Source organism: Haliotis rubra, unplaced genomic scaffold, assembly GCF_003918875.1.
Source record: "Haliotis rubra isolate DU_JTF1 unplaced genomic scaffold, ASM391887v1 Scf65, whole genome shotgun sequence".
NCBI classification, from domain to species: domain Eukaryota; kingdom Metazoa; phylum Mollusca; class Gastropoda; order Lepetellida; family Haliotidae; genus Haliotis; species Haliotis rubra.
The window spans coordinates 926098-1067100 of record NW_025767357.1 but is presented as its reverse complement, the minus strand read 5'-3'; the positions used below and the strand labels follow the sequence as shown (position 1 = coordinate 1067100).

Sequence of the window (141003 nt, the reverse complement as noted above, 5' to 3'; positions counted from 1 at the left end):
GCTGTGTTACGAGGCGTACCATGGCGATATGACGTATTGCGTCCTCTTGACGTCACCTTGATGTATATGTCCTCGTGACGTGTCATGACGTCATGATGACGCAACATGTTCTTGTGAAGTATTATGTCCTTGTTACATTGCATGTCATCTTGATGTATAATTTCCTCGTGACAAGTTAAGTCCTTTTGACGTACCATGCTGCTTGTTCTGGACCATCCTCGATAATCTCCGATACGATAATTCTCCACTATACCCTGGATGCATCTACGGCCCGATGATTTTATTACCTCCCTTTGCTGCTCCGCATTCTCACAGTAGCCAATCAGATAAGCCGCCGTTACAACCGAGCTTGCCAGTGTCAACAAAAATAGCGGTCGCAGCCGCCAAAGTTTGTTCGCAGTGCGACTCAGATTTCGGGGAAAACATACAGACAAATTGACAGGTCTGAAACCTTAAAAAATATATTCAAGAACTCCTTCTTTCAGAGTATCTGCAACAATATATTATTATGGTGACAAGTTTAATCGGTTAGATAATTTAAAAAGCGAAAGTGAGTTGTGATTGGTTCGCTCAACTTCCCAGCGCAGACACCTGATTGGATAAATAACCAACCAAGGGAAGTAATAAAATCATCGGGCCGAGCCGTAGATGCATTCAGGGTATAGTGGAGAGTTATCGTAACGTATACCCTGGAGATTATCGAGGATGGTTCTGGACGTACTCGACAAGATACCATGCACGAGGTTAACATGGAGAAACTGTTAAGGCACATGATATGGGCGGCGAATCCATTTTATCCCCACAATGTCGGACGGGGTTAAAAGTACCATATCTTGACGTATTTGAGTATGTCACGGCTATGGATCGAAGAGTCGGTCCCCCACTGCCCTGGCAGACACTCTACCGACTATACCAGGGCGGAGCAAGCGTAATGTTTGGTTCTTTATTCATGTGTTGTTTAACACCGCACTCAGCAATATTCCAGCTGTAAGAGGCGGTCTGTAAATACTCGAGTCTGGACCAGACAATCCAGTGATCAACAGCATGAGCATCGATCTATACAGTTGGGATACGATGACATGTGTCAACCAAGACAGCGAGTCTGATCACCCGATCCTGTTAGTCGCCTCTTACGACAAGCATGGGCTGCTGCAGACCAATACCTGGACCTTCACGGGCGGAGAAAGCGTGATACGTCCAAGGGGACCAGCCACACTAATGACACACATTCAAATTTGATTAATACTCATGTCGACATGATTACAGTGTGTAAAGCTCATTTCATGCGGCATCAAATGACTAGAATGCTGCTCCACGTTATCAAAATAAAAACAAAACAACTGCTAAATATTCTCATCGGTAATAATAATGTGCAAATCTGAATGCTCGAAATCACACCTAAAGCATGCTAAAAGCAATGGGCAATGGATTAGAGTTCACTCGATCTTCATTCTCAGCTTCCTGGGGAGTATACCACAAAAAAGAACAGTCATATAACCATCTCGCCCTACTATGAGGTGTGTATTCCCTTGCATAACAAACAATTGTGTCTCCTCGATTTTAACCCAGATTTCAGATGACTATCATGGTCACATGATGAGATATGGCGTTCTATTTCTAGAACTACTTTGAACTAGGCTTCCCTAGCATGTTGAGCCATGACATCAGATAAGATTTTATTTAAGGATTTTGACCTTTCCTGAGCAAGCCGCACCTGCAGACTAACTCGTCTCCATTCACGCATCAGGGTGCACAAGAAGCTATTTGGTTTAACGCAATAAGTCGAGAGGTCACGAGTGGATCCGAGTCGCCGTGCGGCTCGTTCCGGGATTTCACGAATGCTAATAAACATTACGGCAAACATATCGTCCTGATTTTCAAACATTCTCAAGTGTATTCAGTTCAGTATAAGATATCATCTATGTAGCTGCTTTTGCTCTTCCGCTGTGAAAGTAAAATATATGCATGAGTATTAAATAAGCATCATCTGACTGACTGACTGACTGAGTTTGGTTTTACGCCGCTTTTAGCAATATTCCAGCAACATCACGGCGAGGGACACCAGAAATGGGCTTCACACATTGTACCCATGTGGGGATTCGAACCCGGGTCTTCGGCGTGACGAACCAACGCTTCAACCACTAGGCTACCCCACCACCCCAAGCATCACCTGAATCCAAGAGCAGTATTTGATACTGTGGTCCAAACATACCATCAAACCCTAGCATATTGGAATGCACAGGTTAAGCACCTGCTTCACGCAATATCTCAATAGCTTTGGGTTGCATGTTCACATGCTGTGAAAGTGAGTGAGTATGGTTTTACGCCGCTTTTAGCAATATTCCAGCAATATCACGGTGAAGGACACCAGAAATGGGCTTCACACATTGTATCCGTGTGGAGAATCGAACCCGGGTCTTCGGCGGACTCTTTAACCACTAGGCTACCCTACCGCCCAACATGCCGTGAAAGCGGCAGACACATATGGGTATAAGTTTTATATACTAGCAGTATGTGCATTGTCGTTTTCTGAACTGATATAAATGACGACAGTACAAAAACAGTACTTTTCCTAAAGGTCGCATGCTACGTAAAACACAACTTTGCACCTTTCGGAATGGACTTACAGTAAGAAATGATCAAAAATACAAATTCATCTTATAAAGTTGAAAAATAACGCGATGAAAAAGCCCCCTCGAAATCGGAGTTCAAACGATTCACTAAATTCACCCCAGCTGGGGTGAAAAGTGGTTTTAACAGCTGTGCTGCGCTGCGCTGTACTGTGCTCATAGCGCATGCGCAGTGAATAAGTTCTCGCAGCTTGGAAGCCCGGCCTCTGTCACAGACAAAACTGAATGCCTGTTTTATTTTCATTTATGTGTCTGCCTGCCTGTCTGCTAATGACAATATGCAATACACAACTTCGATCACTGACAACATGCAATTTGCATACATCATTAACAAAACGCATTGATTTATGGCTCGTGCACCCGAGTTCTGTCTCTGTCACAATATGTAATTACACAGGCAGGCAGGTGTGATACTTGTACACATGACAAGTTATGGTGTCTGTTGATTGCGAACTGTTATACACAAAAACTGAGCATGTATTTACAAAACCCAACATCTCTATACGCACACAAAAAGTGTATCGGCAAATGAACCAGCCAATGAAAGCCTTCGCTGCACTTAAGGGCACGCCCACCCGCTCTGACTGGGTTCGGTATCCCGAGTGGTTCGTTTCGAGGGAAGTAAACCCAAGTACAAAATATTGCACTTTTGATTTGCGATTGTACGCTTAAAAGTTTGTTTATTTGTTTTTTTCATAATCAGAAATGTATATTATATGTCATGAATAAGTGATAATTGTGTTTTAATTATGTTTGTTTCTTTGGTTGCATGTGACCTTTAACAAGGCAAGACGTTGAGTGAGCGAGCAGTTCAATGCCAATATGTTATAAAGGTAGTGATGGTATTATTGACGTGTCTGCAGTTGCCAAGCTTACAAAAATAGGCCTTAGCTGAGATCCTAAGCTGACAGGTGATCTTCGATGGACTCGTCTAGGAATTACCAAGGATCCTCAACAACGGCATACTGAAGCAAATATATCGGCTCCTGCTGGTGTTGGCCGCTAGGTCTGGAGTGAGTGATTGAGAATGGCTTTACTCCTCTTATAGCAATATTCAAGCAATATCACGGCGGGGGACACCAGGAATGGGCTTCACACTTTGTACTCATGTGGAGAATCGAACCCGGGTCTACGGCGGTACGAGCGAACGCTTTAACCATTGGACTACACCACCGACCCCATTAACCACAAGTCTATCTGTGAGAAAACGCGTGACTCTCAACCAGTACATCAGAAGGTGGGTGAAGTGGTGGTCGTCCGATCAGACGCCCCTTCCTGTCTTACATACACAGGCAAAATATCGCAACTTGAGGACATGGCTTAGGGTTGATTGGTCTGATGGTGATTGGTCTGATGGAAGTAACTATTTTCTAAACGTTATTGACAGCCGTGCTCGAGTATCGAGGCACATTACTGTTGCTGAGTTTTTACTTATGTAAAGTGATTGGGTAGTGATAGATGAATGTTGATATATATATAAGACTTTGTCACTTTATGCCTAGTGCCCCGGCAGCTGGCTCATAACATCAATCACGGGGCTGTCTGGTCCTGAGAATAATCTATCATTGAGTTATAGAGTTTATATCTTTGACCTGGGTGAATATGATTGTACGCCGCTGGAAGCAATATTCCGACACCAAAAGTACGATTCACACATTGCTTCAACCCGTGAAGATCCGGGTTAGAATTGGTCTTCAGTAACCTATGCTTGTTGTAAGGGCGATTAACGGGACTCGCTGACTTGGTTGACACATGTCATCGTATCCCAATTGCGTAGATCGATGCTCATGCTATTGATCACTGGATTGTCTGGTCCAGACTCGATTATTTTACAAACCGCAGCCATATAGCTGGAATATTGCTGAGTGAGGCGTAAAACTAAACTCACTCACTAACTCCAACATGGCGAACAAAACCTCGAATTTTTTCCCTATATCCGTTTGTAAAGTACTGAGACAAATGTATGTCGCGTCTATCATAGTCGTGCTTACTCTGACAAAACAACGGAGATAATATCTATTCTTGTGTATTTATCAGATAAAAAGACAAATTTATTTGCACGTGGGTGTAAAGGTGTATATTTAGAATTACGAGATCTAAAAATAATGTTATTCTTTGACAAAATATTGATATCACTGTCCCCTGAAGCGTTCGAAGTATTTATTAAATTATGTTTTTATTTTATGAATGTCAACAAATGGAAATTTTTCCGAAAAGTTAGTTGGCTGGGTGTGGTCAAGCCCTTAATTATGGTGCACAAGCACTTTTCTGCTTTTCTATGTTCAAATACATTATTAAAGTGCATTGCCTAGGTGGCATTTTTAAAGCGTGAGACGTGCCCAAATGCTTCCTCAGGGTCAGTCACCGACCGTAATGGATGTCAGGAAAACCGAACTCCACTTCGGAATTCCACTGTTGAGTAGAATAATGGAAAGGTGGCAGCGAACTGCCAGCGTCATTGTATTGGGTCTGGTTCCAGTAAAGTCGGTGTCATGGTTACAAGAAAGGAAAAGGAATCGGATTTTGTACTGGGCATTACTGAGTTTACCTTAAACATCTGTCTGCGATGGTCTGCTATCGTTCAGTAATAGTAAACCAACCAATGTCGTACTTATGAGAAGTGTAAACGATTTCTAAAAACAAATTCAGAGTTAGAAACATATCCCCAAGACAAGACAAGAGGGGAATATTTCAACTTACACTTCGACTGTTTTGTTCTCGGGTGTAGTATAGCCAACCGAAATATTGGTTATACTATGGGGACTACTAATTGATTTAAACATATTTTATTCACAAATGTGAAAGGGATTGGGGACAAGTAATCCAACTTAAAATACCCGCTCCCTAATATTTACATGCATACATTTTTCAATTATATACATATTAGGAAAGATAGACGTCTGTTCGCCTCTGCTTCTTAAAGAGACACGGAAATGCAAAACATCAAATCAACTTTATTTCGGGAATTACATTTTTGCAACCTTCACACTGACCGTAAATTCCAGAGACCCAGCGTCACATGTGGTCGTCGTGGACGTCGCCCTGGATTCATAACCCCGTTTCTGCCGCGGTTCAGGATGTTGCTCACCATCACCTGTTGTTGCTCGTTAACACGTTTGTACTCCCTGATTGCATTGCTTCTGTGCCCAGTGGTTCGTGCGATCAACTGCTCATCCACCCCGTTGTTGAATAGTCGTAATGCACAAGTTGCCCTCAATGAATGGTTTGCGTAGAAACCTGAAAAATACAAGACATAAGTACATTAATCTTTTCATTCAGCAAGATTTAAATTGATAATTTCATTAAAACATCAAAAATGAAAACCGGACTTTAACCTGTCCATTGTCCATTTCACAACTGAGGTACAATCAAACATTCTGTCGATTTTAAAAGCGACTTTTTCGCAGATGTATTTGATCAGGGTTCAAACAAATATTCAAAATCTTAGTAAAGGTTCCCAAAAGTTTCCTTCTAGACATGGTTGGGACATTTGATAATAAAACCCATCAGTGGCAAAATGATACTGATGTAATTCCCTATTCGGACGTGCCTGTAGTCTGTCTCACAGTCCCTGAACCACATTTTTTTACCTACTGCCTAGCCCTACTGCCTAGCCCTAGCAATGATAAAGCCCTAAATGAAGCAAGTCTAGATTACCCCAGGTTCAGGATTTACCACCTCACTGGGACTCCTTCTCAATTTAAACGGATTTATTTGTTACTATCAAAATTATATACATTCAAAGACTAAACGTCAGTCTAACATGCATGATATGTGTTTATGTGAACCGTCTTGCCTCCCTTAGAGTGTAGTGATTCGGTTAAACTGGTGGAGCAGGATACCCAAAACCATGGTACCATCACTCTTTCACAGTGGTTTACGTTCTCATGTTGTATTAGGACTCGGACATTCATCTTATCATGAGTGAGTGAGTGAGTGAGTTTAGTTTTACGCCGCTTTTAGCAATATTCCAGCTATATCACGGCGGGGGACACCAGAAATGGGCTTCACACATTGTACCCATGTGAGTCATCTTATCATGGGAAGAGTTTATCGCTTATATTGACCTGCAATACTCCATGATGACACCAGGTGTTCACCCACGAGTAAACACGTTCTGCTCTACCGGGAGCTCTCACCACTGGGGGACCTTTGTCTTCATTCACGGTAAAAGACACTTTTTTAAAAAGTGAGAAGCTGAAGCAAGACATATTTCTTATATGACACACCTGTTGGTCTTCCCGATTTACAGTTTCAGTTCATATAACTTTCACCGGTGTTCAGTCGTTTATATCAAATCGATCTGTTTCTGAGATTTCTGAGAATTCCTGAGAATTCCTGAGAATTATCTGTCGAAACATGCAAAGTTTATATTTAAAATGCGCGAAGCAAATGCCTTCTACCCGATATTTCTGTCAAATAAATATTTTGTAGTTTTCGAATTGTAATAAAACATTAAAGATAACATATTCTCCAGAACAATTTGCAAAACCTTCACTGGGAACGTTCATAAATCTTCATTCTCACGTTCCTAGGCCAAAATGCCATTCATTTATATAAGGACATTTGATTTCTTATCAATCCTAATTTCCAGTCGATCCCAGCACTGTGTAGGTCACGCCAGCTGTTTTTCAGCACCACATTCTTCACTCTAGGGCAACCATTTCAGAGACTAGGTCCCTGTATCAGTCTGGAAATATGCTCCTGAAGGTGGTTGTTTGTAAGTACCTGTTTTCCAATTAATATTTTATCATTGCTGATCTTGATATATACTACCCATCAAAAGTTTAGACTCACTAGTGTAAATGTAGCCACTTACTTGTCCACTGTTCTAAACTAGCTTTTTGCAAAATATTCCATACTGTTTAAAGGTACTGTTTAGTTATGAACTGGTGTATTGTAAAACATATTCGTAACATTGAAAAGATTATTGTCATGAGTTCAGTAAATGATTAAAATCTGTGAAAATTGGCGAATTCTTAACAAAACTTTACACCAAAACGAATCTGTTCACATGCACGACATTTGCTCATGCCTTTCGCAATTTGAAGCATCATCCTTGTGCAATTCATCTGCATAAGGTTTTCAGTTGGTTCCCCCAAGTTGGTGGAGAAATTCATCTTCGATGTAACCACATACATATACATAACATATAGTGAGTGCTTTAAGTGAGTCTAAACTTTTGATGGGTAGTAACAGGTAAATAAGGTATCGTGTTTATTAAAGGTGCATTTTCCAAACGTATTGTACTACATATCATACTTCATAACATATGCGGGTAGCCTAATGGTTAAGCTGGACATGCCGAAGACCTGGGTTCGAATCCCCACATGGGTACAATGTGTGAAGCCCATTTCTGGTGTCCCCCGCCGTGATGTTGCTGGAATATTGCTAAAACGGCGTAAAATTATACTCACTCACTCATAACATATGTTGTGATATTCTCATGTTGGTACTGTGGCTGGACATGCTATATTTGCAGTGATGGATGCTTATATAACTGCTCTTGGTTTGGTCTCATTTTGGTGTTTTTCAGTTTCAGACACACGTCTTTTCTCGTTTTACAAAATGTGTTTTGTTGAAAGTAATTCAAATTGGACTACAATCGTGACATTTCAGAAGAAAGCCCTGACCACTGAATGGAAATACAGGAACATTATACATATTTGAAAATTTTAAATGACACATTGAATATATTTTCACAGAAATTTGAAACATATATTTTTGTAGCGCTGGTATGCCTCTTCAGCTGTGTCCGTCATGGTTTCGGTGACCTTACCAACAACACCGGTAAGGTTAAAGTGAGTGAGTGAGTGAGTAATGTTTTACGCCGCACTCAGCAATAGTCCAGCTATATGTCGGCGGTCTGTAAATAATCGAGTCTGTACAAGACAATCCAGTGATCAACAGCATGAACATCGATCGATGACATGTGTCAACCAAGTAAGTGATCCCGTTAGTTGCCTCTTACGACAAGCATGGATTACTGAAAACCAATTCTACCCCGAACTTCACGGGTGGTAAGGTTAGGTTAAAATTTTACTCTATCGTGGATCTTTATAGGCATCATGTATGAAGATACTGGTTAGGATGGTCATCAGGAGACTAACGGGATCGGGTGGTCAGGCTCGCTGACGTGGTGGCACATGTCATAGTATCCCAATTTCGTTGAACTATGCTCATGATGTCAATCACTCGACTGACTGGTTCTAGTTCCATTTTTCTGTACAGTTGGAATATTACAAAGAAAACACAACCAAAGAAATATATGGACAACTCAACAAAGTTGAGTGCCCGCTTTGTATCATACCTAACATAGAAAATGAATATCACTTTTGCCTGGAATGCCCTTTTTATGGGAAATTAAGAAATGATATCCTCCCTAAATATTATCACATATATGCATCTGAAGTGAAATTAGCTCAGTTGTTTACATCAAAGAATACTTATATTATAAATTGTTTTGCAAAATATCTATTTTTTGCCATGAAAAACGAAATAAATTTCTTTCAGTCTTCGTACCCACAAATGTATAATTGTGCAGCTCTCATGATGTTGTACGGTGCTCTAATGATTGTATATTCTGTACACCTGATGTATAATGGGCCTGTGGCCCCTTTACTGAATAAAACTCTCTCTTTCACTCAACAAAGAAGAGATATAAGTTTATCAGTATATTGGCTGTTGTACAATATGTTAACATGTCTATGCACGTGAATACACAATGCCATTTAGAAAGAGTTATATTTGGGATTACACTTTCTCAGTAAAGTAGAGATTCTAGTACTGAGTGGGTTAGATGGTTGACTTTGCGGGATGGCTATTACGTGCCTGGCTCTGAGAGTGTGGGTTCGAATCCTGGATGGGACTCAACCAACAAAAGAACTAGAATCTATACTTTACTGAGAAAGTGTAATCCCAAATATAACATATGTTACATGTCTATACATCTCATGATAACATTATTTGTTGTGGTATGGCAATCACAACGAGGTTTGTGTAACTGTACATCGACAACAAACCTAGGGGCGGTGGGTTAGCCTACTGGGTAAAGCGTTCGTTCGTCACGCTGAAGACCCGGGTTCGATTCCCCACATGGGTGCAATATGTGAAGCCCATTTGTGGTGTCCCCACCGTGATATTGCTGTATATTGCTACAGGCGGCGTAAAACTAAACTCACTCACTCACTTCAACAAGTCTAGCAGTTATCTATCATCAATACGACGCTATATAATAAACCGGCTCCTACCTTTTTAACACTAAGAACGATCGGATGTCGTGATAAACGTATGTGAATACATGTCGCACTAGTTATATATTATATACATGTCCGAAGAAAACATACATGGGCGACGTTATTGCTTATGTTTGATAATTAGAGAGACCCTTAGCGACATTGACTTAAATTTAAAACCAGTTCATTGTTGCTTTTAAGGTGATTCATCATTATGTTCATGATTACTAGGCTATGGTAATTGTATGACTGTGGTACTATTAACTTGGATGTCCATGTGATCAAGGGCTAAACCATTATTATTATAATCTCCGAAATATTTTACGAAAATAGTAAAGGACATGAATGAACGTATTTTAAAACACGGATTTCATTATGAAACTCACATGTACATTCTTACAAACAACCCAGAACGTAATTAATTGGAAATGTAAAAATTTTGTTGAAACTTGAAATTGTTTTTGCATGTTTTTACTCCATACAGCGCCAACGACTCAGGCTCACTGTTTAAAGTGTGAACGAGTTGCAAGTCCCGACGACTGTGTAACAAGTGTGTTGTGTTCACCGGGTGAGGTAAGAACAATGCAGGTTGATGCGTACAACCTGATGTCCAAATACACATCCTTAACAGATAACAGATCTCATATCAAGTATACACTAACGTATACACTCTTTATCATACATGCAGTCGTACTACCTGATTGTGTGCAAAACACATGCGCCATATTGTTTATTTTATACAATTTGTATGCTATATTAGGTACAATTATACATGTCACAAAACGCCTTGTCATTCTAAATTATACTGTATTCGTAACTTACATTGCAACTCCTCACCTCTTCCATACTTTTGCTACATTATATCTTCTCAAAGCTTTTGGTCCATACATTTGCTACATAACACCCACTTTTAGCACTTTTCCCAAAAATATTGCTACATTATATCTTCTCAAAGCTTTTGGTCCACAAATTTTCTACATATCACCCACTTTTAGAACTTTTCCAAATAATGTAGCTACATTATATCTTCTCAAAGCTTTTTGTCCACACATTTGCTACATATCACCCACTTTTAGCTCTTTTCCAAATAATTTTGCTACATTATATCTTCTCAAAACGTTTGGTCCACAAATTTGCTACATATCACCCACTTTTAGAACTTTTCCAAATAATGTAGCTACATTATATCTTTTCATAGCTTCTGCTCCAGACATTTGCTACATAACACCAACTTTTAGCACTTTTCCAAAAAATAGCTACATTATATCTTCTCATAGCTTCTGCTCCAGACATTTGCTACATAACACCCACTTTTAGCACTTTTCCAAATAATGTAGCTACATTATATCTTCTCAAAGCTTTTGGTCCATACATTTGCTACATATCACCCACTTTTAGGACTTTTCCAAATAATGTAGCTACATTATATCTTCTCAAAGCTTTTTGTCCACACATTTGCTACATATCACCCACTTTTAGCACTTCTTCCATACTTTAGCTTCATTATATCTTCTCATACCACTTCTTTCATACTTCAACAAATTATATCTCATAGTTTTTGGCCATACATTGGCTGCATGGTATCTCCTCATAGCTTTTCGTCCATACTTTAGCATCATTATGTCTCCTTTTAGCACTTCTTTCATACTTCAACTAGATTATATTTTATCATACGATACAACATTTATAGCCTTTTTATCCCAAATTATTAGCACTCTATATAATTATTATGAATACGCTGCATGCGTATTTCTCCGACCTAAAATGCGTATGGCTATTTACACCTGTACATTATTTAATCTGGAAAATTGAGGTTTTACTTTCTGATCCACTCATACTCTTCGTGCGGCTGTTTTGCCCTTTACGAAGAGTGGATTCTATTTCGGTGGATAGACGAGACTGTTTATTCTCTGGCTTTGGCGTATTATATGCATGTCTCTTTAAGCATCAAACAACATCAAACTGCTTTGACAAGTTGTCTATTTGTGGCACAGTGGTAACAGCTATGACACCGTAAAGTCATATACTTCAGGCTTATAAGTGTTTAGTCACAATGTATTCATATGATGATAGTAACGCTTGTCTTGCCTCCAGATATGCATGTCCGAGCAGTATGTCACGTCGGACGGTTTTGTGTTCTATGACCTCGGCTGTAAACTGGCGTCGGTAAGTATAAATTTAATTTCAAACCATATATGAAAGATAATTAAGGGTCATGCGGCAAGATCAAAGGTTCCTGGCACAACTAAGGGACGTAACTCTGCACAGTGAATTCTGGCACTAATAAAAGCGGGTCATACTATGACATAGTATAGTATATAACATATGTTATATTTGGGATTACACTTTCTTCGTGAAGTACAGATTCTGGTACTTTTGTTGGGTTGAGTGCCATCCGGGATTCGAACCCACACTCTAATGGCCATCACACAATGTCAGCCGCCTAACCCACTCAGCCATCGCGGCTTCCACAAAAATGGAAGCATAATATAACCAGAAAACCTGAAAGCATGAACAATGACGACACAAAATCGATCATGAATTCACAATGGAACACACATGAGAAAGATTCCTGAGATGTCTTCTCCCCCAAAATGCCAGATGGGTTCCTCCAGATTGGAACCATGACAATGAATATCATCCTCCCCGGTATGCAGAAGGAACGACTTTCTTAGCTTGCATCTTCAGATCTGTTCCACGGCCGGGTTCACGGTCAGTGCTGCGGAGATAGAACAACGACGTGCAGGTCAGTCACGGACAACTGGTCAACCCCTAATTGGGAGGAGGAGACGACAGAGCATGGCTGTCCACGCCTGTGAGGAGTGCTGTGAAGACGACTTCTGTAACAACTTCCTTTGTGGTGGCCATGGTAAGTTAACCGCAACCTTGCAAGGTTAACGCAAACCAAAATGTGAAATGTTGCTATGAGACTAAAGACAATTCCATAAGACCCTGTTCACACCTCCAGGCAATAAAACATTATTGATATTTCATACTTTCCTGTTCACAGAAACTCAACTACTGAAGTGTGCTGCCTGTGTTGACATGATGAACATGACAAACTGCGACAAAATAGCAGTGTGTCAGCCCCATGAGGTAACTTGCTTGTTAATTAGCCTAACGCAGCTAAAGAGAACAAAAGCCTAATGTTGTCACTTTTAGCCCATACTTTTTTCAGTGAAATTACTCGTTGCTTCAGTTATTTCTCGTTGCTTCGAGTATTCTCTCGTTACTTCAAGTTTCTTTAAAAAATTCAAATTTTAAGTATTTTATCGCTAATTCAAGTTTATTTAAAAAATTCAAATTTCAAGTTTTTGAAAGAAACTTGAAGTAACGAGAAAATACTTGAAATTGTAAGTTTTGAAAAGGAAACTGAGGTAACGAGAAATTAATCGAAGCAGCGAGAAAATACTCAAAGCAAAGGGGAAGTTAGCTGAAAAAAATATTTTATGCTATAACAGCATTCGGCTTTCGTAATATAGCAGTAAACCGCGACCTGTAATAACAGTTTAATTGAGTGGTTGGTATTATTTGCAAAGTTTCGCTCTGTATGGTTATGATCGTCTCACACTACCCAGTCCATTAAGTCACTTTGAAGACAAGCATGGTTGCTAGAGACAAATGTTACACTGAGTCCGATGTTATAAGCACTGCTAACACTATTGGCGATTGACTGAACCTCGCTTAAGGCAAGACAAATATTTCATCTACCGTTTTAGTCTCGGTATATTGTGGGCATGAAAATAAGTTATTCAGTTACACCATGGACTGGGGCATAGATGTACTAACAGAATATGCACACCATGATATAACTGGAGCAAAATTGTGTGTTGTCAACACAAAGTGACATGTTGTTTCTCATGATGACAGATATTTTTGGAAAGCACAGATTAATCTCAAGTAGCCTTTCCGGGACCTATTGTAATCTGCTCATTTGTGCAACACTAGTGGTGAAGGTACAACTTAAATTCTGTTCCATTCCCAGACTCAGGTGTGTTTTACTTAGGAGATAAACATCATGTGTTGGCGAATTTCCGGGTGTTATTGAGTATTTGATGCACGGGCGTCAGCCGGAGGTTTCAAATGAAATATTCCCGTGCTTCAAATACTCAATAACACCCGGAAATTCGCCAACACATGATGTTTATCGACATTGTAAACACAAAAGTAAACCAAAAGGTCCACACGCGTTTTTTGTGTCTGCTCTCATTGATATCGAGTACGGGTACAGCAGTGAAATGTCATCAGCCGGCCGTTTCGGCTGTTTCCCATGGTAGCATCTGGAACTGCTCATTTGTGACGTCATTCGGACTTTACGTCACAACAGCTGACGACGTAACAATACAATGGTGTGAGCGATGTTTGTATGTATTACTACGCAGAGAATTTCCGGGAATCAAATACCATTTGATCACGTTTTTCAACCAATCAGATTAAAGAACACAGTGACTTTTGGTTTACAATGTAGATGGAGGTTAATATTAGTGCTGGTATTGGCATACAACCTGCGATACGATACATCACGATACTAAAGTTTTAGTCACGACGATATATTGCCAAAGTATCGTGCACTGAAGGTGCGATACGATACGAATCCCGATATGAGGGTGGCGATACGATACGTATCACGATACTAAAATCTTTAATTCTAACACCAACTATAAACACCTTAGGATCAACACAAAACCATTTAAAGTATTTCGTCAAATTCCACCAGCGTTTTTCAATGTTCATTCGGAAACGAGGTAATTAAGTTTATACACGGACGTTGTGAATGTAAATAACATGCGAGCGCTATGTCTGACACAGTTCTTGACGCAAGAAGTTCCGAGAAAACGTTTACTTATGAAGGGAAATAAGTAAGAAAATATTTTAATCAGCAAACAAAAGTAAGTCTTTTATTCTTGACAGATATCGCGATTCGGCAATATTCAAAGTTAAACATCGATGTATCGTGGCTCATTTGAAGTATCGTATCGGGATATAGGACAATGTAAAACCTTGTATCGATTCACTGTATCGGCGGCCCATGGATCGATGTATCGATGCGTATCGATGAATCGTCACACCACTAGTTAATATATCACCTGTGATTACTCTACAGGTGTGCTACATCGAAGAAAGGATCACTGACACATTTGAGCTTCTCTACAATGGCGGATGTGAAAGACAGAAGGTCAGTTTAATTGTTACTCTGACGTCTATCTTGTGTTGGATGGACGGCGTGGAACAGAATGGAATCATTTGTACTGTTGAGTCAGAACTTCATTTGCATCTATTAAACATGTATCATGAGCTTCAAATGGTTTAAGAACTATCAGATTATCAGCTGCGCACAGCGGAGATAATTCTTGTAACTGAAAGCATGAGCCCTGTCAAAGTCATTAGGCACTAGGTGAGGTGAGGTGAAATTGGGTTTTAACGTCGTGCTTGAGAATATTTGGCTCATATGACGACGTGCATGCGTGTGTATGTGTATGTGCGGCTGCTTGTACTAGCCCAGACTTAAGCTGGTTTTATAGTGCTAGCCCACTGAGATACCATGCTGCAGTGAAGCATGAATACCCAACTCAGACACATTATACTGACTCCGAGCTGACCGTTCCTTGTTGTACCCATTAATGCCGAGCGCCAGGCAGGGACCAACAAGTACCATATTTTAACGTCTTTTGGTATGAAGCGGTCGGGGATCGAACCCGCGACCTTCCGCTCTCCGGGCGGACGCTCTAACCACTACACCACGGAGGCGGTCCATTAGGCACTAGGAGACCAATCAGTCCAGAATGCAGAGAATAGATCGCTGAGTACAAGTAAGTCAGAATGTGCTTCTCCTTCAGCAATGTGAGGCCTTCAAGAACAAACAACACACCGACACCTCCCTGTTTGACCCTTGCTTCAACTGCTGCAACTCCAGCTTCTGCAACGTCATTTGCCCTTCAGGTAAACATAAAGACATTTCCTTCCATAGGATACTGTCAATTTGAATCTATAGTAACTAGAAAGGGAGAATGGGAGAGTTTTTGATTTATGCCAATTTCAGAAATAGTCTAGGCATAAGCAGAGGGTACAAATATTGTGCTACCAATGTGAACGGAGACCATCGTGATGAAACAATGCTATGGTAACACCATCATCGTAGAACAGTTGTGAAAAATCCAGATATTCACAAATCAATGCGAAATAGACGTGTGTGTGTAGGCATCTATAACTATATACAAATCAAATATTTCATAATGATATTAATACTTTGCCACGTTGACCTGACTATTAGATCTTCTCGCAACCTTACCTCCAACGACTCTTCCAACCATTACTTCAACAACTACTATGGCTATCACATCTACTACTACGCCCACAACTGCACCTACGATGCCAACAAGTCCATCCACCACCCCTGTTTTCACAAGCACACAGACATCGACGATCCCGTCAACAGTGTGTCCTACATTCCCTCCTCTAACCAATGTGAAGCCGCCTCAAGTTCTGCACAACGCCCTCATCAATGTTGGTAAGTAATCACACCCTACTGGCAAATAAGGTCTGTCTGTGAATCAGCTGAAACTTATTCTCCGACTTAGATATCGTTTATACTGACACAGGCACAAAGATCATTAAACAAACAGTGTTAAACAAAACACTCCAAATATCATGATCTATGGAGAATGTGGCAGGTTTCCTTTACATATACACTCTTATTGTAAAGTAATTCGGTATTGGATAAAGTTAATACACATGCCAACCTATCGCTTACCAAAGAAATGTTATAATATGATGCTTTTATATGATCGAAATGGACATAAAAACTGGGTGACTGAGATAAAACAATTATTATTTTCTACTGGATTTGGAGATATTTGGCATAACCAAGAAAATGGAATATATCCGGAATTCATCAAATCATTTACTCAAAGACTAAAAGATATGTATTTTCAAAACTGGCAAGAAAAAGTATTTATTTCAAGCAAATGTGACACTTACCAAATGTTTAAAAACAATATCCATACCGAGTAAGTTTAACACGATTCCGATGCTCATCTCATGAACTTCTAATCGAGAAAGGTAGATATGTAAATGTGGATAGAGAACATAGAACTTGTAAATTATGTAATACAAATGCAATTGAAGACGAGTATCATTTTCTTCTTGTATGTCCTAACTACAGTAGTCTTCGAAGCAAATATTTAAGAGAAATGTATTATGTCCATCCAAACAGGCTTAAGTTTTCACTACTGCTAAACAGTTCAAATCCTAAAGAAATTGAAAACCTGTCCATGTATATTTTCTACCCATTTGTACATAGAAAACATATTGTTCCTTGAACGTGTATAAAGCAATGTATATGGTGTACTTAGGCCCGAGGCATTTTCAGTACCGGAATGAAGATTGAGGCACAAAGAAACACACTGCCATTTTCCCATTAGAGAACTTAATCTTTTCTGACAGCACAAACTCAAGAACCCTTTAACAGGTCTAATTAAACATGCTCTCATGCCATTTTAAAGATCTGTATGGTTGCAGTTTTAACGGAATGCTTGAAAATAAATAAATAAAATAATATGAATATGTGATCTTTGTAAACTTGTTGTTGAAGAAAGGTTAACCCATTCAGTTTCATTCCAGGATGTGGTGGAAAGGATGACATTGTGTTCCTAGTGGACAGTTCCACACATGTCCTCGGCGCTCAAGAACGTGTCTTTCAGCTCTTCACAAAAGCATTTGCTGACTCTCTCCAAATTGGTCCTCAGAAGGCCCGAGTTGGTTATGTCTCTTACAACAGTGTGGTTCAGGAACTGCTCCATCTAGACAAGGGGTCTGATCCAGAAATAGTTGACAGGACCCTTTTAAATCAAGCCCACACAGGAACAATAACGCAAGACAAAGCTTTTTTGGGTGCTGCAATGAATCATGTGCTTGGAGATATGTATTCTGGAAAGTATAGTCGTAGTGGTGCCAAGAAACACCTTGTCATCCTGACCGGAAATGCTATAGACGACCTTAATCAGGCAGTAGCTGCTGCTGACAAGGCCAAACGCCGAGGAATTGAAGTCATTGTTGTTGCTGTAGGAGACATCAAGATCATTCAACAGCAGTTGCACAAAATTCCTACAAGTGCCTTCAAACAACATTTCCTGAATGTAAACGATTTCAAAGGTCTTCGTCCAGAAATCGAAAGTTTGATCTTGAGCCATTGCAGAGGTGAGGCTGGTTTGTCAATGATGTGTTTTAACAGATGATGTAAAGTTGTAAATAGTAAACAGTAAATTGGTATCCCTTCTTTACAGTCTAATAAACTCTTATTCAAGAGTAAGAACCTAAAAAGATTTGAAAATTGAAACCTGTCCTTCATAACAGGAAGTTATGTCGGATGAACTTTCTACACCAATTGGTTCGTAGAAGCACATGTTGAAAACAAACATGTTTGTGCTGAACGAAAGGAAAACCATTGTGAAATCCCATCCTTTAAGTCTTCCGTCAATCTGTTACACTAGAATCTCTTCATCATGGATTTCTCCCTCCTATACATAAGTAAAACAAGTCACAAGAAAGCTGACAGACTGACAGTGAAGTCAAATCCTTTCGAAGATATAGCATTTAACTTTTCATTTTCATTGCGCAGTTAAACTTTAAGTGTTAGCCATATGTGACCTTCTCTTGTCAGATATTGGTGGAGACGGGTATTGAATATATGATAGTGAGAGATAAGTAAATATATGATAGTGACTACTTGACTAAAGGTTTTGTTACTGGACACCGTAATGGCCTCTGCCCTGTCACATGCAAAATAGATAAACATATGCCATCTGATGGTGTCGTTTCCTTCAGAAGTGTATGATATATCGTTACTCTGAACACAAAGTATACACATCAGATACCCTCATGGTATATTGTTATAGATATGGCAGAGGTTTAAACATCACCCCCGTGATATCGTCTTACATAGTGAATAAGAACATTGATGTTTTCTAGGGAATAAGCCAGTGCCAACTATAGCCTCAGACCCCTGTGCTGGACCGAAACTCCTGAACTTTTTAGGTAAGTTGGACAGGGCCCTGAAACATATTCCTAAAAAAATGTCCATGAACAAAACTCTGAGGCAGAGTTATCTCACGAGCTATTTCCAACCTGATCTTAGTCTGTGGAGTAGTTTGCGGTGTTGATAGAATCTGGAATGAGACTTCTTTTTCGTTTTATGCAAAGTGGTGTGTAAGCATATAATAAAATAGTAAATGGACGAAGTTCGTTTCCAGGTTGTGGGGCTCGTGAGGACATCACATTTATCTTGGACAGATCCGGTAGTATCCACGCTAACGATTGGATTAAGATGAATGAGTTCATTCAGAAGCTCGTTGGAAAGTTTGACGTGTCCCCTAATGCATCAAGAATTGGCATGATGACATTCAACAATCAGCTGAATGAACTGATTCATTTCAAGGATTTCTCTGACAAGAAGAGCCTGTTGAATGAAATCAACTTCAAACTTTCCAAGTTGTATACGACCGGTTCCACCATGACACACCTGGCTCTAGAAAAGGCTCTTCAGTGGTATAAACATAGCAGCAGGTCGGACGCCATCAAGGTTAGAACGTTTGAGATGCCTATCACTTTCGTCGGGTTCATTTGTTTGGCTTTAAAGCTTGCCTTAAGATTAAGCTTGTTTAAGTATAATATTCTTGGGGCGGTGGGGTAGCCCAGTGGTTAAAACGTTGGCTCGTCATGCTGAAGCCCCGGGTTCGATTTCCTACATGGGTACAATGTGTGAGGTCCATTTCTGGTGTTCTTAACCGTGATATTGCTGAAATATTGCTAAAAGCACCGTAAAACCATACTTACTCACTCTTAATATTCTTATATTGATATATATACTTTGGAACCGGGGGCTCAGTTGCTTATTGAATCGCAATTCTCTGTGCAGAGTTACGTCCCTTGCGGCCGCCAGGAACCTCTAATTTTAGGTTGAACTATTGATACTATCACTACAAGTGACAACGGATCTTTGCTTGTCGTTGTATACACATCATGTATGTCTGTTTATGCAGTGAAACAGAATCTGGACATTAAAACTGAACGTTTTATCACGTTCAAAACATGTATGACAGTTGTCAAAGCAGGTATGACAGTTGTTCCGAATCTTGGAATATTACCTTAGATCCGTAGATTTTGTCAACAAATTGATGCAACTCTGCACAGTGAGATACCAACTTAAAGACCAGTATCTATGAACTATATATGGGATATCGGCTTTGTCTAGATGTATCTAACCACCATATGTAATGGTTTGTAACTTTCGTTGTACTGCCCTCTGACTGATTCTGTTGTACATTTACCCGTGAAGGTCCGGGTTAGAACTCACTCACTCACTGTTGTACATTACCAAGGTCGTTGTCATCTTCACTGACGGTGGATCCGATTCCAAGTTCGAGACTTTGGCCTCAGCCTTGGAACTGCAGAGGAACAATGTGACTGTTTTCGTCGTTGGAATTGGACATGAAGTCGACCTGCAGGAACAAATGATCCTGGCGTCGGACCCGGATAGTCAACACATGTTGAACGTGCAGAACTTTGACGGTCTTCTGCTCTATATGGAATATTTGGCAGCTATACGATGTCGTGGTAAGAAATGAAGGTTCAATGGTTACATTGTTTTCTTAATATGATATCTCTGATGGTCTTTGTTTCTCGGGAATACTGGTTTCAGGGGCAATTGGATAACCAAGTGGTTGAAGAGTTACGCCAAACCAACAGGGGTACATGGTAAGGCAAAAAAGAAATACCGACCTACCCTATCCTCTTTTCTCTTCCCCACCCACCCACCCTAACTCTTCTTCAACCAAGTCAACGTCATGACTGAGTGCATTTCAACTCATCATTTTTATCCAAATAGAGTATGGTATTTTCATCACAAGGCATTGTAACAACGTGATATGGTATCCTTGAAGACATTCTCATGTGCCCACCTGGCGCTAATAAAAATAATAACAAACATTATTAAAAATCACCTACCCTATTTTTAAAAAGCATGTAAAAGGAAACGGACATATGTTTTTTTTCCTAAACCTATATTCAGTCACTACCACGCTCACATGTTATTTTATCTAGTTTCATTTATTTTTCTTGACGGCTACGATACTGTTGTGATATTGCGAACTTCAGCATAAACTTAATTATATTGCCTCATAGAAGTTTGTTCTAAAATATATCCTACTGTTCCAGATCTTGCCAACAGGTCTACGACAACGATAACACCATCTTCTTCAACTCACCGTCAAACCGCAGGGTGATTCTGTGCATAGTAGTTACTGTATATATAAGGATTCAAATAAACAGGGTAACGAAAGCTGGTTCCATTTCTTATTTGCATATACTGGCCGGCACTTCTTTTTAGTCTGAAAGTGAAAAAAATCAGAACGTGGAACAAACGTTTCAAATTTGTCACCAGTCAACTGAAAGTCACACGACATGCAAAAGGTCTTGAGTGAGTGAGTGAGTGAGTGAGTGAGTGAGTGCGTTTAGTTTTACACCACACTCAGCAATATTCCAGCTATATGGCGGCGGTCTGTAAATAATCGAGTCTGGACCAGACAATCATGTGATCAACAACATGAGCATCGATCTGCGCAATTGGGAACCGATGACATGTGTCAACCAAGTCAGCGAGCCTGACCACCCGATCCCGTCAGTCGCCTACGACAAGCATGGGTTACTAAAGGCCAATATTTTAACCCGGACCTTCACGGGTGCAAAGGTCATGACAAATCGTGCAAATTATTATAAGCTTCTCTCACACACAAAACATCTCTTGTGGATGCCGGTTTGGAAGCTGTTACCATAACAGAAAGAGGGTCATGATTTTCAATCAGTGATTCAGATTAAATTATTTACAGGCCGCTTTCTTATCATGACAAATTTAGGGATAATAGCATCTTTAATTTTGAAGGTTCGACGTTTCGTTACAGACTCCTGTACCGTTCGCTTGGCCTACAAATATAAGGAATTCTTAGCCATTAGTATTTTCATTATTGTACTTCCCAACTCCTAAAATGCCACTCCGAGAAGTTATCCGCCGTCATTTATATGGATTATTGCCTGGGTAGCGACAAAGCAGAAACAGTACCTATCTCACATAGTATACAACGTGTTTAAGCACAGTCATGTTATACTAAAATGTACCGTTATCTTGTAGGTTATTTAAGAAATGTATCCCAGATACTTTTCTGCACATATTGTGCCTGGTCACTGGGGAGCATTATGCAATCTGTGTTAGGCATGCACAGCTTGAATTCTAATCCACGATCATGGGCTCCGTGGCCGTCCGCACAGTAAAGCCCGGTGCTTCAGGACTTTTGAGAGAACACCAGAACACGGTCCGAATGCTAAAGTATAATGAACAATATTCAAAATATGGCAAAACAGAAGTACTGACGTGCCTGTCCATTTTGCAAACACCCGATGTCATCTCTTTTCAGTGTTCCATTCATATATTTTTCTCCATGATTTTGCCTTTTTCTGTTTTGGCCGATAATCGGGACTGATTATTACCGAGGTTTGATAGTTTATATTCTTTGATATAGTTTGTGAATAAATTCAACGATTTTATGTTTGGCTATAAAACATTATTGGTTCATGGCAATAGTTCTCGTCCCTTTTGAAAAACACTGTGAAACGTGTTGACCTGGCGTACTTGGGTCACTTTAAATACTTTATTTTTGTCCTAGGCAGCATTTAAATTTATATTCTTATCAACGCCCCATTTCCAGTCGATCCTAGTCCCAGTGTAGGTTATCATACCATTCGGCTGAAGGTGGACTCTTCACCACTGCAAGGTTACCAACCCCAGGACTGTGGACTGTTATACCAGCCTGGAAAATGTTGGTCAAATTAGTTTTGTGTAAGTATACTTTAACAGGCTATCATTTAAAAATAGTCCAGAAAGCTCTAATAATTTTACGGATGTTGTAATGTAACCATATGTTCCATTTAATAATAATCAAAGTCATAACAGCAACATGTTCTTTTGAAAAGTAGGGCATATGCAATTTTGGGTTGATATTGTTTGGGAACCAAGTTGACTGTATATGGATTTAGAAAATTATATTCCTTCACAACTTGTTATGAATTTCGAGCAACCCTGCCAATTTCGAGTAAGATTTTTTCATGATGTGCACATGACATGAAATATTTTAAAATTACAGTGTAACGTGCCGGTGTGTTGCTGTAGATTCCAGTGATTTAAACAGGCTGAAAGTTCGTATATAGTTTAAAATACGGGGTCTGTCATGCCAATAACAGTTACTTGCAAATGTTGGAAGTTGGAAGTTGGAGATGTGGCACAAGCTCTGAACATTTTACAGCCAGTGAATAACTAATTAGTATATTCCAATCACGATATCGACATACAAATAACGTTGATAACAAACCTGGGTCTGGTCTACCAAGGGGGACAACTGACGCGCAAGGCCGTTTCATCAGAAGGAATATGTTTCGAAACCGTGACCATACAGTGCGTGTCATGTTGGAGATGAGCTTCACAAAGCTACAGGTGTTAGACTGAGTAGACAGAAGATTCGTAATCGGCAACACAAATGGAAACTGCATGCCAGACGTCCACGTGTTATCCAACGACCAACCAATCGTCTTTAGGCAAACGATATGCTTTTAGATGAATCAGTTTACTTTGGACTTCATCGACAGGCACAACCGCGTGTCGTTTACGAATTTAGTTTTGCCCTGTGGGGAGAATAGGGTAGAATAAACCATGTTTAATTGGGCTGGTTGTTGTTTAACGCCGTATTCAGCAATATTCCAGCTATATGGCGGCGGTCTGTAAATAACCGTGTCTGGACCAGACAATCCAGTGACCATCAGCATGAGCATCGATCTACGAAATTAGTAACCGATGACGTCTGTCAACCAGGTCAGCGAGCCTGACCACCCGATCCCGTTAGTCGCCTCTTGCGACAATCATGGGATACTGAAGATCAATTCTAATCTGGATTTTCACGGGTCTGTTTAATTTGGAGTATGCTTCGTCGAATTCAGGATTGTCCTGAGAATAGATCCGGATTTGCGGGTTATTAAAGAGTTTGACATGGTGACGTGATGGACACAAGGGCGCTGTGGCCAATCACTGAACAAAGTCTATCTGACATTCAATCGTCCTCGCCGTGATATTGCTGGAATATTGCTAAAAGCGGCGTAAAACCATACTCACTCACTCACTCACTGACATTCAACGACTAATGCTGATCTTAGATGCCCGTCACACTATTAAACTATTTATCTCATTAAAGAGGTAAAATATCAATAGTTGTGACACCTATTTATTGTATATCCTCTACTTTGGTTTAGTAGTATACATTTAAACAAATCATTCATACGAAGAAAAGTAAAGGTACATAGATTAAAACTGTTTATGAAATAACTGTTTTCTTCTCTCAAGAGGTAAGATGCTTTCTTGCTTCCAAAACGTTCAAGTCAGTTTTTTAAAAGTGTAACATTTATGAATGTAATGTTGTTTGGCGCCGTTTATTAAGAGATTACCAATTATTTTAACTTGGTTTCATTGATCTGTTTTTTTCTCTCATCATTAGTTTATCTCTTCAACTGTGTCTGTCAGAGACTCGGCGAAGCCGCAAACACAACGGGTACGTCAAGATATGCTTTATAATATGTTGAACTTAGGTTAGCATCAGGTACATTTTAGGTCAATATATGTATCATATCAGTTGAACTAGGGTAGCATCAGGTAGGTCAATATATGCTTCATAATCAGCTGAACTAGAGTTAGCATCATTTGGGTCAATATATGCGTCACATCAGTTGAACTGGTGTTAGCATCAAGTGGGTCAATATTTGCTTCATAATCAGTTGAACTAGGGTAGCATCGGGTGGGTCAATATATGCTTCATAATCAGTTGAACTAGGGTTAGCATCAGGTGGGTCAATATATGCTTCATAATCAGTTGAACTAGGGTTAGCATCAGGTGGGTCGATACATGCTTCAAAAGCAGTTGAGTCAGGGTTAGCCTCAGGTTGGTCAATATGTGCTTTATAATCTGTTGAACTAGGGTTATCATCGGGTGGGTCAATATATGCTTTTTAATCAGTTGAACTAGGGTTAGAATCGGTTGGGTCAATATATGCTTTATAATCAGCTGAACTAGGGTTAGCATCGGTTGGGTCAATATATGCTTTATAATCAGCTGAACTAGGGTTAGAATCGGTTGGGTCAATATATGCTTTATGATCAGTTGAACTAGGGTTAGCATCGGTTGGGTCAATATATGCTTTATAATCAGCTGAACTAGGGTTAGCATCGGTTGGGTCAATATATGCTTTATAATCAGCTGAACTAGGGTTAGCATCGGTTGGGTCAATATATGCTTTATAATCAGTTGAACTAGGGTTAGCATCGGTTAGGTCAATATATGCTTTATAATCAGTTGAACAGGGTTAGAATCTAGGGTTAAATCGGTTGTTAGAATCGGGTCAATATATGCTTTATAATCAGTTGAACTAGGGTTAGCATCGGGTGGGTCAATATATGCTTTATAATCAGTTGAACTAGGGTTAGCATCGGGTGGGTCAATATATGCTTTATAATCAGTTGAACTAGGGTTAGCATCGGGTGGGTCAATATATGCTTTATAATCAGTTGAACTAGGGTTAGCATCGGTTGGGTCAATATATGCTTTATAATCAGTTGAACTAGGGTTAGCATCGGGTAGGTCAATATATGCTTTTAATCAGTTGAACTAGGGTTAGCATGTCGGGTAAGTCAATATATTCCTCATAATTGATTGTACTAGGGTTTAAATTGGACCATTCAGAATGTAGGTCAATAAATGCTTCATAATCAGGTAAAACAACTGATTGGTCAATAATGTTTCATTATCAACTGAACTGGGATTAACAGTTGGTATATATATGCTTCATAATCACAGGGCCGGTGGGGTAGTCTAGTGGTTAAAGCGTTCGCTCTTCACGCCGAAGCCCAGGTTAGATTCTCCACAAAGTATAAAGCCCATGTCTGGTGTCCCCCGTCGTTGTATTGCTGGACTATTGCTAAAAGCGCCGTAAAACTGAACTCACTCACTTATAATCACATGTACGAGGATTGATAACAAGCACAGTAGAACCGGCATTATACCTGACTGACACAATCAGTCACATATAGGGCGCCTACATGCGCCACCTACTATACTGGGATCCCTTCTATATACTCCCACAGCGTCCCCAGGACAGGTTCACTGCCTCGAGTGCGAGAGGGTGGCGAAACCAGATGATTGCGTCACAGCCGTGTCATGTCCCCCTGGCGAGGTAATAATGAACCCTCCCTAACAGAACTGAAACTGATGCTGAAGGGGTCGTTGTCGGCACAGGTACTACAGATATGTACCCCAGGTACGTTTCTGTATACAGATGTGTACCCTAAACAAAGTCAAAATACAGAAACGTACCCGGTACCCTAAAAGGCGGACGAGTCCATATTCCGCAATCCAAAACCGAAACCGCATGTACTTGTTCCCGTTCAACTGATTCCGAGTGGTGTACATGTGCATCGCGAAATATCCGTTACTGTGTATTCTCATTACTTACATAACGCAATCAAATGTATCTAATACAACAGTATGACAGTTCCGGTCAAGAATACGACACAATGGGAATGGAATCGTCCTATGGTACGTTTCTGTATTCTCATTGTGGCCAAGGTACGTACAGAAACGTACCTGGGGTACATATCTGTAGTACCCGTGCCGACAACGACCCCTTCAGCGAAACTGATACACGAGAACACTGTTAACAAATTCGCTGAATAATGCTTAATTAATAAAGCTGAAAATAACCACCTAAAGTTCCCAGTCAAAGCTTGGACTAATGGCGGTCATTATAACAAACCCTGGTGGTTGGTTCAAGCTAAATAATAGTTGTACAGAGTTACATCCCTTGGTTCCTCTATTTTTGGCTCGAATTTCAAGAGATGATTCTTTTGTCTCTCCTGAGACTCAACCAAGTTGGTTACCTTTCAGATGTATTATTGATGGCGTTCCTTCCATCGTGACACTGGCTGTCGTTGAACAACAGACCCAGAATATTACGCGCTTGAATCAGATTTACTGTCTCACGATAATATTGTTTCCAGTTCATGTCGCTGTGTCTCCTTCAGATATGCATGTCCGAGCAGTACATCACCACGAACGGCCTGGTCTTCTACGACATCGGCTGTAAACTGGCATCTGTGAGTACATCCGTAGTTCAATTGTACAGGAGCGGCCGTGAAAGACGTGAACTACATGTTTAAGAGCTTTTCTGTGAAAGAAGAAATAGTAGTTTGTACATATGCAAAGTACTTAATCCATCAGTGGGCATGACACGCCCACCGTTTCCCGAAGACCTAGTGTGGCAAAAAGGATCAACATCGAGAGAGAGAGAGAAAGAGAGAGAGAGAGAGACAGAGAGAGAGAGAGAGAGAGAGAGAGAGAGACAGACAGAGAGAGAGAGAGAGAGAGAGAGAGACAGAGAGAGAGAGAGAGAGAGAGAGAGAGAGAGAGAGAGAGAGAGAGAGAGAGAGAGAGAGAGAGAGAGAGAGAGAGAGAGAGAGAGAAAGCCAAAACATAGGAAATGTTTGTGTTTCGAGGGGGTTGGGGTGGATGTTTGCGACGTATCTGAAGAAGTAGCAATGGCGAAATACTACAAATATTTGGTCCAGTATTATAGACGCGACCCCAAGAGTTCAAATGACAAGCCGAGTAAGGACATACAAGTTCCATATCTATTCTTCACTATTGGAACAGTTCTGATTTATACCTCCCCTGTATGGTCGAGGAACTACTTTCTTGGCTGGCATCTTCAGATCTGTTCCACGGCCGGGTTCACGGTCAGTGCTGCGGAGATAGAACAACGGCGTGCAGGTCAGTCACAGACAACTGGTCAGCCCCCAACTGGGAGGAGGAAACGCCAGAGCATGGCTGTCCACGTCTGTGAGGAGTGCTGTGAAGACGACTTCTGTAACAACTTCCTCTGCGGTGGCCATGGTGAGTTCAACATACATTTACAGCTTCATTTTAAACCAAAACTAGTAAACCCAACAATATCAGTTATATATAATATCCTAATTTTGAAACTGAATCAACTTTTTAAATGGTAAACATTGTGCCATCTTCTTTAAACGATTGAGTAAGTCAAGCAACAACGTCGGGAAATATTACGACGCTATGTTCCCATCTACCACGACTATGCTCCACCACTTCACGTCGCGCGGCGGTGGGGTAGCCTAGTGGATAAAGCATTCGCTCGTCACGGTGACGACCCGGGTTCGATTCCACACATGGGTACAATGTGTGAAGCCCATTTCTGGTGTCCCCACCAGTGGTGCACTCAGTCACTCACTTCACGTCACAATGGCTGCAGTATGGGATTGTAGATGGCAGCTTCTACTCCACACGCCCTATTCGCTAGATTTGACTCCTAGTCATTGCTACAGGAACAAAACGCGGAAAAAGGAGAAGGACTGGTTGTCACATCATTGGACATTGAACTATTGCATTGAACTGTCATGGAGCTATATTGAAAACTAAGTAAAACTCACGACCAGAATTCAGTTCTATGTCTACTTTATTGTTTCCGATATTACTTCATTCGACCGTCCCCGTCTGGCAACAAAGGAGCCAGGGGTTCACCCAGCAGAAAATGGGTACCCGGTGGGATAAGTCATATGACTATTAACTTTCCATCATGCTGTATACGCTTAGAGCATGTCCCTGCAGTTTGGAGTTCAGCGCTATATAAGTAGCCATATTATTATTATTATTGCCTCGTGAAGATCCGGGTCAGAATATTGATCTTCAGTAACCCGTGCTTGTCGTAAGAGGCGACTAACGGGATCGGGTGGTCAGGCTGGCTGACTTGGTTGACACATGTCATCGGTTCCCAATTGCGCAGATCGATGCTCATGTTGTTGATCACTGGATTGTCTGGTCCAGACTCGATTATTTACAGACCGCCGCCATATAGCTGGAATATTGCTCAGTGTGGCGTAAAACTAAACTCACTCACTCACTCACTCACTCACTATTATTGCCTAAAACATTACATCTTTCACTGCATGTAACATCTTTAAAGTTATTCAATGACGGCTGACTTGCCGTTGCAGATGTGTCTGGGGGTGCCACCAATGGGACAGGCTATGCTCTTGCTTTCGCGAACACCTGGTGTCATCACTGCTTGACAGTGATTCATGAACACATGCTTATGTTTTAGTCGAAATCGTCCAATGGACTTTTAGAATATATTTATTATCATCATAGAAATGATTTTGCCGCTTTAGTTTACAAATCGCCAAAGAATATACGCACCATACATATTTTACAGAAACCCAACTTCTGAAGTGCGCTGGATGTGATGACTTGAGGGACATGTCGGAGTGTACCCAGATAGACGTATGTGAGCCCCATGAAGTAAGTACACAGTTTTAGAATATACTGTTTAGTTTGATTTGGTTAAAGCCCTTGCTTTTCACGTCGAAGACCTTGGTTCATTCAAATCATTGTACAAGGTGTGAAACATGTCACAAGTCGTGATATTTCTTGAATACTGTCCAGACTCACTCACTCTTTCTAGACTATACCTTTCAGGTATATGTGTGAACTACTTGTCAAACAAACCTTAACTGGGTCCGCTATGTTTACATGTGTACATGTATATTGTTACGGTTAATAATTTGCCGTGACAAAAGGTTTAAGAGTCCCCTTTGAACCAGCAAAATAGAACACATACAAATCTAAAATATTCAATAATATATTGAATAAACAATGAGCAAACTACAATGAATGACAATACAGATTTCTAGTACAATGCAGTTGAGTCACAAATCTAAAATATTGGGTCACAAATATAAGATATTAACTCACCAGAGTCTTGACATTTACAGTGAGAACAGATATACTGATTGTTTACAATGACAGCGGGCAAGCATAGGTCAGTCTTGAAATGTTGAGAAACACGACGATGGCAGACAGATGTGTATAAATCCAGTCATGTGAAATACCCGTCGCACAACTCAACAACCAGCCTTTATATAGCTCTTACACAGTTCTCGGGCATTCTAGCAAAGCTAAGCTCCATCATTATCCACTCAGAACGTTATCGAAAGCTCCACGGCGAGATCCGGAAGTCAACAAATACAAAAGATTGCCAAGGGAGGCAACTCCGATGCACTATCGAAAAGGCGTACCGCTAAAAATACTATTGCCATTGAACATATATGATGCGAGATGTGAGCCACAACCTACACTCAAAACTTTAAACATTGTGACCCATATAACTATCACTTAATCAATGTGATATTACAAAATACAAAAATACACTCTAATAACAATATATTACAGGTGTGTTTTATAGAAGAAAGGATCACGGACATGTTTGAGCTGCACTACACCGCTGGATGTGCGAGACAGAAGGTGAGTTGGAATCTGCTTTAATGATATAGCCAAGAGGTATCATGAGCCAACAAACACCGTGCAGAGTATCGTACCCGTAGTGGTACCCGTAGTCGTACCAGAAGCCACTGTTACCCCATTACTCTTCAGAACAGATGACGATTATGTCTGTTAAATCGATTTACTTGAAATCAACCAGATCCGGGTTAAAATTGCTCTTCAGTAACTCATGCTTGTAAAAAGGGACTAACGGGATCGGGTGGTCAGACTCGCTGACTTGGTTGACACGTTCCATCGTATCCCAGTTGCGTAGATTGATGCTCATGCTGTTGATGACTGGATTGTCTGGTCCAGACTCGATTATTTACAGACTGCAGCCATATAGCTGGAATATTGCTGAGTGTGGCGTTAAGCGACAAATATACACACATATGAAATCAACGAGGTAGATGTATGATCAACAATTTCTCTCATATATTTCCATCAGCAATGCGACTCCTTCAAGAACAACCAGCAGGGCATGTTTGACCCTTGCTTCAACTGCTGCAACTCAAGCTTCTGTAATGTCAACTGCACCACAGGTAAACATACCAACATGCTCCCACATGGCTAAACACCATACACTGAACGCTAGGTCACAGTCATGGTGTTATTCGTGGGTAAGTATGTGCGCGAGTTTGGTTCTAACAGTTTTACAGTCTCTAGTCAGCTTCCTGTGGGAAGAAGGGGTCGTCTCAGGCGTCAACCACTTTGGTGAGACCCACCAGCACGGGAATGGTGCTGACAATCCTAGAAATATAATCGGCGCGAACAGGGATTCGAACTCCCAGTCAAAGATTTCTGCTTAGCGAGTTAAGTGACTTCGACGATTTGGCCAACATTGCTGCTTTCAGTCACTCTTGCCGCAGGCCAGATAAATTAAAAAACAATTGTCTCTTTGAAACATTTCAGCGGACACCCCACAACACTACACAAATGATAAATTAAAAAACAATTGTCTCTTTGAAACATTTCAGCGGACACCCCACAACACTACACAATGGTGTTGAGAACTGCTGCCAGATAGTTATATACGAACTCTACCTCCATAAATCATGAACTTGTACTCATTTATGCCTATGGTCCACCGTGTTTTTGTATTGTCCACTGTATTTCAGTATGTAAAATATATGGTTTCTGAATATAAGTTATTCAGCCAACTTTACCACCAACCACACCAACATCCACGATAACTTCCACCACCACAATGACGAGCACAGTTACTACTACAACGTCCACAACCCCATCTACAACTCCAACAACTGCACCTACAACGACAACAACTGTACCTACAACGCCAACAACTCCATCTACAACGCCAACAACTGTATCTACAACGCCAACAACTGCACCTACAACGCCAACAACTGCACCTACAACGCCAACAACTGCACCTACAACGCCAACAACTGCACCTACAACGCCAACAACTGTATCTACAACTGTTTTCTTCATCGCCAACTACTGCATCCACAATGCCAACAAGTACTCCAACGACCACGTCAACACCGACTCCAAGCACAACCCCTGCTACCACAACCACACAGACAACGATGATCCCGTCAACAATCTGTCCTACATTCCCTCCTCTATCGAACGTTGGTGCACCTCAACTTCTCAACCATGCCCTCGTCAACCTGGGTGAGTATCTCAAGGTAACTCCGTCGTGATATTGCGGGGATGTTGCTAAAAGCGGCTAAAAACCATACCCTCTAACTCACTCACTACCTCTGTTTTCAAAACCGTTCTAAATGTAATTTCGAAAACTGGGCCGGACACTCAGGGTAAAAGATGAATTATTGACTGAGGAGAGGGAAGGGGGTGGTTCAAGATAATATATTATTATCATTAGCTGCTGAAATAGCTAGATGGGTTTTTTTTTGCAATCTTTCGTTTCACCATCCCGCAACGCTCTGATAACCTTTTTCTATCAGTCACTTAATACCACGAACAAACCAAATTGTTAACCCTTTGTTAAAGAACCTCTGCATCTTCCTTTATCTCCAGGATGTGGTGGAAAGGATGACATTGTGTTCCTAGTGGACAGTTCGACACATGTCCTCAGCTCTGAAGAACGTGTCTTTCAGCTCTTCACAAACGCATTCGTTGACTCTCTTCAAGTTGGTCCCCAGAAGGCCCGAGTTGGTTATGCCTACTACAATAGTCGGGTCAATGAAATCCTCCACCTGGACAGGGGATCTTATCTAGACAGCATTGACAGAATATTTTCGTCTCTTGAACATTATAGGACAGTGACCCAAGACAGAGCATATTTAGGGTCTGCTATAAACCATGTACTGGGAGATATGTATTCAGGGCGATATAGTCGTAGTGGCGCCAAGAGACACATTGTCATCCTGACCGGAAATGCAATAGATGACCTTAACCAGGCGGTGGCTGCTGCTGACAAAGCCAGGAGCCGAGGAATTGACGTGATTGTTGTTGCTGTAGGAAACATCAGGAACATTGAAACGCAGTTGCACAGGGTTTCCTCAAGCCCTTCCAGCCAGTATTTTCTGAATGTAAAGGATTTTAGTAGTCTTCAACCAGAGCTTGAAAGTTTGATCTTGAGCCATTGCAGAGGTGAGACCTGACAAAGAAGCTGAGTTCTCAGTTTTAATTCTTATTCTAGATATCAAAAGCATACAGGGGCGGTTTTGGTCTGGTGGTTATTTAAAGCGTTCGCTCGTTATGCGTGATGTAACGCCCTGGTTCGATTCAACATATAGGTACAATTTGTAAAGCCAATTTCTGGTGTCCCCGTCGTGATATTGCTGGCATATTGCTAAAAGCGGCGTAAAGCTAAACTCACACACCCAAAAGGATATATGCATAAGATTGTATTCTATGATGACCTCTGCTTTTCTTGACTACACTTCCCTAAATTTTTAGAAATGAAAATATATGTTTAGTGACTATCCTGGATTTCCTGAAAAACTAGTTTTTACAAAAGCGGGCTTGTCTGGTCCAGACTCAAATTGTTCACAGGCCGCTCTCATGTTGCAGTTACCAATTTACTGACATTATGCCAAAATATGAAAACCCAACAACCCCAAAACCTGGTTGGAAATAAACGTATGAGTCGCGGAAGTGCGCACTTTTAGTGTCCTCTCTAATCTTCTGCGATCCCTTCATATAGCTGTGTGAATCATTTTTAGCCCATTTCAGCAGATAGTCGACACTGATTACATGTATTTAACGCCAATATCAATAACAGTCACACCATAAACAAATCTTTTCTCTTAATACAACATATACATCTCCATCTTTTCATGACATGATTTCTTTTGTCCTGATAGTAAATGACAGCACTGATATTTTCTAGGAAATAATCCACTGCCAACTATAGCATCTGACCCCTGTGCTGGACCGAAACTCCTGAACTATTTAGGTAAGCATTATTTGGACCTGAATATTTACTTTCTTTGCCATTACACTTGAAATTAAATATGTTCTTCTTCTGCACGAATCACAAATAGACAACAGGAACATTTTTATGGATACACAACTTCTTTACTGCAATGGAGGCGACGTTTCGGTGTAGATGCTAACACCGTTATCAAGAAGTATTGCACAACATTATGGACCATATTAAAGGGATATATACATGAAGGATATGTAAGTTTATGCAATTAAAGAGGTTGATAGATGTATAGAGAATCTCACCCAAGTGTCTTCTGATATTAATTATATCAACACGAGTTGATAAAGTTACGAATATCCGAGGCTTGCCAAAATCACTCTTCATTAATTTTCAATGAAAAATGTACATCTTTGAACATGGTACTGTCATTAGACTTGCAGTGCAGCGATGTCATAGCATTGTGACGTCATCAAGTACATGACGTCATAGCATTGTCAGGGCATTGTACAAAATCTACTGTCAAAACGATATCTCCTAGCGATATCTCCTGTGGAACACAGTTTTGGATGATAAAGTAGTATCAACACTGAAACGTCGCATCCATGGCAATAAAGAAGATGTCTATCCATAACAAAATCGTTCCTGTTCATCATACCAGCTTCTGAATGCCACTCAAAGAAGTAGAGACACAATTAGACAGTCCCTTCACTTTGTCTTTCCCTTAACTTTGTCTTTCCCTTGACTTTGTCTTTCCCTTCACTTTATCTTTCCCTTAACGTTGTCTTTCACTTAAATTTGTCTTTCTCTTAACTTTGTCTTTCCCTTCACTTTGTCTTTCCCTTCACTTTGTCTTTCCCTTCACTTTGTCTTTTTCCCTTTAACTTTGTCTTTCCCTTAACTTTGTCTTTCCCTTCACTTTGTCTTTCCCTTCACTTTGTCTTTCCCTTAACTTTGTCTTTCCCTTAACTTTGTCTTTCCCTTAACTTTGTCTTTCCCTTCACTTTGTCTTTCCCTTCACTTTGTCTTTCCCTTCACTTTGTCTTTCCCTTCACTTTGTCTTTCCTTTAACTTTGTCTTTCCCTTCACTTTGTCTTTCCTTTAACTTTGTCTTTCCCTTCACTTTGTCTTTCCCTTCACTTTGTCTTTCACTTAACTTTGTATTTCCCTTAACTTTGTCTTTCCAGGTTGTGGGGCTCGGGAGGACATCACACTTATCTTGGACAGATCTGGAAGTATCCGTCGTACCGACTGGGCGAAGATGAATCAGTTCATTCAGCAGCTTGTGGGAAAGTTTGACGTTTCCCCACATGCATCAAGAATTGGCATGATGACATTCAACAGCATGTTGCTGGAGCTCATTCACTTTAAGGATTTCTCTGACAGGAATAGGCTGTTGAGTGATATCAACTACCAACTTTCCCGCTTGTATCCGACGGGTAACACCATGACACACCTGGCCCTGGAGAGGACTCTCCAGTGGTATAAACAAGACAGCAGTCCCGACGCCATCAAGGTGCGAATTACTAATTCTCAGAAGCTTACAGAAGTCAATGTAAAATACATTGAAATCTTTAAAATCTTTCAATCATTTGAAATCTTTAAAGGCTTGTCTCTATAGAGTAAAGGTAGTGGTTGTGTGCGTGTGTGCGTGCGTGTGCGTGCGCGCATGTGTGTGTGTGTGTCTGTGTCTGTGTCTATATTAAGGCTGGCCTAAGTCTTACTACAATTCAGGGTTCCATTCATCATGTGGATCAGGAACGTGTGATCTTAGGTTCGGATCCAAGTTTGCATTCATTACGTATTTCAGGTGGTCTAAGTCATCTCTTTATATTCATTGAATGTAACATAAAGGGAAATTGGTTGCTTGTCCCATCAAATGCAATGAATCATTGTAGTTTATTTACAAATGATTTATGTTTGACTTTGGTAAGGTCACTTCTCTTTTGTCACATGTTTTAACATAGGAGAATGTGAGCTAGAATTGTCATTATACCAGAGAGCAACGTGAATCAAAATCTCGGAATTTGACCTAAGGTCATGGCTGCTAAGGGATGCAACTCTGCCTCTGTACTTTTACTTTCTGAATCAATGACCAATCATATGTTTCGTATGACCAAGGTCGCTGTCATCTTCACTGACGGTAAATCGAGTTCAAAGTTCGACACGTTAGCCTCAGCCTTGGAACTTCAGAGGAATAATGTATCCATTTTCGTCGTTGGAATTGGAAGTAACATCGACCTGCAGGAACAAATGATCCTGGCGTCGGACCCGGATAGTGAACACATGTTGAACGTGCAGAGCTTTGATGGTCTTCTGCACTATATGCAATATTTGGCAGCTGTACGATGTCGTGGTAAGAACTGAAACATCTACGGGTGCATTTTCTTCTGATATCCTTTGATATACTGAGGGAAAAAAATAAGGGATCACATGAAAGAACAAGTGTTCCTTTATTTTTTCCCAGGTTTCTTCACAAACGTTGTATCGCATAGCTTGTGAAGAAACCTGAAAACAAATAAAGAAACACTTGTGCTTTCATGTGATCCCATATTTTTTTTCCTCAGTATATATGGAATATATGTCATTTCTACGATGTGATGTCGCTAAGAACTGAACGATCAATGGTGTCATTCCCTTCTTATGGACCTGTATGCTACGCTGACGTATTATCTGTGTACTGTACTAAAAAAATTGTTCTGTTCGTTTTCCATCTCCAAGTTGATTCTTCCGTATCACTGGTATGTTAGTCATTGCAATGGACGCCGTGCAGTCGTATGGTTATCCCTCTGAGAGACTGTTTTACGTAAATCAACAAAATGGATTTCTTTTATTTAACTTTAGAAGTAAATTTATATGATTCGTCAAAGGTTTAAACATGTTGTTGTGAAGAACCTGGATGATTTGATCACGTATCTTCAATTAGATAAGCTGTTGTCCATGGGTAGGGAGTGAGGTGGAATATGTCCATGTAGGAGTAGGTGAGTGGGTGCCTTGCTTGATGGCGTGTCACCGAACCCTGACGGTGTAGATCGTTGCTCATTATATCAATCATTGGATTGTCTGATCGAAACTCGCTTCTTTACTGGCCCCCGCTATATGGCTAGAATATCACTGAATGTGGCCTTCAGCAACAGGCACCTACATGAAAATCCATTCTTCTTGCTCTTCAGATCTCGCTAACCAATCCACAACGACTGTGAAACCGTCTTCTTCAACAAATCACAACAGGTTGACAAATAAATGAAAGAATTAATATAAAGTGTTTGTTATTATGTTATTTACAACCAGAATGCTGTCTCATGTTTGAGATTGTGGAAAAAACTTGCACTGAAACCTATGTCGACAACTAAGCATGTCACGTGTAACATAGGTTGCAGGTACGACAAGTAGTCAAATGTTTACATGTAAAAGACTTACATGTAGGAACGCGGACATCCGCCTCAATTAGTGTTATAACGGGTACCCGGGGCGGGGCGGGTAATAGGGGGTCGGGTACCCGGGTAGGAAATTTGGACCCGTCCCAGCCCTCTTCCACCACCACGGCGGGAGGTCATTACGTGGCATGACGTCTACTCCAGAGCAACCCTTTAACTGTCAGCATATAGTACTACAATATACAATACAATTCAATAACCAGTAGCATGAAGGGTCTTTGAATGTGTCCGCCAGGTTAACATTTGTGTTACAAAGAGAGCTTATTCATCTCTGGAAAAAACTTTTTTTCCGATTTCGAGCATGACGAGGGTCAATCGTGTAGCTATCAGTAATACTAAGTCTAAGGTTACTGACAAGAAGTAACAGAACACCGGATCCTATCATATGGCTGTAGTTACTCACACAGTGACGTAATATATAACACTGGAATGCCGAGGATGCCGTACGATGCATTTGGAACATTCGCTTTTCGGGTCTCGGAACGACACATCAGAGTCAGTATCCGGGTCTCCACAGTGTCCAATGGTCATCCTCAGCGTCACTGGATTTGAATACACAGTATCATTTCGGAAGAGGTCAAATACAACGTATTGTACATCTGGGATTACACTTCATCCGTAGTGTGTTCTTGTACATTTGGGGGTTGAGTGATAATGCAGGATTCGAACTCACACTCTCAGAGTAAGGGTGTGGGGTGTGGGTGTGGGTGTGGGTGTGGGTGTGGTCGAAGCAAGGCCTCTGGTTGGTTAGCGCTGCTAAATCTGCACATTCTTTATAAATTCTCGGGAATTTTTACTTTCATCGACTGCTTGACTTGGAAGAAATGTAAGAAAGCATCATTTGTAAATGTCTCCTTTACAAAGATCAACCAACCAGAGGGCTTGCTTCGACCACACTCCCGTTTTGTGCCGATATATCGTCATCCATTTGTGTCAAGATCGTTTAGTTGAGAGTCAAAATCGGGTTTCAATCGACTTGCAGAAATAACAATAATGAATTGGTAGGTGTCATGAGTGGTGCTCGATGGGCCAATCATCCATGATTATGTTTACATTAAGTTTTAATCGATTGTATGCGATGGTAGCGTAGCGATCGGCAAAGCAGTCGGGTAGGGTGCACCGAAGTGTCCGACCTTGTCATAATGTATTGTACTGTGAAGCATTTCGAGTCGGGAGTTATCTCAAATTTTTGAATATATTTTATAAAATCTTTAATCCTCGCAAAGACACGTGGTCATGTGTTGAAAACTGCTATGGAACTAGCCAGAGTTGAAGGTGGGGTCTTTCCTGAGGTCTTGCGTTAGACAAAATACAAGTGGTGTCATCTTATGTACCTCCAGGACAAGCCCGATAATAAGAATGATATAAAAGCAAGGAGTCCAGTTTGTGAGTAACTGCCTGGCAAGCATCGGGGCATGATTGTACCGTCTTTATATACTGGAAGGTAACGCCTGCTGTCTGTCCTTGCTAGCCACTGACCCCGCGCACATGTCTGAGGTAAAGTTGGCGTTGCCTGGCGACGCTGCCGGAGTAGGCCACTCTTCATAGAGACGTAGGGAGAACACCGTAGTGCTTCTTGGGTGAGGTCATCCATCTCTTGGTTGTAGATCGTTGTCATCTTCAATCCACTTGGAAGCCGTGGTGGCTCAGTGGGTTAGATCGATGACTTAGTGTGCTGGCGATTAGGTGCCTGAGTGTGGATTCCAGTCCTGGATGGGACTTAGGTTAAATAACCAAATGAAACTACAAGAATCTGTACTTTACAGAGAAACTGTAATTCCAAATATAATATATGTTAAATTTGACCACTTATGGCATTTGGTATTCATACCTTCATGAGGACGTCCATTATTCGAACCTCGGTATCCTTCGGTATAGTCACTGATGTCAGACACATGTTCTAGAAGGTCCTCTAGAGTGGGGCTCTTTCACTTACTATCCTTAATGGCATCTACCTGAGCTAAACAGCGTTCGAACCTCCACGGTATTTCTGTATCTGACACCATCATGCAGGACTTGATGACCACCTCGCTGTGAGTGGGCATGCTCAACTCGGCGAATATCTGTGAGGAATGTTGGTAGGGAATTCATTATCTATACAGTCAACTTCGATTGTAACGACTCTGAGGACCACTAGTTTTAGCTCGTTGTAACCGAAGTTTACTGAACATATTGGTTTATGCGATACAAGGTGCAAGGTGCAAAAGACATGTCACAGTAATTAACTACCGTTATAACGACTGACTGACTTTGGTTTTACACCGCTTTTAGCAATATTCCAGTAATATCACGGCGGGGGATACCAGATATGGGATTTACACATTCTACCCTTGTGGGGAATCAAACCCGGGTCTTCGGCGTGTCGAGCGAACGCTTTAACCACGAGGTTACCCCACCACCCCACGGTTAGTTCAGTATAACCATAGTTCGTTTTTCGCATTTCGACTAAAATAGACTGAAAGTGGCCCGGGGAAAACATTTCGTGATATCCGTCCGTTCGTTATAAGCGGGGGCGGTGGGGTAGTCTAGTGGTTAAAGCGTTGGCTCGTCGCGCCGAAGACCCAGGTTCGAATCCCCACATGGGTACAATGTGTGAAGCCCATTTCTGGTGTCCCCCGCCGTGATATTGCTGGAATATTGCTAAAAGTGGCGTAAAACCAAACTCAGTCAGTCAGTCAGTCGTTATAAGAGGGTTCGTTATAAACGTATTTTACTGTACTTAGACCTCATCTAATCTCGTTGTTGTGTTGGCAGTGAAGTATCGAAGCCAGTTCCACAGCTTTAGCCCAAGAAGATTTTCATCTTGATTGCAGGTTCTGAAAAATATGTTTATATATAGACACAAGGTAAATGCTCTGTTCCTCCTACCGTTGTGCCCCAATCCGTTAAAGATACCAACTTGTACCAAATATTACAACAATTTCAAGATAATTTTAACAAGCAAGGATTGGCTGACCTCTTGTTTGATAGTTTATCTTTGGGCTATGTAATTTAATGTAAAGAGCAGAACAAATTCTCTTCTTCCAAGCTTTGACCTACATGTAGGTTACGCTAAGGTGCTGGAAAATGGACAGCAGTTTGTTATTTTGTAAGTATTTTAACACACTTTCTAATCTGACAAAAATATGAAAGAATACTTTCTGACAATTAAAGACTGTTTAGCTCAAACTGAACTGTAATGGAGTCATATGGAAACATTTGCTTTGTCAGATATATAATTCTTTATCATCCACACTGATAAACACCTCACAGCTCAATGGTTTCCATGTTAACTTTATACAGGCTATGGAAGACATGATTGTCTCTAGGTAACATACAGGCTAGCACTGTTGTGTTCAACTACAGTTGTCTCGAAGTGGAATGGTATCCTGAATTTGGGCCTATATTTTCGCTTATGTAGAACTCGGGTAACTCGAAGTGTTAATTTTGGTTCCTTCACTTCGGCACGTGTACACTGTATATTATTTGTAACGTGCACGTCACAGTCGTGAGTGAGTTTAGTTTTGCGCCGCTTTTAGCAATATTCCAGCAATATCACGGCGGGGGACGCCAGAAATGGGCTTCACAAATTGTACCCATGCGGGAAATCGAACCCGGGTCTTCGGTGTGACGAGCGAACGCTTTAACCACTAGGCTACCCCACCGCCCCCATAGTCCTGAAATTAATTAGATTGTTTATGATATGGCAATACGAACACCAGGTAACATCAATGAGAAATTACAATATTTCATATGCATATTGCGTTTATGCAAACACAAGCCTGTATCATCTTACGCTAATATCTACATGCCCAAGGACACTTTCAGATATGACGTTAAGTGAAGTAATACACAATGACATGACGTAATACACAATGACATGACGTAATACACAGGCAATGTGAACCTGTGGAAGCTCATTTCTTACAAAAGAATTATCCACATGGTTATTTTAGCGTCTGGTTTTAGGACAATCGTAACACAATAGGCATTGTTGAGGTATAATGTAATCAGGTGAGTGAGTGAGTGAATTACTATTTAACGTCACGTCGGCAATATCTCAGCCATATCGTGACGAAATCAGGTGAGTGACGTTATGAACAACGGCTCGCGCCACCAGCATCAAATATACACCGGTCAACGAGACTGATTGCACAATGTATAAAGTCGCCTTTCACTTGCACATATTCCAGCCCCACATTACCACGGTGTACATTCGTATGTAGTGGAACCTGGACATCATGTGAAAACCCCTCTCCATCACCCAAGTCAACAATGCCTGTGTGTTTATATTGTCCTAAAACTAGACACTAACATAACAATCTTGATAATGCTTTTGTAAGAAATGAGCTTCCATAGGTACATGGATTTCTGTTTCAGTCGTTTTGGCTTTTGTCGGATTAGCTCAGCTTGCTGAAGGTAAGGTCACACATATATGTAAAACTGTAGTAAGGTAATATTCAGAGGAATGAATTAGTATAAAACTTCCAGTAAGCTAATAAGTGCTTGTCATTATAACTTTGTAAACAAACAAGAATCTGATAGGATTCAGCATGTCGGCCGTGATGCATGTTGACATGAATATGCTGTTCAGATGAAGGATGTCAACATCAACATGCTCTTAAGATGAAGCATGTCGACATGAATATGCTGTTTAGATGAAGCATGTCGACATAATTATGCTGTTAAGATGAAGCATGTCGACATGAATATGCTGTTCAGATGAAGTATGTCGACATGAATATGCTGTTCAGATGAAGCATGTCGACATGAATATGCTGTTTAGATGAAGCATGTCGACATGAATATGCTGTTCAGATGAAGGATGTCGACATGAATATGCTGTTCAGATGAAGCATGTCGACATGAATATGCTGTTTAGATGAAGCATGTCGACATGAATATGCTGTTCAGATGAAGCATGTCGACATGAATATGCTGTTCAGATGAAGCATGTCGACATAATTATGCTGTTTAGATGAAGCATGTCGACATGAATATGCTGTTCAGATGAAGCATGTCGACATGAATATGCTGTTCAGATGAAGCATGTCGACATGAATATGCTGTTCAGATGAAGCATGTCGACATGAATATGCTGTTCAGATGAAGCATGTCGACATGAATGTTATAATTATTCAGATTTGGCATGACAACATAAACACCTGTTCAGATTCATATGATATTCAGTTATAAAATGTCGGCATGAATAGCATTGAAATTTAGCCATCTTTCAGATAAAGCATGTAGCATGAACATGCAATTTAGAATATAACATGAATCTGGCAGTGAAAATGGTTCGGCTAGAAAGGAGCTGGTCGTTCAACTAAATGTATTACATCATTCGTTATAATAAGGTCAGAGCATTTCGGCATTTCTTTCTGTCTCACAGCTGTTAGGACACGTTGTGTTACATGTGCATTCCCAGCATGACACTAAAATTGTGACTCGGAATCACTCTGTGTGAAACAACCTACAAACAACAAATAGACGTGATATAATAAACGACTTAGACTGACATCTTGTCTCTGAAATGAACATAGTTTACAGAAAAAAAATACAGTTTCTAAATTATAATCATGAAACATAATGAAAAGGGGCCCAGAGACTCTCCCTGAAACTGTTGTAATCTAGACTTGCCACATATTCTAGAATTGCATTGGCTTTCTTGGATACATTTGTTTCTGGGTCTGTATGACAGACTATTAACAACTTTATTCTAATATTAACAAAGTTCACAAATCAATACAATTCCATACAAAGATATCACAATGGCAGTACAAAATAGAGCGGCAGTACATATCTAAAGGTAATATAATCCAAGAACAATGATTACAGCAATAAAGACATTGACAGCAATATTCACCTCTCAGCAACAGTTATCCAACAGGCCAAATTGGCCTAGACAGGGTATAATGATCACCATACACAATGCTGACCTTCTGGTGATGTCAGATGTCATGTGACGATGAAAGACAAGAGTTATCTGCCCTTATATATCTAGAGATGCTAGAATATTCTCCAAATCCCTGGGACAGAATCGCCCATGTCGGTGGTAGTACTCTGTAGTACCTTCCAGAACTCTGTCTAAATATAGCACAATTCTAAATATAGCACACCCTCGCCGAATAATGTGCAATGTACTACACTTGGGCCATTGTTACACAATGAATATCACTGCCACATAAAAGTAAAAACTACAGAAAAACTGTATTTACAATGTAGGATTACAATATGAATTTCCAGATCTGTGGGTGTTGGACACAAACCATTTGAAAAATGGTGAAAAAGACTCTGATTCCTGAACTCCCTCAAATGTTAAATCACATAAAGTGATTGGTCCACTTCTTTATGTGTTTTGACGAGGACTTGATGTTGCTAGGTGACCGAGTGCGATGCTTGGAGTGCAATAGAGTGACCAAACCACAAGACTGCACAAAAGATGTGATATGCGACGAGAGCGAGGTGAGATGGATACAAGAGTTATTCAAGCAAATTATATCATACAAACTTGGATTATGTTCACGGGGCCAAAACAACTTTCAATATCAAACTGTTCAGCCTTTCTATAAAATAAAGTTACCCGCGAAGACCCAGCAACTCCGCAGTCACCTTTTGAATGTCTGGGCTGGAATAATACAAACAAACAAACATTGAAAGTCATCTTCCAACTATTGTTTCAGATCTGTGTTTCTGAACAATACATCACAGATCTCGGGCACACTCTGTACGACATCGGCTGTAGGCTGACTTCTGTGAGTATTGTTGAAGCAGCGGGAAACACCACCATTGCCTCTCAAGGTGTCACAGGGTGTCATCCATCACTGTATAATGGCTCATTAGTAGGGGCCGGTCATCATTGTATTGTGACATGTCCTCGTATAAGATCTAAATCTGAAACCGTTGACAGGGCAGTTGAAATGTTGATGTAATCTTGTCCACCTTTGCGTGACTGAATAACATGTCTCATGTTATATAGATATTCAGGTACTGTGTGGTATTCCGACTGCTTATGAAAGGGCTGAGCTGTATATCAGTTTGAACTTGAAAGTCTTGAAAGTATGCCAGAGCTGGCAACTACGATCAGCTCATGTATGCCAGAGCTGACAACTACGATCAGCTCATGTATGCCAGAGCTGGCAACTACGATCAGCTCATGTATGCCAGAGCTGGCAACTACGATCAGCTCATGTATGCCAGAGCTGGCAACCACGATCAGCTCATGTATGCCAGAGCTGGCACAGTACGATCAGTTCATGTATGCCAGAGCTGGCAACTACGATCAGCTCATGTATGCCAGAGCTGGCAACCACGTTCAGCTCATGTATGCCAGAGCTGGCAACTACGATCAGCTCATGTATGCCAGAGCTGGCAACTACGATCAGCTCATGTATGTCTGAACAAGAAACTCCGATCAGCTCATATATGTCTGAACGGGAAACTCATGTATGTTCCATCCTTATGCTTTAGGTCAGTGCAGGTATTACGATAATTGTGCATTTATGGCTTTACTGTTGATATGTGTAACATGCTACAAAAGAATGGCGCCGATGTCGTCTTCAAACGACACTGTCACCAACCACACTGTCTCACCACAAGCCCAGTCTCACCACAATCCCACCGTTTCACCAAAACCCCACCGTCTCTCCACAAGCCCACTGTCTCACCACAACCCAACTCTTAACCACAACCCCACCGTCTCACCACAACCCCACCATCTCACCACAACCCCACCGTCTCACCACAACCCCACCATCTCACCACAACCCCACCGTCTCTCCACAAACCCACTGTCTCACCACAACCCAACTCTCACCACAACCCCACCGTCTCTCCACAACCCCACCACCTCACCACAACCCCACCGTCTCTCCACAAACACACTGTCTCACCACAACCCAACTCTCACCACAACCCCACCATCTCACCACAATCCCATCGTCTCACCACAAGCCCACCGTCTCTCCACAAGCCCACCGTCTCACCACAACCCCAGTCTCACCACAACCCCACCATCCTAACACACTGTCTCACCGCACACCCAATAATCTCCCCAGTCGTGTGCTGCAACTGGCTATAAGGGACGACAACACCAGTCTAACCAGATGCTGATTGGTCGGAAGCGGCAGAACATCGCTGCTCACCTGTGTATAGAGTGTTGTGATACAGACCTGTGCAACAAAAACCTGTGTGGGGGAACAGGTAACATACATTTAATCAGTGCTCTGAAACAACACATTTGATGTCATACCTGCCAACAGTATATAGGCTACTGAGCAGGGACTCATCTGTGGTGGTGAAGTTAATATAAAAGAAGATATGCAGTAAACAAAAACATGATTTTTTTATAAAGTAAGTTTTTAATTTAAAAAAAAACCCCACAAAAGTATGATGAAAGAAACAATTCTAAAGGCAATATGTGTAACAAAAACTTCTAGAAACTACCGAGAGTTAGTGTGCAGAGCAATCACGTGACCTGACGTCAGACGTCCTGCTTGTCATAAGAGAGGACTAAATGGATCTTGAAGTCAGACCCGGTGACTCAATAATATCAATCACTGGCTCGTATGGTTCAAACCTGATTGTTTACAGACTGTAATGACGCTGGCATATTGCTGCATGCGGCATAATACAACAAAACGAAAAAATATTTACTGCAAATTGTGAAAATTGTTTAAAATTTCGTATTGGATATGTTTGTATTAATAGTAATTACTCTGCTTAAAATATTAGAAATATAATACTTTTTCTACTTTCTGCCAGATAACGGGAGACTGGAATGCGTCCACTGCTCGGGTCTGCAGAACATGACCTACTGTACACAGCTGGAAATCTGTGAATCAAACGAGGTAAACGACCTTTGTAATTGCTTACTGATATAAAACACGTGACTATAAATCTATTCTTTCTATATTTCATATCCAAATATTGTACAGGAAATTCATAGAAACGCTTTCACCCCGTTAGAATCGATCTTCAACAACCCATGTTTGTCGTAAGAGGCGACTAACGGGATCGGGTGGTCAGTCTCGCTGACTTGGTTGACACATGTCATCGTATCTCAAATTGTGTAGATCGATGTTCAATCACTTGATTGTCTGGTCCAGAATCAATTTGTTTAACTACCGTCACAGCTGGAATATTGCTGAATGCGGCGTTCCACAACAACCAAACAAAGGAAGAAAATAAAGAAATGTTCTTTTTTAAAGTTTCTCAAACTGGTTGAAATGAAACTTAAATTCATAAGATGATTTCATATTCGTTAGAATTATTTATATATCATATTACAACCTTGTTTCAACCTTACATGACTCTACTTTCAATCGACCCGTGAAGATCCGGGTTAGAATTGATCTTCAGTAACCCGTGCTTGTCGTAAAAGGCGACTAACGGGATCGGGTGGTCAGGCTCGCTGACTTGGTTGACTTGGTTGACATGTCATCGGTTCCCAATTGCGCAGATCGATCTCAAGATCTCAAGAGCGACGTTAAACCCAATTTCACCTCACCTCACCTCACCTCACCTTGATGTTTCTGTCCCAGGTGTGTTACATCGAGAAGAAGATCACAGACACCTACGGGCAGCAGTATACGGCAGGCTGCGTTAAGAGGACGGTACGGCCATTCAGTCAGAAACTTATTTCTGATTGTTTTCAATTCTTTTTAGCTTTACCTGTTTATATGATCATTTTTTAACAATCAAACATGAAAGTGAAAGTTGAAATAGCTTCATTCTACTTGTTAGAAATATTCACTGTCTCAATAATTTCACATTTCCTAAAACAGGTCAAACTGGTATGCATTCAAGGCCTTTTTAAGGCTTATGAAGCCTTTTGTTTTTTCAAGACCTTTTTAGTTTCACTGTTAGCCTTAATCATCACTTTCATATGAAATCCAATAGGGCTGCGCAATATAGCCGGTTTACCGGTATTTACCGGTTCAGACATGAAAACGATGCGTATTGCGATACGCTGATTGAAATCCGGTAGTTTGACATGCATTCGAAAATTTTTGTAACTCTCGGAAATCTTCGGATATTTCCGTTTTTCACACCGGAGGTCATGCGTTTGTTGTAAAATGGCGACCCCCAACAAAGAACAATTTATTGTGGTGCCAAATACTAGGGCAAAGGCTTCAGTATGGCAGCATTTTGGGTTGAAAAAGTTCACGGTAGATGGAACTATTGACAAGAGGCAACTAACGGGATCGGGTGGTAAGGCTCGCTGACTTGGTTGACACATGTCATCGGTTCCCAATTGCGCAGATCGATGCCTATGCTGTTGAACACTGGATTGTCTGGTCCAGACTCGATTATTTACAGACCGCCGCAATATAGCTGGAATATTGCTGAGTGCGACGTAAAACTAAACTCACTCACTCACTAATACGTGAATAGCCATGGGATCAGTGGCTCTATACACTGACACAACATCAGGCAATGGTAGCATTTGCAAAAGTTATAAGGCGTTATATAAGTTATTGTACCGTGTTCTGTTTATTGCTATATTTGACTGATACATCTACACATCATCACCAGCGGTCATTGAATTTCACAGGTGCCCGTGTGATTATGATGATGCTTCGCCATAGCATAATTCAAGCAATATATTCTTCAGCAATGTGAAGCAAAACAAGTCTCTAAGCGACAGTATGACAACGTGGTGGACCTTTGCTTCAACTGCTGCAATACGTCGGTCTGCAACATCGAATGTCATAGAGGTAATGCTACCTATTTCTTGTAGAATATATTCTTGTGCTAGCCTTCAGAATACTTTGATTGTGATATGGCCAAATCCATCTTTTTTCTCCCATCCGGAAATGTCTGAATCAGAGCACGAGGAAAGTTGTGCGGGGTGGCCACGTGTCGACAGTGAGTGTCATGGCAACCTGGATTGGTATCATTGTGGCCGTGAAATCAGCATGACCACGTATCGTGAATCTCGTTGCTTCGGGACTTGCTATTTTCTCGACTGCGAGTTTGCGATAGGTGCATCGCTCTTGGTTAAAACATATTTTTATTATCAAAGAAATCTGGACCAGTAAGAAAGCAAAACTTGCTTATGCACATACTAGGGTGGTAACAATGCACCGTACTACCGATGGATTGCAATTGTTGAGTCTCCGATAGCAATTAATCGATGGTAGAAACGAAAAACTATCGATGCATCGATAGTATGTGTGACTATCGATAGTTTTAGTAATTGACTTCCGTTGATAATTGCGCCGCGCAAAATACAGGAAGTACCAGATTGGTTCACTTTATTTTAGAGTTATCCGCCCCTGTTACCTCTTAAACGAACTTATATGGGTTTCAAGTTTCTTGTCAGTTATTAAAAGAGGCTAAAACTAATTCAGCTTTTTTTGTTTCATATAAAGTATACATTCATTTGGGAAATGAGTTTAAATGAGACAATTCAAGGAGAAAAAAAATATTGGAATTGTTGGCCGCAATAGTATATTGCAACAGACTATCGCTATCGCAATAGTTGTTTACCCCTCAATATTCACCCCTTGTAAATACCTCTCCAGGTAATCAGTTGACACAGCTGGTTAGTACTCATTGTTTAAGATAGTGCTAAACATACGGTACAATTTCACAAATGGAACATATAAAGTATTTTGAAGTCAGTGGTATCTGTGGAAAAACATATTTATGCAGTTCTCCTTCAATGTGTTTACGGTTGATTGTTTTCCCCGAACATAAAGCCAATGGTCGAAAAAATAATCGCTCTTCATCATCAGGATTTTGTAACTATCTACAAATAAGGTGATTCTTATATCTGATGTTCAGCATATGTGCTGTGATATAGCACCCGATACCTGAAAGTTTAAAGTTTGTACATTAAGTGAGTGAGTGAGTGAGTTTGGTTTTACGCCGCTTTTAGCAATATTCCAGCAATATCACGGCGGGGGACACCAGAAATGAGCTTCACACAATGTACCCATGTGGGGATTCGAACCCGGGTCTTCGGCGTGACGAGCGAACGCTTTAACCACTAAGCCACCCCGACGCCCTTGTACATTAAAATACTTCATAGTTCATAAGATACTTTTACAACTCACATAACAAATATATGATCAAACATCGTTCGGATTTGTCCCACTGCCATTTTTTATGAGGGGCGGTGGGGTAGTCCAGTGGTTAATGTGTTCGCTCGTCACGCTGAAGACCCGGGTTCGATTCCCCACATGGGTACAATGTGTAAAGCCCATTTCTGGTGCCCCCCGCCGTGATATTGCTGGAATATAGCGGCGTAAAACTAAACTGACTACACTGATTATCCCCCTTGTGATAAAAATAAAAGAAACCAGCCAACCATGACAGTTACGGTGACTGAGGTGAAGACACCAGACATCTGTTTGTACAGCTGATATGGACAGTCATAATTTTGCTTTCAGATAAACGTGTTTTGAAGACTTTGCCACGGTAGAACATTGTTTTAGTAGCTCCTTATCAAATTCATTGTGTGTTTTTTAAAGGACATCATTAAACACCCGTTCAGAAATTATAGAAAGCGTTTTCTTTTAAACTTTCACATCTGTGAAACTGACAGATATTTGCGAACGGTTATCTCTTTGACTCTGGCTATTGTCTGGATGCCATTACTTGGACAAAGTGTCCTTTGAAATAGTTCAGACTGAAAAGCCAACTGTTTGTCTTTGCGAGGATTAAAGATTAAAAATCTTTCTTTGAGACGACCCCCGACTAGAAATGCTTCACAGTACAATAAATCATGATCAATTTTATTGTACCGTGAAGCATTTCGAGTCGGGGGTCGTCTCAGTTTTTTAACATCTTTATTTCCCGCGAAGACACGAGCGCCTGTGCATAGAATATGTTTATGTAGCTTTTCATACGGCACCCAGAATTATGACAAAGCTGTGAAGTCACCAATCAGCAAACATACCATTGCCTGGATATATGGAGGCATTGGGATTTGATAGTATGAACTATTTGTCAAAATAGCCTCAAGCTTGACATAGTGTCATGGTGGAAACGCACATTCCCAGCTAATCACGCCCATTCAACCTGGCGCAGTCGGTGGTTCGCGAGACAGAACCGTTGCCACCTCCTTGGAATCATTAAAAGGTTGTCATATTTCGTGACCTTTTACTCTAGGCTGTCGTACAGACCCTGAAGCATATATATCCAAGAAAGCCCACGCAAGTCTAGAAAATGTGGCAAGTCTAGATTTCCTCAGCTTCTGAAAATGAAGAAAGTCTCAGGGCTCCTTTTCATTATATATATATATATATATTTTTATATGAACCTCTTTCAGTAAAATATGTTCATTTCAGAGACTAGTTGTTAGTCTACTCTTAGGTTAGAATTAATGTTTGAAATAAGCAAGAGAAATGCGATATGTGTTAACCGAAAAGCAACAATAGGTTAGATTTTGAATGAAATACATTTTCAACGAATACTCATTTAGATAGACAGTATGGTTCAGACGGAATAAGAGCGGTAACAAAGCATAACTCAACATACATGTATTTTAGATGATACCCAGGACCTAACTGTTAAACTGACTGACTGAATTGGCATATTAACCTGTAATTCCACGTCAGATTGACAACATGGAGTGCCACAAATGTTACTCAGAGTGAGTGAGTGAGTATAGTTTTACGTCGCTTTTAGCAATATTCCAGCAATATCACGGCGGTGGAGACCAGAAAGGGGCTTCACACATTGTACCCATGTGGGGAATCGAACCCGGGTCTTCGGGATGACCACTTTAACCACTATGCTACCCCTGTTACTCAGAATGTTCTACGACGAAACAGTTCATGTATAACGTTGTTTTGAACACCATGAATAAATAATATCTTACGAAAAAATACAGACCTACCCTCAAACAGTGGCAAATATGCAGGCAGCATGTAAATCTCTTTACTGAAAAAAATCTCATTTCAAGTTTTCTTGTTAGAAACATGTTTAGTGTACCCTTTAAGTCGATTTCTATCGTGTTTTCTGTTCAAAATGTCTCATCTCACACACTGACCATTTTAAGCAGCGTAGCATATGGTACCGACATTTGCTATCATCATTACGTGAAAGAAAACACAAAGACGATAACCTTATATTTCAGTGAATATACGTTTTTGAATATACCAATCAGAACATAGTATTTATCTAAATTCAGACAACAGAGTTTTGGTGCAGGTTTGCTATCAATATTCACCATTGCAGCTGCAACACCAGCAGTAACAACAACGTTAACGACAACTGCTACTTCTACCCAAACTACAGCAACTACGCCAACTACAACAGCGCCTACTACAACCACTCCCACAACGTCTAAGTCAACCCATACGCCAAGGCCTACGTCCAAGGTTACCCATACGCCAAGGTCTACGTCCAAGGCTACCCATACGCCAAGGCCTACGTCCAAGGTTACCCATACGCCAAGGCCTACGTCAAAGGCTACCCATACGCCAAGGCCTACGTCCAAGGTTACCCATACTCCTAGGCCTACGTCAAAGGCTACTCATACGCCAAGGCCTACGTCTACGTCTACTGCTAAGACGTCGCCTATGCCGTCAACCATCTGCCCAACGTTCCCGCCACTAGCAACAATACAACCTCCCAAGATCCTGAACAACGTCCTTGCGTCACTTGGTAAGAAGACCCTTAGAGCATATCCTAAGAACATATGCTAAGAGCAGGTATTCAGATGATTTACTAAGACCAGGGCCCACTTACTCAAAGTGATCTAAGCCCTTCCTCCACATTCAAACATAGGCATAAGCTCGTCGTAGCGGTAGCGCTTTGTGCAGGTGGGCCAAGGTATTCAGATCATGTACAAATAGCAGACACCAAGAACACATAATAAGAGCATCAGCAAAGTCCAAATATTAACAACAGGCATTTATAGCATATACTAAGGGTTTACACTAAAGGTGTGCACTATGAGATCATACTAACAGCGCCATCTAACTAATACTTTGAGCAGTCCTTAAGTACACGTACTAGGGGTACGAGGGGCGTTCCAAAAGTAGTCAACCTCATCTAGAAAATGATACGGATGCAGCTGTATTTATGTTTTGTTTTTCTATATATTATCTGTCAACATCAGTCCAACCCCCCCCAAAAAAAACAAAGAAAAAAAAAAAAGGCAAAATAAAAACAACACCCCCCAAAAAAACAACAACAAACAAACAAACAACTACAACAACAAACAAACAAAAACAACAAAAACGCAAAATCTGAAATAAAGGCAACACAAACGTCATGAAACAAAATATGCAAGAAACATTTTGCGTGTTTGAGATAGGCAGAAGTCTGCTAGAATCAAACTAAGATGTTAAAGTAAATAAACAAACAATTTGAAACTACAATCGCTTGTTAAAAGTGACTACCCCTTTCATTTTTACTGAAAGAGCTTGCTTTGGAGACACTACCCCTACCCCTACCCCTTTCAGATGACGTAATCATCAGGACATAACATATTCTAATGTTTTCACTTGCTCATACATGATGCCAAGGGATCAAACTGAATACTGAATGGTCACACAAGTGTCAATATATTGTAAACAGTGCCGGCTTGAATATCTGGACACAATGTGTTTTAAAGATTAAAATGGGTGTGTCCCTAAAAAAACCCCGTCTAATTATAAATCAAGCAATTCAATTCTTTGATTGTTGATTATGACGGGAAGTCATCCAATACTATACTGAACCAGGGAGAATAATATCCCTGACTGAACATATTTTATATGATATTATCTGAGGGCATACCATTATCCAAGAGGTACAAACTGTCAGATCGCTTTTCATTTTCTGCAATTTTTAAAGAAATATTATACCCCAATGTGTTGTGATGACTAATATCTCGTTAACCACATTAACCACATATGTGACATTTTGGATATGGCTTTACTAATCATTCCTTCAAAATAAAAGGGAAACTTTACAAACATTGGACAACGAGAATATAGTTAGACTGACTTTTTTGAACGTCCCTCGTAGTAACTTCATCAACTAACAAATACTTCGAACATTCCCTAAGTACACGTACTAGGAGCATCAACCAGGGAGACTATATAAGTGTAGAGTATCCCTGCATCAACAAAGAGCAAATATTAACAACAAACATTTATAGCATATACTAAGAGCTTACACTAAAGGCATACACTAAGAGATCACACTAACCGCGCCATCTAACAAATACTTCGAGCATTCATTAAGTGCACACTCTGTGGGTAAATCCTGTACTGACTCTCTCTAATGTCTTCAAAGGATGCAGTGGAAAGAATGATGTCGTGCTGCTGGTGGACAACTCGCACTCCGTCCAGGACGAGGACGCGCACCACTTCGAAATGTTTGCCAGAGTGTTGTCAGCCACCTTAGATATTAGCCCGGATAAGACCCGGCTGGGCTACACGTATTTTGGTCAAAATATCTCGGACCTTATCCATTTGAAATTTGGTGGTAACCGGGACAATTTCTACAATCGTCTTGCTCACGCAGAAGCGAGATATGGTACTTCAGGTGGGAAAGCATCTCTTGGGGAAGGACTTCGACACATCGACAGAGTCGTGTTTTCGCCAAGAAACGAAAGGCAAGGCGCAAAGAAGTACCTTGTGATACTGACGAAAGATGACTTACATGACATGCAGACTGCATTGTCAGAAGCTACTGCACTGAAGAACAGAGGAGTGGAGATAGTCCTCATTGGAATTGGGGATTTTATAGGTTTGACTGGAGACCTGGAAAAGATAGTGACGAGTCCACACAAGACTCACATGATCATTGACGATTCCGTTGACGACCTTCAATATTCCCTGGAGGATATCTTCGTGAGTCGTTGCCGAGGTGAGTGAGAGAGTAAACGATAAGACGCCATAATCTAACCATTAATATCACCCATAGGTTCATCAATGTATATAGTTAGAAATTCTCTCTGAGCACTGTAATGTTTTGCGATATATGAAAGTCTTCTCGCAATATTTCGAACTGAATATTGATCTTGGTTTGTAAAATCTGAAGTAAACGTATTTTCTGCAGCCGTCTTTAGAAGAAAATACTTTTTTCTTATAAAACCTCCAATACAGAATATCGGTCAATATCGGTCAATAACATTAACATTGCAGTCTCTACATGACGTAGTGTATCCCAATTCCAGGTCATACACCAACCGTGGCTCCAGATCCATGTGGCGGGCCCAAGCTTCTCAACTACCTTGGTAAACAGTAGTGTTCGAGTAGAGGTTACCTGAAACGTAGAACAACCTTGAGATACCAACTGACACATGACATCATTTAACTTCTTTAAGTAGAGTCTACTACGCCTATTACGAACTTACGGATATATCGAACTGTTTTTTCGGGCCACGTGCTGTATATTTTAGTCGAAATGCTTATAACAATTATTACGAACTAAAAGTTGTAATTCCTTGCGCAGTATAGTAGCGTAATATACTAACCCACGGGCAAAAGAAACGATACCAAGTCGAAATGACTGTTATTACAAAACGACAAATCACCATTGTGAAAAAGGACAGTGTATTATATTAACAGGTGTATGGGCAACACTCACTCAGTCATTTCATTGGAGTAGCAACAGTAACACGTCCATTGAGTCACTGTATAAATGAAGGAATCAAGTGTCCAGTATTCGATCAAACATGTAAACAAAACAACACACGTGGTCAGTATTTGGTATGTCCACCGTGGCCATCAATGCAAGCCCTAACTCTACGATGTGCTGAGAACGTCAGACGCCGTATACCTTGGGCAGGGATTCTTCGCCATTCCTCTTGGACGTCGGTTTTCAGGAACATCAGCTCTAGCACGAATCTGACGATCCAAATGGTCCCACAAGTGTTCAATTGGTGACATGTCAGGTGACCTGGAGGGACAAGGAAGCACATTGACAGTCTCTCTGTAGAAACTCCATGACAATATGTGCTGTATGAGGACGGGCGTTGTCCTGTTGGAACATGGTCCAGTAGGAATGGTAGCAGAATCGGACACGGAATTTGATGAATGTATCGTTGACCAGTGAGATTACCATCCACCACAACAAGGTCTGTCTTCATACCGTCACATATGTCGCCCCAAACCTTGACACCGTTTCCACCAAACGGTTCCACCTCCTCTACACAGCAACGTTGCACACATTCTCCACGGCGTCTGTAGACACGAGTCCTGCCATCATTCCTGAACAGCTGGACCCTGCTTTCGTCTGAGAAGATCACTCTCTGCCAATGTCTGTTTTGCCACTGGAGAGCCATGCGTGCCCATCGAAAACGTTGACGTCGATGTTGAACGTCAGCCGTACACCACGGTAGGGTACGGATACCGTATTGTCTGAGTCGTCGTGCTGCTGTTCGTCGACTGATAGGATGTCCAAGCCCAGTCGCTGCTGATGACGTAACAGATAGGAAACGGTTTCTCTTCTTTGGGGGGTGGTGACGCGAGGTCTTCCACTTCTGGGCCTGTCTGCTGTCCGCCTTGTTTGCCTGTAGGGGGTCATCAGCCTCGTGGTGGTTAGACGTGTGCAGTCCAAGGTCGCTGCAACATGTACCATTCCAATGGCTCTCTCTCTGTGGATTCCTGCGACAATCGGGGCATGGTCGCTGAAGTTGACTTGAAGGTCTGATGTCATCGAAGGTTTGTGTGCACTCTTATATCCCAAAGATGCACGTGCTTCATGCAATCTGTTTACGCGAATTTCGTGCTTCACGACCTGTTGCAGTGATACTGTTCGCCCAAACACAACATATTTCATGACAAATGATATTGAAGCGTTGTGGCGATGGTTTTCCTACAAAATTGAGTTCGAGTCCAAATTATCAAATTAATTTTGGTATCGTTTCTTTTGCCAGTTAGTGTTATTTATTATTACAAGATATTTATATAGCGCACTCGATCATTGGATGTCAATCTCAAACGGCACATCGTATTATCAGTCTAACTCCCTGGGGAGTATACAACTCCTGCAGCCACAACACTGCAGTGTTATATTCAGTTAAAGTGGCCACCCTTCACATCTACATATTATGGTACTTCACTAGTGTGTCATACAGGCCCTGAAGCGAATATACCCAATGCAGCCCATGCAAGTCTAGAATGTGTGGCAAGTCTAGATTACCACAGTTTCGGGAAATGAAGAAAGTTTCTGGGCTCTCTTTTATTGTACTTTATTTCCAAAACCTTTCTTCTGTAAAATATGTTAATTTCAGGAACTAGCTGTAAGTCTTGGTACTTGTAGTGTGTGTAGATAAATTAGATATTGTATTCATAAATGGCAAGAAAATGTGACAATATTCTATGTCTATATATTCTATATAACTGGAACTTATCTCGCCTTTTCAAAGTAAAAAATACAGGTGAATACACAGTGCCATTTAAAAGGTGATCAAATGTAACAAATGTTATATTTGGGATTATAGTCTCTCAGTAAAGTACAGATTCTAGTACTTTTGTTGGGTTGAGTCCCATCCGGGATTCGAACCAACACCCTCAGAGTCAGACACCTGATCGCCAGCACACAAGGTCAGTCGCCTAACCAACTCAGCCACCGCTAGTAGGAGCCGTGGTGGCGGAGTTAGTTAGGCGGCGGACTTTGGACTAAACACAACAATAGTACTACAATCTGTACTTGACTAACAAAGAGTAATCCCAAATATAACATTTATTGAACAATCCCAAATATAACATTTATTGAACATACAGATATTGCAATCTTCAGATAACACGGTGTCAGTGTTTGTCCATGGCGGCGCTTCTTGTGAGTGTGTTTGTTCAAAGGTTGTGGAGCCAAAGAGGACATCGTACTGATCCTAGACCATTCTGGCAGCATCACTGAAACTGACTGGAAGAAGATGGTGGAGTTTACTCACAAGTTGGTGGACAACTTCAACGTAGCCCACGACGCATCAGACATCGGCGTGATGACCTTCAACGACAAACTAACGGAGATCGTCCCCCTTCACGCTTACAGCGACAAAGCCAGTCTGTTGCATGCTATGGATACAGGGTTAAATAGGGTCCTGGTACATGGAGACACTTTTACCAATCTGGCTTTAAACCAAACTCTCCATTGGTTTCATAGGGACAAGAGACATGACGCTATAAAGGTAATTTAAAGTCAAGGGTAATTTTACAAACCTTTTTAGCACCAGGATTACACCCATACTTTAAAGGCACTATTTCACACCACATTGGCCATATAATTACGTATTTCGATTACAACATTAAATTAAAAAGATCGAGTGAATTATTGCAACGTTGCATTAAATCGACTCTCGCCCCCTCTGCCGGCCGAACATTACTTCAAGCGAATCCCATAGAGTTATGTCCCTTGGAGCGCTCTTTACGGAAATCATATACCTCCTTTGGAGACAGAACTCAGTCCTAGACAAAATGACGCTATTGTCTTGCGTAAAAACATACGCGCAACTTGTGATTGAAACCAGCTCTGCAAACACCGCCATCACAGCGTACGAAAGGTTTCGAGCAATTGTTTTCACTCCATTCATGGCAAATGTTCTCTGTTTGGAAGCTATTCGCCTCGAAGTTTCAATTATCGATTTCAGGTAAGTCGTAAGGGATAATAAGTCATTTATTGCATCAATAGGAAGCTAAAGTGAGTCTATATGCCTCAATATACATAATATAGCCCAACATATTGTCAAAAATGTGTGAAATTGTGCATGTCACATAAACTTAGTTGTAGGGCTAAGATCGCATGAGTGAGTGAGTTTGGGTTTTACGCCATTTTAGCAATACTCCAGCAATATCACGGCGAGGGACACCAGAAATGGGCTTCATTGTACCCATGCGGGGAATCGAACCCGGGTCTTCTGTGTGACGAGCGAACGCTTTAACCAGTAGGCTATCCCACAGCCCCTTTATAGAACGGAACCCTGACCGAGGTCGAGGCTGTTTGGTAGCCGAAATGTTGTAGATAAAACGTTAACTCGTCATGAAGGACCAAAGGGATACTGGTAACCAACGATACGATTCACAACGGGGCAACAGTCCCACCACCACGACATTGTCCCTTCCACCCAGCTCTTTCTGCAATGCGAAAGCCCTAAATGAAGCAAGTCTAGAAGCCCCAATGCAGATGTTATAAGTGCCTGCATCTCCCATTTCACTCGGGCTCCTCTTCAGTTTATATGAACTTATACATAGGCGGATCCAGGAATTGGATGGGGTGGGGTGTGTGGTTATGTGATTATGGGGTGTTTTTTTTTTAGGTTTTGGGGTTTAAACCCCTGACCCCCGCCCCTCTAGCTCCGCCAATGCGGGTTGGGTTTCGACCCCCCCTGAACCCCTATTCTACAATTGTGAGACAAAGGTGTGATGTTCAAATTCATTCTCCCATATAAAACCAAGATGTTTAACTTTGGTGTATCACGTTTGTGTGTATAAATTTAAAGGAGGATACCGATTTCAAAACATTATTGCACCTTCCAAATCATTCGTGGCCCATTCGTGATATTCCGGGACAAGTTACGGCAAGGGGCGAGTGGTGACGAAAGCTTCCAAACGTGCATGTTTTTCAGGTTGCAATCATTTTCACTGATGGCGGTTCTCACAAGAAGTTTGAAACGTTCTCCACTGCCCTGGATCTCCATCATAACAACGTCACCGTGTTTGTTGTGGGTATCGGCGGGGAGGTTGACCTTTACGAGCAGATGATACTGGCCTCTGACCCGGATGCAGAACATATGCTGAACGTCGGGGATTACCATAACCTGATTAAGTACCTGGACTATCTGCTGGCTGTCAGATGTAGAGGTGAGTGAGTGAGTGAGTGAGTGAGTGAGTGAGTGAGTGAGTGAGTGAGTGAGTGAGTGAGTGAGTGAGTGAGTGAGTGAGTGAGTGAGTGAGTGAGTGAGTGAGTGAGTGAGTGAGTGAGTGAGTGAGTGAGTGAGTGAGTGAGTGAGTGAGTGAGTGAGTGAGTGAGTGATCAGCACATTTCCAAGTTAAACCAAAGCGTGTCATCTCGATGGGGGAACAACATCGATATTCACCATTGCAGCTACAACACCAGCTACAACTACGCCAACGACAACTGCGCCTACTACAACCACTCCCACAACGTCAAAAGCTACCCATACGCCAAGGCCTACGTCCAAGTCTACCCATACGCCAAGGCCTACGTCCAAGTCTACCCATACTCCTAGGCCTACGTCAAAGGCTACCCATACTCCAAGGCCTACGTCTACGTCTACTGCTAAGACGTCGCCTATGCCGTCAACCATCTGCCCAACGTTCCCGCCACTAACAACAAAACAACCTCCCAAGATCCTGAACAACGTCCTCGTTTCCCTTGGTAAGAAGACCCTTAGAACATATTCTAAGAACATATGCTGAGAGCAGGTACTCAGATTATTAAGTAAGACCAGGGCCCACTTACTCAAAGTAATCTTAGCCCTTCTTCCACATTCAAACATAGGCATAAGCTCGTCGTAGCGGTAAGAACGCTTTGTGCAGGAGGGCCAAGGTATTCAGATCATGTACAAACAGCAGACTCTAAGAACACATACTAAGAGCATCAGCAAAGTCCAAATATGAACAACAAACATTTAGAGCATATACTAAGGGTTTACAATACAGGCATACACTAACAGATCATACTAACCGCACCATCTAACAAATACTTTGTGCATTCATTAAGTGCACACTCTGTGGGTAAACCCTGTTCTGAATCTCTCTAATGTCTTCAAAGGATGCAGTGGAAAGAATGATGTCGTGCTGCTGGTGGACAACTCGCACTCCGTCCAGGACGAGGACGCGCACCACTTCGAAATGTTTGCCAGAGTGTTGTCAGCCACCTTAGATATTAGCCCGGATAAGACCCGGATGGGCTACACGTATTTTGGTCAAAATATCTCGGACCTTATCAATTTGAACCTTGGTGGTAACCAGAAATATCTCTACTATCGTCTTGCTTACGCAGAAGCGAGATATGGTACTTCAGGTGGGAAAGCATATCTGGGGGCAGGACTTCGACACATCGACAGAGTCGCGTTTTCGCCAAGAAACGAAAGGCAAGGCGCAAAGAAGTACCTTGTGATACTGACGAAAGATGACTTACATGACATGCAGACTGCATTGTCAGAAGCTACTGCATTGAAGAACAGAGGAGTGGAGATAATCTTCATTGGAATTGGGGATTTTAAAGGTTTGACTGGAGACCTGGAAAAGATAGTGACGAGTCCACACAAATCTCACATGATAATTGACGATTCCGTTGACGACCTTCAATATTCCCTGGAGGATATCTTCGTGAGTCGTTGCCGAGGTGAGTGAGAGAGTAAACGATAAGACGCCATAACCTAACCATGAATATCACCCACAGGTTCATCAATGTATATAGTTAGTAATTCTCTCTGAGCATTGTAATTTGTTGCGTTATATGAAAGATTTCTGGCAATATTTCGAACTGAATGATCTTGGTTTGTAAAATCTGAAGTAAACGTATTTTCTGCAGCCGTCTTTAGAAGAAAATACTTTTTTGTATAAAACCTCCAATACAGAATATCAGAAGTTCTGTCAATAACTTTAACATTGCAGTCTCTACATGACGTAGTGTATCCCAATTCCAGGTCTTACACCAACCGTGGCTCCAGATCCATGTGGCGGGCCCAAGCTTCTCAACTACCTTGGTAAACAGTAGTGTTCGAGTAGAGGTTACCTGAAACGCAGAGGAACGTTAACCTTGAGATACCAACTGACACACGACACCACTCACAAGGATTTGGGGGTGGCGGGACAACTTAGTGGATAAAGCGTTCGCTCGTTACGCCGAAGACCTGGGTTCGATTCCCCTAATGGGTACAATGTGTGAAGCCACTTTCTGGTGTTCCCCGCCGTGATATTGCTGGAATATTGCTAAAAGCGGCGTAAAACTATACTCACTCACTCACTCACAAGAAGCGAAAGAACACCCGATTTCCATATGCCATTTAGCTTCTTTAAGTAGCGTGAACTACGCATATTACGACCTGGCGGATATATCGAACTGTTTTTCCTGGCCATTTGCTGTATATACTCATGGAAACGAATAGGGGAAAACACATGACTGACTGACTGAGTTTGGTTTTACGCCGCTTTTAGCAATATTCCAGCAACATCACGGCGGGGGACACCAGAAATGGGCTTCACACATTGTGCCCACGTGGGGATTCGAACCCGGGTCTTCGGCGTGACGAGCCAACGCTTTAACCACTAGGCTACTTTCATGAAAGTACAAGTCTTCCTTTACTCTTTTCCAGGTTTCTTCACAAGGTATGCATTGCACTGTGAGTGAAATTCTGGAAATAAATATAGGAACACTTGTACTTCCATGTGGTCTCTTATTCGTTTCTATGAGTATATTTTAGTCGAATTGCGTACAACAAACTACGGTTAAGATGAACTAAACGTTGTACTTCCCTTGAGTTGTAGCGGCATAGTATACTTATTTACGCTTCGAAAAAGTAGGGGAACTTCGTTTTAAAGGTACGATATATCGGAGTCAATCCATGTTGATACGATAATAATTAATGTTTTGAAAGTGCATCACCACTTGCACTTCCTTACGTCCATATTTGTTTGTATAATAATCGCTTTGAAAGATGATTGGTGTATGAGGTGAGGTGAGGTGAAATTGAGTTTAACGTCGTGCTTGAGAATATTTCGCTCATACGACGACATGCATGCGTGTGTATGTGTATGTGCGGCTGCTTGTACTAGCCCAGACTGAAGCTGGTTTTATAGTGCTAGCCCACTGAGGTACCATGCCGCAGTGAAGCATGAATACCCCACTCAGACACTTTATACTGACTCCGAGCCGACCAGTCCTTGTTGTACCCATTAATGCCGAGCGCCAGACAGGGACCAACAAGTACCATATTTTAACGTCTTTTGGTATGACGCGGTCGGGGATCGAACCGCGACCTTCCGCTCTCCGGGCGGACGATCTAACCACTACACCAGGGAGGCGGTCGATTGGTGTATGACGTGACATTTGCATGTGTGAGATTTTCAGTTTCAAACAAAAAACAGGCTAGAACCAAACACCAACAACTGTGATGCAAGATGGTTGTCAACAGTAATGGTCCACAGTGATTTATCGACCTTCTTGAAAATCGTCAAAATCAAGAATGACACTCCATGCACGTGTATGGGGCTACTGCGTTGTGCACGTGCATCATATGCGTTGTGTTGCGTTCATAACATGTCGGGCCGGTGGGGTAGCCTAGTGGTTAAAGCGTTGGCTCGTCACGCCGAAGACCCGGGTTCGAATCCCCACATGGGTACAATGTGTGAAGCCCATTTCTGGTGTCCCCCGCCGTGATGTTGCTGGAATATTGCTAAAAGCGGCGTAAAACCAAACTCAGTCAGTCAGTCAGTCATAACATGTCTGTCGTTGAAAGGTTTGTTAACACTTATACTTCCTATCCACGTTCAGGTTCCCCTACTTCTTCTGAAGAGTATATATGGTGTTATATTCAGTTACAGCGGCCATCGTTCACATCTACAATATCATGGTACTTCACTGTATATAAAATAAAATAGATATTGTATTCATGCATGACAAGAGAATGTGTCAATATTATATGTCTGGAACTTAATACAAAAACTTATCTCGCCTTTTCAAAATAATAAAAACAGATGAATACACAATTTAGAAAGTGGTCAAATGTAACAAATAATTATTTCTCAGTAAAGTACAGATTCTAGTACACACCCTCAGTCAGGCACCTGATCGCCAGCACACAAAGTCAGCCGCCTAACCAACTCGGTCACCGCTAGTGGAAGATAATGGCTGAGTTGGTCAGGCAGCCGACTTTGGACCCAGCACAACCAAAGTACAAGAATCTGTACTTTCCCGAAAAAGAGTAATCTCAAAAATAACAATTTTAAAAGTACGGATATTGCAAACTTCAGACAGGACAGTGTCAGTGTTTGTCCATGACAGCGCTTCTTGTGAGTGTCTTTGTTCAAAGGTTGTGGAGCCAAAGAGGACATCGTACTGATCCTAGACCATTCCAGCAGTATCAGTGTTTCTGACTGGAAGAAGATGGTGGAGTTTACTCACAAGTTGGTGGACAACTTCAACGTGTCCCACGACGCATCAGACATCGGCGTGATGACCTTCAACGACCAGCTAACGGATATCGTCCACCTCCACGCCTTCAGGAACAAAGCCAGTCTATTGCATACTATAGATACAAGGTTAAATATGGTTCACGTAACTGGAAACACTTTCACCCATCTGGCTTTGAACCAAACTCTCCACTGGTTTCGTGGCGACCGGAGACATGACGCTGTAAAGGTAAATAATGGTCAAGGGTCATTTTACAAACCTATCTTAGCACAGGATTACTTATACGTAAGTTTAGCTGTAGGGATAAGACCGTCTCGTGGAAAGAGTGAGTGAGTATGGTTTTACGCCGCTTGTAGCAATAATCCAGCAATATCATGGCGAGGGATACCAGAAATTGTACACCTTGTACCCGTGTGGGGAATCGAACCCGGGTCTACGGTGTGACGAGCGAGCGCGAATGCTGTAGGTAAAACGTTAAGTCGCCACGAAGACCCAAAGGAATGCTGGTAACCAACGCCCAGTTTTACAATGGGGTACAGTCCCACAGTTCCACAGGTACATTACTGAGGTGCAAAATGTTCTCTCAGGTGAATCTCTCTCTCTCTCTCTCTCTCTCTCTCTCTCTCTCTCTCTCTCTCTCTCTATATATATATATATATATATATCTCTCTCTCTCTCTCTCTCTCTCTCTCTATATATATATATATATCTATATATACACACACACACACACACACACACACACACACACACACACACACACATATTGTCTTTGTGAATCGAGTGGTGACGAAAGCTTCCAAATATGTATGTTTTTTCAGGTTGCAATCATCTTCACTGATGGCGGTTCTAACAGGAAGTTTGAAACGTTCTCCACTGCCCTGGATCTCCATCATAACAACGTCACCGTGTTTGTTGTGGGCATCGGCGGGGAGATTGACCTTTACGAGCAGATGATACTGGCCTCTGACCCGGATGCAGAACATATGCTGAACGTGGGGGGTTACCATAACCTGATTACCTACCTCGACTATCTGCTGGCTGTCAGATGTAGAGGTGAGTGAGTGAGTGAGTGAGTGAGTGAGTGAGTGATTTTCCCAGTTAAACCAAAGCGTGTCATCTCGATGGGGGAAAAAATGGCTGACTCAGTAAGGTTTTACGCCGTTTGTAGCAATATTCTAGCAATACAACGGTGTAGAACGCCAGAAATGGGCTTCACTGGTGTTCGAGCAAACGCTTTAATCATTTGGCTGCCCCACCACCCAGAAATGGCCATAGTGATGCTGTCTTACCAAATAAAGTGTTTGAAGTGACAGCTGAAAAGCTTTCTGTAACCCTTAAAGAATATCTACAACCCCTTTCCCAAATGAATGAATGAATGAATGAATGAATGAATGACAATGAGGATGTCGATGAAGTGATCTTGTGATCTGTATCTGTTAAAGTTTAGAAATATTCGAACGATACGGGAACACGCTATTTGGCATGCAAAGTTGCGTCCCTCAGACGTACAGGAAACATGTGACCGTGGCGCCTGATTGTGATGTTAGGTTTGTCAGCACCCAAGCAGGTTCTGCATTTCGTACGAGGCGACTAAGTGGATGGTGTGTTAGGGCTCTCTAATCACTAATTTGTCTGGTCAGACCCATCGTAACCTTATACTTTATCGTAGAGTTACGAATGGCGTAGTGTTACGAACACTACATGCTCATGCACCTGGAATGGTAGTGCATTGAACAACAGGAAATAAACAACTTAATTTGCATGTCACGACTTTGAATTTATTGTCAGATATGGCCATGTCTTCAACAACTGTCAGTCCATCCACAACTATCAAACGACACTGACGAATTATCAAGATAGCTTTGAAGATCAGTGACCTACTGTGAAATGGCATGACTTGAATAAAAACATTCCTTGGAATCAATGCCTTCTGTGTCGGAATTCTGGCCAGATGAAACATGTTTTGTCTCCCGAGGTGACTCGATCGGAAGCCTCACACAAAGTAAATAATGGAAATATAATTACGAAAGAAACTAAACAAATATTGTATAAAAATAATTTATTGGGAATATCACATGAGTGAGAATGTGGAACCTAATGACAAATCATGTTCTGTGTTTCGAACCAAACTTTACTGCCTGGTTACACTCATTACATTCCTAAATGTCGGAGATATATCGGTATTCTTTCTAATTTTGCGTCAAACTACCATTCAATTTTGTGGGTTTCTGAACAAGATGATTGTATTGTATGTTTTCCAAAATAACAGATTTTCCAGTTTTGATGAGCTTCTAGAGAATATTCACATACATCCTATCAGACCGATATCATTTCCTCTTACCATTTACTTCGAATCCTATTTGTAACACAAGACATTTCGTAGAGGGTAATGTCCGAGTAACTCTCCATTTCTTAAAAATAATGGAGCCGAGGCCCCGGAGGGGCCGAGGCACATTATTTTTAAGGAATGGAGAGTTACGAGGATATTACCCTACTTAAATTACATTCAAAGTATTGGGAATATGTCTGTTATCAAAATTAAATCTCAAAATGACAAAATGAAGGTTTCATTTTGAAACTGGGACACATCGCTCCATTCCTGAAAAGTAATGGAGCGAACAGACAATGGAATGACGTCACAAATGTACTAGTAATTTAATACTCTTTAATCACGGGGCGGGTTCCAGACAGGTGTCAATTTGGGGCCATTTGATTGGCCATTTTCAAAATCATAGTCCAACACTCCAGCCAATCGCATCGCTTCCTCTGTTTGGGCTACTTCCGGCATGTTATCGATGCAGTCCATGGGTTTCCCACTGTGTGACGGTTCTCTTAAACTTTGCACAATTTCGAGAGATTGTGATGGCCAGTGGTTGGTCATCAACATGTCACTGTATGCCCTCCGCTTCAGTGCTATGTCCCTTGGGGCTGCCCAGATGGCAGGTGTCATGGAAACGAAAACTACGAAGCGCCACCTATCTGCATTTGGTCTGTTGGCCACTGGTGGGACGTTGTCATGGATAAGTCTAGAGTCCCACAACACCATGCCTCCTTTTGGAACTGCCACTTTTACTTCTTTACACTTCTTTTTTCTGAACCAACTAACCTGGTTCGTGGTTAATTTGTAGAATTCACTCTTTAGGCTTTTTGCTCGAGCTGGCTTGTAATGATCAAAGAAAGAATTGTGATATTTGTGCGAATCCTTCAGAGCCCGGAAACAAAAGTCATTTTCTGTAGATTCTTCTAAATATAGCGCCCCCTGGTAACAGTGGAGGCCCTCGCGTGACGCCTTCTGATCTATGTGGAACCAGTTCTGACCATTATCAAACACCTTGTCAGTTTCTTCCGGAGGACGTGAGATAGCCACGCTATCAAAGCTGGTTAACAACTTGTCTGTCTTCCACAAAGAAGAAAACACTGGTTTCACCTTTAACCTAGCAGACCACGTGGCACCAAAGTGACCAATCCGATATTGATATATTATAGAGCGTCGGTGGTTTGGCCAATCGTGGTCTTCAAATGTGTCAAGCCAGCTTTTGTATTGGCTGATAAGTTCATCACAGTCTGTGTGACTGACGACGTCATTGATGACGCAGTAACCATTGTTTTCAAGTTCGCTTCTGCATACTTGACTGAAAAGGAGAGAAAAAATAGAATTATATTTCAGTGAGTGAGTGCGTGAGTTAAGTTTTACACAATATTCCAGCAATATCACGGCGGGAGACATCAGAAATGTGCTTCACACATTGTACCCATGTGGGGAATCTAACCCGCCCCTTCGGCGTGACGAACAAACGCCTTACAAACGGTAACAACCTCAATAACAACATAACACTTTGAATCACAAATACAGAAACTATTGCTTAATTAGCATATTGAGAAGAGCACCTTTTGAAAATGAAGATTGGATTCCCACACAGATTTCAGTGATTGAATGAATATGACTTTACACAGTTTCAGATAAACTACGTCAGCCTGTAAATAAAAATTAAACTACCCCTATTTAGTGATAATAGCTTGTATATATTCAGTCTGTGATTGTAAGACCTTCTAGTTGCACCTGCCTTTACCGTTAAAACATATACTGGATACATAAATGAGATTAAAGCTGACGTATAGTCTCTAGTATAAAAAGTATCCCTAATCCAAAACCGATCCTGGAGTAAGTCTACCAATCACATCACTGTACACGTGTAATTCTGCCCAGTGCAGATACAAATGATCAATTGAACAATTAATACAAGAATCAATGCAACAGTTAAACTTGAAAAGTTCGATTCGAAATCAAAGTGTAGATGTTTTTCAATTCCACTACAACACGGGCTCGTTATGACTTGAATTGTCAGCGTGTAACGAACATGAGTGTTCTTGTAAGTCCTACAAAGTTAAGCCACAGTGTAAGTATGTTAACATCAGCTTGTCCTCTGTGAATATTTTACCTTATAGCCCCCGAAGGGGCAGCTGCCATTGCCATGTTCTGGTGAGATAATGCTGAGGTCGTTATGACTGTTATTTACCGTCAATGATTATAACTGTCATCCTTTGGGTCTTATATACCTTCCCTTTCAATGCATTGTGGGTTTCTTTTTAGCATGCTAAGTTTGATATACATTCTTATTCTTTGCATAAAAGCGCCGTGCCCCAACACAGCATATGCAAAACTTGGGGTATTGCAACACAGGCTGAAACGTACTCGAGCAGCTAAGATCTATTTATAGGTAAAGGGTAATCGATCGATAGCCGATATGTCGTAAGTTTCCTTGTGTGTGGTCCAGGTATATTGTTAGAACAGTGAGTGAGTAAGTTTAGTTTTTTACGCCACACTCTTACGCCGCACTCAGCAATAGTCAGCAAACAGTGCTATGAAAACCAACACGATAGAGACGCCATGCATGTTCCTCAGAATTCCCATTCCTCTGACTTCCCGGATATATTAACAGGTAACATGGAGTTGTCTCCCTTTGTACATTCAGTAATCGACTCCAGAAGGAGGGAGTGTGTTTAGTTTTACGCCGCTTTTGGCAATATTCCAGAAATAGCACGGCGGGGGACACCAGAAATGGACTTTACACGGTGAACCCATGTGGGGAATCAAACCCGCTTCAACCACAGTGCTACCCCACCGCCCCAATCGACTCCAGAGTCCAGTTTTCGGATAATGATTTTACTTCATAATTGTTGTTTGTGTAAAAATATTTTGAAGCATAGTTTTAATAAACCTATGAAAATGATGTAGTGATTGGGCATTTTCCCCATTTTTCTGGAGTATTTGTTTTACAGGAGTGAATAAATATAATTTGTTACTGGATGTGCGTGTGGGATTTTAAATGTATTACGTAAGTGAATAAGATTCAATGAAAATATATCTTTCGGTTAAGAGCTGTACACCGGTCTATGACAGTAATGTAACCAAAAACGAAATGGTCTCTCGGATCAACCGTATCTCCAGAATTATGATTTCTGTGAATGTCAGCCAGGAGATGTAGAGGATTGCCTTTCGAGGTGATGTATTTCATACGGGAATCATGACTATGTTTTGGACATTGTCTTTCAGTGACTGTTTTCAGTCTTTTAACATTTGGATGACGTTTGTAATTTTGAAACCCAATTTTTAAATGTATACTTTTTTTAAAGAGTAGTACATGTTTATAAGAACCCCGAATAATGCAACTTACTGATGCCTGACATGTCAGTAGTGATCTGCTCAGCTGCGTATGGACCGACGCTGTGGTTTACATACACACCTCGGGCTAACACAGCTTGTCAAGTAAAGTGAAGTGTGTGTGACTGTGTCTCTGTGTGGGTATGTGTGCGTGGGTGCGTGTGTGTTTATACGTGTGTGTGCATGCGGTGTATGTATGTTTATTGTTTAACGCCACACTCAGCAATAGTTCAGCTTGTGGCGGATGAAGAGCGCGTGTTTTGGGTGCATGTGGTGTCTGATATATTGTGTAGTCCGCCATTCAGTATGTCAAAATGAACCATCTCGTACTACCTATCAATTGCCAGCATGTGAAACTCCGCCGTTCATAGTAAAGTTCGCATAACCAGGTATGTTCAACATCTTTATCTAGCTGCGCAATAGCCTCTGATGAGTGAGTGAGTGAGTAGGGTTTTCCGCCGCTTTTCAAACCGAAACATAAGTCTCATTGAAGGTCACATGCAACGTAAAACACAACTTTGCAGATTCTGATAGCTTTCGGTATGGACTTACAGATACAAATCATGGATGAACCCCACCCCCACCCCCCGCGAACGAGTTCAAACGATTCACTAAATTCACCCAAGCGCTTGAGGTGAAAAGTGGTTTGAACAGCTGGGCTGCGCTGCGCTGGGCTGCGCTCATAGCGCATGCGCAGTGAATTAGGTTCGCGCAGCTTGGAAGCGGGATGTCCGGATTTAATATAAGTGAGTGAGCAGGAGTAGTCTAATCAAAACAAATAGTAAATAATCTACTCATTACATAAAAGAACCTTGTTAGGATCTAGATCTACTCAGCTTTGTGTCAACCAGTGAGGCGTTCGACATTTCAAGACGGATAACCTTCGCTTGCGGTGAAGGCTTTGATGTGAGCTATTTTTCTAATGTTTTGTTGATATTTCACAGGCGCGAGCCTTTTATGTTATGACAGTAGATTATTGTTTGACTGTTTATATGATTTCATTTGTCTATTTCACCACACGTTCTTCTTACCGAGTCACTTTCTCAGTTCGATACTTAAAAGCAATGTCATTATTTAGCGTTGACAGAATTTCTAACTGTGATATAGATATGTCGTTGTCACAGACAAAACTCAACGTCTTATTTATTGACACCTGTGTGTCTGCCTGCCTGTCTGCTAATGACAATATTCAATACACAACTTCGATCACTGACCACATGCAATTTGAACTTAACACCTATCAGGCTATACACCATAAACAAAACGCATTGATTTATGGCCCGAGTTCGGTCTCTGTCACATTATGTAATTACACAGACAGGCAAGTGTGATACTTGTACACATGACATGTTATGATGTCTGTTGATTGCAAAATGTATTTACAAAAAACAACATCTCTATATATACACACACACACACAATGAGCCGTGAGTGCATCTGCTAATGAACCAGCCAATGAAATCCTCGTTACACTTGAATGCACACCCACCCGCTCTGCCTGGGTTCGGTATCCCGGGTGCTTCGTTTCGAGTGAAGTGAACCCAAGTACACAATATTGCACTTTTGATTTGCGATTGTACGCTTATAATTTTGTTTATATGTTTTTTCATAATCAGCAATGTATATTATATGTCATGAATAAGTGATAATTGTGTTTTAATTATATTTGATTTTTTGGTTGCATGTGACATATTCAGACAATGACCTACTTTTCAGTCGATCCGAATTTCCACGTGTGAAAGTGAAACGATATACCACAAACAACTATGGTTACACTGAATTCTAATTCCTTGTTTCATAAGAATTCCGGATTATTCTACGGTAGACAATATTTTTGTCCTACAGTCGTTGTGCAGCAAATATCTTTGTAAAAAAGGGGGTAGATTTTACGTGGCATTCGTCGATTTTAGAAAAGCCTTTGATTACATTATTAGGAAAAAATGCTATATATGTTAGTTACAAAAGCTTGTCATTGTAAAATGTATACAATATTGAAGAGTATGTTTTCATCAGTTAAAGCTTGTATAAAATCTGAAGAGGGCATCACACAACAGTTTGAAACTTCACGTGGTGTTCGCCAAGGTTGTGTCTTAAGCCCTGTGCTATTCATATTTTTTATAAATGAACTTGTAATTGATATTATAATAAATGTGATCATGGAATATTTATAAGCCAAACTATTGAAGATATAATGATGCTATTGTTTGCAGATGATGTTACAATGTTTTCATTTACAGTAGCAGGTTTACAGAGATAACTGAATGTACTAGATGGTGTTTGTAGAAAATGGAGTCTTTAGGTGAATACAGAAGAAAAAAATAAATAGTATTTAGGTATATTGCGGAGAAATGAGAAATGATACTTTGGTGATAAACAGCTAAAAAGTGTTATTTACTATAAGTACATATAGGTACATAGGGTTAATATTCTCCTCAAGGCTCTTATGGTCAAACGCTTGTAAGACTCTTGCTGCACAGCCATCTAAAGCAATGTTCCCTGTATTTCATTTATTTAGTAAGAATAGATTTGTCTCATTTACTACAGCCTGCGAAATATTTGATACGAAAATTGCTCCTGTTTTATTATACGCAAGTGAAATTTGGGGCAGTAATTATCATCATGAAATAGAGCAAGTGCAAACTACATACTTTAAACGGTATTTAAGGGTGGGAAAGTTTGCATCCAACAAGGCTATACTTGGTGAGACTAGTAGGTATGATATGTTTATATTAACTAAAATACAATGCATTAAAGGTCACATGCAACCAAAAAATCAAACATAATTAAAACACATTTATCACTTCTTCATGACATATAATATGCATTGCTGATTATGAAAAAACAAATAAACAAAATTATAAGCGTATAATCGCAAATCAAAAGTGCAATATTTTGTACTTGGGTTTACCTCCCTCGAAACGAAGCAGCCGGGATACCGAACCCAGTCAGAGCGGGTGGGTGTGCACTCAAGTGTAACGGCTGGTTCTTTAGCAGATGCCGCCTTCACGGGTCATTGTGTGTGTATATATAGAAAGTTGGGTTTTGTAAATACATGCTCATTTTTTGTGTATAACATTTTGCAATCAACAGACATCATAACATGTCATGTGTTCAAGTATCACACCTGCCTGTCTGTGTAATTACATAATGTGACAGAGACCGAACTCGGGCCATAAATCAATGCGTTTTGTTTATGGTGTATAGCCTGATTGGTGTTAAGTTCAAATTGCATGTGGTCAGTGATCGAAGTTGTGTATTGAATATTGTCATTAGCAGACAGGCAGGCAGACACACAGGTGTCAATAAAACAAGACATTGAGTTTTGTCTGTGACAGCGACATATCTATATCACAGTTAGAAATCGTGTCAACTCTAAATAATGACATTGCTTTTAAGTATCGAACTGAGAAAGTGACTCGGTAAGAAGAACGTGTGGTGAAATAGACAAATGAAATTATATAAACAGTTTATTTACTGTCATAACATACAAAAAGCTCGCGCCTGTGAGATATCAACAAAACATTATGAAACTAGCTCACACCAAAGCCTTCACAGAGTATTCACCAGACAGCCCGCTTCCAAGTTGCGCGAACCTATTTCACTGCGCACGTGCTATGAGCGCAGCCAGCTGTTGAAACCCGTATTCCCCAGAAAAGTCTGGGGAAAATTAGTGAAACGTTTGAACTCCGATTTCGCGCGTTTTTTTTCATCGCGTTATTTTTCAACTTTATAAGTTGAATTTGCATTTTTGACGCTTTGTTTCGGTAAGTCCATACCGAAAGGTATTAGAATCTGCAAAGTTGTGTTTTACGTTGCATGTGACCTTTAAGTATTGGATTAAGTTGTTGCAAATGAAATTTAAATCGTTATCCATATCAATGTTATGTATTACTTAAAAATTTAGATGAAAATGGAAAATGTAATTGGGTGTCAAACATTAGAACAATCTTGTTTAGAACAGGTTTCTTATTTGTGTGGATATTACAAAATGTTGGTGATGCAAATATGTTTACACTAAAATTTAGAGAAAGATTAATTGACATGTACAAACAAACCTGGCATGATACTATTTGTGACTCGCACTATTTAACGCAATACTGTAAGCTGAAAGCAGTTTTGGAGCCTGAATGTTATATTTTACAACTGAATGATAAGTCTCTTCTAAGAGCAGTTTGTAAATTTAGAATATCCCTACATAATTTTAGAACTGTTACTTACAGGAGAAATAAAGACAGTGGTATAACTAGTTGTATCTGTAAAAATTGTAATCTTGGAGCGATTGAAGATGAATACCATGTTTTTATGCAATGTACAAAATATAATGAAATTCGGCAAAAGTACTTGCCACAGCTGAATGCTATGCCTCAGTGTGAACAAAGCATAATAAATGTATTAATAATTGTTTAAATATTATACCTGAAATATCACGTGGCATTGTAAAATATTGTATCTTTCAATTGTATTATAGGCCGTTAGGCCCACATTACTGAATAAATATGTCTGTCTGTCTGTCTGAATGGCATAGTGCTACGAACTCAGTGGTGCTGAGTGCAGCGATAAACAGGAATAAAACAACTTAATTTGCATGTCACAACTTTGAATTTCTTGTCAACAACTGTCAATCCATCCACAGCTATCAAACGACACTGACGAATTATCAAGATGCCTTTGAAGACTAGTGACCTACTGTGAAATGGCATGACTTGAATAAATACATTCCTTGGAATCAATGCCTTCTGTGTCGGAATTCTGGCCAGATGAAACATGTTTTGTCTCCCGAGGTGACTCGATCGGAAGCCACACACAAAGTAAATAATTAAAACATAATTACGAAAGAAACTAAACAAATAATGTAAAAATAATTTATTGGGAATATCACATGAGTGAGAATGTGGAACCTAATGACAAATCATGTTCTGTGTTTCGAACCAAACTTTACTGCCTGGTTACACTCATTACATTCCTAAATGTCGGAGATATATCGGTATTATTTCTAATTTTGCGTCAAACTACCATTCAATTTTGTGGGTTTCTGAACAAGATGATTGTATTGTATGTTTTCCAAAATAACAGATTTTCCAGTTTTGATGAGCTTCTAGAGAATATTCACATACATCCTATCAGACTGATATCATTTCCTCTTACCATTTACTTCCAATCCTATTTGTAACACAAGACATTTCTACTCTTTAATCACGGGGCGGGTTCCAGACAGGTGTCAATTTGGGGCCATTTGATTTTCCATTTTCAAAATCATAGTCCAACACTCCAGCCAATCGCATCGCTTCCTCTGTTTGGGCTACTTCCGGCATGTTATCGATGCAGTCCATGGGTTTCCCACTGTGTGACGGTTCTCTTAAACTTTGCACAATTTCGAGAGATTGTGATGGCCAGTGGTTGGTCATCAACATGTCACTGTATGCCCTCCGCTTCAGTGCTATGTCCCTTGGGGCTGCCCAGATGGCAGGTGTCATGGAAACGAAAACTACGAAGCGCCACCTATCTGCATTTGGTCTGTTGGCCACTGGTGGGACGTTGTCATGGATAAGTCTAGAGTCCCACAACACCATGCCTCCTTTTGGAACTGCCACTTTTACTTCTTTGCACTTCTTTTTTCTGAACCAACTAACCTGGTTCGTGGTTAATTTGTAGAATTCACTCTTTAGGCTTTTTGCTCGAGCTGGCTTGTAATGATCAAAGAAAGAATTGTGATATTTGTGCGAATCCTTCAGAGCCCGGAAACAAAAGTCATTTTCTGTAGATTCTTCTAAATATAGCGCCCCCTGGTAACAGTGGAGGCCCTCGCGTGACGCCTTCTGATCTATGTGGAACCAGTTCTGACCATTATCAAACACCTTGTCAGTTTCTTCCGGAGGACGTGAGATAGCCACGCTATCAAAGCTGGTTAACAACTTGTCTGTCTTCCACAAAGAAGAAAACACTGGTTTCACCTTTAACCTAGCAGACCACGTGGCACCAAAGTGACCAATCCGATATTGATATATTATAGAGCGTCGGTGGTTTGGCCAATCGTGGTCTTCAAATGTGTTCAGCCAGCTTTTGTATTGGCTGATAAGTTCATCACAGTCTGTGTGACTGACGACGTCATTGATGACGCAGTAACCATTGTTTTCAAGTTCGCTTCTGCATACTTGACTGAAAAATAGAATTATATTTTAGTGAGTGAGTGCGTGAGATTTACACAATATTCCAGCAATATCACGGCGGGGGACACCAGAAATGTGCTTCACACATTGTACCCATGTGGGGAATCTAACCCGCCCCTTCGGCATGACGAACAAGCGCCTTAACCTGTAACAACCTCAATAACAACATAGCACTTTCTGTTACTTTGAACAGAAATACAGAAACTACTGCTTAATTAGCAGACTGAAAAGAACTCCTTTTTGAAAATGAAGACTGGATTCCCACACAGATTTCAGTGATTGAATGAATATTATTTTACACAGTTTCAGATAAACTACGTCAGCCTGTAAATAAATATTAAAGTACCCCTATTTAGTGATAATAGCTTGTATATATTCAGCCTGGGACTGAAATGACCTTCTAGTTGCACCTGCCTTTACCGATAAAACCTATACTGGATACATAAATGAGATTAAAGCTGACATGTAGTCTCTAGTATAAAAAGTATCCCTAATCCAAAACCATCCTGGAGTAAGTCTACCAATCAAATCACCGTACACGTGTAATTCTGCCCAGTGCAGATACAAATGATCAATCGAATTAATCAATACAAGAATCAATGCAACAGCTGAACTTGAAAAGTTCGACTTGAAATCAAAGTGTAGATGTTTCTCAATTCCACTACAACACGGGTTCGTTATGACTTGAATTGTCAGCGTGTAACGAACATGTGGGAGAGTGTACAAATGTTTTTGTAAGTCCTACAAAGTTAAGCCACAGTGTAAGTATGTTAACATCAGCTTGTCCTCTGTGAATATTTTACCTTATAGCCCCCGAAGGGGCAGCTGCCATTGCCATGTTTCTGGTGAGATAATGCTGAGGCTGTTATGACTGTTATTCACCGTCAATGATTAGTAATGTCGTGTAAATGGTCTTATATACCTTCCCCCTTCAGACCAATTCCGATTGCACAAACGTTTGAAATTGTCACTCCTATCCGCCTAATATATACAGGTTTAGGGACAGGTAGGCGATCTGATGACGCCTGAACATGATTGAATAAAACAGTAGTGGACAATTGATCTCATTGCGGGATTTTTTGTATGATATGTTTCTTATACATGCTTATTCTTTGTATTAAAGCACCGTGCCCCAACTCTGTATATGCAAAACTTGGGGTATTGCAACACAGGCTGAAACGTACTCGAGCAGCGAAGATCTATTTATAGGTGAAGGGTATTCGATCGATAGCCAATATGTCGTAAGTTTCATTGTGTGTGTATGTATTGTTAGCACAGTGAGTTAAAGAGTGAACGTCGTCACATAACGTCTGGCACCCTGAACAGTGTTGTGAAAACCAACACGATACACACTCCATGCATCTTTCTCAGAATTCCCGTGCGTCCGACTTCCCAGGTTCATCAACAGGTAACAAGGAGTTGTCTCCCTTTGTACATTCGCGTCGCCAGCCCGCATATCAGGCCTCGGACCACAATTATTTTCCTTCTTTGCTATCTACAGTGACATGCCAGTACATCATAATTAACATCGGTCGTAGGCTGTTCTCCTGTTGCATGCTGACCAACCTGCCACTTGTCACTTAACCGGCAAAATATGAGCCTGGATCGACCATGTCAATTTTGCTGTATCCACTGTAAACAATGGTCACCGGACGTTACGAGCCGAAACACACCAGACAGCCTTGAACTTGGGGTCAAATCATGGAAGGCTGGTGTCAATACCATGTGTAGATTGTGGACCATTTGCAATAAAGTACAATGTCTTACCTTTCATTTAAGCTATCACAAGTCACCCTGAAAAAATTAGCACACACAGAACAGCACTATATTCTCCTATTTTCCTTTCGGGATAATGATATTGTCGAATTTTACATTCTTTTGAAAACTTATGATAAAAATAAATAAAAATATGAAGATATGAAGATGTTGTAGTGATTGATATATTATCCCAGAGAGTGTGGAATAATTAGACCCGACTTTGTAACATTTTATAAATTGACTATTTTCATTTTTCTGGAGTATTTGTTTTACAGCAGCGTGTATATAACATCTCTTACTAGATGTGAGTGTAAGCTGGGGTTCTAAATGTATTTTGTAGGTGTATAAGATGCTATGGAAAATATGTAAGTTTCGTTGAAACCCTGTACGCCGGTCTATGCTTAATAATGGTTTGATAAAAATGTAATCAAAACGAAATGGATTCTCGCGTCCAGTGTATCTCCAGGACCATCATTTCTGTAAATGATAGCCCCGACATTTGGAGGATGGATTTTCGTGGTGATGTATTTCATATTGGAATCATGGGTGTGTTCTGGACATAGTCTTTCAGTCTATGTAACGTTTTGATGACGTCGTGTAACGTGTTGATGATGTTTGTAATTTTTAAGCGTATACTTTCTTTGACGAGTAGTTTATTTTTATAAGAACCCCTATGGAATGTGTTACAACATGCACATAACTGTAGACTGAGTACCGACACTGTAGTGTACATGCATATCCCGCTCTCTCTCTCTCTCTCTCTCTCTCTCTCTCTCTCTCTCTCTGTCTGTCTGTCTGTCTGTCTGTCTGTCTCTCTCTCTCTCTCTCTCTCTCTGTGTACATCAAAATAATTGTATTGGGTTAAATGATTCTAAAGATATTTAAGGCCTTAATGTGATATACTCCAAAGACTGTAACCCTTGTTGTGTTTAAGAGTTGTGTGTGTACGTATGTGTTGTGTGTGTACGTATGTGTAATCGTTGTGTGTTACGTGTGTGCTGGTGGTGGGCATTAGACTCTAACGAGGACACATCAAATATCTAAACTCCTGCAACAGATACACCTGGCGTGACAGTGAGTGTTGATCAACCCACATTTGACAGTATGAGCAAAGGCCAGCGCCACCAGTGTACTATGGCCACCCAATCCCCATACTGGTCTGCTCGTTTCTTTTCTTTTTATGACGCACCTGTAGTTCAACAGAACCCCAAAAGAGGACAGAGCTTGAGATGCAAGGGACCAAGGACCGCAGGCACCCGCCGGGTGCAGGATGGAACCTGGTGGGGGTTCAGGTGGCGAATCCCCTCTGAAGCCAACGCACAATTGCAAATGCCTTCACTGAAAACGATATATTCACACCTAGTTTGTGATTAAAATGTGGTCAAAATGATGAACCCAGTTTGGCGTGAGATTTATCAGTTTGGTCGTTAGAGCGTGACATGGATAATAAGAGCATGAGTCTCAAGCCAAAGACGTGAGAGTTGGCAAGTACGGTTCAGTGAGGTGATGGCGGTGTATCAACATGTGTGCGATTCATTTTAATGGTGTCATTTCATGAAGCGAACGTAAAATATTTTGTTTCTTGCGTGATGTCCATCCAAGACTGACTGGCCTTTGGCCTTTAAAGGCGTTCCAGCAACTGGGCCCATTTACACCTTGACAATGGACAAGGTTACTAAATATCTGGGATCAAATATGTATCCTAACGTAGTAGAGAATCTGCCACACCCATCGATATAAACAAGAATGACCTCAGGTGAACTACACAGCAAACAATGTTCCTACAAGTCCAGGCAATGAGGGGCCAATATTGTCAGGTTTATTCCATCAGAGCGACACCACCGTTATTTCATGTACGCAGAACATAATGAGCCACCTTTTCAGGCGTTTTGCAAACTTACAACTTAGTTAAATCTCTTAGATGAGATTGTTGACACGTGCACCAAGATCACAATGGTCAACGTCTGAGAGCTGCTCACTCCGGGATGTCCTCCCGCACTAAGCAAATACCCCGTGATGAAACTGACATGCTGTTCAAAGCGGTGTAAAAACAAACTCACCGACTCACATACCGACAAGTCTCTGCCCCATTTCCCACTAAACATGGCGTGACTGGACATTTAAACAATTGTTTTGTATAAAACCCACTGACATGACGGAATCTTGCAAGAGGTACATGGCTGGAAGAAACTACTCATGAACTATTATAAATAATATGTTTTCATACACCAATATCTTGAAATAATGAAAAGCGACAAGTTCACATTGAAAGTAGAATACAAAACTGATCAAATGCCTAAAAATACTGTGTTGTAAAATACATTAATGAATGAAGCGGCTGTAAAATATTGCTATACTTCACAAAAAACACAATCCACTGGTGCTTGGACGATAGGCTGAATGTCTGATGAGCTTGGAAAACAGAAGGGTGAATTGGTATCAATAGATCTGTGCTGCTGCTGCTGCTGCTGATGATGATGTAACTAGTAGTTTTCTTCAGTCGACAGAACACGCTTTATATACATACCCCAACCCTAGCATCTCCTCCTCGGCTCTAAAGCAGCGCCGCCACAGAGCTGGAATATAGCGGCGTAAAACTAAAAAAAACAAAAAAAAAAGCACATTCTCATCCTTTTACGAGTTCATAAGGAGACATAGAACTTTTACCTATTTATTATAGGTTTTGTTTTACCAGAATACCCCCATGTCCTATCAATCCGGCAACCTGGACCAGAAATTAGCTGTGATAGAAGAGATCGTTAAAACTTAGATACAGACTGACATACAATGCCAGTCAAACAATATAAGTTTCCCTGATTGTGTTTATTAAACACCAAACATCGAACATTACTTCATTCGCGAAACTATATTAAAAAAATGGAGGCGTTGTTGGTGGTGATGAATCTGTGGTCATGGCCACGTCGGACGATGCTGGAACCATTTTAGACAAATGAATATATATAAGTTTGATAGAAATAAACAATTCGGTTTAAATTTAAAAGAAACCACAATGAGAAGGTACATTCAGACTGAGGAAATCTGGATTTGCTTCATTTAGGGATTTAGTATTGCAGGGAGAACTGGGTGGAAAGGAATATAATGCAGTTTAAGGACTGACTAGAACCATCTCACTTATACTAAATCTGTAATAAAAGATTCACTGACGAAACGAAAGCAATTAATCGTCCTAAATCACACGTAATCTCGCCACCCTCTCACGAGCGTAGAGATACAGCCTATTTGTGCATGCGAAACATATCAGTGTCATTCCGCGCTAATTAGTTCTGCGTACTTATTAATGGCATGCACGTGCGTGTACGCACTTGGGGGTGAAACGGTTGCGGGAGGGTGGCAGCACCGGGGAGATGGGACCGATAGCGCTCACTTTGACCCTGACGTCAACACGCTGACAGATGGCATCGCGAATGATCTTCAACAATTACATCCAAACCCCGTTAATCCGGACGCTGGTATAGCACAACCGGATAATCTAATATCCGGATAAGCTAATCGTGGTGACAAAGTAGGTTAACTTTGTGTACGTGTATGTGTCCTCGGGAATGATCATCAGTAAGACAGGTGACCAGATTAACGGGGCTTCTCTGTTAGATTTACGCTTAGTCTCTGAATATATATAATTTTGATAGTAACAAATAAAACAATTTAAATTGAAAAGGAGCCCAAGTCAGGTGGGAAATTCAGATAATCTAGACTTGCTTTATTTAGGGTTTTAGCATTGCAGGGAGGGCTAGGCAGTAGGGAAAATAAACTGGTTCAGGGACTGTGAGACGACTAAGACTGGGCAGAAAGGAAGATTACGTCTCTGTATGTCACATTAAAATATCACTGTTTGGATTCCGGGGAAGAACAGGTTACCAGCTCCACGCGTTTCAGATTTGTTTGGTTTGTTTAATCCGTATATTTATCAGTTATATGACAGCTTTCTGTACAAAATAGGATCTGGACAACACAATCCAGTGATTGACAGCTTAAACATCATCATTTGTGTTACAATGACATACATGAACCGTGTCGCTGAGCCCGATCTAGACAAACGCTTAGTCTCTGAATATAAATTTATATATTTTTGGTAGAAACAAATCATTTACAAGTTAAAAGGAGCACCAGTAGGATGGAAATGTAGACTTGCCTCATTTATGGCTTTACATTTGCAGAGAGGGCTAGATGGAAGGTAGTCTGTCGTACAGACCCTGAAGCAAATATACCCAAGAAAGCCCACTCAAGTCTAGAAAATGTGGCAAGTCTAGATTTCCTCAGCTCATATTCCTGTCACACACAATTAAAGCAGTAATGGGTGATAAGAACCTTTGTACATGTTGTGAAATTCCAAGAAATTATCCCTCTGCAGAGTTGTTTAGTCTCTGAAAATGAAGAAAGTCTCAGGGATCCTTTTCATTATATTATATTTTTTACTATGAACTTTTTTCAGTAAAATATGTTCATTTCAGAGACTAGTTGTTAGTCTAGGTGGAAGGGAAAACAGTGCGGCTCGGGGACGACCTGGCTAGCTATTCTCGAAACGTTCGTATCCGTACGAACTTCTTAAGCCCATTCTTAACACATTGGCTACGATCAAAGTTAAGAATTCTTAGAGCTACGAACGTTTCGAGAATAAGGGCCCTGGGCCCCGTTCCTCAAAGCGATCGTAGCGCTACAACAGTCGTGAGTCTATGTTAAAGTATGGGAGTTATGATCAACTTTGCGCTACGATCGCTTTGAGGAACGGGGCCCTGGCCATCCGATCCCGTAAGTTGCTTGTGTCCTCAAGCATTGGCTGCTGAGCAGGTATATATCGGATCTTCAGGTGAGAAGACTTTAAAGACGATATAGCATGGGTTGCTGAAGACAAATGTAACCCGCATCTTCAAGACAGGAGACAAGGATGGGTTGATGATCACGAGGTCACTCTATAAGTGTCGACTAATATGAAGAGTGGGTAATAATAATATTTATACAGCATGACCTGTTACTTTGTGGATTATCGTACCCTAACGCCGCACGATACGGTAACAACCATCCACGTATTTTGGAATGACGCGCCCAGGGTGTCGAAACACCTCCTCCCTGCTCTTTGGACATACACTCTATCTACTGAACTGATGTCGTGGTCCTTACGTACAATCAAACAACGCTGTGTCGAACTTCCGGTTGTCTCGAAGTGGAAGCTTTTCATTGGTCAGTGCGTATTCCTTATTTAGTCATCATTTTGCGATTGGCTCAAACCTCGGATAACTCGAAGTATTGACGTAGGTCCCTCCGACTTCGACACAAGGGTGTTTGACTGCATATGCTCTTTAAGTGAGTGAGTGAGTGAGTTTGGTTTTACGCTTTAAGCAATATTCCAGCAATATTACGGCGGGGGGCACCAGAAATGGGCTTCACACATTGTACCCATGTGGGTAATCGAACCCGGGTCTTAAGCGTGACGAGCGAACGCCTTAACCAATAGGCTACCCAACTGCCCCTGTGTATATGCTCTAATAACGAAACATACCGGTTTACCTGTCTGTCTATTTAACAGTAACTAAGAAATGGGTTTCATGTAAATGAATACTGATGTTGAATAGCGAAAGAATGTTAACAATTCTTATTTGCTACAGCTCAAAGGTCACGCTATCATTAACTGAATTGTTTTGTTAGTAAAATCACAGAAATTACCGTATGCATTTAGTTTGATATTGGCATTTTTAAGGGGCGAAACTAGATGGCTTTCATTTACGTTACCATATTACAGACACAAATTGACTTCTTAAATTGCTACACTTTGTTATTTTGAGAATAATGACACCCAGGGGATTTGAAAATGTGGTCAATCCCGACCATTAATGGCAATTAACTCGTCACACGTGACCAGCAATATCTTTCATCGCCATGCTCGCGTGACGTTACAGCCGGGTCCTAAATGAGCCGTCACGTGATTGATAGCGCGCCCTTGTTTATCCAAGTGGGTGTCAACCCAATTAAAATGGCTGATTTTGCGTAGCAAAGCCTACTCCAGTGTGCGCGCGCATAACATTACGTGAAGGCAGTGTTCTCTGTTTGTTGGTGTCGCGGGGTTTAATTACTTCCAGTCAATGTTATGCATTTTGCCGTCACAGAATGTACTAGTCGATAAACATACCGGGTTAAAATTACCACTTGACATCCCTTTATATCTAGGGAATTAGTACTGTCTGCTGTTCTGTTAGCGAGTGTTTTGATCTTTTCCAGAGCTTGTTAAGTTATGCATCTAAAGGAGATCTACTCTCGTTAATTGGCAGTGGTTGCGATTTTGATCCAAGTCATTCAAAACCTGTTCATTTTGCCGACAAACATTTTATTATGGCAATCAATCTTTCAAATAAAGAATGCCATCGAGCGATACGTAAAACACGGAAGACTTAAAGTACCACGTGACCCGAATACGTCACCACACGACACCAGTGTTTTAACCGCAAGTTAGGAAAACGCAGTAACGTCACAACAATCTATGAATCGATGGGAGAGTAAGCAGCTCTTTGAATAGGCCCCGGAAGTCACCTCCTAAAGACATGTGACAGTTGGAGACATAAGGCGTCTGGTTACAACGGTGTAAGATCTAGAATGGAAACGGCACACAAAGTATAGCTTCGCATTAATTAAGACAGTCAGTAAATAATGTTTTGTGACGCAGTTAACAATATTCCAGCCGAACCCTGGGGTGTCGCACAAGAAATAGATCTAACACGTTGTACCAGGCGGGGAATCGAACCCGGGCCTTTCGCGTGCTGAGCGAACGCATTAACCACGATGTTATAGTAGCCTTTAGACTATAATTGATCTTGAATGTACAAACCTGAAATCAGTTTTGAGAATTATTATTTGAATTCCGAAGCTACTCCGGATCTATTGACGATCAACACTGAAAATCCAAATCAAAAGTTACTTGATACCGCTGTAAACGTCGCATTTATTGTCAATCTTCATATCAGCAGTGTTTAAATGATGGAATTTATGGGATGTGCTCAGTTACTTCGAGAAGAGCTTTCGGGAAAGCTACTGGACTAACCTAGCAAGTCTAATGTCAGGCTCTATTTTGTTCAATTTCGTTAAAATAATTTAACAATTTCTTTCTTGTGAAATATTGTCATTTGAGAGGCTAGATATCAGTAAACGAATGCTTCAAGGTTTGAAATACATGCTGACAGAATAATACAAGAATGCTATTATTGATGTTATGCAATGAAAAACATGAAATTCGTAACTTGTCATAAAGTGTAATTCATATATTTATTTATGTATTTTATATAGCTGTGGTTGTGTTTGACAAAATATAATAATCCAGATTCGTTCCTACCATCTTTATGCCAAAGACTTTTGGCTATCTATTTAAAATGCTATAAGAAAATAGCAATTATTGCAAACTTTTACGAGATACATTTTCCGGGAACACTGTTCTTCAGTTTTTAGATTTACAATAGCCTTAGCACAACCTAGATGCAGCTCCCAAGGCCTTATGACTAAAATAGGCAACACAGAAACATCAGAAACAGTTTTACAATGAGAACTTGTGAACTATGTCGTTTAAATGTGATTGAAGATGGGTTTAATTTTCTTGAAGACCAAAATAAGTAAACATTTGGAACTGTCGTTTTCTTAAGTTCACATATACTCTAGGGGGGTAAAAATGCATAAATCATTTAATGGCATCACTATAAATGAAACCCCGTCATTAAAACTACTCATTTCCCTCTCGACAACAGTTTATTTTGATTATGCTATCAACTGATCATTCTAAAAACAATCAATAATATAATGCTATGTGTATTAGAATATTTACCGTTAAACATATTTGTAACCGATTACGAAAACAGATTTGTACTATGAACCTGCGACCTCTCAGAGTAGAATAAAACGCTTATATCGTTATCCTATCCCTAAAAAGCGTGTTGTACAATCTTTATTGTACCTTCCTTTTGAAATTATTTGACATATTAGTTTTATGATATTATGAAATACTGACTCAGCGTAAGCCTGGAGTTCACTACATTCTGAACCTCGATGGATCGAATGGGGTACATTACACACTATCGTAACATTTTTAGTGAGTGAGTGAGTTTGGTTTTACGCCACTTTTAGCAATATTCCAGCAGTATCACGGCGGGGGAAACCAGAAATGGGCTTAACACATTGTACCCATGTGGGGAATCGAACCCGGGTCTTCGGCGTGACGAGCCAACGCTTTAACCACAAGGCTACCCCACCGCCCCGCAACTTTTTAACGAGCCAAGCAGGAAGTGTACAATATGCACTATCTGACGATGACACGAAGTGAATGTGAGGAATTTCAGTCACTAGATTCCTACATGGGGTGGAATTTACCTACAGTTTAGTTTCGTCATTAGTGGATGAAGTCAATTAAAGTTACAAGCATTCCGACATGGCACAATCAGATGACATAAGACAAATGGAAGCACTTTATAGGGTAATCCTCAGCTAAATAGTACATGTACCACCCAGTATGTGTCCTGAGAGGACAGTGTACGACTGACAAATTAAAAACTGTCTGGACACACCAGCCACTGTCGACACTCCAGGTACTGTCGGAACAACGGATTCGATCCAGACACTTCTGACGAACACAATCGGGTATACTCAGATACTGTAGGGTGAGTGAGTGAGTTTAGTTTTACGCCGCACTCAGCAATATTCCAGCTATATGGTGGTGGTCTGTAAATAATCGAGTCCGGACCAGACAAACCAGTGATCAACAGCATGAGCATCGATCTACGGAACTGGGATACGATGACATGTGTCAGCCAAGTCAGCGATCCTGACCACCCGATCCCGTTAATCGCCTCTTACGACAAGCATGGGTTACTGAAGATCAATTCTAACCCGGATCTTAATGGGTAGGCACTGTTGGGGATCATCAGAGGAACTCTGTTCGTCTTGGCATGAAACCAATGTAGTGGCAGTTTTTCATTTGAATTTCATAAATGAATTTCTTATTCCGTTTTCATTCATCACAGACATAGGATTAACGGCCATGTGGTATCGCCATATGAGTATCGATGTGGACACACAACGGGGTCATCTGGTAGTCCGTCTCAAAGTCGCTGAACATTATGTTAAAGCCTTAAATGAAGCAAGTCTATATTTCCTCAGGTTCAGAATCTCCCATCTCACTGGGGCGCCGTTTCAATTTAAAAGGAATTGTTTGTTTCTATCAAACGTATGTACATTCAGAGACTAAGTCTAAGTCTTCTGGCTGTATCCGTTAATTGGTTGCAGTGCGAAAGAGTGGTCAAAAGTCTCGGCTGTGAGGCCTGCAACTATATCGGACTAATTAAGCTGACCATTTCTCTCGTTTTTAAGAAACATGAAAGTTAACAGCACCTCTTGGCATGTACCCATCCCTATTTATGTTTCGAGTTTCACGATTATTGAAACATATCAAAGAAGGAAGTACGAAATTACCTCGGGGTGGGAGCGGTATGTGTGAAAATATAAAGCGCCACTCCCATAAAGTCATGTGTCTCGATTGTCCGCTCAAGTGAGTGAGTGAGTTTAGTTTTATGCCGCACCCAGCAATATTCCAGCTATATGGCGGCGTTCTGTAAAAAATCGAATCTGGACCAGACAATCCAGTGATCAACACCATGAGCATCGATCTTCGCAATTGGGATATGTTGACATGTCTCAACCAAGTCAGCGAGCCTTTGACGACAATTTTGGGTTACTGAAGATTAATTCTAACCCGGATCTTCACGGGTGATTATTGACTGAAACAGAGAAAACGGGACTATTGTAACATGATGTACAATATACTACGATTATAACGAACCCAAAGAGACCAATAATTTTAGTTCGTTATAACCGTAGTTCGTTACACCCAGTTCATCGAAAATACACAGCAAGTGGTCGAGACCGAAAAAAACGTTCGTTATATCCGTCATTTCGTTATATCCGTCATTTGGTTATATCCGCCATTTCGTTATATCCGTCAGTTCGTTATAAACATAGTCTACTGGATAAATAGAAGGGTGACGACGTCGACACCAGGTATTCGTGAAACATTCACGGCATTCACAACAAACAGCAACATGTCCATGTACAAGATGAAAGGGTAGAATGACTGTTGTTTCCATTTCAAAGATCATTCGGTTTGCTAAAAGGGATTTCAGAAAATATCGCAGGACTTTTTACGGAATTTTGTTTTGTTTTGTACCTGGCCGCTTCAAGGAGAATCTGGCACAAAGTTTTCTAATATATAATGGTAATTTAAGCTGTAAAATTACAGGCGCACAATTAAGACCATGCAATAATAACCACGTAATAACTACAGATTGCGATTTTCCAAACTTCAGTCTACATCTCCATACAAAGAATTGGATATTTATTCAGTTTTTCTGTTAAAAATGAACACAGTGTGGGTTCGAATGAAATAGGTATTGGCGTCAGTCGAACCACCGCCTAAACTGCCGGGAAAGTGAATGTTGCACCCTTGTTAGTGGTGGTAAAACAGAAATGACGAGGTAATGGTTATGCAGTGGTGATGTATCCAGGGTATAATACCGTGTTTTAGACCATATGTATGCAGTATTTCGGGGAACAATTCCGCAACGTAAGTTATATTTTTGGTCAAATGTAAACACTTTCTCTTGTCCACCAGTTTAGTTTAAAACTTTTCATCAGGATTCATACAATTTCCTGGACAATCTAAGGATGCTTTTGAAAAAATGATACTATGATGCACTTGGGACCTCAACAGGTCTTCAACACGTCTTCAACAAATCTTCAACAAGTCTTGATGTCTCCGGTGATAATTGCAATCAGAAAATAAATCCCCACAAACGACCGATACAAAACCTTGATTTTTTTCAATTAAAATTCTGTCGGAGATAATGGATGCGGCCATTAGAAGGGCTTCACGTGACGCGTGACCGTCTCACGACCAGCCCGTGCTGACCACCGGTCAGGCTTCTTCATTGTCCACGCGCTCACCTTTGACCCCCTCAAAGCTGGGGCTCGGGTCAGGGGTAGAGCTAAAAAGCTCCGACTTCTTTAGCTGTCTACAAATGCATTCCATGGCGTTCAATCTGTCTGGTGAATATGAATAATGAGCAAAACGCTTGCTGTGATACGGTCAGAAATCGCTAAATCGCTGGATAGCGTCTTTTTAATTACTTTTTGGATTTTGTTACACCGAACAAATTTACTCGTCTCACTTCTGAGATCACGTGACAAAGTGTTGATTGGTTGAGCTGACCAAAGCGAGAGTAACTTCCCCTTGACAAAATATGGCTTACAAAAAGACGTGGTTATTTTTTGGACGGGATTATTCGAGTCGATTCGGCGAAGCGTAAAGATATAAATCACCCTTTAAACAAGAAGCGTGACAGACGAGATTTCGCGAGAGTTCATTAAAGTCTTAGTGGTCGTGTATTCTTTTCATATGGACTGTCGTTAAGTAATGACGAGTAGCATTCTCTGCTGTCCGCATGAACTTTTGTACCTGGGAACCTGTGGGTAAAGAAGACCGTCCCCTATCGTGTGAAATAAATATGCTCAAAGGCGAAAGTAACTAAGCAGAGATGAATTCACTGATAACCGAGCATGGTATGATTATGACGATATGGACTCTATGTTGGAGCGGGTAGGGGATTGGGTGGACGTTGGATGGGTGGGAGGACTGGAGTTGGTAAATCACAACAGTGTTTATTAACACTGTTCGGGGTACGGGGTGGGTGCGGTGAGATGTGGGGTACGGGGTACGGGTGTGTGCTAAATTTGGCATTGCCAGCATATTCTTGCAATTCAACCGTCGATTAACCCAACCATTTCTCTCAATAGATTATTGTCATTTATCATCCAAAACTGTGTTCCACAGGAGATATCGCTTGTGTGAGATCAAACGATATCTCCTAGGAGATATCGCTTTGACAGTAGATTTTGTACAATGCCCTGACAATGCTATGACGTCATGTACTTGATGACATCACAATGCTATGACATCGCTGCACTGCAAGTGTAATGGCAGTACCATGTTCAGAGATGTACATTTTTCATTAAAAATTAATGAAGAGTGATTTTGGATGATAAATAGAATCTCATCCTCGTGTCTTCTGATATCAAATATATCAACACTCGTTGATAAAGTGAAAATATCCTCGGCAAGCCTCGGATATTTGTAACTTTATCAACTCGTGTTGATATAATTGATATCAGAAGACACTTAGGTGAGATTCTTTATATCTAACCCACTTTTGGATACGATCGCTCAATCATTGCGTTTACCTGTGTTGACCAGATAATCAAAAAGCTACTAATATTTTATCGTGAAATCAAGACGGCTTACTTAATAATTATCGTTTTTGATATTTATCATGCTGATATCTTTTATACCTTTATACAGGCAAACATTACCGAACGAAGTCACTAAACATCAAGTGTCTTGAGTGTAAAAATGACAGCGAACCATCTTCACTGGTAATAAAGATTAGTTTATCATGTTATTGTGACGTCATGACAACTGATGACGTCACAATGGTCTGAAAATAATTGTGATGCAATTTCAATGAGGCCATATCTCCTAGCCATCCAAGCTGTGTCTCACGTGGAGTCCAGTTTTGGATGATGAAGAAGGAAGATTTGACATACAATGTTCCTGAAATATCAAATATCAATTAAATGACCAAGGACCTGACCAAAGTTACCCGTACATGGAAGTTTAGGAACTGGTTTACCTGTGATCATGCTGAATATGGTGGGTTTGATACGTTGTTGATTAAGACGGAACATGCTTTTCCAACCAATTCTACAAGACATACAATCATATTCTCTCAAGGCAAAGTATTCTCAATAATTTGCAGACCATCGCATCATCACTTTAATGTTGAATGAATATAAAATGATATACTTATGCTAAGTCTATGCAAATATATAATTATGATAAAAACAAATAATTCCATTTAGAATTGGAAATGGTTCTAAGTGAGATGGGAGGTTGTGAGGAAATCTAGACTGGCCTCATTTAGGGCTTTAGCATTGCAGGGAGGGCTAGTCTTATCACTAAGCGATCTTATCACTAAGGTGACCACAACTCCCATACTTAACATACACTTAAGTTAGTCTTAGCTCTAAGGTTGTTTTGCACAACCGCACCGGGGCCAGTTTCCCAAAGCGATTTCAGCGTTACAACAATGAGTCTGTGCTGAAATCCTGGTGTCCCCCACCACGATATTGCTGGAATATTGTTAAATGCGGCGTAAAACCATACTCACTTACTCTCTATGCGACTACCGTGAACATAAAGCTCGCAAGAGAGCACGATACTTGTTAGCCTGTGTTTCTTTTACTTCAGGGGTGTCGTGTGTGCCAACGATTGTATGTCATTTTTCTGCCAAGCCTGTAGGTCATATTTGTCCGTCTTGGATTTACACCGTCTTGGACTGCCATGCATGTACGTCATCGTTTTACGCGATGCTAGTGAACTGGGCTTGCAACGTCATGGTTTTACTGCTGAAGTCTCTTTTCTGATGAAGTCTCGCGTGGTTTTTCAACTGAATTTTTTTAATTATTTAACCTTGCTACTGGCCAATGCGACATCGTTTTTTTCTGTTACTTACCAAGACCTGTTGGATTTTATAGTAACATGGTAGCTGATGCTGCAGCTAAATCAGCACTTAACAACTCCGTGACACCTCTTCTCATCCTCTACACTGACTATAGACCAATTGTTAGATGTTACATTACAGATCTTGTACAAAAGAAGTGGGGCACCCAAGTAGGTATGTAATTAGCTACATGAAATTAAACCAACTATCGGTTACACCTACTTGGGTTGTCAGTCCAGGTTTGAAGGGGTCATTATGCGACGATGTTGTACTGGCCATTCTCAAAATGCTCACGAATACTTACTGACAAGAGAGGATCCTCCATTTTGTATCACCTGTGATGGAAAGAATCACGGTCAAGCATGATCTGCTTGACTGTGTTATATTTTCCATCACAAGGGATATATATTACAGTGTGAAAACAGTCAATAATCTTTTAAATAATGTTAGTTATTATTTTATTATTGACTTCTAAAAAAATTCGAATTGTTTACAAAATGTTGATAAATATTTTTCTAAAAAGATACAAATAGCCCAATTGCCAACGGCTGAAATGATGGTGGAAATCCAGTTAGTGTCCATGCAGGTAGCAAAAGCACTGTAAGTCTCTATTGTCCCCAGTATGGTGATCCACCTTCAGTTGGTGGTGATCTATAGCCTGTATATATTTATATTGTCTTGAATAGTAAAATAATTTTAGATTTACATGCTTGCTTTACATCTGTATCTGTGATTTTCTAGTTTGTTAACTGTCCTTCGTCGACAGGTTTTTATAATCTAAGTTGATATATCATGAGTGTCTAACTTGTTTAGTCACGATATGCTGAAATGTGAGTTAAACTCTCAACTCACTCACTCTCGTGTGGTCTAAATAATTGCACAACTTGCAGACTGGAAAATATTGATCACAACTGACAAATATAAAACTGCCGATTAATACACAGAGAAGAATATTCCCATCACTTAATGCATCAATCGTATTCTATTTTCACCAGGATCATAAAACATATGGCTGACCGTAATTGTATCCTGGATATAAAAACTCACATGTGAATGTGGCATCTTGAACATTTGCTGCAGTCTCTTTGAAGTTTGCATCAAAATGAAACTGTACTAAATATCGTACTTTTTTACTTCAAAATTAAAACTAAGAAATTATAGACATTACTCTCTCGTGGAAACCAATACACGCAAACCACTAGATACGGGACCTTGAATGAGTTTACTTAAATCATCCCCAAAAATAATATCCTTGATATTTTTATCAACATGGTAATCTATATCTATATATGATGACCATAACTTACTGATTTATGTCAATACGATATTCCTCTCTGGATAGGATATCATAAAGTGATATCAGGTGAAATAGATAAAATCTATACCCGGGCTGTAAAGAACCGTGATCACAAAGAACGCTCAGTTTAAAACATGTTGGGGTTATGAACATAATGCTATTTTATACACCGTCTGAGACTGTCTTTTAGGGTTTAGATGCGCCAGGATGCAGTAAACGTATCTACGTGACATCTGGCCATCTTCTATGATTTACTCAAAACAGCAGAAGCAGGACTGCAAATACTTTCATTATAAACAACATCTCCTAGACTGAATATTTTGATACCTAAAACCGGTGGAACAGCGATTGGACAACAACTAACAGAACAAGCAGACACACATGCATGCACGTCGAAAAGAAATTATGTACAATTATATAAAATACGTCTTACCCAACTTAACCTCACCACCTCGTGTCCTTTAACCACCCATAACCCTCATACTCAACCACGCCCAAAGCCCTACACAAGCAATCATCTCCCCACATCATTAATACACCTCCCTCCCCAAAAAGAGAAGGATAAAAACAAACAGAAAAGGGCCACCAACAAACAACTAAAAACCTAAAAGACAAATGAAACCAAATAGCCGTGAAAACCCCAACCAAACACCTCGCCCTCTCCCTCCCAACACCTCTCCCTCTCCCCCCCAACATCTCTCCCCACCCCCACACAGGTGCTTGTGCTCACACAGATCAATACCAACACTGACTATTCACAGACATGCGCGATTAAAGCTCATTAACCACGTACGGCTATTGCAAATGTGCCCTTAAAGATTGCATAGCATTTTTAGCTCCATGGGAAACATACCAGCAAATCACTTACGTAAACATACGAAAGGTGTTGCATGTAATACTATCATTGCACAATGATTATCACCTTGGAAACGGCCATTGCCTTTTTGAGTTTTGAGTTTTCTTGTCACAGGGCTTTGAAGTTGGAGGAGACTTAAATATTAGCTTTAGGTATTGGAACCGATCACCCTAACTGTACAGGTAACGTTTCACGAGACGGCGGAAAGATGAAAGCAGCTTTATTCACAGGTGCGAGTGGGTCGTGGTCGGTGTATAATTACACCTGTGGAGCGCGTGACTCCCCGGGGTCGAGGGCGAGACTTGGTCAGTGTTTGGTGTGGGCAAAGTGTTTCGATAATAACCGGTTACCCCACCCGATCTACCCCTATTCATGCCACCCGGGTAAACAATACCTTTACTGTACACAAAATATCCTTGTACCGAAATGTCACTTATCAAAATTAGTCAAAATATGAAAACATAAATGCGACACTTGCTAACATTGAACAGACACCGCGGGAACCTTTACACCTCGGCTAAAGCGTAATAACCCGATAACTCGCGTGTGGCATCTTTGATCCGACGGAATAAATTATCTTGTACAATATGACGCGGCGAACTTTGAGACATGTTATTAGGCAGCGAGTCATATTGAGAAAAGACTGTTAATCTTGAACATCCTCCACAGTGTCAAATTGAAGGGTTCGAGAGTATTACAGGACGTCTTGACGTCCCAGGGTCAATGGTTTGGTAACGAGGCTAAATATCACTTTTGACACTAAGATAGCGATTGGCACGTTAAAAAGGCGAGGATATTCTCACTGATACGTTTTGGACGCCAGCCTATCATTATGGACAAAATATATGTCGAGAGGATATTGATCGAAATGGACATAACTAGCGTTGTGATGGACATGGTGGTCTGGGACTATAGATTCTCGCCACAAGGGACTGGTGGACATATTGTGTAGGGTGTATAGTGTATCATATTCATATCGTCGAGTGTATCGTATTCGTGTCGTCGACATCTGATTAGTTGTCAGATAGCATGGTGAAATGAGGTACAGTAAAGCAGGAAAACGTCACAAAAAGCCGATCTGCGCAGACCCCTAAGGGCACCGTGATTTAGGAGACAGAAAAGAGAAAAGCGGTGAAGAATAATGTTTTGCTGGGATAAAAAATACCCAAAACATTAAAAGCGAAACAGATTTTTCATGTTTTATGATTCCATAAAAAACCATAAATAGCTGGGTCCTTTGTTGCTGTGATTGGTCCCCTTAACCTGTATTTGATCATTGTTGTATCTTTTAAACATGAAGTCTGGACACGTAAACGGTATACGGTCCAATGTCTGGAAACTTAAAGGGGGATAAGGTCCATGGTCTGGAAAATTAAAGGGGGATAAGGTCCTTGGTCTGGAAGATTTAAGGGGGATAAGGTCCGTGGTCTGGAAGGTTAAAGGGGTATAAGGTCCATGGTCTGGAAAGTTAAAGGGGTATAAGGTCCTTGGTCTGGAAGGTTTAAAGGGGTATAAGGTCCATGGTCTGGAAGGTTTAAGGGTATAAGGTCCATGGTCTGGAAAGTTAAAGGGGTATAAGGTCCATGGTCTGGAAAGTTAAAGGGGTATAAGGTCCATGGTCTGGAAAGTTAAAGGGGGATAAGGTCCATGGTCTGGAAAGTAAAAGGGTATAAGGTCCATGGTCTGGAAAGTAAAAGGTCCATGGTCTGGATATAAGGTCCATGGTCTGGAAAGTAAAGGGGATAAGGTCCATGGACTGGAAAGTAAAGGGGATAAGGTCCATGGTCTGGAAAGTAAAAGGGGTATAAGGTACTTGGTCTGGAAAGTTAAAGGGGGATAAGGTCCATGGTCTGGAAAGTTAAAGGGGGATAAGGTCCATAATCTGGAAAGTTAAAGGGGGATAAGGTCCATGGTCTGGAAGGTTTAAGGGGTATAAGGTCCTTGGTCTGGAAAGTAAAAGGGGAGGTCCATGGTCTGGAAACTTAAAGGGGTATAAATCCATGGCCTGGAAACTTAAAGGGGTATAATGTCCAATGTCTGGAAACTTAAAGGGGTTATCGTTTCACGGTTTATGGTCTGGGGTCTGAAACCTTTTTTTCATTCAAATCACAGCTGACATTGACATTAGTTACTTGTGTCAAAACAAGATGTGTTTGGATAAGAATCGTCTTATATACATAATACAACGTAGGTTTACAAACAACGCCGGTTGTAACTTCACAGCGTGATCATCATCAACTGCGGCATCAACTCCATCATCATCACATCACCATCAACAGCGTCGTAGTTATCAGCAGCAACGTCATCGTCGGGATAACCATAACTTCAACCTCATCCTCGCCATCCTCACCACCATGTTCATCAACTCACAAACATCTGTGATATAAGTACAATATATATTGGGATACTGATGTAAGTAACTGTACATACATTCCCACATGGCATGATTTGTCTTATTGCCGACAGTAATGTGTTTACTGATCGTTTGAACCACACAAAACAAACAATTAGTCGTCTTGAGAGCAACATTTCAAGCCAAGCTCCAAAGAATCGCGGCAACGTTGAAACTGTCGTTGTCTAAAGTTATGTAATTACCACATTCACGTACATAACCACTCGAGGTTAACAGTATATGGCTTAGGGTGAGGGGGTGGTGGTGAAGGGGGTAGGGTGGTAGCGGGGTAAACAGAACTGGACGTAAATCTAAACACATACTTGGTTGTAGTCTGTCGTACAGACCCTGAAGCAAGTATATCCAAGAAAGCCCACGCAAGTCTAGAAAACGTGGCAAGTCTAGATTTCCTCAGCTTCTGAAAATGAAGAAAGTCTCAGGGCTCCTTTTCATTATATTATATTTTTTTTTACTATGAACTTTTTTCAGTAAAATATGTTCATTTCAGAGACTAGTTGTTAGTCTAACTTGGTTGATACGAGACTATCATGTAGTCTATGAAATAAACATTTTGTATATAAGAAAGAAGGTCCTAAAATATGTTCAAGAAATATAATAAAAAGGATGGCAGATACTTTATTCATTTTCAAAGACTGCAGACATCTAGACTTGCATGGGTTGTATTGGGTATATTTGTTTCAGTGTTTATATGACAGTCTAGTTTGGTACGGAGGTTGTATGAAATGGGAGTTCTCGTTTCCTTGGAAATTGTATGCTTCTTCTTCTGTAAGTAATGCCCTGATTCTCCTGGTTAGTTCAGGGATTTCTACACTGTACCTGACTAATACACAGTCTTTTAGTGGCATTTAGATGTTGGTGTGATGATAAAGAACAAATGAGCTTGATCACGGTGTTAGCATCTACGCTGAAACTTCCCTTATAATAAAGACGTTGTATATCCAGAGAACTATTCCCATTGTTAACACACAGTCCGTGTAACATTTTGTCTTTAATGTTGTTTTGATTTTATGGAAATGCAGATAGCTGGACAAAGTTTGTTTTACAATCTACATTGGTTAAGCAAATGCTGATGTATGTCTGTCTGTCTGTCTGTCTGTCTGTATGCATGTATATATTCCACAGTAAGCCGATGAGGTGCCATGAAAATGGTTACATTACAAAAAATGACACCGAAGATAGGACATAAATACTAACAAGCGTAAAGACACGCGCGCCCCATCCGCATGACGGATTCAACGTCCTTACGACGTTGTTTTTTCCAAACAGTGAAAACGGAAAGAATCGCCTGCAGGCACACGGCGACGTAAGCTGGGGGGGCATAAATCGATCACAACGCTGAGGCGATGACACTGGGCGTAGGATGTAAAACCGAGGCTAAACATCAGGATTGTTTGACGCCACCTGGTGGATGGTCATTGCATCATCAATGTTTATACTGGCCATCATCTAATGCCATTACGTCACTGCACTCGATAAGGCCACCCATTGTCCAAATATCATGAAATAATCATTCCCTCATAATTCTCCAATTTGGACTCAGATTGCCTAATTACTACCTTCCTTACGACGATATAATCACCCGCTTCGCTGATAAACATATAATTTGCTGCATAATTAGTGTCAGGACTGTCCCGGGCTGTATGGACTTCCGGTGCACCGATTGGCCGAGGGCGGAGGAGGCGGGAACAGTTAGCACGCTTCGTGCGGCACGTGCAGTTAAATTATTGCCATGAAAATGTCAGCGCAAGCTGATTAGTTATTGCAGAGATATTAGCAACTTGAATTCGTGTCGATAGGCGTGGATAATTGCCTAATTGTTGAAATTCGCAATGCCGGTGGATTGTAAATCATGCGCACGTGGTGTCGGCCCGAACAAATTAGCTTACCTATCTTTGAAATAGATGACCTGTTGAAAGTTTTGATTGCCAAGTCTTGTTACTTCTTTATAAACAGTCTGCTGATTTATAACAGTGAGAGAACCGGTTTATGTGTGGTCCATCAAGTTTCAGCCAGTTTGTTCCAAGCACAGAACCGGTGCTTTTCGAGTGAGTGAATATAGTTTTACGCCGCACTCAGCAATATTCTAGCTATATGGCGGCGGTCTGTAAATAATCGAGTCTGGACCAGACAATCCAGTGATCAACAGCATGAGCATCGATCTGCGCAATTGGGAACCGACGACATGTTTCAACCAAGTCAGCGAGCCTGACCAACCGATCCCGTTAGTCGCCTTTTACGACAAGCATAGTCGCCTTTTGTGGCAAGCATTGGTTGCTGAAGACCTATTCTACTCCGGATCTTCACGGGTCCTTTTCGATCGGATCGAAGGGAAAATACAGACAGTATTTTCCTTAAATGCCCCAAAATGGTTACATTCTGTGGATGTTGGAATGGTAACATTACACGATATTAAGTGATAAATAATTCGTCTCAAATAAATATTTAAAAAATTTGATGGTTCCTTTTCGAGCATGCTACGACCCAGTCGTCTAAGTACCACTATGCTGAGTTACGTCCCTTGTCCGTAGCAGGACCTGTCAAAGAACAATATAGATGCTGTAGCAGTAATATGTGTAACTATATATAAACAGGGGTACTGTCATGGATAAAGCATTCAATCTTTACGCAAAGAAGGCATGGGTTCGATTCCCCACCTGAGCAGAATGTGTAAAGCCATTGCTGGTGTCCCCCATCACTTCAGGGCTTGAATATTACCAAGAGTGGCGTAAAACCACACTCACTCACTAACTCACTCTAGATACGCATATTTACTATCACTGAAAGAGTCACCACTACGAGCGACGGATCGAAAAGGTTTTGCCAAAAAAAATGGCGCCCCCAACGAAAGCACTGAGAGGTTTATTTCAATCTGCGAACCTTATTACCGGCGATTTTCCGGGTCATAATTGGTCTTCACCAACCCAAGCTTGTCGTGAGAGGCAACTACTTTACAACGGGTTCGGGTGGTCAGACTCGCTGACTTGTATATCATCATATCCCAGTTGCGTAGATCGATGCTCATGATGCCAATCACTGGATTGTCTGATCGGTACTCAATTGTTTACAGACAGTCGTCATGTGACTGGAATATTGCTGAGTGCGACGTTAAACAATAATGAAAAAACTTTATAAGTTGTGTGTTCTCTCGAGGGTAATACGGTCTGATGTACGCCTCTTTGTATAGCAGTGTTACCCGAGCCGGTATGTCTGATCAGAGACTATATAATAGATTATATGGTCTCTGGTCTGATGTACGCCTCTTTATAGCCTACCGGCTCGGGTAACACTGCTACAAAGAGGCGTACATCAGACCGTATTACCCGAGGGAGAAGCATACAACTTATTTATCTTACCGCCATGTTAAATGTACAAAATATCATTTTATTTTACGTTAAAGATCGCTACCGACAAAATGACATGCAAACAAAATGGCGTCTTCCTCTCGACTGGATTTTTGACATCAGTGAAACATATTCTGACAAGCTTAAAACTGCTATTAAAAATGTCAGTTATGTTTAAGCTGAGTGTGCAAACCACTCAATGTATAAAATAGCTTAAATAAAGCAGTGAAAGTCGGTAGAATAAATCTGTACAAAGTGACACGGAAACTTGTTAAACCATCACTGACCAATGAAATTAAAGTATTTTGCATGGAGGCAAGACACTTCCATGTGTTGTAACCGTTTTTGTCATGGATCTATCATTATTCAGAGTGAGTAAGTGAGTGAGTTTGGTTTTACGCTGCTTTTAGCAATATCCCAGCAATATTTGGAAATGAGCTTCAAACATTATACACAAGTGGGGAATCGAACCCGGGTCTTCGGTGTGACGAGCGAACGCTTTAACCACTAGGCTACCCCAGTGTTGGTAATACAGACAATGCTGATTAAATCTATTGTATTTGGCAACACACATGGTTGTGAACGTCACCATATAATCCTCATGATCAACGAGTGATTCTTATGTCCATGCGTTAAACGTCTCAGTATAGAGTTGCGCCTCTTTGCCAAAACAGGATCGGTGGCGAGTGTGGTCGAGTCCCGAAAAATGCCCTGATTTCGAGTCTTGATCTATGACTTACGTCAACGACCCGTTTGATATACGTCTTTTGTCGCACATCAGTCTGACACTGAAATGCTAATAAAAGCACATTCGCTGACTTGCACTCGTCAGGTTTGCGTATCAGACCCGTGAAGATCCGGGCTAGAATTGGTCTTCAGTAACCCATGCTTGTCGTAAGAGGCGACTAACGGGATCGGGTGGTCAGGCTCGCTGTCTTGGTTGACACATGTCATCGTATCCCAATTGCGTAAATCGATGCCAATGATGTTGTTCACTAGATTGTCTGGTCCAGACTTGATTATTTAAAGACCACCGCCATATAGCCGGAATGTTGCTGAGTTCGGCGTAAACAAGAAACCAACCAATCAAACCAACAGGTTTGCGTATCCACTCCCTATACCAACCTTGACAAGTTATAACACGTTGTATGATCCAGTATGAAATCGAAGGATCATGCTTTCATATAGCCAAACCTCGCTGGTTTGGACCCCGTTAAACAGAAAACCCTCTTCTGGAACGAGTTTATTAATAATTTGAAAGCAATAAATAACCTTTATCAATGATTCTTTTATCCGGACGAACTCACTGTGTAAAGCACTGTCCGGTTTGACGGGGTCTCGTTGTATCTCGGAATATAATTATGATCCGGTCAAAGAGAACATACAATATCAACATTCTTGCAGTGTACACAAGAACTGAACAATTGGACAGTGTTCAACACTCCAGACACTTTAAGTTTGTCCTTAATGTGTGCCATGTCTCGATAATCCTCCAGGTTAAGTCTGTCTTTGTCCCCGGAAGCGACTTATAAATGCCACGAATATCAAATACGACATTTATTTGGCAAATATTCTCAGGTCGACGATAACACCTCAGCGCGTACGACCGCCATGATGTCCCTAGCACGAGGTGACATTCTCGGTAGAGTTTTTCAGCGAACTCCATAAAACATACCAGAATATAGAAATAATTATAGGGTGGTGAAACGTCCAACGTGGGCGAAAGATTATGATAATGATGATGATGATGATGATAGAAACAAGAAATGATTATTGGATTGTGTTTTATGGTGAACAAATGGTGAGTGAGTGAGTCTAGTTTTACGCCGCTTTTAGCAATATTCCAGCAATACCACGGCGGGGGACACAAGGAATGGGCTTCACACATTGCACCCATGTGGGGAATCGAACCCGGCGTGAGGTGCAAACGCTTTAACCACAAGGCTACCCTACCGCCCCGAACAAATGATGATAGTGATGGTGATGATGATGATGATGATGATGATGGCGATAGTGGTAATGATGATGATTACAATATGAAACCTTTGGACTGATAAACATTTCCTATTCTTTGCATTTCCTATCTTAAGCGGCGTATTTATCATTAAAACAAAATGGTATATAACATAGATTTTTGTTTATACCTTATAAACAGGTCCAAAATGGTATATTAACATATAGTACTTATCAAGCGTATGTTAATTTAGGAAATGGTCTAGATAAGAATTCAAGGTTGGGGGAGGGGCTTGTGTGAAAAGGCCACCTACAGGCCCTTTTTATTTTGTCAAAACGCACAAGAGCTGTGGCGTGGTATCGGATCTTTGGTGGATTGTTAATCTTCACAACATGTACTGTTACAATGAAGTTGCTTTTCTTATCATAAACGCTATCACGACTTCTTTGCGGTGTATATCACACCTACGTTTTATCAACCTGTTGAACCACATCAAAGTGACGCCGCCCAGGTGAGACTGGAGTCTGTTAACATCTAATATCACACGTGTGCTATAACTGATTATATCCACATTCAAAACTACAGAATGTTAGTCAAAGCTATGTTAGCACAGACAGACATAAAGGGGCCAATTTACGACAATGCCGGTTGCCGGTATGTCGTGATAACCGTAGGAACAATGACTGTACAATATGGGGTTTATCAAGGATTCGACACACAGAAGAGTCGTTAATGAGACGTTTCAACAATATAGCGCCGCTCGGCCAAATCCGGCTGTTTTCGGGGCATGAAAAACACAAAGTGAGGGGAGTTTCACACTCAGGTGTGAGGGAATGTTATGGGGAGGGGAACAAACTGTGATTTAGTTTAATTAATTTTCAAAACAACCTGGTACTGTTACAACCTTACGATCGGCGAAAAGCCATTGAAATCATACCGTTTTGATGTTGCCGTCAGACGAAGGAGGGTTGTTTGGAGATTTCAGTAAATAACTAGCAGGATGGTGTTATGTTTGGAGTTTCTCTGGCCTGTTAATTATGTCCTCGTTGTATCTTTTATCTTTAGCAATACATATAGCTGTTGATTCTTATTATTCGTGCGACCGCCATAACTTGATGAAATATGGCTCCAAGCTTTTATTATAGACAGGAGGAACACGTTTCTATACTTGACACATCAGTGGCAAAAATGAAGTCCGATGCATTTCTTAATTTTACTTATAATTAATGTTCAAATGATTGAAATGAGGGTGGGATGGTTATAATGTGTGACGAGGCTTAATGCATCGTCATTGTCAGCGTTGCCAAGCAACGTCGAATTTTGTTCATGCTATTAATCATATAATATTTTATAATACATGTATTTCTTTTTCAACTATCGTTCAATGTATTTCACTGTTTTAACCACAGTCACGTTTTAATGCAGCACAAAAATATGGTTAAAATTCAAACACGTTTCTATTTTTCTTCTGATTAGAAAACACATTATTATCTGCTTTGACATGCTTCGCTTTTGATCCAGACTGAAAGAAATGTTGACGTGCGAAATGTTTTTGTTTTTTCATTTAGCGACACATACTGCTGACTGCAGTAAGCCATTTACAGAATAATGTATGCTGTCGATAGATTGTTTGTTGTTTAACACCGCGTTTAGCAATATTCCAGCTATATGGCGGCGGTCTGTAAATAATCGAGTCTGGACCAGACAATCCAGTGATCAACAGCATGAGCATCAATCTACGCAAATGGGATACGATGACATGTATCAACTAAGGTCAGCGAACCTGACCCCGATCCCGTTAGTCGCCTCTTATGACAAGCATGAATTGCTGAAGTTTTTAAATTAAAATAAAATACAATAAAAAGGAGCCCAGAGACTTTATTAATTTCAGAAACTGTGGTAATCTTGACTTGCCCCACATTCTAGACTTGCATTTGCAACATTGGGTATATTTGTTTCAGGGTCTGTTTAACAGACTAATACTTTCCATACTAAATGAAATGTTTAACAACAACTACTACTGCCTGGAATAATTACGGCATTTGACACGAAGCATGCTGTCAAACATATTATGGTGCATATACGAGGCAGTTTGGGTACTTCTTGTTGGCCCTCGGGGCTATTGTCTCGTCAACTGACTCAATGAGCTGATTGACTGGCCTTAAATATTCAAGCCCTTACATCGTGGTTATGATCTTAAAAAAGCGTGTTGAGTCCTTTTCTGGTGTTCACCGCCGCGGTATTGTTATAATATTGCTAAAAGCAGTGTAAAGCCATACTCACTCCTCTTAAAGAAGATGTTTTAAAATTTTCGAATTTTCCACCTTTACTCTCAAATTTCCGGCCCAATTTACGACCGGAGAACATCTATAGAGAATGGTGCACGTGATCTCCGCGTTTAAGGCGTGAGTAAGTTTAGTTTTACGCCGCATTCAGCAATATTCCAGCTATATGGCGGTGGTCTGTAAATAATCGAGTCTGGACCGGACAATCCAGTGATCAGCAGCATGAGCATCGATTTACGCAACTGGGAACCGATGACATGTGTCAACCAAGTCAGCGAGCCTAGCCACCCGATCCCGTTAGTCGCCTCTTACGACAAGCATGGGTTACTGAAGATCAATTCTAATCCCGGATCTTCACGGGTCTACAGACCATGGGCGTCATATAAAAATACATATATGCATGAGAGCAGATTTAGACATTTTTGAACACGAGTTACATAAATCACTGCACGCTGAATAACACATAAATATATTTTGAAAACTTAAAAGTGGACACGAATGTAGCTCAGCTTCATGGTGTGTAGTCATCTTTTAAAGTTTTAATTTAAATTCATTTTGTGCTCATATTTTGAATATGTCATTGTCTATCTTACAGACCCAAGTGCATACATTTAATTAAACATCCACACCTATTCAATTCTCACCTTCCGAACTCTATCAGAAAACGTTCATCAATGTTTCAGATCCAGAAATGTAAAAGCTTGAAGATTTGTTTATCGAATAATATTTTTACCTTTTCAAAAATACGTTTTATAGGACCACATTTAGCTAAAGTAACGTTCGATATAAATGTGAGTATACGTAAATATGTACCTTATATACAATTAAAATTCCTATATACATAACTTGAACTTAAAATGTAAGTCGTAACTTCACCTTGTGATCAGGGAAACGAAATGGCAGGGTGTTCGGCGCTCAACCGATGTTTCAGTGCATTCGGAATTTAAATATTTACAGTCATTTAAATTTAGATTGACGAACGGCATGTAAGATGAAATGCACAACGGTTTTAAACACATAAACAGAAAGCGGTTAATCTAACGATATGGAAACAATAGCTTTCATTCCAATCATGTTTGGGCTGAGGCTCACACCTTTCTGGGTGCGAACAGTTGAAAAATTGTAGACGGACGGCAACAGACGTGACGTCATCAAACAGCACGAGCTCATTTGCATACGGAGTCTGTGTCGCGCTCGCGCTGTTTGTTGACCAACAGGGCTGCGAGAGCCACGAGTGGATTACCAGATTACTAAGTCACATCTCTCCGCTATGTAAGGATTAAAGGATTATCACAATAGCCGCGTTGTTGAATGTTAGAACATAATACGCACGATCAGCTAGTTACGAGGGGCCTAAAATACCCCGCCAGGGTTTTGAGATAAATCCCATCGTTCGTCTTTTGCTGTCGCCAGCTAAAGTACTTGAATCCTCTTTAAGTGCATTTAGGGTCGGGCGCGACCTGGCAGGGGGGACAACTCTGCATGTAGGGTCGGGCGTTAGATGCCTGATTTCAAATATTTTATAAACTACTTATCTCAATCTTAATGCTGTGTTTTCCTGGTAAAAGAAACTGTACTTGAAAACACAATCGTTGTTTAATCTGTTGCACAATATTTCTGAGCGCCTCTAAGTTTAACGAATCCGGGATACATTATGATAATGGCATAGTATCGTGGGAAAGGCGAGAGGGCCTGAGGCATTGCATGTTTGCTTGAAAACTTAATCGATCTTTTAAATCAATATATTTGGGATTACACTTTCTCGGTCTTTAATTTAGTATTTTGCACTGACGTCAATTATTGTAACAAAGTTTCACGAACTTTGTCAGGCAATTGAGAAAGATATAAACGTTCCTTTCCATACTTACTTAGTCTGTCTCACGGTCCCTGAACCACATTATTTTCCCCACTGCCAAGCTCTCTCTGCAATGTTAAAGCCCTAAATAAAGCAAGTCTAGATTTCCTAGTCTGTCTCACGGTCCCTGAACCACATTATTTTCCCCACTGCCAAGCTCTCTCTGCAATGTTAAAGCCCTAAATAAAGCAAGTCTAGATTTCCTAGTCTGTCTCACGGTCCCTGAACTACATTATTTTCCCCACTGCCAAGCTTTCTCTGCAATGTTAAAGCCCTAAATAAAGCAAGTCTAGATTTCCTAGTCTGTCTCACGGTCCCTGAACTACATTATTTTCCCCACTGCCAAGCTTTCTCTGCAATGTTAAAGCCCTAAATAAAGCAAGTCTAGATTTCCTAGTTTGTCTCACAGTCCCTGAACCACATTATTCCCTACTGCCAAGCCCTCTCTGCAGTGCTAAAGCCATAAATAAAGCAAGTCTAGATTTCCTCAGGTTCTGAATCTCTGGTCTCCCTGGGGCTCCTTTTCAATTTAAATGGGCTTGTTTGTTACTATCAAAATTATATATATTCAGAGACTAAGCATTAATCAATAGTTACTGAATAAAATCACATGGTGTCATATATGGTGCTTAGCCTGTTTCGAAATGCGCTTAATGTGTCAGTAATGTTGTTGAACGTTGTTCCTCCTATACCACTGAAAGGCAGTGGTGTAGCTCCGCTGTTGAAGTGTTCGCCAGTTACAGCGAAGGTCCAGGCTCGAATCCCTACATAGGCATTATGTGTAAAACCCGTCTGTGCTTTCTCCCACCTCATAGTGCTGGAATATTGCTAAACGTGCAGTAAAACCACCACTTATTTCCTCACTAAAGCTCGGCGAGAAAACGTCTCAAGCAGAAAATGTCTGCGAGAAAATGTTTCATGCAATAATATGTAAAATCATTACCTACATCGAATAGTTCATGCTCCGTGGTTCCATGGAGACATAAGATAAAGCGCACGGTTTGCACGTGCATTGTAAACATATACAATACGGCGATAAATCCCAGCTGTTGACACCACGGGTTTATTGATCGTTATCAACGTTACCCATTATTTGAAAGGTCAAGGTATTTACATGCATTTAAGTGTGATCACCAGTATTATAGCTCAATAGGGCTGAAAAACGTTAAGGTATCAACCTATATCGACATTGTTACATTACATAGCTAACAACATTTAACGAACTATTATTCGCTCCCAGTGTGATTCATCATTGTGAAAAGAATTCATAGCAACAATACTAATTGACTCGTGTAACGGTTTCTGACTCACATTGTTTATGGAATTAAATATATGTTTTATATGTGTTTTATACACTGCGTTTGCAACGTCAATGTTGCAAGAATGACGTATCATTTTTATATCAAGTTGAAGCGAACACTAACCAACTTCACCTCTAGTTGATGAAATGATATTTTATACCCTTCGGCACGTACGTTGTTCACGCTTGTCAAATTATCTGGTCAAGTGATCATAGCGGAGTATATGCCTTGTCAATTTCACGAGGAGCTATGGCTTTAATGAGTCATTGAAACGGAAGCTCGGCCAGATTTAGCGTCTGCCCAATACACCCAGATAAAACAATTCTCCGTTTCCGTAATGTCTGTCTGTTATGTTTCTGACTTCTAAAATTAACTTGGTCCGAATTACAGGCACTGACTCGAAACAAAAGGTGAACTATGCCTAGATACAGTTGCTCGCGGTGATAAGATAGGTACATCTCGCGATATTTCCCACCACTGTCACGTGACCGTTCGCGCACCTTCCCGCAGGGAGATTCGGTTGGTGGTTGTTTACAGTAGCTGTCGTTTTAGTGAAACAGATAATAGCGGTTGCTCTTGTTCCCGGGAGTGAGTGAGTGAGTGAATATTCTTTAGCGCCGAATCATCAATTTTTAGCTATTTGCAGCGAGAAATATCTTGTTTTACAGTAAAAGTGATTTTTAAATTAACTAAAATCTCAGTTAAACATCACATTCAAGGGTAGAAACTGACGGTTGAGTTAAAAACATTCTATACTTTGCCTGCCGTGGGAATCGTTTGAAGAAATATCAAGCATTTTTTTAACTGTTTGGTTCACATATCCGTCCATTCAAAATTTCACAAACATGGATAATGTATAATAATTTATACAAACCATAGAAGTGCGAAAATACTGAGGAAGTGTTATCATAATTATAACATACGTTACTTTCGACCACTTTCCAAGTGGTATTGTGTTTTCATACTGACTGACTGACTGAGTTTGGTTTTACGCCGCTTTTAGCAATATTCCAGCAACATCACGGCGGGGGACACCAGAAATGGGCTTCACACAATGTACCCATGTGGGGATTCGAACCCGGGTCATCGGCGTGACGAGCCAACGCTTTAACCACTAAGCTACCCCACCGCCCCTTGTGTTTTCATAGCTATCAGCCGTGACAAATTACAGTGTCAGATGGTTACACAAGGTACGTGATGTGGGCTGTCAGTTGTCAGACTTGCATTTTGTCTAAGTGGCGTTGGCTGAGTGGGCTATATCGTTCACTACGTGTACTGGCGATGCTTGACTGTGAGAATGTGGGTTCGAACCCCGGACTCCATTAAAATGTACTAGATTCTGTACTTCACTGAGATGGCATGTATAACACATGTAGACAACCTTTGTATTCACAAAGTCCGATGTGTCCGCTAGCTTACTTATTTCAATTATAAAAAGACCACATTCTTGCTCTATGTCAATTGTTCGGTCCATGCAACAAAGAGCATCATTTATCAGGTTTTCTTTATTACTTTCCCGGTAGACAGTGTTTGTCCAGAGAATCGTACTTTGCACGATGAACAATTTCTTTACAGAATATTTATGAAATGAGTGAATGTTGTTCAACCCTGATAATAACACTCATTCACTCCTCCATATTTCGCAAGGAACGGTGTGGTAGCCCTGTGGTTAAAGCGTTCACTTTTCACTTTGAAGACCCGGGTTTGATTCCCCACCTGGGTACAATGTGTGAAGCCCATGATGTACATCCCCCGCGGGGTTATTGCTGAAATATTGCTAAAAGCGGCGTAAAAGTAAACTAGCTCATATTTCACTAACAACTTCCGACACATACATATCGAGTAAATGGTTCTCTGTAATAGTGTAGTCTGGTATTGTGCCTAATCAACGATACGATTATATGCACATTTTGTTGGTGCATAAACGACTGAATGATGCTCAACACCGCAGTAACCGATATAACAGCACTATATCAAGCTGCACTTCGCCTGGTCGAGCCTGGACCAGACAAACCTCTGATAGAAAACACGAACTACAGTCTACATCGGGGTACGTTAAACCACGAACAACCATGACATTGAAGTACGTATATAATCGACTCTTGGTAGTGTGGATTCCTTGACAGGAAGGGGTTACTCAATGTGTGTCGTGAGAGCCGATTTTTTAAATTTGGGCGGGTTTCCAAATGTGACTTGACTCCATGCTGTGAACCACTTGTTGCATAACTAACCTGACATATTTACATGCCGAAGTGAAATCTGTCGCAAAATCACACACATACGCTCACTCTGATAGTCGAACAGAGGATGGTAGAACTATGACGGTAAAGCGACGCGGGTTGTATGTAAGTCGTCCCGTCTACCTCGTGACGCGGACGAAGTCCCACCGCCGGTATGTGCTGGCTTGTTGATAAGTCGGACCACGGGGCACTTGCTGAGCCGAGGAGCAGCATACTTATCAACAGATTGTGTGCTCAGGCACCGCGACCCTACTCTTGGGCCCCTAGGGGCGGGGTTTTCCCACAGGGGACCGTCGGCTTGCTCCGGCTGCCTGGCACGCGCTAGTGTTTATTTGTGTCACAATCACCTCTTGATTGACAGCTGAGTCGCTCGCGGTCAGATTACAGTTACACTGTCACAACACGCACAACCAATGAAATTACCCAAATGCTGTCGTGCCCAAAATGGAGCTGTGTGATTGGTCGACCGTGGCGGCATGCGAGCGTGGGAACGGGTTGCGGGATATCTTCACACCGGTCGCTAGAGGTATGATGGACCTTGGTTATATAGCTATGTCACCGGGAAAATACGTCATTCTCACGGTCTGACTGAAGGAATTGCCTGAGCAGAAACAACCACCTGTAGCCGTGCAGACGACATAGAAGCAGACGACCACTTGTTGATCATGACGGAAAGCGATTCAAGCGGTCCATCCTCCCCAAGAAAAGGGGATGAATGTAAATCATCGTATAGAAAAGTAAGTAAATAATTTAAGTAATACTTAATATTATCTTCACTTTGAATAATGAGTTTTATTTACTTTTTGTTACGTTTTTGACAGCTGTCAAATCGAAATGTCTAGTCATCAGATAACATGTACATTGAAACTGTTCTCAATTCGAACCCATTTTTATCAATTATGTACATACCTAGAATTATAGTACTTATGTTTGTAAACAGTTTAATTATATTGCCTTTATTTCTAATTACGATAGAATACAAGTTCAACTGAAAATTAGATATTGGATTCAAATGCAAAACTAAATTCTTTAAATTTCTGTCTGTCGTCTTTCAGTTTCGTTACTTTTTTGCACGTGCTATGACGTCATCATTATGTTTCAGAGTAACAAGCCTCTTATGGAGAAGCGACGTCGTGCACGCATCAACACGTGCTTGGGACAACTGAAAACTTTGGTTCTGCAAGCCATGAAGAAAGACGTGAGTACCTATCCATCTTCTTGAGTCAGGGGCATATTATAGTTCCATTATGACACCTGATATGGAATGTTCATGAAACACTTAATCAGTCTCCACAAATTTGTAGAAATTTGTAAGTGAAATTTAAATTCCCATAAATGAATCATACTTGAGTTTCTTTGTCTGTCAGTACACGTGTCTGTTTCAATTATCATAATAATCCAATCATTGAAAGTTGCAAATCTCTTCCATTCAGAGGGAAATGAAAAGAGGGATCAGAATGCCTAACAAAGTTTAAGGAAGTCGTTAGTTGAGGAGGAAATATCGTTTGAAATAAATGTGAAGGAGTTTCGTGACATTGAATAATCAAATGGTAATCAGGCTGAGGTTTCCGGTTTAACGCTCCTCGTATAACGGAATTAATCTTCTTTAGTTATCGAGTCTGCCCCTAACTGAAGAGTTATTTTCGTCAGGTAGCCCAACTCCATCCAAGTAAAGAGCAGCCCCAACTAGCGCGCTGCATCAGTAATTAATTCCATCGTAATGACGTTTTGCGTTAATTAATCTCGTGCTTATTCCCGCCACCTCATGTGCGAACACGGTGGGATTACCCGCTGTGCATTGAAAGGGCGGCCACCTCAAAGTGTCATAAGCCCTTCGTTATCTCTGAGCTTATAGATTACAGCTACATTGTACTTAAACACACAAGTACTTACATTGTACTTACGTAAAACAATTGAAACGTCACAAACCCTCAAGACAATGGGAAATTGGACTGTTTGTTTCTGAAGATACCGTTATTGTGGGACAAGAGAATCAGATTATTCGATCTGGTATATCTGCAATGTGAGGCTGTTGTAGACAGGTTTTGATTGCCATATATTACTTTTTGTTTTATGTCCATTAATTGTGAACTAATTGTTGCTGTTTTTCAGAATGCCCAGTATTCCAAATTAGAGAAGGCTGACATCTTAGAACTGACTGTGAAACATCTGAGGAACGTTCAGCGACATCAAATGGCAGGTGGGTACTTTTGATATCTCATAAAGGTGTTTGGAACTGGGTTGTGCATGGTTATCCGATGTCAGTTAGCTACTCTTTCATCAGGGTGCGTTATGCTTCAATGACGTGAGTGTATGCTCATGACATCGACCTCTAGTTTTCCACTACTAGGTGCAGTTACACTCTGATCCCGTTAGTTACTGCTGCGTGTTCACTCACCCATATGTATGGCTGTGGTCTCTTGCGTAATACAACCCGTGAAGATCCGGGGTAGAATAGGTCTTCAGCAACCCATGCTTGCCACAAAAGGCGACTATGCTTGTCGTAAGATGCGACTAACGGGATCGGGTGGTCAGGCTCGCTGACTTGGTTGACACATGTCATCGGTTCCCAATTGCGCAGATCGATGCTCATGCTGTTGATCACTGGATTGTCTGGTCCAGACTCGATTATTTACAGACCGCCGCCATATAGCTGGAATATTGCTGATTGCGGCGTAAAACTAAACTCACTCACTCTTGCGTAATACTGACGAGTCAAATGTTTTAAGATTGAAATTTCCTGAAGATGAGTCCGGTTTTATACCATACGTGTTACATTGTTTTGTACTTTAAATTTTTAACTATATTGATATGTTTTTGTGATCTTGCAGCTGCCATGGCAACCAGCCCTGACGTCATCACAAAATATCGAGCTGGGTTCAACGAGTGCGCGGGGAGGTGATGCGATACTTGTCCAGTGTCCCTACAATCGGGGATGACATGCGTACACGTGTCCTCAGTCATCTAGCGAACTGTCTCCAAACCCTCAACTCCCAGCCCGTGGCGGACATAGCAATGCAACAAACAGGGCATCATGGGATACATATTCAACATCCGGCCTACACCGGAAATGCCTGCATGGGGAACCCTTCAGCGTTTCAGACAATGGTGAAAGAACATCCCTCTCCCCACAAGCAGATCCAGATGAACCCCCAATGCGTGACCACGCCCGTGCAGTTTATCCCAGGAACCCTACCCACGGGACAGGTGGCTTTCGTCCTGACATCGCCCTCCCCTGTGCAAGCCGTACCGTTATATGCAGCGCCCTCTTCAGACAGAAAAGTTGAGACATGCGTAAAACAGGAAATTGTGTCTCCGTCGCCGTGTGACAAAACTGTGAATCGATCCCCAGTTCCTCACCCCCCTTCACCCACCAGCGCCCCTCCCATCTCCCCTGTGTATCCTCACCCCCCGGGTCAGGCGGGTATTCGACCAGTAGCGGAGGAGCCAGTGTGGAGACCGTGGTGACTTGTGTATGTAACTATAGTGACTGTGAACAGTGCAGTGGAATTTCACGTGTCGCGCTGTTTACACGTGTCTATTCACATATGGTGTGTGTATGTTTCAGTGAAAACGGGCTAAAATGAAATTGGTGATGCAGATATGCAATTCTTTCTCTAACGGAACGTGTGACTCGTAACGCGGTTGTCTCCCCTGTTGCTGGTCAACGGGGACGTATGAACGGGATAACCTGTTCTTTTCTGTGGACCATATTGCAGCCTTGACAGTTCAGGGTCCAATTATTTCTGACATTTCTGCAAGAAAGCAACCATTTCCAATGGCCCAACTGACATTCCTTACAGAAGCGGATACTGACATTTACCAAAGAAAGTCCCGCCATTATCAGAACAGTTCATGTTCGACACAAACTCTATGCATCGTGCCACGTGACACTTCGACAACTGATCGTGCTCTGTGATATTTATTAGCATTAATGTGCCTTATTGATGATGATGATGATGATGATGATGATGATGATCATTAAAATGTTCATGAAAAGCAATACTATAGTTATTTTGTTTTTCAAATGTAAAAAAAAATGTATACAAAAAATGAGTATCACTTAGATCGATTGATAGATATGATTCCACAACAGATGAACAAATATTGATACCTCCTTAATATACAGTAAAATTTATATATTACTGAAAACCTCTAAAACTGGTTTTACCACCTTTAGACATATTTTTGAGAAATTGACAACATTGTGGTTGATCTCGATTCCCCAAGTTGGGTCTTATGCTTGTGACCCGTGAAGGTCCGGTTTAGGATATTGATCTTCAGTAACCCACGCTTGTGGTAAGAGGCGACTAACGGGATCGGGTGGTCAGGCTCGCTGACGTGGTTGACACATGTCATCGGTTCCCAGATTGCGCAGATCGATGCTCATGTTGTTGATCACTGGATTGTCTGGTCCAGACTCGATTATTTACAGACCGCCGCCATATAGCTGGAATATTGCTGATTGCGGCGTAAAACTAAACTCACTCAAGCTTGTGAAACCTACTCCTATTTCAATTGCCGTGATGCATATGAATTGAGGACAAATAGGAAGTAGTTATGTTTCCTCGTCAACCCCAAAACCTGATTCTTAAGTTTTGAATAAAGTGTAGAGGTTGGTAGTTATGTAGTGTCTCATGGGTAGATGTCCTTGCTAAGACAACACAACTGTATATCACTGGTTTAACTGAACCAGAGTCAATACGTGGAGACGGAGTGAGTGAGTGAGTGAGTTTAGCTTTACGCCGCACACAGCAATATTTCAGCTATATGGCGGCGGTCTGTAAATAATGGAGTCTGGACCAGACAATCCAGTGATCAATAGACTGTTTTTATATATCCCGAGTATTGCTGATTGCGGCATTAAACGACATTCGCTGATGAAAATCCCCAGGGACAGACGGGGCAGGGAAATGCCAAGTTGCTAGTTTTTAGTAAGTTACAGTGGCAACACCAGTCTTGATCAAGCAACCCATGCTGGCCGTTAGAGGTGATTTACAGTGATTAGCGGGTCCGGATAGTCACTTGACATTATACAATTATTGACTTCTAGTGACTGACTGACTGAGTTTAGTTTTACGCCGCTTTTAGCAATATTCCAGCAATATCACGGCGGGGGACACCAGAAATGGGCTTAACACATTGTGCTCATGTGGGGAATCGAACCCGGGCCTTCGGCGTGAGACTTCTAGTGAGGTTGATCCAATGATTTATCGACCTTGGGCATGTGATATTCACCGAGGCGAAGTCAATTATTGTTCTATTATATGACAAAAGTACTGAATACCTGTTCTTGTGTCACATAGCATACCACCGATGGCGCCCTGATAGCAATGTTCGTTGGGCCAACATTGGCCAACGTAGGCCCAATGATGGCCAATGTTAGTCCAACATTGGCCCAACGGACATTGCTATCTGGGGCGTTGCACATGACCCAGAGGTGCAGCCATTTTGATACAGATGGGACGTAACTCTAAACCAACACAATCACAGGGACGAAGCGATGCCTATCGCTTCCTTATCTAGCGTGACGCACGCAGTGCGGAGTTCACAGCTGGAATATCCCAATCTATTTTTAGCCACGGGAGGTTCGTGGATTGTTGACATCGCTTAGCGTCAAAGCTGTCATGTGACCAAGTGGGCCAATCAGCAGGGCGGAAATCTACCCGTCATATAATAAACTTGATGTATGTCATCGTATCCAAATATCGCATACAGATGCTCATGATGGCGATCACCGGGTTGTCCGGTCGGAAATCGATTCTTTACAGACCACCGTCATATAGCTGGTGAATTACGGCGTTAAACAACATGCAAACATAAAGACAATACCGGTCTTCATGTTTAACAGGGCGTGACCTAGAAGCGAACTCTAACTAGTGGATCGGGTGATCTGACTTGGTTGATGCGTGAGTGAGTTCAGTTTTACGCCGCACTCAGCAGTATTCCAGATGTATGACGGTGGTCTGTAAGTAATCGAGTCTGGACCAGACAATCCCGTGATTGACATCATGAACATCGATCTACACAATTGGGATACGATGACATGTGTCAACAAGACAGGGACCATCCGATCACGTTAGCTGCCTCTTAAAAGTCTTACGACAAGCATGGGTTACTGAAGATCAATTCTAACCCGGATCTTCACGGTAATGGTTGATCCGTGCCATCGTGTCTCTGATCCGTGCCATGGATCGGGATCGATGCTCATGATGTCAATCACTGAATTGTCTGGTCCGCCTTCGACTATTCAATAAACCGCGGTCATATGGCTAGATTGTGGACGAGAGCGGCGTCAAACAACAAAACAGGGCGAGTGTACGCGACACTAGTTGTTACCGCCCTCTTACGAGAAGGTCCAGTTACACTAACACGATATGACAGTCGCCAGTAAACTAAGAAGCACCACTTCACCCAACACCTATCTGTATAGAAAGTTTCCTGTGTTAGTCATTCATGGTTGCCTCCCTTCGTGAACAATCGACCCAGCGCTTTAAACTTCCCATCTTCATTTAAGCGGTGCATATAGCCACGTGTTCATGCGTCTGTTCGTCTCGGCAAGGTCCGGCATCGCTTCCTCTAAAATGGAGTCAGTTACTGTATTGTTTGTTTTGTACTTTTGAACGTCGCACCTGCTTTCTGACGGCGCCCTGTAAACGATCGAATCTGGCCCAGAGAAACCAATGAAATTATTAGCAATGATCCGCGCCGTCGGTGACAATAACGGGATCACAAAGTCACCCGATATATTTGATCACCTTATTGACAAGCACATGTCGATCGGGGTCTCTTCTAACCAGGGATTCCTCTGGTGCGTCTCCCGTCTTGTAGCCACAATGCTGAAAATAAACCCTTATCTCTCCCAAACACTTATCAAGTTCATCTTCGGTCCGCCAGGGTCATTTACGTCATCGTTAAATTCAGCTCACACAGCGCGTTCTTGTTGTCTGCCATGCAGACCCTGAAACAAAAATACATGTATACCAAATAAAGCACATGCAGGTCTAGAATGTGTGGCAAGTCTAGATTACCAGTTTCTGAAAAGGAACAAAATCTCTGGAGTCTTTTTATCTTTTTAAATATGATTAAGGTACCGTTTTTCTGTAAAATATGTTAATTGGAGAGACTATATGTTTGTCTACTTTCCCTGTACCATCCTCAAGTATTTTAGTTCTACACTGAAAACTCAACTGGACGGTGGGGTAGCCCAGTGGTTAAAGCGTTCGCTCGTCACGCAGAAGACACGGGTTCGATTCCCCACATGGGTACAATGTGTGAAGCCCATTTCTGGTGTCCCCCGCCGTGATATTGCTAGAATAATGCTAAAAGCGGCGTAAAACTAACCTCACTCACCCAGTATGGTAACTCTCTTGAATAGGACCTAGGGAAATCGTGCTAGCTAAGAAACTCGTATTTGAATTTGTGTTTGTGTTACTTTGATTCGTGGGCCTGCTGATAATACCGGGGACAGCACCGTCTGGTTTAAAGAGGTTGCACTGTAAACAGTTCTTCATGAATAGACCAGTGGTCTTGTTTGAAACGGGATTATCGTTTTAAGTCAAGTCAACATCATATCATCATTACTCGTGGATAGCGTAACCCTAATAATCCATAACCCCCATATTACGAACAAATATTGTGAGGTCTCCAACGGGATTATTGTTTTAAGTTTTAAGTCAAGTCACCATCATATCAACTGATGTCATCAGCCATCACTGAGGTCATCAGTCGTGGATAATAAAACCCCTAATAATCCATAACCCTCATATTACGTACAACAATTGTGAGCTCCTTGGTGTCTTCATATATACTCTCCCAAAAAAGAAACGCATCATGAAAATAGCAATTTCATGTAGCAATGAATTAAAACGTGATTCATTTTACAAAAGGTTTTGCTCTGTTTATGAGTCCTATGGTGTTTATGTTTTGAAACATCACAACAAAACGCACCATCGGTAAAATACCCGTATTTAACAGCATGATTTTCAATTTCGGCGTGTAGTGTCACAGAATACACAATTCACATGCAATGCACGTGAAAGTTGGGGATCAGATAGTCTCAATGATGGGTATAAAAGGTTGATCGCTGTCTGTCGATTATTCACTGTATTTGGAATATTGTTGACGAACGCAAAATGCCACGTCTAAGTGAAGCCAACCGTCATATCGCCATTGGTTTGCTTGAAGCTGGCCAGTCTCAACGTGCAGTTGCCCGACGCATGAATGTTCACCAAAGCACCATTTCACGGCTCTGGGAGAGATCGCCGGCAGAATGCGGTAGCAGATGCCCCTCGTAGTGGGCGACCTCGAGCGACCACTGCGGCGCAGGATCGCTACATCCGGGTACATCACCTGCGTCATCGAACAGCTACGGCGACCAGTACCGCTCGACAAATACCCGGATTGAGGAGGCTTTCTGCACAGACCGTCAGGAACAGGTTGAGAGAGGCTGGTTTACGTGCCAGAAGACCATATTGTGGCCCTGTGCTTCGACAACAACATCGTCGACATCGAGTTCAATGGTGCACCAACGTTCAGGCCTGGAACCTACCGAATTGGCGTAGAATCTGGTTCAGTGATGAATCACGATTTCTATTGGAACGACGCGATGGAAGAATGCGGGTGTACAGACGTCGACGTGAACGTTTCGCCGACGCTTGCATTCCCCAGGTGGACAGATTCGGCCGGGAAGTTTTATGATGTGGGGAGCGATCACCTGCCGTAGGAAAGTGATTTGGTGATGATCCAGGGCAACCTGACAGCTCAACGGTACTGTGACGAAATCCTACGCCCACACCTCCTTCCAATCATTGATCGCCAGAGGGAGTTGTTTCAACAGGACAATGCCAGGCCCCACAAAGCACGTCACACTAGAGACTTCCTCCAGAACCACAACATCAATGTGCTCCCCTGGCCCTCAAGATCACCGGACTTAAACCCGATCGAACATCTGTGGGATGCCCTGGACAGACGGGTGCGACGCCGTAACCCTCAGCCCCAGACACTTCAACAACTCGCACAGGCACTACAGGCAGAGTGGGCTGCGATTGGGCAACACGAGATTCTGAGACTTATTCGTTCGATGCCGAGGCGATGCCGTGCAGTTCTGGATGCCCACGGTGGTCACACGAGGTATTGACTTCAGCGCCACCACACGTCTCCATGTGACACTCAAACTGACTTTCCTCGAGTTGGTGCCAAAGACGGATAAGTCTGCATTCCCAGTGTGCAGTTTCGCTATATTTCATTGACTCATAAAGCCTACAAGATGTTTCAAAATAAACATAAAAATACAGTTGAAATTCCTATATGCGTTTCTTTTTTGGGAGAGAATATAATCAGAGAAACCACTCTATACCAATGTTTCCTGCCAGAGGTTTCTTTAATCCAGGGGGCGGTGGGGGAAGCTTAGCGGTTAAAGTGTTTGCTAGTCACGCCGAAGACCCGTGTTATATTCCCAAGAAGGGTACAATGTGTGAAGCCTATTTCTGGTGTCCCCCGCCGTGATATTGCTAGAATATTACTAAAACCAAACTAACTCACTCACTTTAATCCAGGGGATGTTACTTGGAATGGTTTCGTCCGAATAAGCGGGTTTTCACTGTACATCTAGCTGGTACGAGACATGGGGCTTTGCTGTTGTTTCAGTGCGTCACCTAGCGGTAACATCGAGGCAAGATTACAACGTGCCTGGGTCTAGCGGCAGGGGGGCTCAGTATCAACCATCTGAAGACTTGGTGGTGACAGCTTTATCACAATAACGCCGTATCTCTCACTTGCAGTGAATGAATGCGTTAGGGCTTTTAAGTGAGTAATATCCAAGCTGCGCAGATTGTGTAGACAAACCGGTGATTGACAGCATGAGCCGGTTTCAGCGTTATCGAGTATGACGTCACGCGAAAACCACCAGGTCAGAGAGGAGATGGCAATGGGTTGAACAAATGCCACAGTTGTAATAAACAATTCCTTCCTAAAGCACATTCTAGTGCCTCTACAAAGGCATTGAGTATCGTTGCATTCAATAATATTGGTCTTCGGCATCCCATGCTTGTCGTAAGAGGCGACTGACGGGATCGGGTGGTCAGACTTGCTTACTTGGTGAACACATGTCATCGTTTCCCAGTTGCTCAGATCGATGACCATGCCGTTGATCACAGGATTGTTTGGTCCAGACACGATTAGTTAGAGACCGCCGCCATATCGCTGGAATTTTAAGTGCGGCGTTAAGCAACAAACAAACATCGAAATATAGTCACAAGCAACGATGAAGATTCCTTGGCTCCTTGGCTTTAGTTCTATCTATTGTATTTGAGGGCTAGAAATCATCGTCCAAAACGGAGTCAGAACACGCTTTTGACAGGCGAGCGGATCTTCCAAATACAGCGGGGTCGCGGGGGTCATGTACCTTTTTAAGAAGTTCTGGAGAAGAAATAGTTCCCTCTTTAAAATGGCTGTATCTCAGTTGTTCTTGGGTCTACGGTCAAAACAATTAGTGTTCTGGAATCACCAAGACTTCATCTACCATACTGGCACTGAAAGTTTGGAATGTCTAGAGCTGATGGTTGGAGCTCAGCACATTTTGGGAGCAAACTACTCAGAAAACTGCTGAAAAACATGGCCAAAAACTGAAAACAAAAAACTGCCAAACGGTACGTTTTAGCGACTTGACCCGTCCAGGCAAAATTGTTGGGAATATGTTTAACACACATCTTAAAACCCCAACGAGGGTTGAAAGAATACCAGAAATTTATCATGAAATTAAAACATGTCATTTTCTGACATGGGAGAAACGATCCCGTTAGTCGCCTCTTACGACAAGCATTGGTTACTGAAGATCAATTCTAACCCGGACTTTCAAGGATTGACTGGGGAGTTAATCTTTCTATACGTTGAAAAGCACATACACGTTCGATAAAAGATAATTGAACACTTCATTACCTTCGCCAAAAGAATGTGTAAAGCTAATGTTTTCCCATACAGACTTGTTTCCAACTGCTTTATCCAACTCCAATAGCTTTATGATAATCGAGTATTTTCGAAATGTTTTCTGATAAGCTGTATAAATTAGTTCTTGTCTGAAAATTATTAGACCTAGGTTTGTTAGTGATATCCGAGAGTTTAAGGCTTTGCCAAACTCTAGAAGTTAAAGTGACTTCCTCGTTCCTATATGCGCACTTGGTAATTAAGAAGTTGGATTTTCCCTGAACATGTATTAACCCAACTCTAGACGCTCATAGGGCCTGAAACAGGGAAACACGCAGAGAAAATGACATGTTATATTTCCATGATAAATTTCTGGTATTCTTTCAACTCTCGTTGGGGTTTTACGATGTGTGTTAAATCTATTTCAAACACACCGGCACTGTTTTGGATTACCGATTGTTTAATTCCATTTACTAAAATTACCATAGGACATAATGAAAACCAAATAATTTGATCGCGACCGCAATGCTGTAATATTCATTTTGAAACAAGAAACTGTAATTAGCCAGACATGAGAAGGACAAAGGGACGGGCACCTGCTAGAGCTGGTCCAGCAGTTCGCTGCATGTGTTGGGCTGTTTACGTCATGACAAATACAAAACAATGAATAACTGCCAGTGATCCTTCCTGAATCTTAATGGACAATCGCCGTCTATATTCAGACACAGAGGTGTAACACCTGTATAATATCACTAATGATGTTTTCAGTGACGACACACATACACCCTTGTTACCTTGTTGACGGTACAGATAGATATACGTCCAAAGTTAGGAGAATAGCTCATTAACAGCTGGTGGTTTGAGAGGGTGTCATAGTAGCCCTCAGCTGGCATAAGCAAGTTAGACAAGGATTATCACAAGGATGGAGGGCCATTAGTCTCTGAGTATATATAATTTTGATAGTAACAAATAAAACCATATAAATTGAAAAGGAGGCCCAGTGAGATGGGCCATTCATACCTGAGGAAATCTAGACTTGCTTCATTTGGGGCTTCAGCATTGCAGGGAAGGCAAGGCAGTTGGTAGACTAAGGCTTAGTCTCTGAATATATATAATTTGGATAGTAACAAACAAGCCCATTTAAATTGAAAAGGAGCCCTAGGGAGACCAGAGATTCAGAACCTGAGGAAATCTTGACTTGCTTTATTTAGGGCTTTAGCACTGCAGAGAGGGCTAGGCAGTAGGGAACAATGTGGTTCAGGGACTGTGAGACAGACTAGGCAGTTGGGAGAGTAATGTGGTTCAGGGACTGTGAGACATGCTAGTCTGCCACTGGTTGCCTTAAGATGACGTCTACTATTTTATTGATTTATAACTCTCTGGAAACAAATCCAACATTGCTAAACATTTCTTGGCACCCAGAGCACTGCACAGCAGCGTTCGGTAACTATAACTGAATAGAGTTCGGCATCACCAAAAGGGGTTGACATACATGAACACTTCACGATTCGGACATCTGACTCCAACGTTAGTAAGTCAGTCCTGTTTTACGCTGCTTTTAGCAATATTCCAGCAATAACACGGCGGGCGACACTAGAAATGAACTTAACCATGCCTTCCGCGTTACGAACGAACACTTTAACCACTAGCCTATAGCCAATTTTCGGGCATTCATCACCACTCGCTCTTTACCGTAACCTCCAAGAAGATATTCGCTGTCCCGGAACAACACGAGTATGACACGAATGACATTCAGGTTGGCGTCCCCGAAGGAGTACAATTTGTGTTTCACTTATACCGTCGTCATGACTTGGTTGCACGACAACAAACCGACGTAAAGCCTACCTAGAGCAAACTTTCGACTATGAGTCACAAAGCAGTAGCTTGTGTGAATGACTATGACAATGTTGTGTCGAAATGCTCACTGATTGTGTACCCACGGGAATAACTTGAGTGAGTGAGTGAGTGAGTGGGTGGGTTTAGTTTTACGCCGCTTTGAGCAATATTCCAGCAATGTTCTGGCAGGGGGACACCAGAAATGGGCTTCACACACTGTGCCCATGAGGGGAATCGAGCGAACGCTTTAACCACTAGGCTACCCCACCGACCCGAGAATAGCTAGAAGCAGCTGTAGCCTAAAGCCTGACTAAACGTACGACCTAGTTATTCGGTGTGGTTTGTTGTTATTCGTCGGGGACAAGGTTGAAACTGGAGTTAACAGTGATCCTCTTTACCTCACGTAAACGTGCTCGGCGTACCTGCAAACATCGTTACAAATAGCAGGTTTTCCTCCCCAAATTCCTGCTGTGTAGATGACTTGGTCCTTGGGGTCGGTGCAGTAGTCCAGTAGTAGTGTGTTCTCGGGTCAGGTCGATGCTCAGGTTCCATTCCTTGTGGACATACCGTGTACAACAAATGAAAACAGCAAACAAAATTGCTGCATTGTTGCTATGAGCGGTGCAAACGTCTACTGCCCCATTCAGTTTTAAACGCAAGCAATGACAAATGGGTTATTCACTCGTCTACCTGGTGCATATGCTATTTTTCTTTCAGATAAAACCGCAGTCTCCCATGAAAGAGACAAGACAAAGTTGTACACGAGTGTATATACATGTAATATGTGTGTGTATTGAATACTTATTGGCTGACTGTTTTAAACCATGAATTGAATATACCCTTAGCTTCATTGTCAGATGTCACGCCGAAGACCCGAGTTCGATTCCAAACATCAAGTCCATTTCTGATGTCCCCCGCCGAGGAAGTGTTTCGCACGTCAGTGGCCCCTAGGAGTAAGTGGCGCTTCTTATAACACGGATGTTCTCCGTGTAGGCACTTGGTAATTACAACTAGTATTACACACAGTGCAGCAAACATTAACGGGTTTTATTTTTCATTATTCCCACTTTCATTGTAGGGATGTGGAAACACCACCTATGTGCACTGAACCATTAATTAATGTGTCTCACAACTGGGAGTTCTCACAAATGGGAGGACACCTAACCAAGCCTTCCGCGTTACGAGCGAACACTTTAACCACTAGCCTATAGCCAATTTTCGGGCATTCATCACCACTCGCTCTTTACCGTAACCTCCAAGAAGATATTCGCTGTCCCGGAACAACACGAGTATGACACGAATGGCATTCAGGTTGGCGTCCCCGAATGAGTACAATTTGTGTTTCACTTATACCGTCGTCATGACTTGGTTGCACGACAACAAACCGACGTAAAGCGTACCTAAAGCAAACTTTCAGTTAAAGATATAGTTTCGACTATGAGTCACAAAGCAGTAGCTTGTGTGAATGACTATGACAATGTTGTGTCGAAATGCTTACTGGTGTGTACCCACGGGAATAGCTTGAGTGAGTGAGTGGGTGGGTTTAGTTTTACGCCGCTTTGAGCAATATTCCAGCAATGTTCTGGCAGGGGGACACCAGAAATGGGCTTAACACATTGTGCCCATGTGGGGAATCGAGCGAACGCTTTAACCACTAGGCTACCCCAACTAGAATAGCTGGAAGCAGCTGTAGGCTGAAGCTTGACTAAACGTACGACCTAGTTATTCGGTGTGGTTTGTTGTTATTCGTCGGGGACATGGTTGAAACTGGAGTTAACAGTGATCCTCTTTACCTCACGTAAACGTGCTCGGCGTACCTGCAAACATCGTTACAAATAGCAGGTTTTCCTCCCCAAATTCCTGCTGTGTAGATGACTTGGTCCTTGGGGTCGGTGCAGTAGTCCAGTAGTAGTGTGTTCTCGGGTCAGGTCGATGCTCAGGTTCCATTCCTTGTGGACATACCGTGTACAACAAATGAAAACAGCAAACAAAATTTGCTGCATTGTTGCTATGAGCGGTGCAAACCTCTACTGCCCCATTCAGTTTTAAACGCAAGCAATGACAAATGGGTTATTCACTCGTCTACCTGGTGCATATGCTATTTTTCTTTCAGATAAAACCGCAGTCTCCCATGAAAGAGACAAGACAAGGTTGTACACGAGTGTTTTTACATGTAATATGTGTGTGTATTGAATACGTATTGGCTGACTGTTTTAAACCATACCCTAAGCTTCATTGTCAGATGTCACGCCGAAGACCCGGGTTCGATTCCCAACATATGGGTACAATGTTTGAAGTCCATTTCTGATGTCCCCCGCTGAGGATGTGTTTCGCACGTCAGTGGTCCCTGGGAGTAAGTGGCGCTTCTTATAACACGGATGTTCTCCGTGTAGGCACTTGGTAATTACAATTAGTATTACACACACAGTGCAGCAAACATTAACGGGTTTAATGTTCCATTATATATTAAAAAGTGTTAAATCATTCAGAGAGAGAGAGAGAGAGAGAGAGAGAGAGAGAGAGAGAGAGAGAGAGAGAGAGAGAGAGAGAGAGAGAGAGAGAGAGAGAGAGAGAGAGAGAGAGAGAGAGAGAGAGAGAGAGAGAGAGAGAGAGACAGAGAGAGACACAGAGACAGAGAGAGACACAGAGACAGAGAGAGAGACAGAGAGAGAGAGACAAAGAGAGAGAGAGGGAGACAGAGAGAGACAGGGAGAGGGAGAGACAGAGAGAGGGAGAGACAGAGACAGAGAGAGAGACAGAGAGAGAGACAGAGAGAGAGAGAGAGAGAGAGAGAGAAAGAGAGACAAAGAGAGAGAGAGAGAGACAAAGAGAGAGAGAGAGATGGTCATGGCGGATTCTTTACGAATATGTTTGTGGAGGTAGTTTTCCATCGTGCAGAATGTTTGTAGCTGAGCAAACAGTTACAATCCCACAATCCAAAACACAGAAATGTGCAATTATAAATGTTTGTGTTTCGAGGGGGTTGGGATGGATGTTTGGGACGTATCTGAAGAAGTAGCAATGTCTAAATACCACAAATATTTGGTCCAGTATTATAAACGTGACCCCAAGTAGCAATTGAGATCTTGTACTACTATGTGAACAGCATAAGGGTGCTCTCCAAAATTATTCCAAATTCGTCGAGTTTTAATTTCCGAATTTCTGTTTAAACTTGAGGGCCACATGAGTTAATTGCTGCCATGCCGCTCTATTTCCCCTCTACTTCCCATTCTGTGTCCCAGGTTGTAAAGCCATGCTCCTAACGGAAAAATAACACTTAATAGCAAGAAGAGGTTTCAAAAGTGGAGCGGCGCATTGCAATATCGGATTAGTGTTGTTGTGTATTATTGAGTACAAAATTGCTTTCCGACCAAACGAATGCCGAAACAAATACAATTACCCAAATCAAAGAAGAGTTTGTTATCGCAGATTTTTGACCCAAGGGCAAGAGTCATTCCGGACAATTTGTTAGGCATCATCTCACGTTCTGAGCCCCACCCCCCGGGCGCAGGGTTGTGCCTAAACTCAACACCCTGGGGACATTTGCGTTTCATTTCGAGATCTGAGAGACGATGTGCTGGGCGTAGAAGGGGGTCGCGCGTCTTTCGTTGGGATCAGAAGGAGCCGATCAGTCGATTAGCTCATAGATGATCGGAAAAGAAAACATGGCGGCCAAAGTACCCGGATTGAGGCAGGAGGCGACATTTTGTACTACATTCCGCATAGCTATTTATCTAGACAAGACACCCGCAGACTAAGACTATGATTCGTTTAGCCTTTATTTGTTTTCGTGGTGTTGATTACAGGTATGTACAGGTGTGCAGGGATCAAAGATGCCGCTCTGAAAATATTATTTGCATCGCACTGTATGTTCAGCCGAATCCAAATTTATATATATCACCATTAAAGGCAAATATTTCGAGTATTTCTCACATTCGCGTCTTTATTCAATAATTTTGTTAGCGAAGGATACCATGAATAGATGAAAGGGTAATACCATCAATTACATCAATCAAACGGTAGTGAAAGAGGATGAAAAGAACGCATCTCATTAACCACTTCCTTTAATATGCATGGCAATGTTAAAAGAGTACACAAAATATTAATCCACTCCTTTGAAACAACTACGTAGACGAAAAGTTACACAGTTTCATACGAGCTTAAAGGAACAGTTCTTTTAGGATCCAGGAGTTGTTAAAGAATTCTGAAGTCTTTAAAAGTCGGGGCTGAAAGGAGCTGAGTATGAGTGCAAGGAGTCTGTCTCACAGTCCCTGAACCACATTATTTTCCCTACAGCCTAGCCTTCCCTGTAGTGCTAAAGCCCTAAACGAAGCAAGTCTAGATTTCCCCAGGTTCTAGGGCTCCTTTTCAATTTAAATGGGCTTGTTTGTTACTATCAAAATTATATATATTCGGAGACTAAGCCTTAGTCTAGAGTGCAAGCTATTCGAGCCGGTAGGGGAATGCAAAAATAGAAGTGGGATTGTTTTATTAATTCAACACTTACATTTTAAATAAAATGTTTTACGAAAGATTTACATGGGGTCAATGTCCCTTCCGGTTGCAACTAGGGTTGTTTGTTTTCAAAATGGAAAATGATAAATATCTTCGGTTTAACCCGCGCGTTCAATTTTCCTGTTTTGTTTATGCCTTTATCTTTACTAGGACAGGTTTTGAATACATCCCAGTAATGTATCATGATAGTCGAGTCAAGTGGTGATTCTTGACTTACAGGCTGGGGGTCTGACGTGGGATCTGGGTCAGAGAAATCATTTACACCCCATGTGCGGCTGCATGAACTGGGAGTGGTGCTCAGTATCAAACATGTTGACGTGTTTATAAAGCGCATTCGTGTACAGATGGTATGCCTAGTCTAAAGTAAACATATAAATCTCATATTCTTGTTTTGTTATTAAGCCAACGTCTTTTAGAAATAATGGACGCTAATTTACATACGACTGCTTCATGATAGCCAGCCTTATCTATATGACCTTTAGATAATATTACGCTACGTTTTCATGCCTTTGTCAAGTTTTGCACTTAAGACTTCGATGTAAATTGATGCGTGACGCTTTATTGATCCACGGTTAGTATATGTCGAGGTGTCCATCGTTCGAGATAAGCGGTAGTCGAAATTAGTCCGTCATGTGGATAGATTACATGTCGGGCCCTAGTCTGTCGTAAAGACCCTGAAGCAAATATATCCAAGAAAGCCCACGCAAGTCTAGAAAAGTCGGCAAGTCTAGATTTCCTCAGCTTCTGAAAATGAAGAAAGTCTCAGGGCTACTTTTCATTATATTATATTTTCTTTTACTATGAACTTTTTTCAGTAAAATATGTTCATTTCAGAGACTAGTTGTTAGTCTAGCCCTAACATTCATATTTTGATAGAACCAAATAATTCTTTTTAAATTGAAAATGAGCCCAAGTGAGATGGGAAATGAACCTGAAGAAATCTAGACTTGATTCATTTCGGGCTTTAGCTTTGCAGAAAGGCTGGGCGGAAGCGGAAATAATGCGGTTCAGGGACTGTGAGACAGACTATACTAACATTATTGTGTACAGGGTATGACAATATGATCAACGTTGATACAAAAATCTTACTCAACCATCAACGACCGGCGCCACTTTGGGCTTTCCGTCCAGTTTACTCTGACCGGCATGCTGTAACTGATATACTATTTAAGGGGTCGTTAAACCAAAATCACTCGTTCTCATTTTCATGGCGTATTAACGATATATGATAGGGAGCCGCTGTTACACAAGCATTGTTTAGACTTTCAGTTTGACTGGTTTCGTATTAAACAAATCCAAGTGATTGTAATCCGTAAAATCGTTTATATCATCACTGGTAATGATAGGTCAACAAGCACACGCGTCGGTCTTAGAGTCTGACGGACAGTTCCGATCAATGACGAAAAAAGTCACCGGCTTGAATACAAATCCTTTAAACTTTTAAAATCGGTTTTATTTGATGTATATTTTGAATAGTATATACAAACAAGCAATTTCACGTGCGGTGGGTGAGAACAATACCCACAAGTCACCCCCGGGGCTATGTGCAAGGGGGAGGGGTCAGTCTTAACGCTGGGTAGTAATCTCCGCATGCCGAGGCGGCAAGACATTACTCGCAACGGGGCCTCCATTATGTAGATGGTGTTAAAGAATCAGAATAATTACTCAATACGAGCAAACAGATACCACTGCCTCAAGCGGTTTGTCTATACGGCAAATGAAGCAAGGATCTGAGATTCTGTGTGACGTGATTTGTTGTTTTGAGCACCTGATAACAAATGCTCCCATGATATTGAGATTTTTTTGTTGTAGTTCTTAGATATTTCTTAATATTGGGTAGTTTTACATTTGCAGTGCAAAACGCACGTGTTTTTTGTTTCCTAATATTTATTATTTTGGGTAGTGTGGGTATTTTGGTTGTTTTGTTTGGTCGTGAGAAATATAGTTTCTGAGAGCTATGTTATTATGGTGGATGTAGCGATAGAGAGACAAGGTCAGTTCTAACTTATATGGGTACCCCACTCTGAAGACCCGGGTTCGATTCCCCACATGGGTAGAATCTGTGAAACCCATTTCTGGTGTCCCATGATATTGCTGTAATATAGAGCTAAAGGCGGCTTAAATTAAACTCTCTCGCACTAAACTTATGTAATCTCAGCATTCCAATTCGTTTGAGAATAAAGTACAAATAATCCAAAATCACTCACGTTACGTACGTACGTAAGTGAGTGAGTGAGAGTGGGGAGTACGCGACTTGATGTGGATGGAGGGTAGAGGGAGGAGTTTACGGGTCTGAACATAAACGCGGAAACATTTTTCTGAAGTATTAGGGTACGGTCAAGCATAACACATGAAATTATGTTAACAAATGTCATATACAATAACCTGCCGGGCAAAGGAAATAACACACCCATATTCAATGGTTTCATTATTGATGGAGAAATACCTGATACGGGCACCGTAGTGGTGCTTCTGCGACTGTTTTCAGTCTTGAACGTCTTGATAATGTTTGTAATCTCTAGTCAAATCTAGTCTGTAAGCCTACACTTTCTTTTGCTTCACAGTTCCGCAGTATACTCTCACATGTAAATCTATTTTCGGGAAGACCATTGTTTCTAAAACATCATGAGACTTGTCGCATTTCGGTTCAGTACAATTTACTCGAAAAAACAATGGTCTTTCATGAGCATACGCACAAATCGTCAATAAGTATTACAAGAAAGATGACAGAACTGAAAATTATCTGCAGAAAAAGAACAAAGCTTTCTTTACTCGAGTCATCGGAACAAGACCGCCATGACACCGTGACACCGTGACGCGTTACAGTGATGAAGGAGACGAGCGCAACACATGCCGCTCAGAAACAGATCAGTTTTCAAAACGGGCCTACAAAGCAAGTATTATTCGACTGATCATCAACCCCTCGTGTTTGATCGGTCATCAGATGTCCTCTTCTAGAGATACATCAAGGTAAAACAACCAGCTGACCACATGAAATGATGATTACAAACAACAGAAATGTAAAACAGAATGACTCAGCAGAGAGGTTAAAGTACGTAATGTGAAATTTAAGTTTTAAGACCTTCAGTACGACACGAGCCGCGTGATTGACACAATGGCAGCTGAGTATTGTCCAACCGAAGTTTTTTCATCTTCACCACAGTCGGAGAAAGGGCTGACATTGTGTTTATATGGTGCTGACACGATAATTGGCGTTAATTATTATTGCCTAGCTATTATATTCTCTCTAAGTCTGTTAAACATGCAACAATCCTGACAATGGATGAAGGTATCCTTTAAACTCGTCACGATTATCAGGAAAACGTGGCCGGTATCACGGTCACTTAGTCCAGGGGCCACGTGACCACTTCATTGTACACCGAGAAACACCCTTTATCAAAAGTGCATCTACACTACCTCGCACGAGACTTTAATAGGCCGCACGTGCGGAGAACAATGGGTTACAAAAGTCATCAAGTTGTAATAGAACTCCTCTTTTCCGTTATTTTGTAAACCACAAAAAGAGCTTCCGCCCTTATGACCGAATCACACGTGACAATGTCAGAACGAGGCTCAGCATGTCTCATTCTTCCTCAATCATTGGTGAGTCATTTCCGGTGGCACCATACGAAGCGATACGGTTATTTTAACTGTAGTTTCCGGTTTGGTGAATGGATGGATACTGTCAGTACGCGAATAATGCCAGGAGACCTTTGTGCAACTCAAACGTCGGGTATGAACTTTAAAAACAGGAATAGATAGGGTATATCATATATCCGGCTAAAAAATCCCGCTTTGCTAAAATATAACAACCCAGATACTTGCTTTTCACTAATGTCCAGTTACTTGTGCGTGACGAGTATCATTGTAGATAATGTCCAGTTACTTGTATCATTGTAGATAATATCCAGTTACTTGTACGTGACGAGTATCATTGTAGATAATGTCCAGTTACTTGTACGTGACGAGTATCATAGCGAATGTCCAGTTACTTGTATCATTGTAGATAATGCCCAGTTACTTGTAAGTGACGAGTATCATTGTGGATAATGTCCAGTTACTTGTGCGTGACGAGTATCATTGTAGCGAATGTCCAGTTACTTGTAGGTGACGAGTATCATTGTAGGCAATGTCCAGTTACTTGTACGTGACGAGTATCATTGTAGATAATGTCCAGTTACTTGTGCGTGACGAGTATCATTGTAGATAATGTCCAGTTACTTGTCCGTGACGAGTATGATTGTAGATAATGTCCAGTTACTTGTGCGTGACGAGTATCATTGTAGCGAATGTCCAGTTACTTGTACGTGAACAGTATCATTGTAGCGAATGTCCAGTTACTTGTACGTGACGAGTATCATTGTAGCGAATGTCCCGTTACTTGTACAAGACGAGTATCACTGTAACGAATATCCAGTTACTTGTACGTGACGAGTATCATTGTAGATAATGTCCAGTTACTTGTACGTGACGAGTATCATTGTAGCGAATGTCCAGTTACTTGTACGTGACGAGTATCATTTTGTGAGAGTTGATCGTTGTTGCCTGCATTTTAAAAACATTTATAGTGTAGGGAGTTTTTAAATTTCAACTTGAGCTCTTCGCAAACAACAATCGTATTCTATTCACATATATGTGTCTGGCATATTTTCAGTACGGTTGTGACGTATTCTGTGTTTTCTGTGTTGACCTACAATGTAAACACGATTTATGAAGTACATGTATTCAGTACTTGTGAGCTGTGTTAGTTCTGAGCTGTGTAAACAATAACAATATCATTTTAATAATCTAAACAATGAAACACTACTTTGACGAATGAATGTATGTAGTTTTGTATGAGGAAGGGCTAACCTTATAACCTACATGTATATTTTATTGAGTAAAATGGGAGATCAAATTCTTATTGTCTTTACTCATATGAACTTGATTAAGGGAAACAGATTTAAGAGGCTTTTCAAATCTTTGTTATTACCACGCGAAAGTCTACAGAAAATATATCTATTATATATACATGAGTTTTTAAAGGCTAATATACAAGTTTACGGTAAGGCGTAGACTATCTAGTCTCTGTAATGTATATATTTTTACAAACAACAAGAAGAAAAGCGGTCCCTATATTAGAATATACAATATAATGAAAAGGAGCCCCGAGACTTTCATTTCGTGAAACAATAGTGATGTAGACTTGCCACATATTCTAGACTTGCATTGGCTTCCTTGGATATATTTGTTCAGGCGTTGCTGTAATGAAGGTGAAGTGACAATATCGGGATAAGTATGGTTATTCTTTCACAAGTTAAATGGATGATGAATAATTGGTTGTGTAACTTACACTGCAATATTCAAGACAATTCAGTGACGTACATCATGAGCATCGATCAAAACAATTGGGATACCATGAATTGACTGTCCCACAGTCCTTGAACCGCATTCTTTCCCTTCCGCCCAGCCCTTTCTGCAATGTTAAAATCCTAAATAAAGAAAGTTTAGATTTCCTCAGGTTCAGGTTTTCCCATGTCACTGAGTCTCATAAGGTATTTTTTGTTTCTATGAAAGATTGATATAAACGTTAGTCTATACAATAAAATAGACCGTGCCCGGTCGTCGGCGCTTACGACTGACTGACTGAGTTTGGTTTTACGCCGCTTTTAGCAATATTCCAGCAATATCACGGCGGGGGACACCAGAAATGGGCTTCACTCATTGTACCCATGTGGGGATTCGAACCCGGGTCTTCGGCGTGACCAGCCAACGCTTTAACCACTAGACTACCCCACCGCCCCGTCGGCGCTGACGACAAACAGGAGTTGCTGAAGACCAATTCTACCCGCATCTACGATAGATAAATAAACAAATTGATTGTTATTTTCTCGATCAAAGTTATCATCAGTTTAAGTGTATAAAAGCTTTGATAATAATAATAATAAAAAGGAGACCTGTTGTCGTCCGTTTTGGATACACCAAAGTTGGAGATTGCAAGATATATACTCCCCATCAAAAGTTTAGACTCACTAGTGTAAATGTAGCCACTTACTTCAGTCAACTGTTCTAAACTAGATTTTGCAAATTATTCAATACTGATTAAAGGTACTGTTTACAGATGAACTGATGTATTGTAAAACAAATTTGTGACGTTGAAAAGTTATTGTCATGAGTTTAATGAATGATGAAAATCAGTGAAAATTGGCAAATTCTTAACGAAACTTTACACCAAAACGCATCTGTTCACATGCACGATATTTGCACATACTTTTCAGCAAGTTGATGCGTGATCCTCGTGCAATTCATCTGCATAAGGTTTGCAGTTGGTTCCCCCAAGTTAGTGGAGAAATTCATCTTCGATGTAACCATATATATATACATAACATATAGTGAGTGCTTTAAGTGAGTCTAAACATTTTGATGGGGAGTATATTAAAAACAATTTGTTACTGTAATATATTATTTCGTAGCCTTCGTATGGAGCATGTCAGATTTCGATTCGGGAATATTGATAGGACTGATTCATCCAAACTGAAAGCGTCATCACTTAAACTGTTAGTCCCGTGATCCCAAACCAGTCAGGAAATATGTATATATCATTGGTCTACGAATAGAAGAGTATCCTGTAGCAGGAAAACAGAACCCCGCCTGACTCACTGTTGTCCTGAATCGAGGTATCGACACAGGGTCCTGTTCTACAAAGCGGCCCCAGCTACGACTGTGGTACATCTTACATATTGGAGTGAATGAGTGAGTGAGTTTAGTTTTACGCCGCTTTTAGCAATATTCCAGCAATATTACGGCGGGGGACACCAGAAATGGGCTTCACACATTGTACTCATGTGGGGAATCGAACTTGGGTCTTCGACGTGGCGAAGGAAGGCTTTAACCACTAGGCCACCCCACCGCCCCTCACAGCAGTCTTAGCACTAAGGTTTGTTTATGAACCCGCACCCTGCTCCACAAAGCTTTTATAGCGCTGAGGTGATCGTAACTCCCATACCTTAACTTTACTTACGATTGTGGAAGCGCAAAAATCGCTTTGTGGTACGAGGGCGAGGACGTTAAAGGTCTTCGCTCGGATTATTGACAGGTGATTAAAATCGATTCTTGGAAAAACGAATCGTGTATGGACAATAAAAATATGACCACTTATATTTCCTTACTTAATTCACGACAGCCAACCATAAACCATAATCATCAGACCACATAACAAAACATAATCATCAGACAAAATCATCAGACAAAATCATAAGACACCTCTGTTCAAAGCAGAGTCTGTCGTACGACCACATGTATATCATAAGTATGTCTATATATAGCACTATCAAGTAGTGACGATACCACGTGTTCGCGAAACTATGAATTGACTTTTCATTTAAATATTAAATTAAAAACGATTTTTCAGCATCATACTTGCAGATATAGGTTACCACGTGTTTTCCTTAACTGAAAGGAATGTCATCTGACATATTCAGTCTAAATTTTAATTTTTCATATTTTTCATATATCTCCTGAAGGATTCGTCGTTTTTGTCCTTTGAAGTGGTACGCACCTGATGCGTGTCATTCAGTAAATGTGAAACCATCCCCTGCTATTTGCATCAATCTACAACACAATACAATCAAATAGGAAAACCATTGTTACCCAGGGGACCTAAGGTAAGTCCACGTCAACCAATTAAACCTCTAAAAAACTTAAACAGACAAAACAGCGGTACCTTTATCCAAAGCAAATCACTTCTACGTCCCTAAAACTAACATTAAACAGAGAAAACAGTAACACCTTTATCGCAGGCTAATCACGAGAAAAGTGTCAAGTCCGTTACAAATTCATTAACATTCTGTATGAATGATTATATTTTTCTGAAAACATTAAATTTGATACAACCACACCTGTGCAACGAGTCAGGATATTTCGATTATGGAGAAAATGATATTTGAAAAAGTAATCATGTATTGCCTTCTGTTGTCGGCAAGCATGAAGACCTATCGAATTCCGAGTAACAACATGGCGATATTATCGCATTGTGTTATGAAATAAACTCAACAAATCTGGCGGAAATGCTCCAGATTCAATTTCCTGAAGAAATAGTAAAATTTGCACCTTCTGTTTGCGGAGGTTAAGATCAAACGCCAATCTCGTCAGAGAATGTTTGCACGCTCTGTGAACCGTGACACGTTACTGTTCACCGGCCCTGGCTTTTGTCAGTTTGGGGGTGGGGGAAGGAAATGGGGTCGAGGGGGAGGGTTAGGGGTTGGCTAGGGGGTGAGGTGAGGGTGTACGTGGCTGGGAAGGATTAACAGGTTAAATCTGTTTTCGGGTTGGGATTATCCACGAGACAGGTCAGGGGAGGAAAAGTGGCGTTTTGTAGGGGTAAGGGTATAGATAGGGTTTGAGAACGAAGGTCGGAATGTTTCTTGGGGTAAGGGATATGCATGGGGATAATGGTGGGAGGGGGTTGTGGAGGGTGCATTGTAAAAGGTAGACGGTACCGTGAAATGAAGATCAATGACAACTGGTAGTGGGTAGGAGTGGTGTAGAGTATGTGGTGTGTGGGTGTAAGAATGTAAAATTGGTATGATTGTGGGAGTTTATGGTAAGCGTGTGTGTTGGGGATGGGGGTTTGGGTGGTGCTTGAGGGGATGGAGCGATGAGTGTACGTGCATTGGGGTGGATGGGTAATGTATAAGGTTGAGGAGGCGACTGTGGGAGAGTGTTGGGTGGATTAATGACAAATTAAGAATCTGTATCGAAACGTCGCAATCGCGAAATAAATGTAGTTGTTATCAATAAAAAATGATATTACGTACTTCCCAACTTCTAAAATGCCACCCAAAGAAGCCATATCGGGTGGATAGGGGGGGGGGGATGCATGTTGCTCTCAGGATGTGAGGGTATATATGGAGACAGGCCGTACCCTACAGGTACAAGGCATGGGTGTAAATAACTACATGGGATACAAGAAGTCAATTTGAAACGTTTCATGCGTGCAATTTAAACGATGAGGGGTGTGGATGAGACTAGGGTATAATATTTATACGAGTAGGCTTCAGTGAAAGCTTTGACAAATAAATTTATTCAAACCCCATGTTAAAAGAGGTGGAATTGATTGGGTGGGAAAACAGATGATTTGCTCTAGTGGTGGAATAAAAATCAACAAGTGGAATGCCTCGCCTCATTTCTTCAAGCCACTTGTTGTCTGTTTGGCCTAACGTCCGGGGGGTCAGCGATCCCGTGGGGTCAGGAAGCGGAAAGATCGTTACGGTGGTCATGAGATGACCATTTTAAGATGATAAACTTTGTTTATGGGTTTAATAAGAAAAGGCTGACCATAAAATCTGATGGGGTAATTGAAGTAAAGATTTATGGAAAAGGGTATCCGAAAACCACCGTCCTCGTGTTTATGATCAATTTCCAGTTGTCTTGTCCGAGAAAGGGATTCGCATGGCACATTTAACCATAAATATAACATTTATAGGGTATCTCCAAAACGATGCATACATTAGACTGGGATACGTTGTTATTATCATCCTAATAGTAGGGGGGAGATTTGACTTCTTTTGTCCCGTGGGTGGGGACGGGAGGAGCGAGGCGGAGTCTGGGGTACTTTTGTCTTGTAAGGGGAGACAGTTTCAACCTAATGGTAGGGGTGAGGGTTGGAAATGGCTGATAACATCTTCGGGTCAGCGGGTCACAAGGGAGGCTCATCTTGGCCAAAAAAAGCAAAACAATGACTAGCTCCCGGGTGGATCTGGGTCAGCGGGGTGTAGGATCTTGAGGGGTCGGGTGGAGCTGGTTTAGTAGTTGGGGTAGTTAGGGGTCAGGGGTCGAGTGGAGCTGGTTTGTAGTTTGGGTGGCTAGCGATCAGTGGTCGGGTGGGGCTGATTTGGTGAGTTGGTAGGGTAGGGGTAAGGGTCAGGTGTTGGTTGGAGCAGGTTTGGTTTGGGTGGTTAAGGGTAGGAGATGGTTTGGTCGGGTGGGTTGGGCCGTTAAGGGTCATGGGTCGGGTGGAACTGGTTTAGTTGGGTGGTTAAGTGTTAGAGGTTGGGTAGAGATGGTTTAGTTGGGTGGTTTAGGGTCATGGGTCAGGTGGATTTGGTTTGGTTGGGAGGGTTGAGTGGTTACGGGTCAGGCTGTGTGGAGGTGGTTTGACCGGGTGGTCAAGGGTCAGGGCTCGTTTGGAATAAATTCAGGCGGAAATGGTCGGTGGTAGTGGTGGTGCTGTGTGCGTCAGGTTAAGAATGGGCTGACGTTGTTGAGGTTAAGTTTAATCTGGAAGTGGTATCGGAGTTCCGGGTGGAGTGGAGAGATGTGGGTAATTTTCAAATAGAATTATTCATAAAGCCGGACATAAAGAGAACTGAAGTGTAAGTTTCGGGCTAAACCTCTCCGCTATATCCACACAGACAGCTCAGCTGAAGCACAATATGTCGGTACCCTGGGGGTAGAAGTGAAAGGGGTGGGGGTATTAACTTGCCCAAAGGTCCCATGTGTCCAGAAAATACGTAGAACGTGTACCCGAGGAGTGGTACCCGGGTGATTGGCCTGTGTGGACGATCATTCAAGCATCATTACTGAAGCTAATCGCGTATACCGACAACACAGGCCCACAGTTCCGACCAGATCGGTTTACAGAATTATTGGATTTGTGTAATGAAATTTGCCGTATCGGGTCATCGGTAAATGAGACGGATTAAGAGTTCTAATGCGCTGAGGTAACCAGAGCAAAGATCCCGGTAATTCTGACCGGCCACAGGTGGTGGTGTGTGTTCAGCGTTGAACCCAGCGAACGTAATGGTCCGACCTGACTGAGACAATATACCATTGTAAGACACGAATGGGGACAGTTTAACTGAAACGGCAGCGTCACCACACTGAATGATCTTTTTGTCCCGCAGGGAGTTGAGAGCGTTGACGAAGAAGAAGAGATATTTTGTTAACGTACCACATGTTATACATAAAATAGACATTATGATATAAATAAATTACAACATCTTACCTGTAGGCGAATATTACACAATTGTACTCTAATGGGAATAGGGGCGGAGGTAGGATAGTGGTTAAAGCTTTCACTCGTCACGCCGAAGACCCGGGTTCGACTCCCCACATGAGTACAATGTGTGAAGCCCATTTCTGGTGTCCCATGATATTGCTGTAAGAGTGCTAAACGCGGCGTAAAATTAAACTCACTCACCCTCAACTTATGTAATCGCAGTACTCCAATACGTTTGATAATATAGTACAAATTATCCAAAATCACAATATGTGAAGCCCATTTCTGGTGTCCCCCGCCGTGATATTGATGGAATAGCAGCGTAAACCATACTCACTCACTCACTCACTGGGAATAACTGAAGTCAGGAATACAGAAAATATATTTTTTTAAATAAAAAACAAACACAAAGTTTAAAAAATATAAAAATATACACATTTTTCTCCTGTTTTAGCTTTTTGGATAATTTTGCAGTAAGTTAATATCATTTAAATTCTGTTTTATATTCTTCAGGCAATGTCATTGTGTAACTGGATTTATTACTTTTTGTCCACATCCGACCTTCAGTTATACCAAGAAACATTATGTAGTTTAAAACAGTTTTCGGCACATAAACGTTGATAACGAAAGGCGGTGGGGTGTACAAACAGCGTTATGATTTGTATACGCAGTGAGAGCATGATGCGAATAAGATTACATTGATATTATCGCACGGTTTAGGTATAAATCACCATTGTATAAAAACAACAACCCAAAACTATATCGCTCAAAAGGTGGTTAATAAAAACGATGTGACAAAAGATAAGTATCGTTAACGTAAGAGAGTTTTCCGTTTTTTAAATCTTCAAATAATAATAATAATCTTTAAATAATTTTCATTTTGATTAAATTAGACAGAACGTCATTCCTCATATCAACAGCATTGATTGATTTGGGTGCAACATGCAATGTGTGCATCTTATACACAGTGTGATACAATGTCTCCGTTGTCAATAACATCTTATACACCAGAAAACAAGTGGCACGTGTGTATAAAGAGTATAGAATGTCTCCGTTGTCACTGGTACACAGTTTGTAGAAACAGTATCTATGCAAAATAAGATTCAAAGGGTATCTGTTATTCAATCCCAGTCTGTCAAACAATAGCATCCCAAACATGATACCTATGTAAAATAATTTGGTAAACCTATATGTCTTCAGTTTGTGACAACAAAGAGATTCTCAGGGCTTCCTCAATATGAATATAATAATAATGCTAATTTTTGCGCCTAGAATCCAACGCTATGCTGCTCTCTGGCGTTACATTATTACCCTGACGGAATTGTACTTTCAAAGCTGCTACTAAGCGCTTCGCGCGACCGTATAGATCCGTACATCCGCTTGTCAGGTACCCATTTGAACAGCTGGGTGGACTGAGTGCAATGTGGACGAAGTGCCTTGCCCAGGGACACAACACAGCATGAGACCCAGGTCACAAATTTTGGTGTCTCCACCGGGATTCGAACCCGGGCCTTTGGCGTGAGAGGCCAGCATGCTAACCACTACACCACTGTGCTCCACATATAATGAAAAGTCAAGTCAAATACAATCAGTTTCAGCCCGGTACAGTGGTGGAGTAGACGACATGTGGGTTTTTCGGGTTTCGGAGATCATATGAGTAATACGCGACCACGATAAGCCTCGGGGAAATTATACTGACAGTAATATATTCATACCCGTAGTGTGTTTTTTTACATTTCCGCATTCGGGTTGTGTCGGAGTGGACTTTAGCCCGGGGACATAGTTACTCTTGCCGGGAGGAGTTTGTTAATGGCTGAAAGTTCATAGTTATAGCTTTAGGATTGTTTTTGTGTCTTCCGGTACACATAAACACCAAACACAGTATTGGTTAACGTGTTTGTGCAGTTGAGCTCAGAGAGAGAGTGAGTCAGTGAGAGAGACAGAGAGAGAGAGAGAGAGAGAGAGAGAGAGAGACCGAGTGAGAGAGGGGAGATAGAGACAGAGAGACAGAGAGGGAGAGAGAGGAGAGACAGAGAGGACAGAGAGAGAGAGAGAGAGGGGAGGGGAAGGGGAGGAAGACAGAGGGAGGGAGAGACATTGAGAGACACGATGCAAAGAGGGAGATTAGAGAGAGGGGTCTGAAGTTAAGATCATTGAACACGTGCCACACGTCAACTAACGAATAAATGCCTCTCTGTCGTTAAGATTCTCCAACTGTACATCAACTATTTATAATGCTGATTGAACTTCTTTGAGTTATTGGCACAGTTGAACACTCCTGTCCAATGAAATCACGCCATTGTATCACGTGCAGAACAATAGTTATCGGTACGTACCGCAATAAGACTGTGTTGCACGAGCTACACAAACTAACTTTGACTGTCGGTTCAAATAGAATAGACGCATGTGTAACACTGGAAAATAGAGGCACACATTTTTAAAAATGACACACGAGTCTTCAATCCGCGCTAAAGTTCTTCCTGTCGCCTGGTCCATCCTTAACCCTACGGGTGGTACGCAACGCAATTAATATAAACATTAGTATCATTTTTCACGTGAAAAAAAATTTCCTTACCCTTAAACAAACAAAATTTCACTTTGGAAATAACTGTGGAATGTAACACTACGGAAGTAAAAGGATATCAGTTATAAACTCATTAAGTAACTTTCAAAAACAGATGAAACCGGAAAAAACGTGTTGCTTTGACAAGTTTAACAGTTGGTCAACAGTTATATTTGCAAATTGTCTTCAAGTTAAGATTGAAACCCGCGGTTGTGGTAAATTAAAAATGAATATTTGTTTGGATATTCGACAGTCTTGGAGTGATTCGATGGTCATAATGTCTTTTAGTTCATGAAATGATAAGGTCCATCGATGCGAACGGTGACATCAAGTAGCGTCGTAGTAACACCGAACTGACCTGTGGACGCCCCAGTGACGTTGCCATGACGTTGATTGTTGTTACGATGACCCGGGGACAACGCGGAAAAACTCATTGCTTTCATATAATGTTCCCTCACTTCATTTCACTCTCAGAAAATCCAAAATAGGATTTTTTATTTGAAGGATGTTTTCATAGAACGAATTGAGGTCCCGAGTAGCGTTACCGATTTATGCTATAATCCTAATTGAAGGGCCGCCTCATGTTGCCGAGTTACCCCCATTGGGAGGAATCTCTATACAGATTTCCACGGAAGCAAATTGAGCCACAATGGAACATAAAATTTAATGCGAGGGGAATTTCAGATTAGCGTGACATTTGGGAGCTAAGGAAGATGTAGTGAATGAAATCGCTATTGGGGAATGGATGGAGGCGGAGAGAAGGATTATGTGGTTAAGTACGGGACCCAGGAATCCAAGAAAGAAATTATTCGGGCAACGCATAATATTCTTATTCGGGTTATCACAGCTGGAAGAGGTGTTGTTGTTTACGGACGGAGTACCTCCATAATATACTGTGTTTAAACTAAGGCGGGCATTGGTTGTCAACATGGCGGCTGAGTAGGCACTTGGTGGAACTTGGTTTGGTGGTCAGGGATGATCAACTCACAGGTGTTACTGAGTGCGAAAGGTTTTAGGCCACTTTTAGCAATAATCCAGTATTACAACGGCGGGAAACAAGACATGGGACTCTCGAGTGTACCGCGATGAAGTAAATATATGTTTACACTATCCACCACTATCCTCGCTAGATAAACTGAGCATGTCCACCTTGCTGGAACTATTTCCGGGCTCCTTACAGCGATGAAGTACATGTTTGCTCATTACAGTGTTTCCGGAACTTCCTGTATTTTGACTAGTGCTGTAACGATGCATCGAACTATCGATGGATTGCAATTGTTGAGTCTCCAATAGGAATTAATCGACGGTAGAAACGAAAAATATCGATGTATCTAGTGAGTGAGTGATTATGGTTTGACGCCGTTTTTCAGATATATTCCATCTATATCACGGCGGGCGACACGGGCTTCCCACATTGTACCCGTGTGGGGAATCGGACCCAGGTCTTCGGCGAGACGAGCGAACGGTTATATACCCCTGGGCTACCCCACCGCCCTAGGCCTACAAAAGGAAACTTATTCTGTCATACAGACCCTGAAACAAATATATACCCAATAGCACCCATGCAAGCCAAGAATGTGTGGCAAGTCTAGATTAAAACAGTTCCGAAATGAAGAAAGTCGTTCGGATGCTTTTCATTATATTTAATTAATTTAATTTAGGAACCGTTTTTACTGTAAAATATATTCATTTCAGAGGCAAGATACTACTCTGACTGAAACTATTCTCGTATTTTGGCCCATGGGCTTAAATGTAGATTTTAGTTTTCGAAGTTTCTCACTTAAACTACTAACTTACCTACTTTTGACAGTTAACGCCAGGCGATGTACAGGTTAAATTTCATTCATTACCCAGGGTAGACTTGCACAAGTCTCTAAGCTAATAATCAATAGTTTAAATGATAATTTCTACAAATATAAATAACAGACTGGTGTCCGCTTATCTAGACTTGCCTGTTTAAATGATAGAGTTACTACATATCCATGGGCTTAGCTTTCAGTACAGCCTTGGAGCAAGACTACACTCAGGGCACCACAAGGAGTTTACATATACATGGAATACATAGGTTACGAAGCAAGGTTTGTATCCCAGGTCATCTTGTGGTATGGCTGAGTGTGGATACGAAGTTCCAGTACAAGTTTCAAGTGAGTGGGTGAGTGAGTGAGTATGGTTTTACGCCGCTTTTAGCAATATTCCAGCATCATCACGGCGTGGAACACCAATAGGCTTCACACATATTGTACCCATGTGGGGAATCGAACCCAGGCCTTCGGCGTGACGAGCGAACAAG

The 141003-nt window shown here is 41.3% G+C and overlaps 6 protein-coding genes across 11 annotated transcripts; 4 read left to right on the top strand and 2 right to left on the bottom strand.

Annotated features, from left to right (window-relative positions):
- Nucleotides 1–11965: 11965 nt before the first annotated feature.
- Nucleotides 11966–21192, top strand: LOC124257116 (cartilage matrix protein-like). The gene is made up of 11 exons (XM_046691106.1): nt 11966–12031; nt 12554–12734; nt 12876–12961; nt 14970–15041; nt 15703–15805; nt 16137–16373; nt 17486–18061; nt 18833–18898; nt 19114–19442; nt 20242–20476; nt 21077–21192. Exons 1-11 carry the CDS (start codon nt 11966–11968, stop codon nt 21142–21144), a joined length of 2019 nt encoding a protein of 672 aa, XP_046547062.1. The 3' UTR covers nt 21145–21192.
- A 1376-nt stretch (nt 21193–22568) lies between these two features.
- On the top strand, nt 22569–36956 carry LOC124257166 (cartilage matrix protein-like). Of its 2 annotated transcripts, XM_046691184.1 has the most exons (10): nt 22569–22751; nt 24454–24507; nt 26094–26182; nt 27030–27101; nt 27717–27897; nt 29234–29319; nt 30250–30321; nt 30788–30881; nt 31488–31980; nt 32347–32503. In XM_046691184.1, the coding sequence occupies exons 1-10, from the start codon at nt 22730–22732 to the stop codon at nt 32363–32365; spliced, it is 1182 nt and encodes a 393-aa protein (XP_046547140.1). In that variant the 5' UTR covers nt 22569–22729; the 3' UTR covers nt 32366–32503. The 2 variants fall into 2 exon arrangements, with proteins under 2 accessions (XP_046547140.1, XP_046547139.1); XM_046691183.1 differs by lacking the exons at nt 22569–22751; nt 24454–24507; nt 26094–26182; ... (3 more) ...; nt 30250–30321; nt 30788–30881 and adding exons at nt 33665–33730; nt 34888–35216; nt 35822–36056; nt 36874–36956 and having other exon boundaries at nt 31670–31980; nt 32347–32922.
- Nucleotides 36957–40140: 3184 nt separating this feature from the next.
- Nucleotides 40141–65091, top strand: LOC124257144. Of its 5 annotated transcripts, none has more exons than XM_046691139.1 (20): nt 40189–40225; nt 41497–41535; nt 43499–43581; nt 43800–43871; nt 45174–45318; nt 45880–45965; nt 46659–46730; nt 47732–47834; nt 51307–51466; nt 51557–51735; nt 53356–53931; nt 54242–54301; nt 56871–57199; nt 58634–58868; nt 59113–59406; nt 59803–60378; nt 60683–60742; nt 63068–63396; nt 63990–64224; nt 64960–65091. In XM_046691139.1, the coding sequence occupies exons 1-20, from the start codon at nt 40204–40206 to the stop codon at nt 65013–65015; spliced, it is 3711 nt and encodes a 1236-aa protein (XP_046547095.1). In that variant the 5' UTR covers nt 40189–40203; the 3' UTR covers nt 65016–65091. The 5 variants fall into 5 exon arrangements, with proteins under 5 accessions (XP_046547091.1, XP_046547095.1, XP_046547092.1 ...); XM_046691136.1 differs by having other exon boundaries at nt 51497–51735; XM_046691137.1 differs by having other exon boundaries at nt 51307–51509; nt 51570–51735.
- A 124-nt stretch (nt 65092–65215) lies between these two features.
- Nucleotides 65216–67701, bottom strand: LOC124257147. The gene is made up of 3 exons (XM_046691141.1): nt 67611–67701; nt 65831–66803; nt 65216–65550 (listed from the first exon to the last, which is right to left on the bottom strand). The coding sequence occupies exons 1-2, from the start codon at nt 67643–67645 to the stop codon at nt 65837–65839; spliced, it is 1002 nt and encodes a 333-aa protein (XP_046547097.1). The 5' UTR covers nt 67646–67701; the 3' UTR covers nt 65216–65550; nt 65831–65836.
- A 5986-nt stretch (nt 67702–73687) lies between these two features.
- LOC124257145 lies at nt 73688–75914 on the bottom strand. The gene is made up of 2 exons (XM_046691140.1): nt 75804–75914; nt 73688–74989 (listed from the first exon to the last, which is right to left on the bottom strand). The coding sequence occupies exons 1-2, from the start codon at nt 75836–75838 to the stop codon at nt 74023–74025; spliced, it is 1002 nt and encodes a 333-aa protein (XP_046547096.1). The 5' UTR covers nt 75839–75914; the 3' UTR covers nt 73688–74022.
- A 32137-nt stretch (nt 75915–108051) lies between these two features.
- On the top strand, nt 108052–111901 carry LOC124257153 (transcription factor HES-1-A-like). Its single transcript, XM_046691148.1, is given in 5 exon segments — nt 108052–108635; nt 109001–109096; nt 110011–110098; nt 110730–110786; nt 110789–111901. Coding segments are annotated over 5 exon segments (891 nt in total). The 5' UTR covers nt 108052–108563; the 3' UTR covers nt 111367–111901.
- The last annotated feature ends 29102 nt before the right edge of the window (nt 111902–141003 follow it).

What these genes read in the sequence shown, in the direction of transcription:
- LOC124257144 (XM_046691135.1), top strand. Translation starts at nt 40,204, where the DNA reads ATGGACAGCAGTTTGTTATTTT. An exon ending in TCGGCTGTAGGCTGACTTCT is followed by an intron (nt 43,872 to 45,173) that starts GTGAGTATTGTT and finishes TAATCTCCCCAG; the next exon opens with TCGTGTGCTGCAACTGGCTA. An exon ending in CAGGCTGCGTTAAGAGGACG is followed by an intron (nt 46,731 to 47,731) that starts GTACGGCCATTC and finishes TATATTCTTCAG; the next exon opens with CAATGTGAAGCAAAACAAGT.
- LOC124257116 (XM_046691106.1), top strand. Translation starts at nt 11,966, where the DNA reads ATGTCCGAGCAGTATGTCACGTCGGACGGTTTTGTGTTCTATGACCTC. An exon ending in CAGTGTGTCAGCCCCATGAG is followed by an intron (nt 12,962 to 14,969) that starts GTAACTTGCTTG and finishes ATTACTCTACAG; the next exon opens with GTGTGCTACATCGAAGAAAG. An exon ending in CAACGTCATTTGCCCTTCAG is followed by an intron (nt 15,806 to 16,136) that starts GTAAACATAAAG and finishes CCTGACTATTAG; the next exon opens with ATCTTCTCGCAACCTTACCT.
- LOC124257145 (XM_046691140.1), bottom strand. Translation starts at nt 75,838, where the DNA reads ATGGCAATGGCAGCTGCCCCTTCGGGGGCTATAAG. An exon ending in GCCCCTTCGGGGGCTATAAG is followed by an intron (nt 74,990 to 75,803) that starts GTAAAATATTCA and finishes TCTATTTTTCAG; the next exon opens with TCAAGTATGCAGAAGCGAAC.
- LOC124257166 (XM_046691183.1), top strand. Translation starts at nt 31,815, where the DNA reads ATGCCAACAAGTACTCCAACGACCACGTCAACACCGACTCCAAGCACA. An exon ending in CCATGCCCTCGTCAACCTGG is followed by an intron (nt 31,981 to 32,346) that starts GTGAGTATCTCA and finishes CTTTATCTCCAG; the next exon opens with GATGTGGTGGAAAGGATGAC. An exon ending in GGCAGCTGTACGATGTCGTG is followed by an intron (nt 36,057 to 36,873) that starts GTAAGAACTGAA and finishes CTTGCTCTTCAG; the next exon opens with ATCTCGCTAACCAATCCACA.
- LOC124257147 (XM_046691141.1), bottom strand. Translation starts at nt 67,645, where the DNA reads ATGGCAATGGCAGCTGCCCCTTCGGGGGCTATAAG. An exon ending in GCCCCTTCGGGGGCTATAAG is followed by an intron (nt 66,804 to 67,610) that starts GTAAAATATTCA and finishes TCTCCTTTTCAG; the next exon opens with TCAAGTATGCAGAAGCGAAC.